Source organism: Pleurodeles waltl, chromosome 11, assembly GCF_031143425.1.
Source record: "Pleurodeles waltl isolate 20211129_DDA chromosome 11, aPleWal1.hap1.20221129, whole genome shotgun sequence".
Taxonomy (NCBI): domain Eukaryota; kingdom Metazoa; phylum Chordata; class Amphibia; order Caudata; family Salamandridae; genus Pleurodeles; species Pleurodeles waltl.
This window is the reverse complement of record NC_090450.1, coordinates 627,400,149-627,544,327: the sequence shown is the minus strand read 5'-3', so window position 1 is coordinate 627,544,327 and position 144,179 is coordinate 627,400,149.

Sequence of the window (144,179 nt, the reverse complement as noted above, 5' to 3'; positions counted from 1 at the left end):
AGCAAGGTGGGAAGAGGGTGTGACCTTTCCACAATGATTCTCACATACTTCTCAGCATCTTCAACATTTTGTTCTTCATGAAGGGGGGGCGGCACCGAGCATGTCTGGGATGATAATCCGCTGGATTGTGAACTCCAGATAGGGAGTCTATGGAGAAATGATACTCTTGTAACTGGAGTATATATTTATCGATCCATGGTGGAAGCTTGGATGCCATGACTTTAAAGAGCCTCAATAGAGGTTCATGGTTGGTATTGACAACGAACAGGCATCCGTACAAAATATATGTGAAAATGTTGCAGTCCCAGTGGATTGTGATTGGCTCTTTCTCCATGTTAGAATATCACTGCGTGGTGGGGGTCTGAGCCATGCTGGCATAGGCAATAGGGGCCCACCCTATGCACTTCTGTTTCTGGGACAGTGGGGCTGGCCTCCACAGACAGCTCGTGTCTTTTCTGGGGTTGAAATAAGCAAGTGTGATGTCAGAGGACAAAACTCTTACATGTCCTGGAAAGATTTCTTTTGTTCAGGTCCCCTCTTCCAAGGGGTTGATGACTTTGTGAAGTCACGGAGTGGCCCTGTGGGTTGTGTCAGGTTTTGCATAAAATAGGGACAGTAGGTGACCATAGCCAAGAAGCCTTTTACTCCAGTGATGCTGCAGGGTGCAGGCACGTTCCTGGTGTCATGGACCTTGGCAGGGTCAGAGGTGATTACTTTCAAGGAGAAGCATTATCCAAAGAAACATATTTCCTCTTTCAGAAATTCACACTTCCCTTTATGTAATGTGAGGCAGAATTTTTGCAGTTGATGGAACACTGCCCTCAGCCTTTGGAGATGTTCTTCCAGGGTGGGGGTGTGGACCAGGATGTCATCACTGACATTTATGATGAAAGTGATGCCCGCCAGCACTCCTCTAAAAATGTCTTGAAATACCTATGCTGAAGTTGAGGCATTTATATTGTCACCAGCTGAGGTGCATGGAGAAAGAGGTTACATGCCAGGATTCAGGCGCTAGGAGGATCTTATGGTACCCTGACTATAGGTCCATTTTCGAGAACCACCGGAGCCTGACAGCTCACCCACAATGTCATCCACAGTAGGCGTTATGTGGGGCTGCTTTTTTATGGTGGTGTTCGGGGTACTCATATTCCAGCATAGGTCTACCTCCCTTGGTTGTTTTGGCTTACCGGCGACATCCAGGGCATTGGTCATTCCACTTTTTCTATGATGTCCACTTCTTCCAACTTCCGCAGCTCAGCCTCCACTTTGTGCCGGAGGTGGAAGGCCACTTGCCTGCATTGTAAGGCTACTGGTTGCACAGATTGGACAATGTGGAGGTGGACCAATCAACCTTAGAGGCATCTGATATCTTGAAACAGTTGTTTTAACTCATCCAGCAGGGAGTCAAGGGCATTGACATGGAATTGCGAACTGGGCTAGTTGTAGCCATTCTGCATTGTGGCAGTTGAGCAACATTTCCTTGCCACCATCAGTGACATAGATTTTCATTTTGGTGGCTTGCCCTTTGTGGCTGATGGTGGTGGTGAAGATGCCTGCCAATGGGAGACACGTGAAGATACCATAAGCATATACTTGGGTGTTGGTTAGGAGTAGTGCTGGTGGTGATGCCATCTCTTTGTTCAGTGACAGAGGTAGGATGGTGATTAAGTCCCCTGTATCAATAAGTGCCACCAACAGTTGTCCGTCTACCTGGACTTGGACCAGAGAGCACGGCAGATGCAGCCAGGGCTTTGTTCCACTATGTGGATGATGTGGATTGTACCTTCTGACTCATTGTAATCTATGTAATTGTCACCCCCTAGCACTAACTCTGTGTCTATCCGATTGGCTACCATCTTCTTGGGCCATTTCATTGCTGGCATTGATTAGCAGACTTTGGCATAGTGGTTCATTTTTCCACATGTTGAGCATTTACGTCCTTTTCTTGGTTAATCTCTTTTGTGTTGGGTGGGGCCTCCACATCATTGGCAAAGTGTGACAGCTTGCTTTTTTTTGTTTTGAGGCAAGGCTAACGGTACCCACTTGGTTGACGGGTGGGCAGCTTTGACACCTCACTGGAGTGTGGCTTCCGAATGGAGGCTCTCGCTTTCAACAGTTCCTTCAACCTGCACATGGTGAGGATGTCGTCCATAGTCATGTGGGGCACTTGCAAGAATTGTTCTCATAGCTTTGCTGACACGCAGTCCCAGATGAATTGGCCATGGATTTCGTCCTGTTCATCAGGGAGGATGCACGTGGTCGCTAGCTCACACAGCCTGGCATAAAATTAGTTCACTGACTCTTCGGGCATCTGCTGTGCCTTTCTGAGCAAAAACTGCTCGTAGTCACGGTTGGCCAGAAATGAAAAATGGTCTGTGAAGGCTATCTTGAGTGTGATGTAGGTGTGCGCATGGCGAGCTTCGCACATCTGCTTGGATAGTTTGTGGATACTGATACCTCCAAGGTGAAGGAACATGGGTCACTGCCTGTCTGCCTTGAGTACAATTGTAGGCAGTCTATCCATGTTGCCAACTTTGCAGCTTGTGAGGATCGCGCCCTGGAGATAATGAAAGGTTAGATGGTAGGTACGGATGCCATTTGTGTCAGCGTTCAATGCTTGCTGTGGTTATGTTGATATCAAAAGTGGGCACACGGAACTGGTGGGGAGACATGGTGCTCTCTTACCAGCTTCCTCGCATTTGATTTGTTTGTCTGTGTTAGAGATTGGACACAATCTGAGTTTCTCCCCTTGGGGACTGATGGCTGGCTGGTGGCCTTAGGTTATCTTTTTTAGTACTCCTGTAGGGTAGTGGTGTGAGTCTGGGTAATAGATGGCTGTCTGGTGGCACTAGGCTCTGTAGGTTGCTTCTCATGGGCTTCTGTGGGGTAGTGGCCTGAATCTGGGCCACTCCCTAGGACCCAGATTGTCCAAAGATTTTGCTCACCCGAGCATGTGGAGAAAATGCAGTATGAGGCAATGTGAACGGCATATTGTGAGCTGTGGGGCTGCCGTCTAATGGGACTTATTGGGATCGTGTGTGGCCCGAGGCGAAGTTCCGAGCTGGCTCTGAGCGTCGAGTATGCCGGTGAGCATGGTACCTCAGATGCAACTGAAAGCTGTGTGGAGGGCAGTCCATCCCATCCTCATTGCCAGTTGTTGTGTTCCCAGTTTGGCTGCTTGTCGGGGCATGGAAAATGCTGCATAGGCCACATGCGGTACAGGGTGGCAGTGAGACACAACTCACTCAGATCGATATGGTGAGGCGGCTAACACAGCAAAGCACAGCCTATTTATTTATACCCGCGGTCGCATGTCCCAGGAAGCAATGAAACAGTTCACTTCAGTTCTGGGTGCGACCAGCAAACACCTAAATTGGCCTGCCGCATTACACCCCGGAACATAAGGCAAACAATGTTGTGATGTGCACTGTTTACTTCTGCATCAACTGTGAACAGGGGCAATACTCCCTTAGTTCTGCAAAACAAATAATTTCAGCAGTGCAATATATATTCTTCTGAATAGAATAAAACAATGAAATAAATAATACACATTTTTAAACAAGATGTCAGTTTTCATTATTGTGAACAAATGGAAAATGATGTGTTTAAATAAAAACTTTATCCCTGTGCTTTAATGGGTGAGTCTGACATATAACTGATGATTATCAAAATATATTTACAATACAGAGGGGGGAAATGCCTTGCTGGGTCTATCATCCTCATGAACCAAGTAACATTACATAAAGACCCAGCAGGAGGAGAGTCCCCACAGGATGGACAAAAAAAAAGAATTTCCCATTAGAAAAACCCTCACTCACAAGAGTTACTGCTGGGGGGCAGGCGTCATCATTAGGTTCCTCCCGTTCCGCTATGGAACGGGGAGTGCTGCGACCTACGGCATACATGCTAGCACTGATGCTATCACGTCAATGTGATTCATGTAAAGGATAGGAGTGGTGGGGTCTCAGTAAAGTTAAAAATGCCTGCCTCCTAGCTGTTCCAACAATTTAATAGGTCTCCTAGTGGTGGTATGATTAAAACATTCAGACCTTGGTGAGGTGAAAAATAGGTAATGAGCGGGAGTGTCGCTTTGATGAAAGTGTGTATGTTACGTGGAATAAGGTCACATGACATCACTTCCTGGGAGGTTTCAGTGTTAAACACTATGTGGTCATTGGATCGAAGGAAGGTCATCTGATGCCACTTCTGGTACCCCTGGCAATTTGGTGAATCCATGCCAAGGCTCCTTCCCCATCTAAGGACAGCCCTTAGTGGCAGCAAATGACACACTCCTTCTGTTAGCCAGTCCCTGTCACCATCTGTCCCACTATTCTCTGGTGAGACATGGGCTTCAAGAACTTGTTCTTTAAACTTTGTTTCTGCAACGTCTGCTAAAGTCAGAAAACCTCACCCATCTCCTAGTAAGTTAAGTAAAAAAAACATTTATAGAATGCAAAGTGTTTACCCTGCAAGGTGATCTTGGTGCTACAAAAAGGACCAAACCACATGAATAGAAAGAAGAAAGAACTTAACAGAAAAGTTTTATTATCTTTTAAAAAAAGAATGTTGGAACAAAACGAATTAATTTTTGAAAGAAGAGTGCCCCCTTCTCTGGCCTTCATCTCTTAGGGGAGCTTCAACTTTTTTTTGTAAGATTACATCTTGGGACCAAAAACAAGTGGGCACTAGTAGAGCAGAGAGTTTTAGCAGAGTAGTAATTATGAATGAAGAAATATAAAGGGCTTGCACTCCCTCCCCTAAACATGGTAACATTGACTCCTACCCAAATTGGCATATTTAATTTGCCTATATTAGACCTTGTGCATCAGGGCCTTGAACTCAATCCACTGTTCAACAAGAAGCTAATGAAGGTTTTCCAGGCCTGTGTAACAGGGTGACGTTTCCTGTGCCATTTTACAGCCCTTACTCTATAGATCTCAACCTGTAGATTTGTTGTAATGTAGAGTTTGGTAGGTCACTATATAGTAAATTGAAGCAGTTAACTATTGATAAAATGCAGGATGTTACCACTAGTTTCAGTAATGATTTAGATAGAAAATCAAATGACTCCTTCATGACCCGTAGCTCTTAAAAGCAGGCAGATGTCAAAATGTTTATTAGAGGGATCATAGAAAGTTGAAAATCAGAAATAAATTCAAAGATATTACTTTGGCTGCAAGAGAAGGAGTGGCACCAAGAAAATGAGGCCAGAGTGTGTCCATCCAACTGTCTGTGGATGAGCCTGCCAATAACAGTTCCACTTAACTGGCATTGAGTTGAAGTAAATTATCATTCATCCATCCTTGAATTGCTGCTAATCATTCAAGGATGGAGAGCAGCATGATGGGAGAATGATGGAGGTGCTAATCATGTCATTTCTGCATTATTACTGAACACCTAAAAGGCTTGATCAGTATTATTAGAGGTTAAATATAGATGTAGAACAGAATAGGTGACATCTGATGTATGATTCCTTCAAATGAGAAAAAGAGATCATACTACCTGGGTTCTCTTATCATGGAAGGACAGTAGAGTGTTATGAACCACAATACTGAAGGCTGCTGGCGGATCCAATAATACAAGGGAAACAGTGTCTTCTTGATCCACAATGCCTCCGATGCCATTCATTCTTCATACTCCTGCCTGGTATACAGCACTGCTGCCACAGGCTTAACAACACATTAGATTCAAGCAATCCAATAAGTTGATCTAAGGTTTTGACATTGGGGAAAGAGTTTTATTATGGTAGTTGTAAGCAAGCTTCCAAGAAAATACCCTTATATGGATCTAGCAATTTTCTCTTTCCAGGTTAGAAGTCATAAAGCCTGCCTGCAGAATTTTAAGTTATGCACAATGTAATATATTGAACACCCCTTATAGCAATTAAATATCAATATAGATCACACAATATGGTAAAAACACCAAGCATTGGTCAGCTTACTGCTGACTAATTCAACATCAATCAGCCTTTACAGTTACTGCTAATACAAATCAATGTATGTGATTTGTTCAATAGAGCAAACCCATTCATTGGTAATAATGACTCCCAGTGCTGGTGCTGTTTTTGGAAAGAGAGTTCTTTATTAGGAATTGCTCAGGGCTCAGAACAACACCCTTGGGCTTGGCCTCACACTTTAGGAGTCCCTAACATTGCTCTAACAATGAACTTTAATCCTTCCTGCTCCCCTATATATTATTTTTAACCCTGGCATTCTTAGGGAGGTCTTACTCCAGACTTGTTTGCCTTCACCTCCTCTTTTCGCTGTATCTTTTTGTTGGCCTTAGGACTCTGAACACTTTATCGCTGCTAACCAGAGCTAAAGTGCATGTGCTTCTCCCCTAAACATGATAAACATGATAACATCGGTGTGTCCACATTTGGCATATTTGTTTTACTTTTAAGTCTCTTGCAACGTTATATACCATATATCCAGGGCCTGTAAATTAAATGCAACTTGCGGGCCTGCAGCACTGATTGTGCCACCCACATAAGTAGCCCTGAAAATGTATCTCAGGCCCGCCACTTCAGGACCTGTGTGTGCAGTTTCAATGCCACTTTAACTTGACATTTAAAACCTCTTGCCTAGCTTTAAACCCCCTTTTTATTACATATACATCACCCCTAAGGTAGAATCTAGGTATCCCATATGGTAGAGTGCCATGTAAAATGCAAGGCATGTGCTTTTACGTTTTACATGACCTGGGATTGAAAAACTCCCAAAGTAGTTTTTCACTAGTATGAGGCCTACTCTCCTAGACCAGAATTGGGAATTCCTTAATATACTTTTGAGCTGGTAATTTCTGACCAGAAAGAAGTAGCTGCATCATTGGAACGGTGATGATAATCCCTGTTTACCGGTGAAGTTGGATTTAATAGTACTACTTTAGAAACATCACTTTTAGAAAGTGGGCATTTCTCTGCTCTCACTGCTTTGTGTGTCTGACAGCCTGTCACCAGTGCAGGTCTGCACTGGGCTGGGTGACAGCTTCATTTGTGCATTCCCTCCAGACAGCCACAACATAGGACACTCAACTGCATCTGCCATTCATCTGCATACTGATGGGTCTTCATAGGCAGAGAGGATGGGAGGGGGTTCACACACCTACACTTCAATAGGGAAGTGCCTGTCCATACATAAAGGGCTGATTACCTCCACTGATAGTCTTGGTTATCAGCAATGTAGATAGGACTTGCGTTTGTTAAATATACTATATAGTAATTCAGCGTACACTACTACTCACACCTAGACTAATTTGAATCATTTGTCTCTGAACCCCACTGACATTTATTTTTAATCTTTTCAATTAGCATTTTTAATTTTTCAGTTCCCCCTGATTGGAATTTTTGCCTTTTACACAAAAACACTTGTAGGATGTTGGCTCTGTATATACTATTTCAAAGTAAGAAATAGTGTGCACAGAGTCTAAGGGTTCCCCTTAGAGGTAAGATAGTGGCAAAAGTAGATAATTCTAATGCTCTATTTTGTGGTAGTGTGATTGAGTAGTAGCTTATCAGAGGGTAGTGTTAAGCATTTGTTGTACACACACAGGCAATAATAAGGAACACACACTCAAAGACTTACTCTAGGCCAATAGGTTTTTATATAGGAAAATGTCTTTTCTTAGTTTATTTTAAGAAGCACAGGTTCAAGATTTACATTAAATACTTTAAATGTAAGGTACTTCACTTAGATACTTTAGGAACTTTGAATAAAAGCAATATCATATACAGTCTTTGAAAAAATGGCAATAAGCAATTTTCAAAGTGGACACAGTGCAAAAATCAACAGTTCCTGGAGGAGGTAAGTAAAGGTTAGATTAGGAGGTAAGTAAAACACTCACAAGTCTCAGTTCTGGGGCATAGGCAGTCCACCGTTGGGGGTTCAAGGCAACCCCAAAGTTACCACACCAGGAGCTCAGGGCCGGTCAGGTGCAGAGGTCAAAGGGGTGCCCAAAACACATAGGCGCCTATGGAGAACAGGGGTGCTCCAGTTTCAGTCTGCCAGCAGGTAAGTACCTGCGTCCTTGTGGGGCAGACCAAGGGGTTTTGTAGAGCACTGGGGGGGACACAAGTAGGCACACAAAACACACCCTCAGTGGCACAGGGGCGGCCGGGTGCAGTGTGCAAAGCAGGCATCGGGTTTCAGGTAGGAAACAATGGAGGGGCCCGGGGGTCACTCTAGCGGTGCAGGCAAGCACGGGGGGGCTTCTCGGGACAGCCACCACCTCGGCTAAGCAGAGGGTCACCTGGGGGTCACTCCTGCATTGAAGTTCGGTTACTTCAGGTCCTGGGGGCTGCGGGTGCAGTTTTGGTTCCAGGTGTCGGGTCCCTTGTTACAGGCAGTCGCGGTCAGGGGGAGCCTCTGGATTCTCTCTGCAGGCGTCACTGTGGGGGCTCAGGGTGGTCGTCTCTGGTTACTCACGGGCTCGCAGTCGCCGGGGAGTCCTCCCTGAGGTGTTGGTTCTCTGAAAAGTCTCATGCTTCCGGCGGGAAATGTGCAGTCTTTGGAAGTTGCTTCTTTGTTGCAAAGAAGTAGCTGGTTTTGAGCAGGGCTGCTGCTCACTGGAGTTTCTTGGTCCTTTAGTCAAGGGCAGTCCTCTGAGGCTTCAGAGGTCGCTGGTCCCTGTCGGATGCGTCGCTGGTTTTCGAAGTTGGAGACAGGCCGGTAGGACTGGGGCCAAAGCAGTTGTCGTCTTCCTCCTTCTCTGCAGGCTTGTAGGTCAGCAGTCCTTCTTGTTTCTTCAGGTTGCAGGAATCTGATTTCCTGGGATCTGCGGAGTCCCTAAATACTGAATTTAGGGGGGTGTTTAGGTATGGGAGGGCAGTAGCCAATGGCTACTGTCCTTGAGGGTGGCTACACCCTCTTTGTGCCTCCTCCCTGTGGGGAGGGAGGCACATCCCTAATCTTATTGGGGGAATCCTCCTCCAAACTCAAGACACCAACTAAGACACCTTAGGGGCTGTCCTGACTGGTGGGTGACTCCTCCTTGTTTTTCTCATTATCTTCTCCAGCCTTGCCGCCAAAAGTGGGGGCAGTGGCCAGAGGGGCAGGCATCTCCACTAGCTGGGATGCCCTGGGGCACTGTAACAAAAGGGGTCAGCCTTTGAGGCTCATCACCAGGTGTTACAGTTCCTGCAGGGGGAGGTGAGAAGCACCTCCACCCAGTACAGGCTTTGTTCCTGGCCACAGAGTAACAAAGGCACTCTCCCCATGTGGCCAGCAACATGTCTGGTGTGTGGCAGGCTGGCAGAAACTGGTCAGCCTACACTAGTAGTCGGATTGGCATTCAGGGGGCATCTCTAAGATGCCCTCAGGGTGTATGTTACAATAAATTGCACACTGGCATCAGTGTGCATTTATTGTGCTGAGAAGTTTGATACATAGCTTCCCAGTTTTCAGTGTAGCCATTATGGAACTGTGGAGTTCGTGTTTGACAAACTCCCAGACCATATACTCTTATGGCAACCCTGCACTTACAAACAATGTCTAAGGTTTTGCTTAGACACTGTAGGGGCATAGTGCTCATGCACATATGTCCTCACCTGTGGTATAGTGCACCCTGCCTTAGGGCTGTAAGGCCTGCTAGAGGGGTGACTTACCTATGCCACAGGCAGTGTGAGGTTGGCATGGCACTCTGAGGGGAGTGCCGTGTTGACTCAGTCATGTTCTCCCCACCAGCACACACAAGCTGTGAGGCAGTGTGCAGGTGCCGAGTGAGGGGTCCCCAGGGTGGCATAAGACATGCTGCAGCCCTTAGAGGCCTTCCCTGGCATCAGAGCCCTTGTTACCAGGGGTACCAGTTACAAGGGACTTACCTGAGTGCTAGGGTTGTGCTAATTGTGGAGACAAAGGTACAGTTTAGGGAAAGAACACTGGTGCTGGGGCCTGGTTAGCAGGGTCCCAGCACACTTTCAAATCATAACTTATCATCATCAAAGGCAAACAGTTAGGGGTAACCATATCAGGAGGCATTCCCTTACAACCCTAAACTCCCCTTTTCATAAATAAGTCACCCTTAAGGTAGGCCCTATACAGCCCATAGGACACGTTGACATGTAGGCAAAAGGCAGGACATGTACTTTTAAGGTTTTCATGTCCTAGTAATGACAAACTCCCAAGGTCACTATTGTTTACTGTGAGGCCTGCCTTTCTCATAGGGCAGCATTAGAAATTCCTGAAAATACTTTTAAGCTGTAACTCCTGATTTGAGAGGAGTAGCTGCATCATGTCTAATATTATTGGAACGGTCATGATAAATCATCTTTACTGGTAAAATCTGATTTATCATTACTATTTGAAAATGCCACTTTTAGAAAGTGCTTGCTATGCCACCAGATTCAAGCTAGCCTGGCTGATGAAGGGTGATACCCTGAAACCGGTCCCAGGATGCTTGTTTCTGGTCCAGGTAAGACCTGGCTTGGCAGATCGGGCTGGACTGTTCCCAAAGGTAACAGGGTCAAGACTGATTTGCATATGGCTGGGTCCAAACTGAAATGGCATAGGAAGCAAAAAAACTGATGGATTAAACCCAGATCTGTGACTGGGGGATGAATGTTTGATTTGTTCTGCATTCCGTCCATCATCTGTTGTTTTTGCACTTTTAGCAAGTGGGCATTTCTCTGCTCTCACTGCTCTGCTGGCATTTAGCCTGTCTCCAATACACGTATGCCCTGACCTAGGTGACAGCTATATTGGTGCATTCCCTCCAGGCATTCACAACACAGTATACTCATCTGCACCCTGATGGGTCTTCCTGGGGAGGAGGTTGTAAAGGGCTCACACTTACACTTCAAAGGGCAGAGACCAAAGTCCACATAAAGGGGCTTATTACCCCCCAATGACAGTCTGGAGCCGATGTTTGGACCCCCTATAAATGATTAATCCACTGGGGTCATCAGCAAGACAAATAAAGGTAGACACCTACAAAAGAAAAAGAGAGAAGGGAAAAGAAAAAGAACCAAAGAGGTCAAAATAAACCCACTTTTCTATAATACCAGTCCTTCTAACAATAGCTGTTTGAACTTGGCTCACCAATCCAGACACGATCATGGAGGCAAACTTCCTGGAGATCCTTCCATCAAAAAATATTTTCTTCTTTCTATAGAGAAAACCAAAATAACATGCTTTCTCATAATGGGAACCTACCCAAACCTATAACATCAAAGACGAGAGGGAGAAAAAAGTGTAGTGGAGGTGAAAAAGTGCTCCTACAAATGAAAGCAACCACAGAGTGACCCTAAAAAGTAGTATCACTCAAAACAAGAAAATGTGTCTGTCCAATGCAACCATGCTCATATGAGGTTTGTCTCAGTGATCCTGTCTGGACTGGTGAGCCATGTTCAACCAGATATTGTTAGAAGGACTGGTATTCTTGGAAAGTTGGTTTATTTTGACCTCTTTGGTTCTTTTTTCTTTTCTTTTCCCTTCTCTCTTTTTCTTTTGTAGGTGTCTACCTTTCTTTGTCCTGATGATGACCCTGGTGGATTAATTATTTATAGGGGGTCAAAACGTTGACTTAATCTTCTGCCCTTTCTGGCACTATAATTTTCTGGACTCAGGATTATTTGAACTTTGTTGACTCTAAGTCTTTGATCCTGTGATCGATGGAGGAATGGGCTTATGGTGCATTGTATGATATTGTATATATCGGTGTATTTGGTCACTTTCTCATCACTTTTTCTCACTGCACCATCACATGGAACACCTATTTGTATATCTTTGTAATTGTTTTTATTTTTGAACTATACCAGTTTCTGCAAAAGAGGTTGTTATTTAATGTTTATCCTTAATAAGGTATTTTGCTTTCTATAATTTAGTTATGTTAGATTCATGTCTTGCCTTATATAAGTGATTGTTTTTTTCCGGGTTACTCAGATGGATACATATTGGTCATTGATTTCAACATCAAATCACTGCAAATGACAACATCAAATTAGCAACTTTTCGAGACTTCACAACCAAGGTCCATTGTTTTCTGCATGCCTTCATATCCTTTTGAAACTTTCAATTCCTTCCACGCAATCTACAATAAACTGAACTAATATTTTTCTTCCGTACAAACACTACAATTTCCTACTCCATTCACCAACTTGAAAAAATATTGGTACATCAACTAAATTTGAAACATGCTCTTCTTCTGCAATACAAGAGGACATTCAACCTTACATTTGTTGCCTAGGAAAGAATTCAAGTCAGAGAAACAAAAAAACAAGTAAAACTTTCCTTCACTGTTTGCAAAATGAATCTTAGGTCTAGTCAAGTTAAGAAACCTAAATGCTCTATAATACATTTATTAAATTAATAAAACTATTTTCACACAATAAAATTCAAATCATATATGCAAGGCAATTATTTATTTATTGGAGTATTTTTCATGTTATGACAAAACAATTTTAAACATGTTTTTTTTTCTAAGCACAAAATTCATATTAGGAAATTCATTTATTTTCAGGGAAATGTGTTTAATTCACATTCAGTTATTTTTCATAACACTAATACGTACTACTATTTCTACTTAAAATAATATTTCAAATTAATATTTTATTAAATGTTCACTCATTTATGACTGCATAATGATTTCATGTTAAACTTGATGTCAAGATACTATTAGTCGGCACACATTGTCCACCACAATTTAAACATGTACATTTTCATTTCTACATTACTTTTTCTTTGTAGACTTTTAAATGCACTTTTGTTAATTGCCATATGCTACTTCTATGCCACTAACTAAGAAAACTTGATCTCTCGCTGTGCCAATCTACCAGAGGCTGAGCGCAGGTTAATTTAGGTTGTGTACTTGTCTTTCACTGACTAGGATTGTGGTCCCTACATGGATAGGGTATATACCTCTGGCAACTAGAGACCAAGGGCCAGATGTAGGAAAGGATTTGCAACTCGCAAACGGCAAAAACTGCCGTTTGCGAGTTGCAAATCGCATTTCCCTATGCAGAAATGCATTCTGCGAGTCGGACCGACTCGCAAAATGCATTTCAGAATCGCAAATAGGAAGGGGTGTTCCCTTCCTATTTGCGATTCCTAGTGGTAGGCAATACCAATTTGCGACCGCATATGCGGTCGCAAATGGTGTTGCAGTTACCATCCACTTCAAGTGGATGGTAATCCAATCGCAAATTGGAAGGGGTCCCCATGGGACCCCTTCCAGTTTGTGACTGGACCCAAAAACATTTTTTCAGGGCAGGGAGTGGTCCAAGGGACCACTCCCTGCCCTGAAAAAATACCGAAACTAAAGGTTTCGTTTTTTTTTTTAAGTGCAGCTCGTTTTCCTTTAAGGAAAACGGGCTACACTTAAAAAAAAAAAACTGCTTTATTTAAAGCAGTCACGAACACGGAGGTCTGCTGACTACAGCAGGCCTCCATGTTTGCGAGTGCCCATAGTCGGTATGGGGCCGCAATTTGCGACCCACCTCATGAATATTCATGAGGTGGGTCATTGCGACCCCATACCGACTCGCAGACGGTGTCTGAGACACCGTTCTGCATAACATTTTGCGAGTTGCAAATAGCGAGTCTTTTGCTACATCTGGCCCCAAATTTCTAACAATGCCAAATAGCCTTCAGCAATCTTTAATGCCCTCACCATCATAGGTTCCACATGTCCACTAGGAATGCCACACTGTGATGATTTTCTTCCAGTTCTGACCCACAGAATCGCAATCACTTAAAGAGAAATAAAAGCACACACCACCTCATTAACCAGATCTGAGATTGGGCATGCTCAGAACATGACATTCCATTGCAGACATTTCAATACCAATTCTCGCAACAAACTCAGCACCCATAATTAGTTGGCTGAGTGCATGTCAGTCGCTCTCACCACTGCCAAATTATCAATGAAAAAGATCAGTTTCCTTTTTCTCAGCCTCAGTCCCTCATGATCTTATAGCAGTTTCAACTGAAAGAAATCCAGAAATGCAATGCTATGTTTGTGGCTAATTCAAATCTCTGGCTACTTCTCTACACATTAGTGCCCCCTCCAGTATAGCTAAACCCCCTGCTCATGACACATCAGAAAAAAAGCATCAGTAAAAAATTCTACTGACCAGGTAACCTTGTCCATTCACAGACACATTGTTACTCTGTTGCATTATTCTAGGTGTGTAGTTCATGTCAGCATGCCTTGTTGCACCCCTCCAAAATTCTAATGTTGCTATGTGTCTTGGAAGCCCACTTTGTCAGCACCCCTTTCCTCTGCCTTCTCACCTTCCTTGTTCCACGTGAAATAGTTTTAAAAAGTCAACATATTTGCTGGCCCATATCTTTCCTTAATATTTGTCATCAAGTGAGCCCCCTCACCCGGGCTGTGATGCCCATGTCGGGCAACTTTACAGTCAGTGCTGCATCCTTAACTTTATGCCTTCCTACCTCCCCATTACTTTCTGTTATCTTTCTTCCATCACACACTTGTCTTGCTCATTCTCCAAAGTAACCACAATCACCACTTCAACTCTTATTCCAGCTGTTCCCTTGCTAGTCCCCACTCACTGTGCCTCATGCCACACCAACTCCCCAGGCAATTTTACCATCCTATAATCAGACATTTATTCTGGCACCCCATCTCATTTGGCGCCCCAATCCTGGATGACCCATCTTCTCCAAGAAATTGTCTCATCACTCCCACCATGATTTTTGTGACTTGAAAGAAAGGTCCTGCCCTGTCCTCCTGCTTCAGAGTGCAATTGCCCTTTCTCTTTTGTCACTATCCTCCCCCACACCTCCCACTAGCTCCCATCATGCTCCCACTTTGTTGTCTGCCGCCTGTTTTCTGGGCCTATATCTGTGTCTTTTCCATCACTTATCTCCTCTCTATTGCTCTTACCTGTGACAACTGCCTCTTCACCCTGCCTTATGCTGGTGCCCACAGTTGCCTGCTTGCACTGGCTGCCCTGTCCACTCCTGCCATATTTGGGCAGATTCACTTCTTCTTCCTGGCCTTCCTGGTTCACCCTCCCACTACCACTACTGACGCCAACCTCCCCCCGTTTTCTGCTTCACTGCTCCCATCTTCCAACATCACTACCTCTGTCTTCTATATGCTTACTTTTCCCACTGAAGAACCCTCCAGCTCCATGGAACACTTTGGATGTCACAGGCTTGCCTAAAGTAAAAAAAACCATAGCCAAAAGCCTAGTAACTGTCCAGTGCACTTCAGCCTCCATCAGCTATGTTTCTCTCCCTCCCCTGCCTGTCTTACACCAGCTATGAATTGCCCTAAATCCAACCACCCTACTTCAGCTTTATTCTTCCAGTAGTGTACTTCTTGAGGGACACTGTACCCACTTCGCCACCCCCTATGTAAAAATTGTGATGTTGAAAGAAACTTAATCTAATCATACCTTGAACTACAACACATTCTAAGGTTATGAGGCAAATTAATAACAAAGTCAGCTGCGTCAAAGTAATTACAGACGTTCAAATTCAGCAGAGAAATTCATCAAGCATTATTCACTCTTAGCACAATTTCATAGGTGAGGATCCTTAACTAACATCAGATTATCATCAGCATGTTGGGCTTCAAGCAAAACAATTTAGTAACACAAATTTGGAAAAACATCTAACTATGGCTCTATCAAAACAGTGCAATTGGTACCTAGAAAGGAAAAGCAAATATGCATAATAATCAACAGTCTACTTCATTATACCTATCCTCAATGTGGATCAGCAAGCAGAGTCACTCTTCATCCACAGGACATCAGTCGATTAGCAAGGCATCAGGATTCAGCATCAAAGTTCAGAAAAAGCAAAGTCTTAAGCAGTAAAGTTAAGGACGTCTTTTGTCAAGACACACAAGAAAATAGTGACCTTTTGGCCAGCCAGAAAATGGACAACGAATCTGCTTTTTCTCAGTGCAGTGTTGTTAAATCAAATCTACTAACACTACTTCTCAAATCCCTATTGGTCAGTTAATCGCATGTTCACACTTTGTCCAATAAAACTAAAATCCCAAATCTACTGTATTAATTCTACTTTTACTCCGTTCACATGTCGTTGATTGATTGCCCTGCAATGTCCTCATCATCCGGCTTGTCAGGTAACAATATTGTTGCAGCTTCCACTCCAGTCAATATCTCCATTGTTCTTCTCCTGAGAAAGTCAGTCTCACACGCATTACACACAAAATGTAACATTAATAAGAACAGCATCTTCTAGCAGTCAGTTCTCATGAGAAAGCTTCTGTTATGAGCACATTTAAACAAGGCAAAATGAAATCACAGTTTAAGTCTCTAGGACAGCCATTTATTAAACATTAAGAAATACAGCTTTGACATGAGGCCTGGCAAGTAGGCCAAGACATTTGCTAATTTAAGGCCTACAATTAATAAAGCTCGAGCATAATGCATAACCCTTAATATGACATATTACTATATTAGTCAAACATATATTCAAAATTTTACAAAATTAATTCACTAGTAAGTACACTTTGCGAAGATTGGCGGCCACTCTTCGTAATCACATTTTCAGATGTGTGCATTATTTTTCTACATTATTATATTTTCTACATAATTCACTTATTCAGAATACATGAACATTCATTAATATTTTTTATTAATTCACCTGGGCTAGCAACCTGCATATACAGCAAATCTCTTTTCTAGACACAGAGCTAGAACTTTCATGCTTGCTAGTGTTCCGCACTGGGGACGATTGCCTTTGTTTGTACAACAAATATTGCAATTTACTCTGCTTTATAGAAATTATTAATTGTTAGAAATAATTCAGCCTGTCAGCGGAATTCCACATTACTTTGCTTATAATGTATTTCCATTTTGAGCACAGGAAGGATTAATAGACACTGCCTATTGCCAGATTTACATTTATTTTCGTTAAATGTTAAACCAGTTTTACATTTCATGCACCTTTATGAAATGTGAGTAGTCTCAAGCACAGACATTCAAACTTCATGCACTGTTCCCTAAACATGGAAGTCATTTTTACAATTAATTTATCATATTTGACGTCTGTAGTTATCTGCATGGTGCACACAGATGGATTAGGCTGCATAAACGTTAAATCTCAAAGTGAGAATGCAGAGAATTCAGAGAAACTTTTATCCACTCAAGTATGAGGCAAAGTATGAAATACTGCAAAGCCGTGTAGCAGACCAGGCCATCTCTCTACTTAGAAAAGGAAGTGAAACAGTCCATGTATTTAAAATGACTGATTTATGTATTCATTGTTTGCTATTTATGATTGTTTTGTAAGATGTTGCATTCTAAATGAATTCTTCGGTGGACAGTTACTCAGTAAATTTGCTGTAAAATTATGCTAAAAGGTTGTGTGCAGCTGCTTAATGAGCAAGCGTATGTTTTATTCCTTTGGGAATCTAATCATAGAAAAGCATTCTAAAAGTGACGTGTTGGCTTAGAATCTGTCTTCTCTAACTTCATTTAGGATAAGCATGAAAAAATCATTCTTGTAGCATTTCAGACATAGGGAAACACAGAGACAGTAGTCGCATTGGATTTCCATTATCTGTATTATATAATGAATTTTGAAAAGCTGTCATAAAAAAAGTACTTAGACTGACCTAATGGTTGCATTACTCAACTACATTTAAGCCTCCACTGGCTCAAAAGTAAATCCTATTTAATGCCCCAGAAAAGCCCAGAGGCAAAAAATAAAAAAGGTAATGACTTTAATTCATCAGCATTTTATTTTTCATCAAACTCGCTGTGAGATTAGTGTCAGGACAGGGTGGGACCAGCTGAGTGACAGCAGCAGTGAGGAAGAGTGGCGGGCTGCCTGGGCACTAGTTTAAAAGAGTGCATGTCTCTTTGCCCGGCCGTCTTGCGTCGGCCAGCCAGAAATGCACATTTTAAACATCTCTAACAACTGGGCTAAAGAAAACACAGGCCTCCAGTGCTCTTGAGAGTGCTAAGAGAGGCCACTCCTTCGAATCCTGGAGCTGTTCTCCTGCTGGTTACCAGCATGATAGCAGTGTCAGGATTGGTTAGATGAATTTGCTGGAGCCTGGAGGAGACAGAGCAGATCACGGGCCAGAGTGAGTACATGTTGCAGCAAGCAAGGTAAGTGGCTATTTCTTTTTATTTACAGTCGCCACTCACCTTGCATGCATTCACCCACCCACCATCCATTTGCCTGTGTTAGCGCGTCAAACCTTAATAAGTAAACTTACAAGGGGACGCGAACAGATCGATGAACCTTTTGACGCGTTTAAGATGTTCTCACCATAGATCCGGTACATGAACAAATAATCAATTCACAATAATCAACAATCATTAGTAATCAATTAAAATCAATGATCAATGGAGTCAGTAAATATCACTCTCCATGGCCTTTCAGCCATGAATAACTACACCTTTAGTATAAGTTTAGTACTTTTATTTTCCTTATATAAACAATGCTAAAGTCATGTAGATTAATCTCAAAATCAAATGGAACACATATAAGAATAATACTGGTTGACCAAAACGATGGAAGAAAAGCAATCTAATCAAAGCTTGAATCACAACACATTCTAAAGCGACTGTGCAAATCAAAAGCAGAGTCAGCTGCAATAAAGATGTGTGATACATAGAATTCAGAAAGATAACTCGTCAAACATTAGTCTCTGTAATTCGTCGATCATTATATGAATAACCTCATCTAACCTCAGATTAGCATCAGAATGTTGGGCTTCATGTGAAACAATTTAGAACACAAATTTAGAAAAACATCCAGCTATGGATCTATCAAACAGTGCAGTTGGTACCCAGAAAGAAAAAGCATAAAAATGCAATTCAGTCACATTGTCATATCTACCTACCCACGGTATGGGTCAGCAAGCAGAATCAGTCTTCGTCCTCAGGTCATCAATCGATCAGCAAAGCATCAGTCTCTCAGTCAGAGAGTATGAGCCCAGTGACAAAATCTCAAGTCTCTTCTTCTCTCAAATCGCATCTCAAAACAGAATAAGATCAGCTCTCATCGTCTATCATCTGATGAATTCTCCTCTGTCGCGTTGTGATATCAAAGTTACCTATATTATCCCTGTAAGGAAATGGCTCCCTGTTGCAGTTACCCCCCACTTTTTGCCTGATACTGATGCTGACTTGACTGAGAAGTGTGCTGGGACCCTGCTAACCAGGCCCCAGCACCAGTGTTCTTTCACCTAAAATGTACCATTGATTCCACAATTGGCACACCCTGGCCTCCAGATAAGTCCCTTGTAACTGGTACCTCTGGTACCAAGGGCCCTGATGCCAGGGAAGGTCTATAAGGGCTGCAGCATGTATTATGCCACCCTAGAGACCCCTCACTCAGCACAGACACACTGCTTACCAGCTTGTGTGTGCTAGTGAGAACAAACTGAGTAAGTCGACATGGCACTCCCCTCAGGGTGCCATGCCAGCCTCTCACTGCCTATGCAGTATAGGTAAGACACCCCTCTAGCAGGCCTTACAGCCCTAAGGCAGGGTGCACTATACCATAGGTGAGGGCACCAGTGCATGAGCACTGTGCCCCTACAGTGTCTAAGCCAAACCTTAGACATTGTAAGTGCAGGGTAGCCATAAGAGTATATGGTCTGGGAGTCTGTCAAACACGAACTCCACAGCACCATAATGGCTACACTGAAAACCGGAAGTTTGGTATCAAACTTCTCAGCACAATAAATGCACACTGATGCCAGTGTACATTTTATTGTAAAATACACCACAGAGGGCACCTTAGAGGTGCCCCCTGAAACTTAACCGACTATCTGTGTAGGCTGACTGGTTCCAGCAGCCTGCCACACTAGAGACATGTTGCTGGCCCCATGGGGAGAGTGCCTTTGTCACTCTGAGGCCAGTAACAAAGCCTGCACTGGGTGGAGATGCTAACACCTCCCCCAGGCAGGAGCTGTAACACCTGGCGGTGAGCCTCAAAGGCTCACCCCTTTGTCACAGCACCGCAGGACACTCCAGCTAGTGGAGTTGCCCGCCCCCTCCGGCCCCGGCCCCCACTTTTGGTGGCAAGGCCGGAGAAAATAATGAGAATAACAAGGAGGAGTCACTGGCCAGTCAGGACAGCCCCTAAGGTGTCCTGAGCTGAGGTGACTCTAACTTTTAGAAATCCTCCATCTTGCAGATGGAGGATTCCCCCAATAGGATTAGGGATGTGACCCCCTCCCCTTGGGAGGAGGCACAAAGAGGGTGTACCCACCCTCAGGGCTAGTAGCCATTGGCTACTAACCCCCCAGACCTAAACACGCCCTTAAATTTAGTATTTAAGGGCTTCCCTGAACCTAAAGATTTAGATTCCTGCAACAACAAGAAGAAGGACTGCCTAGCTGAAAACCCCTGCAGAGGAAGACCAGAAGACAACAACTGCCTTGGCTCCAGAAACTCACCGGCCTGTCTCCTGCCTTCCAAAGAACTCTGCTCCAGCGACGCCTTCCAAAGGGACCAGCGACCTCTGAATCCTCTGAGGACTGCCCTGCTTCGACGTCGACAAGAAACTCCAGAGGACAGCGGACCTGCTCCACAAAGACTGCAACTTTATCCAAAGGAGCCGCTTTAAAGAACCCTGCAATCTCCCCGCAAGAAGCGTGAGACTTGCAACACTGCACCCGGCGACCCCGACTCGGCTGGTGGAGAACCAACACCTCAGGGAGGACCCCCGGACTACTCTACGACTGTGAGTACCAAAACCTGTCCCCCCTGAGCTCCCACAGCGCCGCCTGCAGAGGGAATCCCGAGGCTTCCCCTGACCGCGACTCTCTGAAACCTAAGTCCCGACGCCTGGAAAAGACCCTGCACCCGCAGCCCCCAGGACCTGAAGGACCGGACTTTCACTGCAGAAGTGACCCCCAGGAGTCCCTCTCCCTTGCCCAAGTGGAGGTTTCCCCGAGGAAGCCCCCCCTTGCCTGCCTGCAGCGCTGAAGAGATCCCTTGATCTCTCATTGACTTCCATTGCGAACCCGACGCTTGTTCTAACACTGCACCCGGCCGCCCCCGCGCCGCTGAGGGTGAAATTTCTGTGTGGGCTTGTGTCCCCCCCGGTGCCCTACAAAACCCCCCTGGTCTGCCCTCCGAAGACGCGGGTACTTACCTGCTGGCAGACTGGAACCGGGGCACCCCCTTCTCTCCATTGAAGCCTATGCGTTTTGGGCACCACTTTGAACTCTGCACCTGACCGGCCCTGAGCTGCTGGTGTGGTAACTTTGGGGTTGCTCTGAACCCCCAACGGTGGGCTACCTTGGACCAAGAACTGAACCCTGTAAGTGTCGTACTTACCTGGTAAAACTAACAAAAACTTACCTCCTCCAGGAACGGTGAAAATTGCACTGTGTCCACTTTTAAAATAGCTATTTGTGAATAACTTGAAAAGTATACATGCAATTGAAATGATTTAAAGTTCCTAACGTACTTACCTGCAATACCTTTCAAACAAGATATTACATGTTAAATTTGAACCTGTGGTTCTTAAAATAAACTAAGAAAATATATTTTTCTATACAAAACCTATTGGCTGGATTTGTCTCTGAGTGTGTGTACCTCATTTATTGTCTATGTGTATGTTCAACAAATGCTTAACACTACTCCTTGGATAAGCCTACTGCTCGACCACACTACCACAAAATAGAGCATTAGTATTATCTCTTTTTACCACTATTTTACCTCTAAGGGGAACCCTTGGACTCTGTGCATGCTATTCCTTACTTTGAAATAGCACATACAGAGCCAACTTCCTACAATCCCCTAATTCCTTATTGGACAATTAATCGTACGTTTGTATACTACCCAATAATATTTCTACATAAAATCTATGAATTCTAGTAGTTTGTTGTTCACAAGAAGTTGATTGGTCTACTTTATGATGTCCTCATTATCCGGTTCGTCAGGTAACAAATTTGTTGCAATTTCATCTCCAGTCAGTGTCTTCATTGTTGGCGTCCTGGGAAAGTACATCTCGCACACATTACACACATTTTGTTACATTACTAGGAACATCGTCTCCTGTCAGTTGGTTCTCACAGAAAGCTTCAGTTAAGCACTTTTAACTAGACAATGGACATTTCACAGTTTAGTTCACTCTGTCAGCATTTTATTAGCCGCTAAGAAATACAGCTTCTGCATGAGGCCAGGCAAAACTAGGCCACGACACTCGCTAAGTTAAGGCCTATAATTAATAGGCTAGAGCATACTTCATAATCCTAAATATGACATATTACTACGTTATCCTATTAAATTTTCAATATTTCATAAGTATTAGTCATCAATTAGTACATTTCGTGAACACTGGTGGTCATTCTTCGAAGTCACATTTTCAAATGTGTGCATTATTTTTCTCTACGTTATTCATTTTTCACAAAATTAATTATTCAAAACACATAAACACTCATTATTTCTAGTTAAGGCTCCTGCTTCAGCACCTGTCCTCCCACTCTGACTACTTGCCAGCTGCCACTGGGTGGACCTCTGATCAACTTTTTGACCTGTGCAAAAATGTTCCTATCACTGCTGCAGCCTTTCATCTTAGAGCGCCTTGTCAATACATTTGATGATACATCTTTCTTTTCAGAACGCAGGCCATGTTAGAATGAGCAGAGGATCAGAGTCCAGATCACCAGAAAGGGGGTGAGAATAAATTTCCGTTTGAAGGAGATGCTCGAAATAAATGGAGAATTCTAAGCAAAGTCTAGAGCTAACATTTTAGAAATCTGTCACTAAAGGCGCTGTTGTGATTGTTTTGGTGGTAAGGCACATGCGTGAGACAGAAACTGTAATATGTTTTAAAATTAGGCTGGGAATGCACAGAAATTTAGTTGTATTCAGTTAGGGTTTATTGCTGATCCAAGTTGAGCTCAAGCTTTAAATACTGCTCCAACTTTATTTGTAGGAGACTGCTGTACATGGCAAAAGACAACAAATATGGCATACTGTGTGCTGCAACAACTCCCATTTGGCTGGTGACAAATTTTGGAGAGTAGGCTCTGTCTTCACTTAAGTCTCTGGAGCTGAAGACAGCTGAAAGAGCTTGGGGAACTCGCCACCAAGATAAAAGGGGTCAAGGACAGGTCTGCACCTGCTATGAAACGTCTGTCCTGAGCTATGGAATGCGCAGAAGATCTAGAAGACAGACTGAGCTATGTACACATGGAAGAAAACTATTAAACCAGTGCTAAATTTACTATAAAACACTAGAGATATATTCTGGAGCAGAACTTCAGGCCACACAAAGCTATATTACGTATAGTGGAAGTCTGGCCCGTGATATCTTCCACAGAGTTACAGGTAAGGGGAATGGGAATGGTTAGAGAAAGCCACTGTGATGAGAGGATGTTGGGGTCATATAATAGAAGGGAAGAGAGTCATCAGGAAGCATAACATGAACTGCATTTGAAAGCAAATTATTTCAGGACAGGAAAACTACCAGCAGCAGACAAATTATTATCTGTGAGCATTGTATCTCGAGGTTAGGTCAACTTCATTGAGTGTACTTCTATAAATGTTGGATTTCTTGAAAGAATCATTAGATATTTCTCCCTCAGGAAACACATTCTCTCTTTTCAGGAGTGGATATGTAGGAAAGGCCCAACTGAGAATCAAAAACAGTCATCCATGAAATTCTCAAACTAGCCCTGTTCCTTTCTGCTCTCTTATTTCCCATTACATATCTCTTTCGCTCTGTCTCGCTCTCTCTCACTACTTCCCTCTAGCTCTCTTTCTCATTCTCTGTCTTGCTCTTTCTCTCCATTACCCCAACTGTGCTTGCTGCCATAAACCTCAGGGACATGGAGTCAGAAATGGTGCCTCCAATGTTCAAAAACGGGTCTCAAGTGGCTTCAGTCCCTGGTTAAAGCTCCATAGTGTAAATTGGAGTTAGACCATGGCAAAATAGCTAAGAGGGGCAAAAGGGCATCTTCTATTTCAGGAACTAATGGTGAAAGGTCAAGAAACTACAGCCAAATATGTTAGTATTATATACTTGGAGGAACCTCTAAGGAGTGTTGGGCAGTTTGGATGAACTGGATGATGGGGAAGGGTGATAACAAAAACCTTGACATCGTGCAATATTTTCCTGAATAAATGTGTAATATTTCCTTGTGAAATTTAAAAGAATCCACACAAAAATGTAGAACTTGTGCTTTTAAAGTGAAATATGTTTTTCCACTATCCCACTTAACTTTTTTCCAATCAAGCGTGTCCTTTGGGTAAATTAAAAAGAAGTCCTGTGACATACTGGCAGTAGACTGGTTCGAGAAAAACATATCTTGGCAAAGTATTTTCTAGCAAACAAGTCTTTCACTTGCAAATATGTAAACTAAATAGAATAAAGGAAATTCCAAATCATTTGTTAAATTTGCAACTGATTAATTCTGGAATTACACTTATCACAGCGTAATTACAATTTCTAGCACTCCTAGTTTTGAACTGGACTGTCAAGGCAGAACTTATAAATGGCACAAAAGGAGATGGGCACTGTTTGGATATGACACTGTTATTCAGGGTTCCACTGGATTTCCCAATACTCTCTTAGAGCAAGTGGGTGCCACTGCGGCCGACCAACACTTATTTGTTGGAACTGGCACTTATTTTTCCTCATCACATTCACCGAGAGCAAAAGAAGGTAAAACACACAAAGTGGAATGCTGAAATAAGAGAAGGCCAGAAAAAACGTCACTAAGGGAGAAAGCAGGGACCTGCAAGAGTGAGATAAAGGGGTAGCAAGTGTCTGATAGTGGATTAAAGAGGCATAAAATGGATTGAAGACTCCAAAACCTAAGCCTTGCCTGAACAGAACTTCCTCTAATGGGGCACAAACTCCTTGGATGGGTCTGCCAAATTCAAAGGTTCACAAAAGTCAAATGCAGGTCCATGGCTTCTGCTCCCCAGACCCATTCACCAGGTATGAAAACTAAGGAACTCATGGACACATGTTGGGTCTCTATCCATAGTCTGCGGAATCAATGAGGATTCTGTAAAGCTAAACATATCCATCATGGGTTCACAGGTTTTCTAGTTTGCAGACTCTTTGCTCACTCCATGGTCTGTGAGACACAAACGCACGGGACCATGCCTGTCAGGGTTCACAAAACTCTACAGGATTTTACAGACCAGGAATAAAGCAAATGAGCAATATCAACACCTTGGTTATAGTTAAGTCTGAGTTTTCATTGAAAGGTTTCACCATTTGTGATGGAAGACCAGATACATCTTCAAATAAATGTACAGGGAAAGCATTTTTCACTGTAGATAGATTTTTCATATTCTGAAGTGGTTGAGAATCATCATTAATTATAATTAAATGATATTGTCATTAAACATATTCGATGAACAAGTGATTCTGTTTATGCAGATTACCAATGTTTATGTGCACAAACCTTTGTTCTTAATAAATTCAAAAGAAGATGGTGAATACAATCTAGACAGTCATTTGTGTATTATCCATTGAAATTGTATTAAATGCTGCCATTGCAATTGGCAAAACTGATTAATTGAATAATTATAGCTGGTGTGGGGGACAAAACATATTTACAATTAAGTCGGAATATGCTAACATTAGGCCAAATGCAAAAGAAAATACTTTCAATTCTATAGGACAATACATTTGCAAATATTTTGATTCGTTCATTAGTCTGCTCTTTCGGCCCATCACTTTGAGGGTGTTGATAAGTCAAAAACTGAAAGCCTCCATGATCGTAGAAGGCTTTCCAACAACTAGACTGGAGCTGAAATCCACACTCTTATCAAATGACAGGAAGTAATTTATTTAACCAAAATGTACTATTCACAAATGACGTGGATAAATACGTTCCTGCAGATAAATGCTGAATTGGGACTAAATAATCCATCTCGTTTATCAGTGCTGCCATAACCCACGTGAGTGTGATTGCCTCAGAGGGAGGTAGCTCAGTTACAAAATCCATACAAATACCATTCAATTGGCCCAAACTTAAAGTGCAAGAAGTATTTCTGATTGTGTGTATCACTTACATGATCCATGGATTTCAGAGAGCTTTACATAAGTTATAGATTCACAAAATGTGCATGTATGAGTAAATAATTGTATGACAATCATATGTCAATGTGTAGCACAATATGATGTGGAAATCTGCTTAGAAGAGTGTCTTGCTAATCTCATCTGAAGACAGTTCGATGAGTTAGAGAAGCATTGCTCAAATAGTAGTTTTTTAAACTGTATTCTTGAAATAAGAATAATCTTTGACCACTTGTTTAAAATATTTATTGTGTAGGAAAGACTTCATAGCACATAGCAGTTTGCAATAGAACTAATTTAATCAGGGAATTTCTGTGGAAATGGAGGTTGAGGGTGCTGTTAAGGGTGAAGACCTAGGAATTGGCAGGTGCTCTTGATAATAGGCAACAGTTCAAGATGCTGAGAGCTTTCAACCATGTTTGGACTGGGTTTAAGCAATTCATGGAGATGTTCAGTAGGAACTACTGGGACTAAGTTTATGTTGGCATTTTCTCTAGGCTTTGTTGTTGATGGGGAACACCCTCAGAGGAGGCTACCTTTTAGTATAATGTTGAGTAATCAGCTTAGAGGTGATATGAAATGTTGGAGAGTTTTTGGTGAGCTAAGAGATCGATGTATACTCTGAAGAAGGTTGGAATAGAATAGAGCACTATGGTACACTGGGATGAAGAGGTCATGAGCTGAAATGAGAATTCAGGATCTTTATAGATTGGAAGAGATTATCAAGATACAAGGCAGACCTCTGGTTGAGAGATGTTTTGGCTTCTGCTTGTTATGAAGGGTTTCAGGGACAGAGATATTTTATCAGGAAGATAGTCAAGATCTATATCTTTAAATTATGTTACTCTCTAGCTAGGCTTCTTCTATTGGCCTTTGAGGATTATTATGAAGGAGGGGAGACTAGACCAAGGAGGTGATCAGGTCAGTCGATTGGGATGGAGTGGTGAGCCTTAACTGAGTTTTTAACTGGCAATTATGTGGTCAATGATCATACCCTTTCATGGGTAGATAAGGCTGTGTTGTCTAAGGTCATTGTTGAACAGGAAGTCAGAGTATAAGGCGTGAGGGTTATTATGGTTCCTCCAGTATGACTCAAGTCATCAAAAAATGTGAATGGATGAAGACAATTTTTTTTTTTAAGCCTCTGAGAAATGTTAATTACGCCGGAGTAATTTCAGTAACTACACATTATTAGGATGCAAAATTAACAAAATTATATGATGATGTCAGCTTTCGTAATTAAGAGTAATTTGGTGAAAATTTCTACCAACAGAGCACAACAACAACTAACTAAGAGAGACCGAGAGGCTGCTGGTTACTGTTGTTCATGTCTTTCGCATTCAAGGCTATTTTCTTAAAACTGCATTCTCAAGCCTATTTTGGATACGAGGGTGCTTTTTGCACAAAGAAAATAGAGCTAATTGCTGAATTACACTTCTCACATAATTCCACATAATTATGAGCAATTTTGCAGTAATTACACTACAGAGAATTACGCACTGTACTCCTACCCCTAGTTTTTTGGCAATAACATTGATCTTCTGCTCTCCAAAGATTAAGGTGCCTCTAGGCAGTTATCTATTTAGTGGAATTTGGTTGAGTCTGAGTCCATTGTTTTCGATTCAGCTGAGAGACATTGGAAATACTAGACAGTCCTGTTTTCAGCCCTATTCACTGAATGGAGTCCGCATGAATAAGAGCCAACCTGCGACCTGTTTCACAACCCGATCAAAATGGATAATTTAGTCATTAGGAGGGAGGAGAAAGTCCAACACTTGTAGCAATGTATCATTAATCAAGCAGGCGCTTGGTGCCTTTACTCTTGTTATTACTTTCAAAGTAACCTTCCATATCTAGTTTCATTAATTTCCCTATTGCTTAACTTTGAACCAATAATAGCGTTTTAACCACATCTGAGCACATTGTTACTTTCTGCTCATAATACTAGTGAAAAGTAGTTGCTGCGGAGGCACAACAGGAATGCAAATTATGTTTTCATTAAGTGCAAAGAATGATCGCTCAAAAACTGTTTTGTATGATCTATAAATCTGATTTAACAGTCCTCAAGCTGCGTACTACTAGTGTCAACAATGTTTTTTATAGCTATGTTTCGAACATTGTAATTCTCATCATCATTGGAAATATGATACATTTGTGACAACACATCTACTCTGGTATTCTAATAGGGAGGATTTAAGTGAAATGTAATATTTCATCTTGCAAACTATAGCTCTACGTAAGGTCTTTAATACATCTGGCTCTATTGAAAAGTGCTTTAATGATCGGATATTACGATATTCCAAATTCCAAGATGCTTAGACATATTGCTGCCAGATTATAAAAGCTTCACTGATAGCTTGGAGTACTTTTCCTTAATCATATAGTTAAATTCAAAGCGTACCAGTTCTCAAGAATGGTAGGCAGCAGAATGAAACATGCATATGCTGAAGCAGGTGTCATAACTAGAAATAATTAATGAGTGTGTATGTGTTTTGAATAATTAATTTTGTAGAAAATGAATAAGGTGGGAAAAATAATGCACACGGTTGAAAATGTGACCTCGGAGAATGGCCATCAATGTTCCCGAAATGTACTAATTAATGTTTAATACTTATGAAATATTGAAAATGTAGTTGATTAATGTAGTAATATGTCATATTAAGGGTTATGAAGTATGCTATAGCTTTATTTAATTGTAGGCCTTAACTTAGCGAGTGTCTTGGCCTAGTTTTGTCAGGCCTCATGCAGAAGCTGTATTTCTTAGCGTTTAATAAAATGCTGACAGAGTGAACTAAACTGTAAAATGTCCATTGTCTTGTTAAAAGTGCCTAACCAAAGATTTCTGTGAGAACCAACGGACTGAAGACAATGTTCCTAGTAATGTAACAAAATGTGTGTAATGTGTGTGAGATGTACTTTCCCAGAACGAGAACAATGAAGACAATGACTGGAGAGGAAGACGCAACAAATTTGTTACCTGACAAGCCGAATGATGAGGACATCGTAAAGTGGACCAATCAACTTTGTGTGAAGAGCTAAATGTTTTAATTCATATATTTGGTATAGAAATATTATTTGGTAGTGTATGACGCATGATTAATTGACCAATAGGGAATTAGGGGATAGTTTAGGTGACTTTGATATAACAACGTGACATATGAGAATTATTCAGATTTTAGGGAATTACTGCAATATTGAGAGAAGAAGAGACTTTAGAAGAGATTAGAGATTCTGTCATTGCGCTCATACTATCTGACTGAGAGCCAGATGCTTTACTGATCGATTGATGACTGGAGGACGAAGACTGATTCTGCTTGCTGACTTATACCGTGGATAGGTAGATATGGCAGTGTAACTGAATTGCATTTATACGCCTTCTCTTTATAGGTACCAACTGCGCTGTCTTGATAGTTTCCCTGGCTAGATGTTTTTCTAAATTTGTGTTCTAAATTGTGTTGCATGACGCCCAATATGCTGATGCTAATCTGGGTTAGATGAGGATATTCACATGACAAGTGACGAATTACAAGGACAAATGTTTGACAAGTTATCTTGCTGAATTCTGTGCATCACATATCTTTATTGCACCTGACTCTGATTTTGATTTGCACCGTTGCCTTAGAATGTGCTGTGATTCAAGCTTTGATTAGATTGCGTTTCTTCCGTCATTTTGGTCAACCAGTATTGTTCTTATACGTGTTTCATTTGATTTTGAGATTAATCTACACAACTTTAGCATTGTTAATATAAAGGAAATAAAAGCACTAAACTTTTACTAAAGGTGTGGTTATTCATGGCTGAAAGGTCATGGTGCATGATATTTACTGACTCCATTGATTATTGATTTTGACTACTGATTATTGATTATTTTGTATTGATTATTGTTCATGTATTGGGGCTATGGCGAGAACATCTTAAACGAGTCAAAAGGTTTATTAACCTATTTCCATCCCCTTGTAAGTTTACTTATTAAGGTCAGACGCGCTACCAGATGTGGTAGCAGACTGATGGTTAGTCTCTTTAGGAGCTAGCTATAGGTATCCTGAGCAGAGTGATAGGTGATTACGGTTATGGTAGTAGTTTGAAGTTGGTTCTTTCGAGAATTTAGTATTATTGAGATTTGGATTTTTTATTTTCAATGATGACATTTGTAGAGAAAATTATGTTCCCTTAGGACCAGAAATGACTTTCCCAGATTCTGGATCCTCCTAGTGTGTTGGGTATGTTCCTGGTGTTCTAGTGATAGAGTGAAAGAGATAGGTTGCGCTCTTGCACAGTTTATGCAAATCGCAGGTGAATTGTGACGTATGTGAGAATTTAGGGAGTTTGCGTACTCCAAATGAAGTTTAGTAGAAGTGTGCGTACTCCGCAGTGTGAGAGTAGGGAAGTCATTGAACTTCACATGTATGTGGCGCTTTGTGCTAAAAAATTGTCCACATGGTTGTTTATGTACCGACCCTGCGTGGTCTAAGACTCCGGAGTATATAGAAAAGTGTATGAGACACTTGGTTATATGTTGTAATTTGTCTAGTTTAGTAGGTTGATCAGGCATGATCAACAAGTCAGTGTGTGAGTTTAAGTGGGCAAGAAGAAATTGCCACTGAGATTTGGCGAGTCCTATGTGAACCAGGACAGACCCATTGATCAGTTGAGAGTAAAATTTGAGGGTCGAATTTTGCTTGCGAATATGGGAGACCGAGAAAGAGGAATAGCTGCATGCGCAAAAGGGCCATCAGTCAAAATCCGTAAGGTTTCTGAAACGATTGTGTTACCTTTCCTGTAGTAAACCAGCAGATTTCTTTTTGTTTTTTGTTTTTTGATTAGTGCTCGCAATATTTTGCATTACTTTTGAGTGGATTGGAGTTTAGAAGGAAGACACGAAAGACTTTGTCAGCCGCAGTACGCGTGAGTGTGACGTCATTGGAGCCGTGCTGGGATAGGTTGGTTAATAAGAAAGGTCGCACAAGGATTGGCAGGACTCAGTGAGAAATGATTGGTTGAGAACGTGGGTGAAAGTAATCTTGGGAGTAAAAGTAATTTCCTGATTCAAATAAACAAAAGTAGAAAAGATGGGTTTTTTCAAGGCGTTGAAAAGTGCCCTAAGGGGAGATACGTATATTGGAGCAAGTGTAGGAGAGCCTATCCCACCAGAGAATACACCAGCTTGCATTGTAATGGAAGAGAGAGGTGTCGCGCCATTTCTTTGCCTAAAGCAGTGGTGCAAGTTGACAGGGAAAAATGGGAGCTTAGCGTTCCCTGAATATGGGACGTTTGATTTGAGGATTTTGGAGCAATTGTGGATGGCCCTATATGAATCAAAGGCCCTTCCGAGACCAGCACTGTTTGAGGCATTAGCAGTTTAAGAGCTGGTAACTAGACAGCAACAGCAAATGAAATTTGAGAGAAGAATAAGAAGGGTAGAAAAGACATTAGCGGAGGCTAAATGGGATTGGGAGCAGAAAAGGTCGAGATCAGAGACTTTGTAGGGAGTTAAGATGTTTCCAGCTATTATGCAGTAGGATAAGACGGAAGGAAAGAAAGCGACTAGAAAAATTAATAGAAGTCCATCTGAGAGTAAGGAAGCAAGAAAGTCTTCCATAGTAGAGCAGGAATCAGATGCTGAAGATCTTGTTACACAGATATTGAGAGATCAACCACCACTATACACAGTACATGAGAGGGGTCCAAGTACTAGTGTTGATCCAAAAGCCCCGGCGCAGGCAGCGGGGACAGGGAGTCTGGTACAGGTTAATGCCAACCTGACACAGAGTGCGGTGCAAAGTGGTCCTAATGTGTTGACTACTCCTGTAGTTCAGACACAGATGCAGCCACCACAGATACAGAGAATTTATCTTGATGTGCCTATTCTAGAGACAACTTTGAACTTAGTGGTGCCAACGTAGCAAGTGGTTCCAAGACCAATGCTGGTCCAGACTGAGCCAACTCCGATTTTGTTGCCCCAAGTGCAGCCGCAGGTAATGTCGAGATTTACGCCATTGACAGGGACACAGTCAGACTTGACTCCGGCAATGAGCAAAGTATGGGAATTACTCTCCCAGAGAGTACAGGTGCCAGAGCAGCCTCGCATGCAATATCGCTGCCAATTACTGTTGGTCCACCGGTACCATTATTTTTGCAAAAGAAACAAATTATGAGTGAACAGGGAGCAATGACTCAGAGTCTAATGAGAAGGGGGCCAAGTGAACAAGTTGAGGTAGTCTCTTCCATGGGTCAGACTTTTGAAGTATCAAGATCATTGTTAGATGTCAGTCTACTTGTTGCACTATCAGATTCTTTGACTGGAATAAATCCAGGTCAGAGCTTGAAATTATTGACCCTGCAGACTCTGAATGCAGGGGTATAGCAGGTGTGACCGGTCCAAGTGAGTAACATTTTGTTACAGGGACTGACAGCTCAGCAGTTAACTGAATGGTTAGACAAGCTAAATACCCCACAGAATGCTTCTAAGGGTGAGGATCAATTGAATTGTGTCAGACTAAGCAGGAACATCAGGTGAACTGGTTGAGGGAACAATGGGGGTGAATAGATTAGAATCTTACACAGAAGCAGAGTCGAGATACGTATGCCCAAGGATTACAAGAGAGGTGGGCAAGGTACATCAGAGATTAGCAGATTTGGCAGGAAAACATGGCACAGAAATTGAGGAAACAAAATATTTGAAGAGGAGTTACAGATTAGATTTTGAGGCAAAGGATTTTGAACACATGAGGTCTGCCGGAATGAAGGCACATCTTAAAGAATTATTGCAGAGTGCTCAGGTTTGGGGAGCTTTAGAGAAGTGGTAAGGCAGGTGGGTAAAGAAAAGAGACAAGAGGAAAAGAGATTCTCTAGAAGTGACTGAGAATGTACAACAGGACAAAGATCCGGTGAAGATTTTACCAATGAGGGAAATCCCAGGGGGAAATTTTGTTCATATTCCTTGTAGTGGGAGTGACATTTTATCATTTTTTAATGATTATCCAAAATTGAGGGAAAAGCCAGTAGAGTGGTATCTGCAGACAGACAGATTTGTGAAACTTGTGAAGTGTTTGTGGGAGGACTTGAACACATTACTAGAAATAGTGGTTCCAGCTGACTTATGGGTCGAATGTAAGAGGACTGTAGACTGGCCAACAAGTGAACTCGAGAGAGATAAGAATACAGGTGCACCGTCTCCTGAGGTAATGGAATATTACTACAAGGTGATTGAGCTTCTGAAAACAAGGATTTCACCCAAGAATATTGATTGGCAGAGAATTGACAGGACAGTGCAGGAAGCAAAGGAGTAGGTACACGCATACTATGAGAGATTGTTGAAGACGTTCAAGGAGTATAGTGGCAAAGAAGCAATTGAGCCAAAAGACATGCTGCATTTTGTGTTCAGATTTGTAGAAGTACTGAGACCTGAAATAGGTCAGATGATTAAGAGTCATTTGATTTGCTGGCAAGCTAAGCCGATTGATGAGGTGTTGCAGTATTCAAAATATTGTAGTGATGAGACTGAGTTGATGCAGAAGAAGTTGAAAGGGAAGGCAATGGTGATGCAGATTACGGCAGCTCAAACAGGAGTGTACGGAAATTTTGTGCAGCAGATGCCACAGCCGCAGAGAATGTCATCTTTCAGCCTCAGATGAGAGGTAGGGGTCGTGGAGGCATGGAGGCAATATGAATTGTGGTCCAGATTTAAATACTGTAGTGGTTCAGAATGATGTGCAGGGGATGAAGAAGCTATTGTCGTGTCACAGCCGTGGGACATTGGAAGCAGTAGTGTCCGGTGATGGTGCAGGAAGGTGTTGTTCAGCAAGGTAATGACATCAATACATTACAAAATTTGAGAGGACCGAGAGCAAGGGGTCCTAATCCAAACTGTCAGAATAATGTGAATCAAGTGCAGAATTTTCAGCCCATGCAACAGGTGTGAATGCCCCATGCAAAAGTGTCATAGTTGCAGCCAATGCAGCAGCATGTTTCCATGGTACCTAGACAGCAAATACAGATACCTCAAGCCCCGATGGAGCAGCAACAGATGATGCTTTCTAAACAGGTCACGGGTCAGAGGCAAGACAGAAGTAGTAGCACAGTGCACCAATCCGCAAGACACAGAGAGAATGAAATAAATGGTGAATGGATGAGTGACAGTTCAGATGAGGAGCCAAGTGTGCTTGCGACTTCTTTAGAAGTAGATTAGAGAGGGGGCCCTATGTGAGGGGAAAGGTTATGGGTCACAGGGTTTCATTCTTGGTGGACACAGAAGCTACACGCTCTACAGTGAGAAGTGCAGAAGTTCTGAATTTGTCACTTTCCGTAAGAACGGTTCAGGTTATGGGGGTAGCGAATCAGTATTTGACAAACCCAATTCAAGATCCAGTGCAAGTTGCGATTGGCAATTTCCAGGGACTGCATAAATTTGTAGTCTGCGATTCAAGTCCAGTATCCCTACTGGGAAGGGACTTGCTGTGTAAGACAAAGCGCTTGATTACTAGCTCAAATTAAGTAATTGAGATCCAGACAAATAGTGATGATGAAGAAGACCCAGCCCTAGAAACTGAATGTCAAACTACAAATGAGGAGTACCGCTTGATTGTGTTTTTCCTGATGTTCACAGTGAAAGAGCTTCATTCTGATTTGCAGGGAACAGTACAAGAGAAAGTGTGGGATTTGACAGGAAAAGAGGTAGGGTTGATCAACGGAGTGGAGACAATCAAGCTTACCTTAAAACCAAATGCAGTGTTTCCGCAGCTTCCACAGTACAACATGACACAAGATGTCCTGATGAAAGTGGCTCAGATAATTGCAGATTTTGTGAAGCAGGGAGTGCTAAAAGGTGTTGAACAGTCCATATAATTCACCGATAATTTGTTTGAAGAAGCCATGTGGGAAAGTTTGAATTGTTCAGGACTTGAGAAAAATAAATGAGATTGTGGTCAAGTGTTGTCCCATAGTGCCCAACCGAGCTATGATAATGTTCCAGATTCCATATGATGCAGAGTGGTTTACAGGCCTTGATTTGTCACAAGCATTCTTTTCTGTGCCCCTTCATGAGGATAGCCAATTTCTCTTTTGTTTCAATTTTTGGATAAGGCCTATTGCTGGTGCAGGCTTCCTCAAGGGTACATAGAATCACCTTCCTTGTGTAATCAGATCTTGAAAAAGAATTTGGAGTAATTAGAATTTCCTTTCCAATTGACACTGGTGCAGTACATTGATGACTTATTGATTGCGTCCAAGACTAGCGACAAGTGTAAGTATGACTCGATTGCCCTGTTGAATCATTTGGGAGAATAGGGTCATAAAGTGTCACCACTGAAATTGCAGTACTGTCAGAAGGTAGTGAAGTATTTGGGTCACCAGATTGAGAAAGGGTCGAGGAAAATATCCAGAGAGAGGATTACAATGATACTGCAGATAAGTCCCCCAACCACACAGAGAAATGTCAGGATGTTTCTGGGGATGGTGGGTTACTGACGCCAATGAATCCTGAATTTTTCAGAAATTTCAAGACCACTGCAGAAGCTGACCCACAGGATGCTACAAATCCCATAGTACTAGATCAGGATGAGATGAAAGCATTCACTGAGTTGAGAGAGCGTTTGTGCAGAGCTCCAGAGTTGGGTATGCCTTACTACCCAAAGTGTTTCATATTGTTTTGTCATGAACGTGATGCATGTTCGTTGTCTGTTTTGACTCAGGTCCATGAAGGTGCTCATCGCCCACTAGCATATTTTTCAGCTACATTGGACCCAGTTGCAGCAGCCTTACCAGGTTGTTTGCATGCAGTTGCCGAAGTTGGTCAGAGTCTTTCACAGTGCAAAGGCGTGGTGATGGGGTATCCCTTGACTGTAATGATCCCTCACTCAATTGAGATTTTACTGATAAGCAAGAAAACCCAATACTTGACTGGTGCTAGTTTAACTAGGTAGGAAACAAGTATTTTGAGAGAACCAAACGTGACACTAAAAAGATGTACAGTGCTGAACCCGGCAACTTTACTTCCAAGTGATACTAATGAAATTGAAAAAGAGAAAGATGTCAAACATGATTGTCTCGAAGTAAATGAGTTGTGCACAAAACCGAGACCTGACATTAGAGATGCACGATTGGAAGAGAATGACCAAATTGTTTTTGTTGATGGTTCTTGACTAAGAGACAACACAGGGACATTGAGAGCAGGATATGCTGTCTCCACAATAACAGGTACCTTGGAAGCTTCCTGGCTTCGAGGAGTGTATTCTGCTCAGGTAGCGGAACTGGTCGCTCTTACTAAGGCATGCCATGTTTCTGCCGATTGAGAGTCACTATCTACACGAATCGCCAATATGGATTCGGAATAGTTCATGATTTTGGTCAATTGTGGTCACAGAGAGGTTTCCTGACCTCTTCTGGAACACCAGTGTGAAATGGTGAAAGAATAAAGGAGCTGTTATATGCAATTCAATTACCTGAAGAGATTGCCATGGTAAAATGCAGTGCACATCTAAAGTCGCAGGACTATGTGTCACTGGGGAATGGATATGTGGATTAAGGCACAGAGTTTGCGCATTGAACTGTTTATCATTCAAGGACAAATGGGAATTGTTACCTGAAGAAGACATCACATGACCGAGTTATGCATTAAAGGTGATTGACACTTTGGAAGAGTTAAAATAGTTGCAGAGTAATGTCAACAAGGAGGAGAAACGTTCATGGAGTAAAATGAAATGTGTTCAAAGACAGGATGAATTGTGGGTTTATGAAGAGGGTCAGTTGGTTTTACCAAACAGCCTTTTGGCTCAAGTGGCAAAGTACTATCATGGTCAGGCACACATGGGGAGGGATGCCATGGTTCGCCTGTTCAAAATTGATTTGTTCAACCCTAAGTTTAGACAAGCCGCTGAAGCAGTTTGCCATTGTTGCGTCATTTGTCAGCAATTAAATGTGGAGACAGGGACCGTGGTTAATTTGAGCCACATTGGAAGAGCAGGATGTCCATTCAGAAGAATGCAATTGAATTTTGTTGAGGTGCCTGTGTGTGGAGGTTTGAGATATGTGTTGGTGATTGTTTGCATCTTTAGTCATTGAATTGAAGCGTACCCTACGTGGAGAAATGATAGTCTCACAGTAGCGAAATTGCTGCTTCAGGAACTGATACCACGTTTCGGGTTTCCGATCGCTTTAGAATCAGATAGGGGAAGTTACTTCAATAATGAGTTGATTAAATTATTGTGTGCAGCATTGAACATTGAGCAGAAGTTGCATTGTAGTTACCGCCCTGAAACATCAGGACTAGTGGAGCAGATGAATAGTACCTTGAAGTCCAGAATTGCAAAGATGTGTGCTGCTACGAATCTGAAATGGCCCGATGCATTACCTTTGGTGTTGATGTCAATAAGAAACACCTGATAGGAATGCAGGCTTGTCACTCCATGAGATCCTCATGGGCAGAGCAATGAGATTACCAGCGGTGCCAGCAAATGCACTTGTCAACATTACAGATGATATCGTGTTGGATTACTGCAAGGGTCTGGCTGATATAGTCCGCTCTTTCTCTCAGTAGGCGGAGGCCACCACACTGCCACCAAACCATGACCCAGGGCACAACCTGAGAGCCGGAGAATGGGTTGTTGTCCAAAAGCATGTGAGAGAAACATTTTTGGAGCCACATCGGAAGGGACCGTACCAGGTGATCTTAACAACTACGACAGCTGTGAAGTGTGCTGGGATCCCGAACTGGATTCACGCCATTCACAAGAAGAAAGTGGCATGTCCACTGGATCATGAAGAAGGATTGTTGAGAGTGCCAACAACAGTGAGACAAATCACAGCATTAGAAAAAGAACCCAGAGGAACCGAGACTGGATCTGAGCTTGTTGAGGACGTCTCAGTTACTCCTGTGAGGGACGAGAGTAGAGACCTCCAGGAAAGTATCGGGGAACCTATCTCAACTGAAGCAGCAGGAGAACCAAATCCAGAGGGATTTCTCCCAGAAGTAGACGATTCTGAAAGACAAGCAGAGCAATTGCCAGACCGAGAAGGGGAAGAAGTTGAGGTGGATCAAAGACAAGGTGATCTGACTCCTCCTGAACTGGTTGCAGGTCCATCAAGAGAAAACACCAGAGAGAAAGAAAAGGGTTTGAGTTCAATCTTGAAGAGAATACTGACAGAAAGTTTGCTGAAAGGAGATAAGTTGCCAAAATCGCAAGTGAAGAAAAGGAGAAAGATGGTTGTTGAACAAACAATAGAGGAAGAAGTAGACACTACGAGGAAAGAGGAACTAAGTGAAGGAGAGCTGAAGGGTGATTGAAAGTTGAAAAGAAAGAGAATAGCAAGTCGAAGGTAGGCAGGTCCTAACTGGGCGTATGCAACTACAGACGAATGGCAGCAAAAGGTCATGTCTTTTTGTTTTGATAGGGAGGTTCCAAGTCAATATTTTGAGGTGACGTGAAGAAGATTGAGGAACTGAACTGTTGAAACAATCTGAGAGATATTTTTTTAGAAAGAGACTGTTGAAAGTAGCTGGAAAATACATTGGTAACCTGATTTGACTTTTGAAACCTGATTTTGACAAGCTGCTAACTGATTTTGACAAGTTCCTTGAAGTGAAACTGAACTGCTGAAAGAAGAATTGTCTATTTTTGATTTTTGCTGCAAATTTTTCTAAATTCCCTCTGCTTTCTGATACTTTACAGATCATGGCTGACTTAGATAAGCAGGTTCGAGATGCTAAGCGCTGTAAATATATGAGCATTGGTTTGGCAATTATGTGTGGGATATTGTTTGGAATGTTGATTGTGGGTATGTCTGTGAGACTACTACACTAACGGCTGTAGAGAAATTTAAGTTAGATGAGAAGTATTTGCATGATTTTACTAATGCACAAGGAGAACTTTCTTCTAACGTCTTCTATCGCTTATTGAGTGAGTATGTTGAGACGATGGCTGCAAAGGATTGTCTTGTGTGTATGCAGATTCCTTCATCAGTCGAGGAAGGAGTCACCTACCATAGCTTACCGTTAACTTACGGGATAAGTTGTAGTCTGCTACTAACAAGGTTCTATAACCAGGAGTATATCCAATATTTCTATTCTAATCATGACCTTGTGTTTCAGTTTGTTCCTATCATTAGGTATCTGAGAAGAGTAGCTAAAGATAATGACATAGTATTAGTTAGAGGATTCTTTGAAGCTACATTGACGTTTGGCACAGCTTATGCACACAAGAATAATCTAACATGTTTGCTTACACCTTTAGAGAAGAGCTTCTTAGATCATACTGATGACAGGGGAAAGGTGCTAAAAGATAAATTAGAAAAGGGCTTAGAGAAAAGGACTTACAAGAATGATTATGATTATACCGCAATTAAAACACAAGGAAAATTATCTTTAGATGCATTACACGTAGGGAAACTTTGTATGTATAGGGCAAAGTCACGCACTGACACTTTACTTGTGGGTACAAGTGAATGCAGGCATATGTTTTTGTTTCAGAGTAAATGGACATTTCTGTTGAATGGGCAGGACCCTGCGATTCCAGGGATCTATTATATTTGTGGACTTAATGCTTATCCCCTTCTTCCAAGAGGATGGTATGGGACATGTATTAGGGGATAGTTTTCCCAAAGATTTATCAAATAGAGTATTTGAAAAAGTTTCTGAAAGTGACTGAATTACATCATAAGAGACAGAGGAGGGAGTCCTCTTCTGCGATAGTAGGAGATATATTTGGTGCGGTGATTCCTTCAGTGGGAGTCATCCTGAATTCGATCAAGATTCAAAAGTTTTTTACTATTGTGGATAACATGCTAACAAATTTTTCAGGGGCTATGCTCCTGATAGATACTGAATTATCTGCGGATAGAGCTATGACTCTTCAAAATCGCCTTGCTTTAGACATTATTTTAGAAAATGATGGCGGAGTCTGTCAAATGATTAACTCAAGGCATTGTTGCTCATATATTCCTAACAATAGTAAAGAGATAAAAGACTTACTTACTAATCTGATTGATGCAAGTGGTGATTTGAAGGAACTGAAAGAACCAGGTGTTTGGGAAAAGGTTGGTAAAGGGTTTGCTTCAGTGGGAAATTGGCTCAGCGACATTTGGAATGGGGTACTATTAAAAATATTACAAGGAATTTTAATTGTCGTGGGTTGTCTATTAGGGTTATGGGGATTATGCAAATTATGTAAAAGGATTAAATTGAAAAAGTCTAAGAATAATCAGAGGAGGGAAGAAAAGAAAAGGGAAAGAAGTTATTGAGAACATTCAAGAAGACAACATTTTGAAAGCATTGAATTATAAAGTTGTGGGTGGTAATTGGTATGATGACACATTTAGGCCCTCATTACAACCCTGGTGGTAAAGGCCGTCTACCGCCGTACCGACGGCCGCCAACTTACCGTGGCGGTATTCGGCTATGGGTATTATGACCCACACTAAGAAATCCGCCACTATACAGACACCCTCACAAGTCTGCCAGACCAAAGGTCGGTGATAAACTGGCAATAGCAAAAACCACACCGTTACGGCAACAGGAATACGCCCACAGTATCACAACCCACAAATCACCGCAGCGGTCTTTCAATCGCGGTAAACCATTGGCGGTACACACTGCCACGCTCAAAATGAACACACACTTACAAAACTACACCACATTGGACAATTCAAACTACACACACCTGACACACATACACATACCACACCCGCACACCCAATCCAATATAAAACACACACCCACATTACTTACAACCCCTTACAGTGATAAAAAATAGCAAGCAGAGAGAGACAAGCCTGGAGCACCCACTCACTCAGAGGCACAATACATCATCACCCATACACCATCCACGCACCTCACAACACAACACCCCACACATCACCCCACACATCCTCACACATACCACTCACACCACATCCATGGCACCCCAAAGACACCCCAGGTTTTCAGAGGAGGAGCTAAGGGTCATGGTAGAGGAAATCATCCGGGTAGAGCCGCAGCTATTTGGATCACAGGTGCAGTGGACGTCCATTGCTAGGAAGATGGAGCAATGGCAGAGAAACGTGGACAGGGTCAATGCCGTGGGACAGCACCCCAGAACAAGGGATGGCATCAGGAAGAGGTGGAACGACCTACAGAGGAAGGTGCGTTCCGTGGTTGCAAGATACTAGTTAGCGGTACAGAGGACTGGCAGTGGACCCCACCTCCTCCCCAACATGGGAGGAACAAGTCTCAGCAATCATGCATCCTGAGGGCCTAGCAGGAGTAGCAGGAGGACTGGACTCTGGTAAGTCAAATCTTTACTACTATATCCCCCACCCTCCCTGCATGCCATCACTAACTCCTGCCCATACCCTCACCTAATCTCTCCACCACCTCACACATACCCTATTATCACAACCCACCCATCCCAAAACTAAGCCCTGCATGTAACACCAATTCATGGACCCCCATCACAGCCCTGCATGGACACCCATCACCACAGCATGCCCATCAGAGAGAATCACATAGCCCACAAAATCACCACACACACAAGGCAAAGCTGACAGGGCAATCACACCATACAGGGAGACACACCCATGCACAAGCTGGAACACGCAGATACAATAACACTGCATTTGCATTCCCACAGGACCCATACTCAACGTCACAGGAGAGGAGGTGCCAGCTACATCCAGTCCCCCCCAGAGGAGGCCCACAGTGATGACAGCAGCTCTGCACGCCTGGATCACGATGACCAACCTGGCCCATCAGGTTACCCTGCCACAGTCCCATACCACCACAGAGCCTCCCACCTCAGGAAACACCACCACAGCACCTACGCAGCGGGCCCATGCCACTGTCCCCAGGACACGTCAATCAGCAGGGTATCCACCACTACAGGGAACCCAGGCAACCCCACAAACACAGGACGATCAGGGACCTGGGGTCAGTGGCAGTGGGCACACGGTTCAGGGGGCAGAGGCACAGGACAACAGGACTGCTGTGCGACCAGGGGAGGACAGGCCCAGGAACCGACTCTCCGCGGGGCCCCCACCAACATCCCAGGAGCATACCACCATTCCCAGGAGACCATGAGCCAGATACTGTACAAGTTGCAGGAGACCCAGTGGCTGCAGGAGGGACAGTACCTGGGGATCAGGAGGACCTCAAAAACATCTACACCATCCTGGTCACCATTTCACGGGTGCTGGCTGACATGGGCAAGACCATGAGGGAGGCAGTGGCACACCAACGGTCCCCTGACACTAGCCACACCGATGAACAGCCCTCCACCTCCACCGGCGCTAGTGGACAGAAGGCCCAGCCACACGAACAACAGCCCACCAGCCCCCCACCCCCTGCAGAAGGAGAACCACCCTGCAAATGGTCCCTGCAATCCAGGCAGAAGCCAGTGAACATTGCCAAGACCCCCGCCAGGAAATAGGACTCTCCTGATTGTCATAATTCTGTCCCCCTCTGTCACCCTGTCCACCTAAACTGCCATTACTCCCCTTCCTATGCCCCATTGGACAATGCACCTGTGATACCAAGAGACTGGACTTTACCCCGGACTTTCCTCCACCATCACCCCAGCCCATCGCACATCCCCCTTTACTTATGAGCACTTAAATAAACACCCTTGGAACAAATACAAATCTGGAGCCTGTCCAATGATTCAAATATGTATTAGTTCAACATTAGCGAAGCATTGCAAGTCATATGTACAGTTAAACATGCTTTTGAATGACCTTTGGTGGGTAGCAGTAACAGCAGGAGGCAGAGTGGGGCACAGATATCTGAAAATAGAGATGCCAAAGTGTTAGAAATGGGGACTTTGGTTGGCAGTCAGGTTCCCCCCTGTCCAAGCAAGGACACTTAGGCCCTCATTCTGACCCTGGCGGTCGGTGATAAAGCGGCGGCCAAGCCGCCAACAGGCCGGCGGTCTAAAATATGCAATTCTGACCCTGGCGGGAACCGCCAACACAGCCCGCCAACTTAACACTCCGACCGCCACAGCGGTACAAACAGCGCGGCGGTTCCCGCCAACAGCCCGGCGGCAGACAAAGTACCGCCCACCCTATTACGACCCACCAATCTGCCACCTTTTCCGGGGCGGGAGCACCGCCGATAAGAACACGGCGGAAACAGACTACGAACGGGAAAACGCTCACCTCTACGCACTCCACGCGAGATTCCGGCAGTATGGAGCCAGAGTTGCAGGTCATCCCCGCACTCCTATTCCTGCTCATATACCAGGAGCACGCCCGGCGGCGCGGAAGACATCGGTGAGTACGGCACCTACGACACAGGGGAGGGAAAAGATTACCGGCACACACCCACCCACCCACACCCACTACAACACACACATCAATGCATTCCCACAGATCACTGTCACAACCCACAAACCACCCCCCTCCGAAATAATGCAAAGACCAAAAGAAGAGATCATAAACAGGCAGATATATTGAAATATGTACACCAGTAATCCCAATAAATAAATAAACTATGTACAAAATATATACAGCTACTAAATGTAGTCCAACCACTGTCCGTGGATCACAGGGGTCCTGTGCAAAGGGGCAAGGCCCAGTCCCACGACAAGAACTCCACGGAGAGAACACTGCAGGGGCATCAGAAAGAAAATAGGACAGGCACCTCAGGGGGAAGGGAAGGGGGGGCACCTCAGCCACTTGAGTACACGACGCCAGATCCACGAGGGGACTCCATGACCACTGGCCCATCCTGGGGAGAGCAAAGCCACAGTCCATACAGTCCATACAGTGGGTGGCCTGCCCACTGGGCCATCCTGGGGAGAGCAAAGCCACAGTCCAAACAGTCCATACAGTGGGTGGCCTGCCCACTGGGCCATCCTGGGGAGAGCAAAGCCACAGTCCATACAGTCCATACAGTGGGTGGCCTGCCCACTGGGCCATCCTGGGGAGAGCAAAGCCACAGTCCAAACAGTCCATACAGTGGGTGGCCTGCCCACTGGGCCATCCTGGGGAGAGCAAAGCCACAGTCCATACAGTCCATACAGTGGGTGGCCTGCCCACTGGGCCATCCTGGGGAGAGCAAAGCCACAGTCCATACAGTCCATACAGTGGGTGGCCTGCCCACTGGGCCATCCTGGGGAGAGCAAAGCCACAGTCCATACAGTCCATACAGTGGGTGGCCTGCCCACTGGGCCATCCTGGGGAGAGCAAAGCCACAGTCCATACAGTCCATACAGTGGGTGGCCTGCCCACTGGGCCATCCTGGGGAGAGCAAAGCCACAGTCCATACAGTCCATACAGTGGGTGGCCTGCCCACTGGGCCATCCTGGGGAGAGCAAAGCCACAGTCCATAACAGACCCCACTGCCACTGGAGGAGGCAAGTTGGCCAGAGGACATCCTGCAGCCCTGCCCGAGATAGATCCTGCCCTGCCACGTCTGCCAAAGGGCCAGCGGTTCTTGCCCTGAAGGGCCCAGTTCAGCGGTTCTTGAGACGGCGGGGCCCAGTTCAGCGGTTCTTGAGACGGCGGGGCCCAGTTCAGCGCTCCTTGCCTTGAAGGGCCCAGTTCAGCGGTTCTTGAGACGGCGGGGCCCAGTTCAGCGGTTCTTGAGACGGCGGGGCCCAGTTCAGCGCTCCTTGCCTTGAAGGGCCCAGTTCAGCGGTTCTTGAGACGGCGGGGCCCAGTTCAGCGGTTCTTGAGACGGCGGGGCCCAGTTCAGCGCTCCTTGCCTTGAAGGGCCCAGTTCAGCGGTTCTTGAGACGGCGGGGCCCAGTTCAGCGCTCCTTGCCTTGAAGGGCCCAGTTCAGCGGTTCTTGAGACGGCGGGGCCCAGTTCAGCGGTTCTTGAGACGGCGGGGCCCAGTTCAGCGCTCCTTGCCTTGAAGGGCCCAGTTCAGCGGTTCTTGAGACGGCGGGGCCCAGCGGAGCGGTGCTTGAGACGGCAGGGCCCAGTTCAGCGATCCTTGCCTTGAAGGGCCCAGTTCAGCGGTTCTTGCCCTGAAGGGACCAGTTCAGCGGTGCTTGAGACGGCGGGGCCCAGTTCAGCGGTCCTTGCCTTGAAGGGCCCAGTTCAGCGGTTCTTGAGACGGCGGGGCCCAGCGGAGCGGTGCTTGAGACGGCGGGGCCCAGTTCAGCGGTTCTTGCCCTGAAGGGCCCAGTTCAGCGGTTCTTGAGACGGCGGGGCCCAGTTCAGCGGTTCTTGAGACGGCGGGGCCCAGTTCAGCGGTTCTTGCCCTGAAGGGCCCAGTTCAGCGGTTCTTGCTCTGAAGGGCCCAGTTCAGCGGTTCTTGAGACGGCGGGGCCCAGTTCAGCGGTTCTTGAGACGGCGGGGCCCAGCGGAGCGGTGCTTGAGACGGCGGGGCCCAGTTCAGCGGTTCTTGCCCTGAAGGGCCCAGTTCAGCGGTTCTTGAGACGGCGGGGCCCAGTTCAGCGGTTCTTGAGACGGCGGGGCCCAGTTCAGCGGTTCTTGCCCTGAAGGGCCCAGTTCAGCGGTTCTTGCCCTGAAGGGCCCAGTTCAGCGGTTCTTGCCCTGAAGGGCCCAGTTCAGCGGTTCTTGAGACGGCGGGGCCCAGTTCAGCGGTTCTTGAGACGGCGGCCGGTCTATGGCCAACTGCTAATTGCCTGGTGGTGCCCTCCTGGGCAGCGGGGATGGTGCTCCTTCACTGCCCACCTGGGCTGTGGGTGGTGGGGCCCTCCTGGCCAGCTGGGCTGGGTCCTCCCTGGGCAGCGGCTATGGGGGTGGTGGGCTCTCCCGGGGTAGCTGTGCCGGTTCCTCCCGGGGCAGCGGCTATGGGGGTTGTGGGCTCCTCCTGGGCAGCAGGCCTGCTGCCTGACCTCTCCGACTTGCTGCCCTTGCCCTCCTTAGTCGTGGGCCTGTGGCCCTTTCCTCCCTTTGGAGCTGTGGCTGGTGACTGTCTCTGGGTGGTGTCCGGGGGGGATGTAGAAGGCGGGCTCCTGCGGCGACCCTTCCGCCTTCTGCTCCTCTTCCCAGGGGGTGGGCTGGCTGTCCCCTTGCTGCTGGGCGAAGACCCAGACATGCGGGCTGGCGGGCTCCAATACCCCTGCACCCTTGTCAAGGGGGCTGCAGGGCTGGTGGTGGCTGAGGTGCTCTTCTTACCCCGACGAGAAGGAGGGGGGGGCTCAGGGTCAGGAAAGAAGTTAGTAGTGGCGAGGAAGAGCTTCTTGGGACAATGGAGAGTGGTAGGTACAGTGGGAATGGGAGTGGAGGGAGAGGATGTGGTTGTAGGTGAGTCACGTTTGCTGTCTTTGGGTGCAGGTGCAGGAGGGATAGGCTGTCGTGAGGTGGATGGCTGTTGGGTGGGTGGCTGCGTTTGTATGGTGCGGAATAGGGGGTGACAGACACAGTGGGAGAGGACACAGGGGACGTGTAAATGGCAGTGGGGGTGGTGACTGCACGTGTGCGGACTGGAGTGGAGGGTGTGCTGGTGATGGAAACATTGGCTGATGGTGAGGTGAATGGAGGTGTGAGTGTAGACGTCACAGGGAGGGAGGAGGGAGACGAGGAGGTGGGGGTCACAGAGGTGGTAGTGACTGTTGGCATGTCTGCATCGGAATGTTGCGTGTGTGAATGTCTACGTGATCTGTGGTGCTTATGTTTGGATGAGCTTCTCTTGGGTGTTGAGGTGTGTGCAGGCTGGTCTGATGGTGTGGGTGGGACAGGCAGAGGAACAGGAGACTGGGAGGAGGGAGTTAGTAGAGGCAGGCAGGAGACAGGGACAATGGCTGCCGTCAGTGCTGAGGCCAGAGCCTGGAACGATCGCTGATGGGCAGCCTGACCCGAATGAATGCCCTCCAGGTACGCATTGCTGCGATGAACCTCCCTCTCCACCCCCTGGATGGCATTCAAAAGGGTAGTCTGCCCAACAATGAGCGTTCGGAGGAGGTCAATGACCTCCTCACTGAGGGCAGCGGGGGTAACAGGGGCAGGGCCTGAGGTGCCTGGGGCGAAGGAGATGCCCGGCTTCCTGGCAGAGCGGGCACGGGGCGAACGCTGAGGGGCTGCTGGGAGGGCGGAGATGGTGCGCTGGGTGGCGGCTGTACCTGTAATGGCGGGGGGCACAGATGGTGCCACCCCCGCAAGGGAGCCCCCTTCCGAGGACGTGTCCGTGTCGCTGCAGGGTCCAGTCGTCCCCGTCGTGGAGCTCCCCTCGCCCTCCGTCTCACTGGTCCAGTCTGACTCTGTGGCATGGCCCTCCTGGGCCATGTGAGATGCAGCTCCCTCCTGCCCCGATGCCACTTCTCCTCCGCCTGATGATGCTGATGCACACAAGCACAGAAAGACAAACAAAAAGGGGGGGAGAGAGAGAAATAAAGGGATATTGAGTACATGGATCTCCGGTACAGTTAGCGGACATGACAGACACAGATGCCCCCTGCACTAAGTTGCGCACTTGGGGTACGCTACGCATTCCGTGGAACATGCCCTACACGCCTAGAGTTGACAACTGCACCCATGGATGACACGGCCCAGGGATGGCTGTACTGACAAACTACTGAGGGTGGTGGCTGGGGACACAGGGGCTTACGGGGGTGCCCAGCCTACAGATATCGCCCTGGCCTAGGGGGACCCCCAGCCCTCCTCCCCCACCCAGACACCTCCACTGCGCGACAACAGAGTAGATAATGCTTGTACTCACCCCCTTGTGTCTGCTGTGCTGCCCTCACGCGCCCATCCAATTCAGGGTAGGCCACCGCCAGGATCCGGAACATCAGGGGGCTCAGTTGACGGCAGGCACCCCGCCTACGTTGGGAGGCCATCCCCAGCAGAGACTCGGCGGTCTTCTTGGTCCCGCGGCGGATGTCCTCCCACCTCTTGTGGCAGTGGGTGCCCCGTCGATGGTGGACCCCCAGGGCCCGGACTTCCTTGGCGATGGCACGCCAAATCCCGATCTTCTCATGGGCGCGGACCTATGTGACACGTACAGGGAGGGAGAAATACCACGTTCAAGTTTCTCAGCATTTTCCTTTCCAGTGGCCCAACGCCCCCCATCCCCGCCAGGCCCCCCGCCAGGCCCCCCGCCATGCCCAACATGCCCCCCATCCCCGCCAGGCCCCCCGCCATGCCCAACATGCCCCCCATCCCCGCCAGGCCCCCCGCCATGCCCCCCGCCATGCCCAACATGCCCCCCATCCCCGCCAGGCCCCCCGCCATGCCCAACATGCCCCCCATCCCCGCCAGGCCCCCCGCCATGCCCAACATGCCCCCCATCCCCGCCAGGCCCCCCGCCATGCCCCCCGCCATGCCCAACATGCCCCCCATCCCCGCCAGGCCCCCCGCCAGGCCCCCTGCCATGCCCAACATGCCCCCCATCCCCGCCAGCCCCCCGCCACGCCCCCCGCCATGCCCAACATGCCCCCCATCCCCGCCAGGCCCCCCGCCATGCCCCCCGCCATGCCCACCATGCCCCCCATCCCCGCCAGGCCCCCCGCCATGCCCAACATGCCCCCCATCCCCGCCAGGCCCCCCGCCATGCCCCCCACCATGCCCAACATGCCCCCCATCCCCGCCAGGCCCCCCGCCATGCCTCCCGCCATGCCCAACATGCCCCCCATCCCCGCCAGGACCCCCGCCAGGCCCAACATGCCCCCCATCCCCGTCAGGCCCCCCGCCATGCCCCCCGCCATGCCCAACATGCCCCCCATCCCCGCCAGGCCCCCCGCCATGCCCCCCGCCATGCCCAACATGCCCCCCATCCCCGCCAGGCCCCCCGCCAGGCCCAACATGCCCCCCATCCCCGCCAGGCCCCCGCCATGCCCAACATGCCCCCCATCCCCGCCAGGCCCCCCGCCATGCCCCCCGCCATGCCCCCCGCCATGCCCAACATGCCCCCCATCCCCGCCAGGCCCCCCGCCAGGCCCAACATGCCCCCCATCCCCGCCAGGCCCCCCGCCATGCCCAACATGCCCCCCATCCCCGCCAGGCCCCCCGCCAGGCCCCCCGCCAGCCCCAACATGCTCCCCATCCCCGCCAGGCCCCCAAGCCAGCCAGTGGCCCCAAATCCATATTGAATTAAACTCACTTGTTGGTCTGGAGGACCGTAGAGTAGCGCATACTGGGGGAGGACCCCATCCACAAGTTTCTCCAACTCCTCTCCAGTGAAGGCAGGGGCCCTTTCCCCAGTCGCAGCAGCCATTGTCCCTTCCAGACCGAGGTCACAGCAACACTTGCAGTATAGGTCCTCTCCTGTGAAAGTTCAAGTCGCAAGTGGATAAGTAGATAGAAAATGGCGGTCACGTCCGCGGCGGAGCGTACCGCGGCGGTGCGTCCCGCCGGCGCCCTTCGCCATTGGCTCCTGAAACCCATAGGCTTCAATGTTAACCAATGCGGCTTCGCGCCGCGGTCTTCGCCTGCCGCCCGCCGCGGTGTGCCACGCCAGCGCATTGACCTCACATCCCATTGTCACACTTCACAGGTCAGGCAGCCGCCATTTCCAGGGCCCACATGGCTCAATTTCAACTGCGTCACACAGGCCTAGGCCTTGCATAGCCACTCAGACACGCCATTCACTGCATAGAGAATCGTATACTGTGCTAGCTGTGAGTACGTACCTGTGGGTTGCTTGACTGTGTGCTCCATGTTGTCCTTCCTAGGCACCGTCCGCTGGGTTGGGCGAGGAGACGGATGAATCCTCCCGTGTACCGACCACTGGTGGACCTGTCGACAATGGAAGAACGCCACATTATCCTGACCTACCGTCTTAACCGTGCCACTATCCATGAACTGTGTGCCCAGCTGGAGCCCGACCTGATGTCCCCCATCCGCCAACCCACAGGGATTCCCCCTCTGGTGCAGGTCATGTCAGTACTACATTTCTTGGCAAGTGGGTCATTTCAGACAACCGTGGGAATTGCTTCCGGGATGTCTCAGCCCATGTTTTCGAAGGTGTTATCCAGAGTGTTGTCTGCCCTGATGAAATCCGTGAGGAACTACATCATTTTCCCTGAGGTGGGCGAATTGGCTACAGTGAAGGGTGATTTCTACGCCCTTGGACATATTCCCAACGTAATTGGTGCCATTGATGGGACCCATGTGGCTTTGGTTCCCCCAAGAGACAGGGAGCAGGTGTACAGGAACAGAAAAAATTACCATTCAATGAACATCCAGGTGGTGTGTTTGGCTGACCAGTACATCTCGCATGTAAATGCCAAATTCCCAGGGTCAGTGCATGACGCCTACATCCTGAGGAATAGCAGCATCCCTTACGTGATGGAACAGCTACAGAGACACCGTGTATGGCTAGTGGGGGACTCTGGGTACCCCAACCTGTCGTGGCTACTGACCCCAGTAAGGAATCCCCGGACCAGGGCAGAGGAACGGTACAATGAGGCCCATGGGCGTACTAGGAGGGTGATCGAACGCACCTTTGGCCTCCTAAAGGCCAGGTTTCGCTGCCTGCATATGACAGGTGGATCCCTAATGTACTCACCTAAGAAGGTGTGTCACATCATCGTGGCCTGCTGCATGCTTCACAACCTGGCTTTGCGCCGCCAGGTGCCTTTCCTGCAGGAGGATGGTCGAGACGGTGGTGTTGTGGCAGCGGTGGAACCTGAGGAGAGTGACGAGGAGGAAGACGACGGGGCTGAAACAGACAACAGGGACAGAATCATTGAACAGTACTTCCAATAGGACACAGGTAACATTTCAAAGATAATTTAGTAAATGCTAACTACTCTCCAGCATCTCTGCTGCCTGTCTATTTGCCCCAGTGTATGATGACTGAGTTTTGGCTTTTCCCTCCCTATTTCAGATCTGGGGTCCCCACTACGAGTCCTGTGCTTCGTTTCCCCATGGACTACAGCTTTGTGGCAGCTGTTTGTTGACTTCACCATGTACAAGGACATATTTGCACTGTCATGTCAATTACAATCTATTGAAATCACAGCCAGACTCCTGATATTTTGGTGCAAAATAGGTGTTTAAGTGCTCAAAAAAGGATGGGTGGTTTCAAGTGGGTGGGGGCTATGGTGAAGGAATGTCCATGGCAGAGTCCAGAGTAACAGTCACACAGGTGCATTGTCCAGAGGCCTGTGGAGAGATGGAGCATGGGCAGTTCAAGGATGGACAGGGTGACAATGTGGGACAGTGGGATGACATCAGGTGGTATCCTTTGCTGGCGGGGGTCTTGACATCCTACTCTGTCTTCTTGCGAGATCTCAGGGCCCTCTTGCGGGGTGGTTCTTCTCCTGCAGGAGGTGGGGGTCTGGTGGGCTGCTGCTGTGCGGGGGCCTCCTGTCCACTAGCGCCGGCGGAGGTGGTTGGCTGTTCTTGGTCCAGGCTAGTGGCAGGGGCCCTTGGGTGTTGTTCAGTGTCCGCCCTGCTGTTTACGAGGTCCTGCAGCAGCCCTACCATGGTAACCAGGGTGGTGTTGATGGCTCTGATGTCCTCCCTGTACCCCCGATAGTGTTCCTCCTGCAGCACCTGGATCTCCTGGAACCGGGCCAGTACCGTCGCCATCGTCTCCTGGGAGCGGTTGTATGCTCCCATGATGGTGGTGAGGACCTCGTGGAGAGTGGGTTCCCTGGGCCTCTCCTCCCCCCCCTGTCGCACAGCTGCCCGCCGAGTTCCCCTGTTTCCCTGGGCCTCTGCCCCCTGGCCGGTGTGCCCACTACCACTGCCCCCAGGTCCCTGTTGTTGTTGGGGTGGTGGGTTATCCTGGGTGCCCTGTAGTGGTAGACACACCGCAGATTGACGCGCCCTGGAGACAGAGGCATGGGCCCGCTGGGTGGGAGCTGTGCTGGTGTTCCCAGAGGGGTTTGGGTCTGTAGTGGCCTGGGCCTGTGTGAGGGGAACCGACTGTCCAGAGGTCCCCGATGGTCCGGGCTGGTCATCGGTGTCCAGGTCGACAGAGCTGCTGTCATCGCTGACGGCCTCTTGGGTGGGGAGTGTGGAGAATTCTGGCCCCTCCGCCGCGGTGTGTTGACGGTCGGGTCCTGCAGGGGTATAGAGGTATGGTTATAGTTTCAATGTGTGGCATATGGGTGTATCTGTGGGTTCTCGTGTCCCCAAGTGCTGGCATTCGTGTGTGGGGGCTTTGGTGAGGGTGGCTTGTGGGGGGGATGTGTATATGCATTGGGCATGCTTTGGTGATGGGTGTCCATGCTTAGTGGACGCATGCAGGCCTAGGTTTTGGGATGTGTGGGTTGTGATGGTGAGACATTGGCGGGGAATAGGTGTGCTGGGGGTGGGGGTGAGGATGGTGGTGGGGGTGAGGATGGTGGTGGGGGTGAGGGTGGGGGTGAGGATGGGGGTGGGGGTGAGGGTGGGGGTGAGGATGGGGGTGGGGGTGAGGGTGGGGTTCGAGGATGGGGGTGAGGGTTGGGGTCTGATTTGGCATGCAGGTGGGGGGGAAGCAGTATTGAAGCTTCAACTTACCAGTATCCATTCCTCCGCCGACTCCTGCGAGGCCGTCAGGATGCAGGATGTTCAAGACTTCCTCCTCCCATGATGTGAATTGTGGGGGTTGAGGTGGGGGTCCTCCGCCAGTCTTCTGCACGGCGATGTTGTGCCTGGATACCATGGAACGCACCTTCCCCCGTAGGTCGTTCCATCGCTTCCTGATGTCTTCCCGATTTCTGGGGTGCTGTCCCACTGCGTTCACCCTGTCGACAATCCTCTGCCATAGCTCCGTCCTCCGGGCAATGCTGGTGTATTGTATCTGTGTGCCGAACAGCTGGGGCTCTACCCGAACGATTTCCTCCACCATGACCCTGAGTTCTTCGTCTGTGAAGCGGGGTTGTCTTTGGGGTGCCATGGGGTGGTGTGTATGATGTGTGGGGTGGAGTATGTGTATTTAAGTGAGTTGAGTGTGGTGGTGTGTGTTGTTTTGTGTGTGGATAGTGTGTGGGTGATGGTGTTGAGTGGCTGTGGCTGTTATTTTTTGGATGCTGGTGTCTCGCTCTTGGCTTCTTGACAAATTTTTTAGCGTAGGGGTTTGTGGGTGATGTGGGTGTGTGTTTTATATTGTATTGTGTGTGTGGGAGTGGTGTGTGTATGTGTATCAGGTGTGTGGGATTCAAATCGTCCAATGTGGCTGAGTTTTGTTCGTTTGTGTGTATTCTGACCGCGGCGGTGTGTCCCGCCAATGAAATACCGCGTTTGAATGACCGCCGCGTGGATTCGTGGGTCGTAATGGGATGGGCGTATTTCTGTTGGCGTGGCGGTGGAGGTTTGGTCACCTCCACCTTTCCGCCGACCGCTGGTCTGGCGGTCTGTTGTGGCGGTCGGATTTTCGGAGGTTTGCCTTCTGCGGGTCAGAATGACCGTGGCGGGTTTCCGCGACCGCGGCGGGATTATGGAGGATTTCTGACCGGCGGTAGGCGCCTTTTACCGCCGAGGTCAGAATGACCCCCTTACTCTAGTCAGGGTAAGTCACACACAATCCAAATTATCCTTTGCCCACCCTCTGGTAGCTTGGCACTGAGCAGTCAGGCTTAACTTAGAAGGCAATGTGTAAAGTATTTGTGCAATAAATCATACAATAACACAATATTGCAGCTCAAAACAATCAAAGATGCAATAAGTAAAGGTAGAGATGTCACTGAAAAGTGATATAAAGTGTGTTAAGTCTTTTTAAAGCAAACAAAGTCTCTTTTAGCGCGAAGTACCTGGTTCGCGTGAAAAATCTCTGTACTGGGCCGCAGAGGAGGAGAAGCGTGGAAACAAAGGAGGTGTGCGCAGATTTCTCGGGCCACACACGGTGATGTGGCATTTAGTTTTCACGCAGGGACGGCTGTACGTAAATTTCCGGCGCTCGGTCTTGGATCCTCTTCGGGTTGCGGGGTTTTCAGATGCCCCGGGGTCTGTGCGTGGAATCCTGGGCTTGTGGAGTGAAGTCACAAGCGCAGCGTCGATCCAGGATCGGCGTGCAGTGAATTTCTCACCGCGGGCAGGCTGTGCGTCGGTTTTAGCAAGCTGTGCGTCTAATTTTTGCCACACAAGGAGTCCAGTTGAAAGAGAGAAGTCTTTTTGGTCCTGAGACTTCAGGGAACAGGAGGCAAGCTCTATCCAAGCCCTTGGAGAGCACATCTTCACCACAGCCAGGGAGCAGCAAGGCAGCAGGGCAAAAGCAAGGCAGCAGTCGTTCACAGAAAGCAGTCAGGTGAGTTTGTTGGGCAGCCAGGCAATTCTTCTTGGCAGGATGCAGGTTCTGGTTACAAGTTTCTTCTCCAGGAAGTGTCAGAGTTGGAAGGGGCAAAAGCCCTGTTTATATACCCAAATGTGCCTTTGAAGTGGGGGAGACTTCAAAGAGTGGCTTAGAAGTGCACCAGGTCCCCTTTCAGTTCAATCCTGTCTGCCAGAGTCCTAGTAGGGGGTGTGGCAGTCCTTTGTGTGAGAGCAAGCCCTACACCCTCCCAGCCCAGGAAGACCCATTCAAAATGCAGATGCATGCAAGTGAGGCTGAGTATCCTGTGTTTGGGGTGTGTCTGAGTAAATGCACAAGGAGCTGTCAACTAAACCCAGCGAGACATGGATTGTAAGGCACAGAAAGATTTAAGTGCAGAGAAATACTCACTTTCTAAAAGTGACATTTCTAAAATAGTAATATTAAATCCAACTTTACCAGTCAGCAGGATTTTATATCACCATTCTGGCCATTCTAAATATGACCTTCCTACTCAATGTTAGCCTATGAAGGGAGCATGCCTCACAGCAGTGTAAAAACGAATTTGGGAGTTTTACACCACCATGGCATGTAAACTACAGAGGTACATGTCATGCCTTTTGCCTACACAGCAATCTGGCATACGGGTTACCTAGGGCATACCTTAGGGGTGTCTTATATGTAGAAAAAGGGGTGTTTTCGGCTTGGCAAGTACTTTTAAATGCCAAGTCAAATTGGCAGAGAAACTGCACACACAGGCCTTGCAATAGCAGGCCTAAGACAAGGTTAAGGGGCTACTTAAGTGGGCTCATATAGTGCACACTACTAGGGACCTATAAGTAAATTGAATAGTCCAATTGGGTATGATCCAATGTTACCATGTTTAAAGGAAGAGAGCATATGCAGCTAAGCATTGGTTAGCAGTGGTAAAGTGTGCAGAGTCCTAAAGCCAGCAAAAATGAGGTCAGAAAAAGAGGAGGAGGAAGGCAAAAAGTCTGGGGATGACCCTGCAGAACGGCCATTTCCAACACAAAGGGTACAATAAGTGGCCATAGACATAGGGAAACAGGCTGACATGTACAATGTCCAACAGAAAACTGAAAAGTTAAGTGAAGTTACGGTGTCTTACCTGTGTGTCACTGGAAGTACTGATGAATTATATTACTTCTGTTGTCAATATCTTCTTTCTCTGCCTCCTCTTCCTCACTGTCCACAGGCTCCACCACTTCCACAAGACCATCTCCAGGCTCATCTTCTTGCAGAAAAGGCACTTGGCGTCTCAAAGCCAGGTTGTGAAACATGCAACATGCAACGATGATCTGGCACACTTTCTTGGGTGAGCAGTACAGGGATCCACCTGTCAGATGGAGGCACCGGAACTTGACCTTCAGGAGGCCGAAGGTCCTTTCAATAATCCTCCTTGTACACCCATGTGCCTCATTGTAACATTTCTCAACCCTTGTCCTGGCATTCTTCACTGGGGTCAGTAGTCATGAGAGGTTGGGGTACCCAGAGTCACCTACAAAGATTGAGGGACAACTGTTAGACACACACTAACCCTTAGGGACAACCCCATACCCAGACACCTACTTATACTGGGTGGAGACCTTGAGCTCACCTATTAGCCACACCATCTGCACATTCAGAGAGTGATAGCTTTTTCTATTCCTGAACACTTGTTCCTTTCTCCGGGGAGGGACAAATGCAATATGTGTACCATCAATGGCACCAATGATGTTGGGGATGTGTCCCATGGCATAAAAGTTTGTTTTCACTGTGGCCAAATCCCCCACCTGGGGGTTTACGATGTAGCTGCACATGTGTTTCAGCAGGGCTGACAACACTCTGGTCAACATGTTGGAGAACATTGGCTGAGACATCCCTGATTCCATTGCCACTGTAGTTTGGAAGGAACCACTTGCCAGGAAATGGAGCACCAGAGGATGTCTCCATCTCATATTCAGCCTCAGCGGTTGAATCCTATGGAAGAAAACACTGAGCAGAGGGTCATATTCACACATCTATTGCACTAATAATGATTTTGTTCCTTTACAGAACCAGTATGTGAATCTGACTGTCAGTTGCTGTGCCAGTGTCTGCGGTGATGCAGTTAGGTGCCATGCCTTCTCACCCCCTGAAATGGCGGCTGCCTGACCTGTGAGGAAGGCAAGTGGAAATGAGGTAATTCCGCTAGCGTTGTGTGCCATCGCTGTAGGCGATCGAAGACTGCAGCGCAACTTCGCATTGGTTATCATTGGGCCCTATGGGTTCCAAGGGCCAATGGTGATGTACGCCGGCGGTGACGGTACGCACCGCCGCAGACATGACTGCCATTTCCTATCTGTTCACTCACTTGCTACCTGACCTTCAACAGGAGAGGACCTACACTGCAAGTGCTGCTGTGACCTGTGTCTGGAAGCGACAATGGCTCTTGTGTCTGGGGAAAGGGCCCCTGCCCTCACTGCTGAGGAGTTGGAGAAACTGGTGGATGGGGTCCTACCCCAGTACACGTTACTCTACGGTCCTCCAGACAAACAGGTAAGTACACTGTGAGCATGATGCATGGGCCATGAATGTACGGACTGCTGTGTGTGTAAGCCACATGTAGCGGTGGCAGAGGGGTCATGGGCAGAGTGCTGCATGTATGGTAAGCAATGTATGTGCGTCAGGGGATGGGAGGGATATGGTGGGCCATGAGTATGACAGTCCGGAAGGTATGACTAATCCTTTTTCTGCTGTCTTTTCCCTGCAGGTCAGCGCCCACCAGAAAAGGGGTATTTGAAGGTGTGGACCCTGGGGGTCTTTGACAGGCGGAGCACCCACTGCCGCAAAAGGTGGGAAGACCTGGGCCGCTGGGCAAAGAAGATGGCAGAGGCCCAGCTGGGGATGGTCTCCCAATGAGGAAGGGGTGCCCATCGCACCATGACCCCCCTGATGTTCCGCATCCTGGCGGTGGCCTATCCGGTGTTGGATGGGCGGTTGAGGGCATCACAGCAGCCACAAGGGGGTGAGTACAGATTCTGAATCCTGACTTTGCACGCCTTAAGAGTTACCTGGGTGGGGGATGTGGGCTATGGGTGCCCCTAGGCTAGGGCGAAGATGGCAGGGTAGGTCCCTCCTACCCCAATAGTGTTAGTGGGCATCTGCTACTGGGCAGGGTCCTGTGGGTTTCAGGTGAGAAGCTAATGGCGGTAGGCATTGTACCCCATGGGCTGGTGACTATCTTAGTAACTGGTAGTGCATGGCCTAGTGCATAGGGCTGCTCCCTGTGTGTTGTGTACGCAAACGGTAGTGGTGTTGCTGGCATTGACCAAGTGTATCCTCTGTCTCTCCACCCCCTTTTTGTTTTGTCACCCTGTCCTTGTGTGCATTAGCATCATCTTGTGAGGAGCAGAGGCTCCATCAACCAAGGGAGCTGCATCCCACATGGGTCTGGAGGTCGAATCCACTGAGGGTGAGGGCACCAGTGGGATGGAGGGCGAGGGGAGCTCCACAACGGGGACAGGAGGGGAGACCACAGACAGCGACTCCTCCTCTGGTGGAAGCTCCCTGGTGGTGGCGGACACCTCTGTGCCCACCCCAACAGCAGGTACAGCTGCCACCCCCATACCAGCACCGCCCTCCCAGCAGCCCCTCAGCGTGTTTCCCGTGCCCGCTCACCCAGGAGGGTGGGCATCTCCTTCACCCCAGGCACCTCAGGCCCTGCCCCCGTCAGCCCTGCTGCCCTCATTGAGGAGGCTATTAACCTCCTGAGATCCCACACTGCTGGGCAGTCAGCCATACTGAATGCCATCCAGGGTGTCGAGAGGCATTTGCAACAAATAAATGCATACCTGGAGGGCATTCACACTGGTGTGGTGGCCCAACAGAGAGCATTTCAGGCTCTGGCCAACTCCTTGATGGCAGCCCTTGTACCTGTCTCTATCCTCCCCCCTCCAACTTCCTCTAACCAGACCCAATCCCCTCAACCCCAGCCTATCCCAAGCGCACCTTCAGACCAGCATTCACCCAAATCAACACACAGAAGTGGCTCAGGCAAACACAAGCACCGTTCTTCATCCAACAGGCACTCACACAAGCACCATCCCCATGCAGGCACACCAACATCCACTGCCTCCACTGTTTTGCCCTCCTCCTCGTTGTCCACCTCCCTCCCAGTAGCGTCTCCACTCACACCTGCATGCACTACATCCTCATCCACTACCTCCGTCACCAGCACGCCCATCACAACACACCCCTCATGGGCAGTCACCACCCCCACATCCATGCACACATCCTCTGTGTTCTCTCCCAGTGTGTCTGTAACCCCTCCTCCCAAAGTACACAAACGCAAGCACCCACCCACCAATCAGTCATCCACCGCACAAGAGCATCCAGCCCATGCACCTGCACCCAAACACAGCAGACAGACACCTCCCACAACCACTCCCTCTTCCACCACTCCCAAACCCTCTCCCTCCTCCCACCCCAGTGTGTCTCAGAAGCTTTTCCTGCAAACATTGACCTCTTCCTTACCCCTCCCCCCACGTGTTTCCCCTCAGGCCAGGGTGTCCAGAACCCAGGCCAGCACCTCAGCCACCAAGTCGATGTCCGCTGTGGTACCTGCAACTCACAGAGGCTCAAAGGGGGCACCCGTCAGTCCAGCCAGTGTGCCACCAACCACTGCAAAGGACAAATCCATTCTGCCACCTGCCAAGTTGAAGAGGAGGACAGCATGCAGCAAGGGCAAGGAGCACGAACCACCCAGAAAGGCCTCCTCCTCTAAAACTCCAGCTGCCAGAGCCAAGGTCACACCACCATCTACCAAGGTGAGGAAGGGGCAGAAAACACCAGGCAAGGCACTTCAGCCGTCGGAGGCTGCAGGTGAAGGCCTGGTGGCTACCAACACAACCGCCAGCCCCGCCACCTGCACCACGGCCAGCACCGCCAGCAGCCCCACCAGCTGCACTGCCACCTGCACCGCCACCTGCACCGGTGCTAGCACCTCTACTGTCAACAGCAGCAGTCCCAGTGGGCAGCCGTCCAAGGCTGCAGGAGAAGGGCTGGAGCCTCTCTCCATCACTGGCAGCCCCGCCACCTGCACCACCGCTAGCACCACCTCAGGCCCCACCGCAAGCACCGCCACCTGCACCACTGACAGTAGGACCACTACCAGCAGCAGCAGCCCCAGTGGGCAGCCATCCGAGGCTGCAGGAGAAGGGCTGGAGCGTCCTACCACCACTGGCAGCACCAACACCAGCACCGGCACTACCACCAGTTTGCAGCCTTAGCCGCTGCAGGATGGAGTCTAGCCCTGCCTCCATGGACTATCATGCTACCTGTTCCCTGCAAATCTCGTGCCTCAGACACCCAGGTAAGGGACTGTGAACTGCCACCCCCCAAGTGTTGCATCACTGGGCACAAGGCCCCCTTCAGAACCAGAGGAGAAAAAGGCATCCACTCACCCGATCCTTGGCAGGAAGAAGCACACTGGGCACAAGGCCCCCTGCAGAACCAGTGGCGAATGGCATCCACTCACCCTATCCTTGGCAGGATAAAGCACACTGTGCACAAAGCCCCCTCCAGAACCAGTGGACATATGCATCCACTCACCCTATCCTTGGCAGGATGAAGCACACTGGGCACAAAGCCCCCTCCAGAACCAGTGTAGAATGGCATCCACTCACCCTATCCTTGGCAGGATGAAGCACACAGGGCACAAAGCCCCCTCCAGAACCAGTGGATATATGCATCCTTGGCAGGAAGAAGCACACTGGGCACAAGGCCCCCTCCAAAACCAGTGGAGATATGCATCCACTCACCCTATCCTTGGCAGGATGAAACACACTGGGCACAAAGCCCCCTCAAGAACCAGTGGAGAATGGCATCCACTCACACTATCCTTGGCAGGATGAAGCACACTGGGCACAAAGCCCCCTCCAGGACCAGTGGAAGAATCCATCCACTTGTGAGACTGTGGCTTTGCACTCCCAAGGACCAAGCAGTGGGCAAACCACCTGCTTGAGAGACTTGTGAGACTGTGGCTTTGCACTCCCCAGGACCAAGCAGTGAGCATGGAGCCCCCTCAAGGAACAGTGGTATTATTCCATCTTCCGGCTGAGGTGCCACCCTTCCCCATCACCCTGAGGTGCCTGTGTGTTTACGACCTGATGCCCCTGCAGTGTTCTCTCCGTATTGAGGCGGGAGTCAAGTGTGGGCTTGGCCCATGATTTTTGGCCCAGTGGCCCACAGACATTTTGAATGGACAATGTACCGTCTTATGTACATATTGTATATTTTTGTATATACTGTTTTTCTATTTATTACGTATATCTGCCTATTTCTAAAATATCACTGTTTAACTCGATTCCTTTTGTCCTTGTGTTCTTCCAGAGGGTTATGGGGTGTAAATGTAATGTTGATGCATGTGTTTGTGTGTATGGTGTTGTGGGTGAGGGTGGGGGTGGGGGTGTTGCGTGTTGGGTGTGTGTGTGTCACTCTCTTTTTCCTCCCCCCCTCCCTTGTGTACTAGGTGCAGTACTCACCGTGCTCATCGCCGACACCTTTCGTATTCCTAGTAGATTCGGAGGTAGACCAGCAAGGGCAGGACGTGCAGCTCGTGCTCCATGGCATCCTGGTTCTTCGCTGAGTGTCGAGAGGTTAGAGGTTTCCCTTCAGAGTAGTGTTTCCGTCATGCTTTTGATGGCTTTGGTACCGCCCCAGAAAAGCTGGCTGATTGGCGGTGTTGTAATATTGTTGTAATGATATACCTATGTAATACTCCATATTTACCTATTATATAAACACTGTTTCTTACTTAGTTAATTAACTTAAAATACCACATGACTAAATCTTTACAGTTATTTTTATATTCCACTTGTATTTGTGAAATGGTACGCTCCTATGCTCTCCTTTAGAATGTTAGCTAATGGTACAACCAGGAGTGCACCTTAGAATGTTGATGTGAAGAGTACAGTAGGAGAAAAGAAGCTGTGAGTTGAGGAGGTGTTTTGCAAGGAGTCTGTACAATAAACCAGTCAACTACATCTACCGTTGTGAGTTATTACAGAAGAACTTTGGCGACGAGGATGGGATACTGCGCCCGGGCGGTGAAGACTCCTTGCCCCTGAATTGTTACAGCACCTCAGCAGCTTGTTCCATGCTCCTCTTATATAACCTGGAAGGTACAGTCGAAGTTACGCTCATGGTGACTGTTCATCATAGATTGATAGAGTGTCTGAGGAAATCAGAGTTTTGTGTGAGAATTTCCCTTTTTGATATGGGATTCTGAGCGGCGAAGTGGCAGGCACTACAAGGACTGTATCCTTGAGAGACAGACACGGTGACTCACACACTGAAATTTGGTGTGTTGTGGAGGTGAAGAAGGTGGCAATACAACCGGCACTTGTCTCAGGCAATACCGTATGTGAGAAGCAGTGTCAATTATCTTGTTTGCAAGCCTGGGGGTGAACTGTATTGAAGGCGTATTGTTCGGAGCAGCGGCTGAACTGAACTAGTGTCTGTAAACTCTAGCGCAGGTAGCGCCGTGTTCAACTTCTCCTCAGAACGCGTTCGGTTTGCTTTCAGCACCGACCTCCGTGATGCGGGCACTACTATTAGGAAGAAGCCGGGCTGGGAACGGAGCTGTGTCAACGCCAGCCATACGGGGGAGAGTGCTGTAATTGTCAACGCGCGCAGTTTTCGAGCGCGTTTGACCAGGTGCGCATACGCTGTGGGAAAACCTCTCACACAGTGAAGCGTGTCGTCAATAAACTGCATTCAACGAGGCGAGCGCGCTGTGTTCTATGTGTGTGCTGAAGGGCAAAGCGCCGTACTATTGAAGGTATAAACGTTTATGCGCAATAGTCACCGACCTATTTGGGGATGATATGAGACATTATCTTCACTTTATTGAACTTACCTGGTGAGGAGTTCCTGATCGAGTGGAACACGGTGCAATCCGAGTGCACATCGACGACGGGATATTACGTGGTAAAGAGTGTCTGGGTCTTCCCCAGTTGAACAGTGTTCAAAATAAGAGTCCTGACTGTAGGCTTCCAGAATATTTTCAAAATAAGAGTGAAAAAAAAAAAAAAAAAAAATGTATTTGTGAAATGGTACGCTCCTATGCTCTCCTTTAGAATGTTAGCTAATGGTACAACCAGGAGTGCACCTTAGAATGTTGATGTGATGTAAAGAGTACAGTAGGAGAAAAGAAGCTGTGAGTTAAGGAGGTGTTTTGCAAGGAGTCTGTACAATAAACCAGTCAACTACATCTACCGTTGTGAGTTATTACAGGCGGGCTGTGATGGGGTGGGCGGTACATTGTCTTCCGTCTGTCTTTTGGCGGTTACCGCCGCAGTGTTTGTTGCTAGCGCCGTGGCAGTCGAAGTGTTAAAGTGGCTCTCTGTGTTGGCGTTTTCCACCGTGGTCGTGATCCCATTTTTTTTTTTCGACGGTCTGTTGTTGGTATTACCGCTGCTTTAACACCGAACGCCAGGGTTGTAATGAGAGCCTTAGTCATCAGAAGAGGGATTGCTGAAGCAGGTGTCATAACTAGAAATAATTAATGAGTGTTTATGTGTTTTGAATAATTAATTTTGAAGAAAATGAATAAAGTGAAGAAAAATAATGCACACGTTTGAAAATGTGACCTCGGAGAATTGCCACCAATGTTCACGAAATGTACTAATTAATGATCAATACTTATGAAATATTGAAAATGTTTTAGATTAATGTAGTAATATGTCATATTAAGGGTTACGAAGTATGCTACAGCTTTATTTAATTTTAGGCCTTAACTTAGCAAGTGGCTTGGACTAGTTTTGCCAGTCCTCATGCGGAAGCTGTATTTCTTAATGTTTAATAAAATGCTGACAGTGAACTAAACTGTGAAATGTCCCTTGTCTTGTTAAAAGTGCTTAACTGAAGCTTTCTGTGAGAACCAACGGACAGGAGACGATGTTCCTAGTAATTTAACAAAATGTGTGTAATGTGTGGAAGATGTACTTTCCCAGGAGGCGAACAATGAAGACATTGACTGGAGAGGAAGACAGAACAAATTTGTTACCTGACAAGCCAGATGATGAGGACATCGTAAAGTGGACCAATTAACTTTGTGTGAAGAGCAAAATATTAGAATTAATAGATTTGGTGTAGAAATATTATTGGGTAATGTATGAATGTACAATTAATTGACCAATAGGGAATTAGGGGATAGTTTAGGTGACTTTGATATAACAACGTGACAGAGGAGAATTATTCAGATTTTAGGGAATTACTGCAATATTGAGAGAAGAAGAGACTTTAAAAGAGATTTGAGACTCTGTCATTGGGCTCATACTCTCTGACTGAGAGCCTGATGCTTTGCTGATCGATTGATGACCTGAGGACGAAGACTGATTCTGCTTGCTGACCCATATCGTGGATAGGTAGATATGACATTGTGACTAAATTGCATTTATATGCCTTTTCTTTCTAGGTACCAACTGCGCTGTCTTGATAGTTTCCTTAGCTAGATGGTTTTCTAAATTTGTGTTCTAAATTGTTTTGCATGAAGCCCAACATGCTGATTCTAATCTGGGTTAGATGAGGGTATTCACATAACGACTGACGAATTACAAGGACAAATGTTTGACGAGTTATCTTGCTGAATTCTATGTATCACATATCTTTATTGCAGCTGACTCTGCTTTTGATTTGCACTATTGCATTAGAATGTGTTGTGATTCAAGCTTTGATTAGTTTGCATTTCTTCCGTCATTTTGGTCAGCCAGTATTGTTCTTATATATGTTTCATTTGATTTTGAGATTAATCTACATGACTTTAACATTGTTAATATAAAGGAAATAAAAGTACTAAACTTTTACTAAAGGTGGGTTATTCATGACTGAAAGGTCATTGTGCATGATATTTACTGACTCCATTGATTATTGATTTTGACTAGTGATTATTGATTATTGATTATTACGTATTGATTATTGTTCATGTATTGGGGCTATGGCGAGAACATCTTAAGCGAGTCAAAAGGTTCATCGACCTATTCGCGGCCCCTTGTAAGTTTACTTATTAAGGTAAATCACGCTAACACATATACTTTGTTGTGTTTGCGAAAGAAGTACGTCAGTGGCATTTGCTGTAATGGAATAGAGTAGTTCCTTATTGTGATGGCAGAAACATGATAGAATGGTGATGCCACGTAGGCTTGCATTATTGTAATAAGACTACTGGATTTTGAGCAGCAAGATCGTCCACGGTGTGGGAGACTGAGTCTGACCCACTGTGGGTGACACCTGTCGCTCTAAATCCGGGTTGTGCTCCGGCTAACTAGCAGTGCCTCATCTCTACGAGGATAGGGATGATTGGGTAGCCGAGCACATGACATATTAGGCTTCTCAGGGAAGTCGTGGTCACTTAGGTCGCATCCAGTTCTATCATTCACAATTCAGTCTCAGATATAAATGACAAACAGAAGCAGTATATGTTTCAATGATTGGTTTAATAAAATGACTGCATCTTAGATAGCAAAGCGTGAGCTGCAAAAACCAGGATGACACAACATGACAGTATTAAAATGGTGACAAGGAGAGTGAAGCATAAGAATAACGCTATCATATTGTCACTAGGATCAATGGACTATTTCCTATCTAAGTCATAATCTGAGCACAGCATGTTAAGCTCTAATTCTGCCTTTCAGGTTCCCCCGGGAAGACATCAACACTGATACCTGGGCAAAGGCCTGTGGTCTGCGTTAGCATCTGTAGCGAAGAATTCAGCAATCAGCATGCAGTTGTGGTTCCCTGGCTGGAAAGTGTTTTTATAATAACACAGCTGATGTTCTGAGAAAATGTCCCTACGTAAGGATGTGTATTTTCTACGAATGTTGGAGACTAAACTTCTACCACGTTCACCGGCAATGTACCAAACTGTAGCCTTGAATGAAGCACAGAGTGATCAAGAATGTCTTGTTTGAGAACACAGTGCTTGGCTAAACAAAACAGTTAGATAGATGAAAAATAAAAGAAGACCGTAAAAATAGTTTTTGTAAAAATAACAATGCAAAGCCGAATAAAATATATCTAGGTTAAAGTGCACAGCGGCCTAGTGTGTTAAACTAACGTGCATGGAGCTATAACTAAAATGGCTACACAACAGTGAAACAAGTTGCTATAACTTTGAAAGCTTTCTGGACTTTTTGTCAAGCAATTGCTCAGTAAAAAAATCAAAGACTGAATATTGGAGGACTCTCCCTGCAGTAATCTGAAGTAGAATTTAATAAATTCAAGGAACTACTTTAACTCCACCATAGTCTATAGAACTTGCACATCTACGATGGCTTGACTCAAACACAGCAAATTATCTTTTACCAGAAGAAAACATCTGCTCATATTTCGGAATAAGTGACTAAATTTCAAGAATTATTGATAATGGTTTCAGAATTGTAAGGCAAAGAATGTATGCACAGGGCTCAACCGAAACGTTATGCTAATAATATAACTGCAGCAAACACTGAGACTAATAATGATTTTCTGAGTCTAAGATTGAGTTGGCAAATACAAGCTACATCATTCTCAATACCAATTAAAAATTGAAATGTGCCTAGTATCCCTGGCCTCAATCCACTATGGGGGACCAATTTGATGGCATTAACTCAGGATTATTCCCTCAATACATGATTGTGGCCCATTTCCAAGATGGAAGCCTCACATGACGATGGCCCCTACTCCCATTACTCCTTGTAACAAAAGAATTAGCTCAGCTGAAGGGAATGTCTTTTGGCAAAGAGTGTCATTCAGTCCTAAATGGTGCTGTCTATTGCTATTAAGGACCTCTGTAGTAGAAGAACTATAAAATTTGTGTTTTTCTTTTCAATTCTGTAAAGCATGTGGCTGCCCAAAGGCGTCCAAGCGCTATAGTATGCAAACAGCGCCATTCTGTGAGGGGCGAACTACCAACTGGGAGGTCAATGAGATGAATGAGTAAAGAGCCAAGTTTTTAGCTGCTTCCAGAACTGAAGTTCAGACTCCAAGGAGGGCAGCCAGTTCCACAGCTTAGCTGTATTGAACTAGAATGAATGGCCTCCTTTCCTGATTCTTTTAATAGAAGGAACAGTGGCGAAAGAGGCCTTAACTTAAACAAACGCAGGGACCTGATTGGCTCATATTGGGTTATAAGAGATTTACACAATATTTGTCCAGTGTTCATAAAGGCCCTACGTGCGATACAGAAAGATTTAAACCTGATCCTCTGTGTCACTGGGAGCAAATGCAGTGATTTAAGAGCAGTCTGGGCATACAAATGTCTGGGAACATCACAGAGTAGGCAGGCAGCAGCATTTTGCACCACTTGGAGTTTCCTTTGTCTGGATTTAGGCTCTCCCAAGTAAAGGGAATTTCCATAATCCAATTAAGAGAACACAAATGCCTGAATGGTTAATCTTTTGGATGAAAAAGGGAGAAGGTAAAGGACTTTCTTCAGTGATCTGAGGAGCCCTAACAGCTTGCTGCTAGTTTTGTAGCTTTAAGAGGTATGGTTGGGGCCTTACCCAACCAAATACCCAAACTCTTTACAGCAGGTTTAGGGACAGGTGGAAAGTCCAGGATATTAGACCATCCCAGGTGGAGCTGTGGTGAAGGAGGGTTACCAAGATTCAAATGGTCAGTCTTTTCCCCATTCAGCATTAAAGAAGATAATTTCATCCAATTGACCAGCTCTGAAAAGCATGGTCCTAATGTTGGTGCTGAAGGGGTCTGAGTATGACTGAGCGAAAAAAAAGAGATGGGTGTCATCAGCTTATGAAATGATCAAGAGACTGTGTGGAGTGAGGAGAATCTATACTAAAAGGAATAAAGAAATGGTCAGACCAAGTGACCAGAGAGAAAGACTGAGTTCTTCACCTACTTTCATTTGAAAAAATGTGATCAAGTAGGTGTCCTTCTCATGAGTAGGACCGGTTACTAATTGAGTCAGACCTATAGCAGAAAGACCTTGCATGAGAATAGCTGCTTGTGGGTCTGCATGGTCCTCAAAATGAAAATTATGATCACCTAAAAGAGTGAAAGTGGGTTTGGAACCAGTCAAGTTTGATACTGTCTTAGAAAGGGCATTGTTAGGAATGGGGTCTGTTGTTGGTAGTCAGTTTGTGCCCTGTTCAAATAGGGACCCTCACTCTAGTCGGGATATCCGCTTCGACAACCCCTGCTCACCCCCTTGGTAGCTTGGCACAAGAAGCATTGTGTAAAGCATTTGCACATAAAACACAGGGGTACAGTGAAAAGACTACAAAAGGACACCACATCAGTTTCAGAAAAATAGCCAATATTTATCAGTGTAAAACAAGACCAAAACGAGAAAAAATCCAACAAACAGTGCTAAAGATGTGAATTTTGTAAGATTTAACTTAAAAATACAGTTCTTGAAGTCGATAGCTCCACCTGGGGCTATCACAGCATCGTGAAAGCCAAAACCAACAGTTCAGCCCAGTTGTGGCATAGCGGGCCAGCTATGGTGTCGGGAAGACCCGCAAATAGTACCTTTGTATTTGCAGGGTGTTGTGCTCCTCGCAGTGAGCTCCGGCGAGCGGCATCACTGGTATCACATTGTCAGTTACAGAGTTAGTGCGGGGGTCGTCGGGCTCGTGAAGTCACACGTGTTGTGGATAGAACTCCAGACAGATGAATTCTGAAGCACTGTTATAAATGGCATCGGGGCTGCGGTGCGAAGCCGGATGATGCGACATGTGGTGCCCACAGGCCTGGTGCAGGCAGTGGCTCTGTGCGGCATCCAGCGGCATCGGTGAGACCAGCGCTGCGGTGTGAAGCAAGGCGGGGAAGTGAGACGTGCGGTGTCACCAGGTCACGGTACAGGCAACGTTGTTGCTGAAGCGCTGTCATGGATAGGCCCAAGTCAGTGGTGTGGTGCTGGACGGGCTGCTTGCGGCGTCCACGAGTCACGGTGCAGACAGGGACGTCTGTTGACAACACTGGAGTCGATGGTGCTTGCGTCGGTGGACCGGAGCTGCGGTGCGGGATGGGACGGTGCTTCGTGCTCCTCATGAGCGGTGTCCACAGGCCACGGGGCAGGCAGAGGCATCGGTGTCAGCAGGAGAAGCGGAGTCAGGGATGCCCAGGCTGTAGGGTGAGCAGGTGATGCCGGAGTGCGGGCCCACAGGTCATGGTGCAAGCAGAGGCTCAGTAAAGTCAACCGATGACAAAGTCATTGAGACCAGGGTCGTGGTGTGAAGTGGGGCAGTGCAGCTCCGTGTAGCATCAGCAGGTCACAGTGCAGGCTAGCAGCATCGTTGAAGGTGTCACAGTGGTTTTTCTCCTTGAACAGCACAAAACAAACAGTGCTGTAGGAAGTTGAAACTGAAATCTTTGATATCCCTGAGACTTCCAACAGGAGGCAAGCTCTACTCCAAGCCTTTGGAAAACTTTCTCAAGCAGGATACACAGCAAAGTTCACCCTTTGCTCTCTTTTAAGGCAGAAGCAGCAACTTCAGGCCAATCCAGCAAAACAACACAGAAAAGGGACAGTACTCTTCCTCCAGCTCCTCAACTCTTGTCCTTTGCAGAGGTTCCTCTTGACTCTAGAAAGATTCTAAAAGTCTGGTGTTTTGGGTCCTCTTCTTATACCCCTTTCTGCCTTTGAAGTTGGCAAACTTCAATGCAAAGTCTTAAGTGTTTGCAAGATCCTTACTTATCCAGGCCAGGCCCAAGACTCACACTAGGGAGTTGGAGACTGTATTGTGTGAGGGCAGGCACAGTCCTTTCAGGTGGAAGCGACCACTCCTCCCTCCACTCTAGCTCAGACAGATGGCTTATCAGGATATGCAGGCTACACCCCAGCTCCCTTTGTGTCACTGCCTAGAGGAGAGGAGTAAACAGCCCAACTATCAAACTGACCCAGACGGGGAGTCCACAAACAGGCAGAGTCACAGAATGGTTTAAGCAAGAAAATGCCTACTTTCTAAAAGTTGCATTTTCAAACTCACAATCCAAAAACCAACTTCACTAAAAGATGTATTTTTAAATTGTGAATTCAGAGACCCTAAGCTTCATATTCTATGTGCCCTCAAAGGGGATCTGCGCGTGATTTAAAGGCAGCCCCTTGTTAACCTATGAGAGAAAAAGGCCTTGCAACAGTGAAACCAGAGTTTGGTAGGATTTCACTGTTAAGACATGTAAAACACACCAGTACATGCCCTACCTTTTAAATACACTGCACCCTTCCTATGGGACTCCCTAGGGCCTACCTTAGGGGTGACTTACATGTACAAAAATGGGAGGATTGGGCCTGGCAAGTGGGTACACTTCCAGGTCCAATTGGCATTTTACAACTGCACACAGACACTGCAGTGGCAGGTCTGAGCTATGTTTACAGAGCTACTTATGTGCGTGGCACAACCATTGCTGTAGGATTTGATTTACAGGTCATGGGCATGCATAGTAGACCTTACTAGGGACTTATTAGTAAATCAGATATGCCAATCATATATAAAGCAATCGCCAATACAATTTACATATGGAGCACTTGCACTTTAGCACTGATCAGCAGTGGTAAAGGGCGTAGAGACAATAAACCAGCAAAAACAGAGTCCAGCATACCAAAAAAACAGAAGGTCAGAAGGAAAAAAGATAAGGGCCAAAAGATGCAGGTCTAACAGGACCAGGCTGATAGAGAAAATAGAGAGCTATGCAATCCCACGGTTTGTGCATATGTGTTACTAAAGTCATGCCCCAGAATGGAGACTTATTTGGAAATGGTTATCACTTACCAGCACCGGTTCTCCCTTATGAGATTCTGTTTAGATCTACTGCACTAGTTATTAGCTGAACCACAAGGGTGGAATACAGTAGTAAATTTGGGGCCATATAGCTGTGATAATTTATCATCCCAAGACAACATTCTTGTAGTAATTTTTTGCGGCTATTGTCGCCCATTAAGACAACTCTTTATACTGCCACTGTTAAAAGAGATGGGCTTTATACAAGAAGGGCCTAGCCTACTTTATGTGCAGATGCTAACAAGTGCATTAGTCTGTTTCAGTATGGTTGGATTTTTAGTGCGGGCATTGAGGTCTAGAAAGAGATGACCAGCCATAGTGGCTGGCTTATAGACTCATCTGAATTATTATAAAGAGTATGATTTGTATTTTATGTTTTGGCAGTACAGACTTGGGGGGTCATTACAACATTGGTGGTAAAAGGCGCTTACCGCCGTGCAGAAGACTGCCAACACACCGCCGCAACGGCAGAATTCCGCCACAGCTATTATGACCCACATCTCGGAATCCGCCGAAATTCAGACACCCACACAAGTCCGCCACAACAAAGGTCAGTGTTAAACTGGCGAAAACAAAACCTCCACCTCCACGCCAACAGAAACACACCCATGCTATTACGACCCACGAATCCACGCAGTGGTATTTCAGCCGCGGTATTCCATTGGCGGTACACACCGCCGCGCTCAAAATACACATACATCTCCAAAACACCGCCACATTGGACAATTCAAAATACACACACCTGACACACATACAAACACCACTCCCACACACCCAACACAATATAAAACACACACCTACATCACCCACAAACCCCTACGACCAAAAAATAGAGACGAAGGCCAGAGAGAGAGCACAGAATAGACAACCCCACCACACAGAGGCACACAACACCATCATCCACACAACATCCACGCACAAAACACCACACACCACTACACATCACCACACTCATCAACACATACACCACCCCACACATCACCTACACCACCCCATGGCACGCCAAAGACACCCCCGGTTTTCCGAGGAGGAGCTCAGGGTCATGGTGGAGGAAATCCTACTGGTAGAGCCACAGCTATCTGGCTCACAGGTGCAGCACACATCCATAGCCAGGAAGATGGAGCTATGGCGCAGAATCGTCGACAGGGTCAACCCTGTGGGACAGCATCCAAGAAATCGGGAGGACATCATGTCAAAGCCCAGCTCACCTGAGTCCTTGTTCAGTTCTGATGGAGGTTGAAGACAATCCGACCCCACCCTGAAACTGCTTGTTCCAGCACACTAGTTTTTAAAACAGTGCACTAAGAACAGAAGCTCAAGGGAAGGGGGGAAGTGGATAAAATAAAATAAAGAGACAACACCGTTCTTGCGTTTCCACGGTTGAAGTGCTGCACAAATCTGCGGCCCTCTCTGACTTCTGTAGAAACTGGTGCCTAATGAAACATAAACAAAGAACAGATAAGTACAACCTATTCCTAACTGGGTTCCTGACTATCCCTTTATTTATTAAAAATGTTCTTCTAAAAGTACCTCTTGGATCCTGGTCTCTAGTTTCCAGGTTTGGAATGTGTTACTGCTCTGGGATGTGCTTTCTATTACTCTAAAGCTTCTAAAACATTAAACAAATACCATTATCAGAATTACCAATATCAAACATTCATCTTAATATAACTAAAGCCTAAATTCCCAATAGCAGACTCACTTTTCCCATATTTCCAGAATCTTTTATAAAACAAATACTGTACTTTTACGTCAAAATACAGCATGTAATTTGTGCAAGTCCTTGATTTACTGTTTGCCTTGCTGTTAATGGTTTCCACGGTTCGATTCTTAAAAGTTCCATAAAAAAAATAGGTTTGCTTCGCAAAGTTCCGCAAAGTATTCTTGTAACAAAGAGTTTGAATCACAATGTTCGTGGTAGGTATCTTGTTTCAAATTGTGTATACACGAATCCAGAAATTGTTGTCAAAAGTTCTTTCAAGTAATAAAGGTTTTGCACTTACTTGTTGCTGGCAAGAGATACTGATCAGTCTAACCTTGTGTTCTTTCTCTTTTGCAGGTTGCTTGTAGGAGAGAGGCTGAGGCAAGGAGGAACCGGAAACCGGAAGAAGGAAGAGCCAGCAGCTGCGCCCATTGAAGCCAATGAAAGTCTGTAGAGAGCAGGAGTGCCAGCGCCGAGGGATCTGTCCTCAGGTAAGCGGGAGATAGACGAGCACAAGCACTGGGTGAGGCTCGGGGGCTGTCTTTTATAGACAGGGCTGGGTGTGGTCCTCACATGCTGCACATGTTCTTGAAAGGTGTGCAGAGCTGGGTGTGGTTTGAAGAGCTGGGTGTGGTCCTCACATGCTGCACATGTTCTTGAAAGGTGTGCAGAGTTTCAGTTATTATGCAAGTGAGTTAAATTAACACATGGCCTAGAGAGGAGTGTTTTAAAGAAGCCTTGGTAAAAGCAAGGCCCAATGTGTAAACAAAACAGCACATTAAACAACATACACAGAAGCCTAGAGGGGGGGGGGAAGGTGAGATAACAAGAAAGGCTTTCAATAGTAAGTTTAAAAGGGAGCTATTACAGAACCCACTAGTGCAGTGAGAGGGGACATGCTCTTTGCTGTGCACAAACCCTAACACATCAGGAAGAGGTGGAACGACCTTTGGGGGAAGGTGCGTTCAGCGGTCTCCAGGCACAACATCGCGGTTCAGCGGACTGGCGGCGGACCCCCACGTCCACCCCCACAACTAACAACATGGGAGGAGCAAGTCTTGACCTCCATGCATCCAGATGGCCTCGGAGGAGTCGGTAGAGGAATGGACACTGGTAAGTCAAATCTTAACTATCATATCCCCCACCCTACCTGCATGCCATCACACACCCCCACCCTCACCCCCTCCCCTATCACTCCAACTCCTCACTAATGTACTAATAACACAAACCACCCATCTCTACACCAAGCCCTGCATGACATAACAAGGCATGGACACCCATCACCAAAGCATGCTCACTGCACATACCCACTACACCCCCCCAAACATCATCACACAAGCCCCCCCACAGGAATGCTTGCACTGGTGTACACGGGGAGCCACCCATTAAACACCACGACACACACACATGCAATAATCATGCACTTATGCCCCTGCAGGATCACGAAGGACCGTCACCACACCGGAGGGTCCAGACAATTCCACTCCACCCACAGTAGAGGCCCACAGTGACGATAGCAGCTCTGCCCTACTGGATCCTGATGACCAGCCCGGACCATCGTGGGCCTTGGGAAAGTCGGTTCCCCTTGAACAGGCACAGCCCAATACTGACCTTCCACCCTCTGGTAACACCAGCACAGCACCCACCCAGCGGGCCCATACCTCCCTACCCAGGACACATCAATCAGCTGTGTGTCCACCACTACAGGGAACCCAGGATAACCCACCACCCCAACAACAACAGGGACCTGGGGGCAGTGGTAGTGGGCACACCGTCCAGGGGACGGAGGCACAGGAACACCGGGGAACTGGGAGGGCTGCTGTGCGACAGGGGGCGGACAGGCCAAGGGAACCCACTCTCCACGAGGCCCTCTCCTCCATCATGGGAGAAAACCACCACACCCAGGAGACGATGGCGACAGTCCTGGACAAGTTTCAGGACACCCAGCGCCTGCAGGACGAACAGTATTTAGGGTTCAGGGAGGAGCTCAGGACCATCAGCTCCGTCCTGGGCACCATCGTAGGGGTGCTCAAGGACATACAGCAAACCTTGAGGGACACCGTGGCACTCCAAGGGGCCCCTGACACTAGCATGGACGATGAACTGCCCACCACCTCCGCCGGCGCTAGTGGACAGGACGCCCCACCACAGGACCACCACACCAGCACCCCACCCCCTGCAGACGGACAACCACCACGCAAGCGGTCCCTGAGATCCAGGAACAGGACAGAGCAAGATGGCAAGACCCCCGCCAGGAAATGAGACCACCCTAATTGTCCTCCCACTGTCCCACTTTGTTACCCTGTCCATACTTTAACTGCCCCAGCTCCACTTCCTTTGCCCATATGGCCAGTGCACTTGTGTGACCAATGGACTGGACTCTGCCATGGACATTCCTCCACCGTCCCCCATAACCATAGCACAACACCCCTCCATTTTTTAGCACTTCAATAAACACCCTTGAACCACAAAAACATCTGGAGTCAGTCTGTGATTTGGTGAAATGTATTATCAATGACAGTGTCAAAATGTGTTTCTAGTTGTAAAGCCAACATACCTATGTCACACATCACAAGTCCTTGAAGGATTTAAGCAGATAACACACGTTGGTAACCACACCTGTGAAACCGTAATGGAAAGGTACAACTCAATTACCAAATAATGCTATGAAATTACACACAGGATAGAGGAAGACGTGTGATAGTGAATGTAATGGTAAAAATGAAAATGTTGTCACCTGTGTGTCACTGGAAATATTGCTGTATGACTGACTCCCTGTTGCCGTTGTCTTCTTTCTCAGCTCCCTCCTCATCACTGTCCACAGGCTCCACAGGCTCCACAGGCTCCACAGCTGCCACAACACCGTCATCTGGACCATCCTCCTGCAGAAAAGGCACCTGGCGTCGCAAAGCAAGTTTGTGAAGCATCGAGCAGGCGATGATGATCTGGCACACCTTCTTCGGTGAGTAGAATAGGGAACCACCTGTCATATGGAGGCACCGGAACCTGGCCTTCAGGAGGCCAAAGGTGCGTTCGATCACCCTCCTAGTCCGTCCATGGGCCTCATTGTAGCGTTCCTCTGCCCTGGTCCTGGGATTCCTCACTGGGGTCAGTAGCCAGGACAGGTTGGGGTAACCAGAGTCCTCTAATAGCCACACACGGTGCCTCTGGAGTTGACCCATCATATAAGGGACGCTGCTATTCCGCAGAATATAGGCGTCATGCACTGAGCCAGGGAACATAGCATTTACCTGGGAGATGTACTGGTCTGCCAAACATACCATCTGTACATTCATTGAATGATAACTCTTCCGGTTCCTGTACACCTGTTCAGTCCTGTGGGGGAGGACCAGAGCCACATGGGTCCCATCAATGGCACCTATGATGTTGGGGATATGTCCAAGGGCATAGAAGTCACCTTTCACTGTAGTCAAATCCTCCACCTCAGGGAAAATGATGTCTCTCCTTACGTGTTTCAGCAGGGCAGCCAACACTCTGGACAACACGTTGGAAAACATAGGCTGGGACATCCCTGATGCCATGGCCACTGTTGTCTGAAAAGACCCACTTGCAAGGAAATGGAGCACTGACAGCACCTGAACGTCAGGGGGGATACCAGTGGGATTGCAGATTGGTGACATCAGGTCAGGCTCCAACTGGGTATATAGTTCCTGGATAGTGGCACGGTCAAACCTGTAGGTGATGATTAAATGTCGCTCCTCCATTGTCAACAGGTCCACCAGCGGTCGTTACACCGGAGGATTCCGCCATCTTCTCAATTGTCCCACTTGACGGTGCCTAGGAAGGACAACAGCGACCACAGAATCAACAAATTTCCAGGTATGTACCCACAGATACACAGAACACAACACCATACACAAAACCATTTATGTATGTGTGTTGAGTGTAGGCCTAGCTATGTGTAACGCAGAAGTAAATGAAGCCATGTGGGCCCCTGAAATGGCGGTTGCCTGACCTCTAAACTGGGACAATGGTATTGTGAGGTAACTGCGCTGGCGTTGCACACCGTCGCGGTAGGCGGTGGTAGACCGCGGCGCAATGCAGCATTGGTTAACATTGGACCCTATGGGTCCCAGGAGCCAATGAACTAGTGCACCGGCGTTGATGATACGCACCGCCGCGGATGTCACCCCCGCCGACGTCACCGCTATTTTCTAACTATTCAATCACTCGATACCTGACCTTCGACAGGAGAGGACCTGCACTGCAAGTGCTGCTGTGACCTCGGTCTGGAAGCGACGCTGGCTGCTGCGTCTGGGGAAAGGGCCCCTGCCTTCACTGCTCAGGAGTTGGAGAAACTAGTAGACGGGGTCCTCCCCCAGTACACACTACTCTACGGTCCTCCAGACCAACAGGTAAGTACACAGGGCACGTTGTATGGGCTAGGCCTGGGTGGAGAGGGCTGGTTGTAAGAGGGAAGGGGGCAGAGTTTAGGGAACATGAATGCATGTGAATGCATGTGCCACATGGCAAGGGTAGGGAGGGGGACACTTACATCGATGGTGCAGTTGGTAATGACTTCTATTCTTCCCTTGTGCATGTCATGTAGGTCAGCGCCCACCAGAAGAAGGACATTTGGCGTGCCATCGTCAAGGAAGTCCGGACCCTGGGGGCCCACCAGAGACGGGGCACCCACTGCCGGAAAAGATGAGAGGACATTCGCCGCTGTAGCAAGAAGACGGCGGAGGCTCAGCTGGGGATGGCCTCCCAACGTGGGAGGGGTGCCCGTCGCACCATGACCCCCCTGATGTTCCGGATCCTGGCGGTGTCCTACCCTGAGTTGGATGGGCGCTTGAGGGCATCACAGCAGACACAAGGGGGGGAGTACACTATCATTCTGGGGACTTTGCGCGCAGTTGAGGGGTCTAGGTGTGGGAGGAGGGCTGTGGGTTTCCCTAGGCCAGGGCGACTTCCATAGGCTAGGCCCCTCCGTAATGCAGGCCATGTGGCACTCCACCGCAGTAGAGTGCCAAGTACAGGTATAGATGCCCCTGTGGCATCTATGTGTGCAGATGTCCACCATAGCCGTGTAGTCCAGATCCCAGGAATTGCATCTGTAGAGGCCAGGAGCACGGCGTAGTGCAGGGGGCTGCTGTGTCTGTATTGTCCGCCAACGGTAGCGGTATGCCATGCACTCAACCTGTCTTTCTTCTGTCGTCCCCCCCCCCCTTTTTGTGCTCTCCCTGTTCTTTTGTGCATCAGCATCATCAGGCGGAGGTACAGTGGCACCGGAGCACGAGGGAGCTGCATCCCACATGGTCACGGAGGGCCACACCACAGACTCAGAATGCACCAGTGGGACGGAGGGCGAGGGGAGCTTCACATCAGCCACAGGATCACCAACCAGCGACACGGACTCGTCCGCCGATGGGAGCTCCCTTGTGGTGGTGGCACCATCTGTGCCCCACACTTCTACAGGTACAGCCGCCACCTCCCATACCAGCACCGCCCTCCCAGCAGCCCCTCAGCCTTCGCCCCGTTCCTGCTCACCCAGGAGGGTGGGCATCACCTTCACCCCAGGCACCTCAGGCCCTGCCCCAGTCACCCCTGCTGCCCTCAGTGAGGAGGCCATTGACCTCCTCAGCTCACTCACTGTTGGGCAGTCTACCATTGTGAATGCCATCCAGGGTGTAGAAAGGCAGTTGCAACAGGGTCATGCATTCCTGGAGGGCATTCATTCTGGTCAGGCTGCCCTTCAGCGAACCCTGCAATCTCTGGCCTCAGCACTGATGGCAGCCATTGTCCTTGTGTCTAGCCTCCCTCCTCCAACTTCCTCCACCCAGATCCAATCCCCTGTACCCCAGCCCATCCCAAGCACACCATCAGGCCAGCATGCACACACCTCAACACACAAAAGTGGCTCTGGCAAACATAGGCACCACACATCCCACAGGCACTCACAAAAGCATCACCCACATACAGACACAGCAACATCCACTGCCTCCACTGTGTGCCCCTTCTCATCGTCTCCCTCCTCCCTCCCAGTGTTGTCTACACTCTCACCTGCATGCACTACATCTACAGGCACTAGGACTCCCACCAGAACACCCAGCACCCCACCCCGCTCACCTGCACTCACCACCCCCACTCCCATTTACACGTCCCCTGTGTCCTCTCCCAGTGTGTCTTTGACGCCCCCTCCCAAAGTACACAAACGCGGGCACCCGCACACCCAACATCCATCCACCTCACGACAGCCTCCAGTACCTGCACCTGCACCCAAAACACCTAAAGTGACACCTCCTACAACCACCTCCTCTTCCTCCACTCCCAGACCCCCTCCAGCTACCCATCCCAGTGTTCGTCAGAAACTGTCCCTCTGCAAAGCTGACCTTTTTGCCCCCCCCTCCAATTCATCAGTCCTGTCGTAGCGCCTCAGCCAAGAAGCCTCCAGTACCAGTGGTGCGTGTTCAAGGTGTGTGGAGTGCACCGGCCACCAGGGCAGGCAGTGTGACATGGAGCCAAGGCACTGCCAGTCCACCACCTGTAAAGGCTCTGAAGTTGGAAAGTGGCCAACGGGACCGGCTGAAGGCTCCTGGAGGTAAAACAACTCACAGGGGTCCCAGGGGGATTTCAGAGTCAGCTGTGACTCCTCCAAAGGTGGGGAAGGTCCAGAAGAAGTCTACACAGCCTGGTGTGAGCATCACAGGTGAGAAGGGCGGCATCCTTCCCGGCGGACGGGACGCCACCGCCAGCACCGTCGTCACTGGTCCGGACACCACTGCCAGAGTCATTGCCCAGGAGGGCACAAGTATCGTCACTGGTCAGGAGACCACCGCCAGAGTCATTGCCCAGGAGGGCACAAGAATTGTCACTGGTCAGGAGACCACCGCCAGAGTCATTGCCCAGGAGGGCCCCGGCAGCCACAGCCCCGCTGGGCAATGAGGGACCGTCATGCCACACACCAATGGCCAGTCCAGAGCCCGCCATGGCAAAGCACCGCTGAACAGTCCAGAGACCGCCATTGCAAAGCACCGCTGAACAGTCCAGAGACCGCCATGGCAAAGCACCGCTGAACAGTCCAGAGCTCGCCATGGCAAAGCACCGCTGAACAGTCCAGAGCCCGCCATGGCAAAGCACCGCTGAACAGTCCAGAGCCCGCCATGGCAAAGCACCGCTGAACAGTCCAGAGCCCGCCATGGCAAAGCACCGCTGAACAGTCCAGAGACCGCCATGGCAAAGCACCGCTGAACAGTCCAGAGACCGCCATGGCAAAGCACCGCTGAACAGTCCAGAGCCCGCCATGGCAAAGCACCGCTGAACAGTCCAGAGACCGCCATGGCAAAGCACTGCTGAACAGTCCAGGGCCCGCCATGGCAAAGCACCGCTGAACAGGGCATGCACCGCTGAACAGGGCAAGCACCGCATAAGAAGGAAAAAGACCGCCACATCAGGCATCGTTATCCCATGTGCAGCTGGGACTGTGACGGGACAGGAACTGTCACGGGGAGACTAATCAAGTCGGGGCACCATTCCCCCTCCAGAACCAGTGGAGAGATCCATCCATTACCTCTGTCCTTCACAGAATGAAACACTCTGGGCACCAGTCCCCCTCCAGAACCAGTGGAGGCTGTTATGTACTTGTGAGACTGTGGCTTTGCACTCCCCAGGATGGAACAGTGGGCAAACCACCCACTGTAGAGACTTGTGAGACTGTGGCTTTGCACTCCCCAGGATGGAACAGTGGGCAAATCACCCACTGTAGTGACTTGTGAGACTGTGGCTTTGCACTCCCCAGGATACATCAATGGGCATGGAGCCCCGTCATGGATGTGGCGTGGTGCTGTAATCCGGCTGAGGTACCCCCCCTTACCCTTCCCCCTGAGGTGCCTGTTGTTTTTCTCTCTGATGCCCCGGCCCTGGGTTGTTACTGTGTTGTTTGTAAATGCACTGGTGTGTGTGTTGTAATATGCGAGGGTGGGGGTGGGGGTGGGGGTGTTGCGTGTGTGCCCCCCTGACTTTTGCCTCCCCCTCCCCTATGTCGTAGGTGCAGTAGTCACCGTTGTCTTCGCCGCCGCCGCCGCTGGTCTTCGTAGATGAGTAGGAAGAGAAGGGCAGGTAGGATTTGTAATTCCAGCTCCATGGTGTCCTCCTTCCTCGTGGGATGTGTTAAGGTGAGCGTTTTCCCATTGCAGAAACTGTTTCCGCCGTGTTTTCATCCACGGTGAATCCGCCCCGGAAAAGGTGGCGGATTGGCGGGTTGTGATACTATGGGCGGTACTTTGTCTTCCGCCTGTCTGTTGGCGGTGACCGCCGCGCTGCTTGTCTGTACCGCCGTGACGGTCGGAGTGTTAAAGCGGCTGTCTGTGTTGGCGGTTTCCTCCACGGTCATAATTCCCTTTTTTTGTCCGCCGGCCTGTTTGCGGTATTACCGCACCTTTAACACCGTCCGCCAGGGTTGTAATAACCCCCTTGGTGTTTATTTAAGGTTTTTACTGTCGATTGTTAACTTGTATAAAGTGATTATGCTTCTAGAATACCTTATTCTGCTACTACTATCTTTGTCTTTTATGATTTTAATTCTTTTAATAAAGAATAATTGACTGACTGCTTATTCATAATAATCTTTAGCTTACTCTCGAATGTGGTTTATACCCTAGGCAGGTTGCATTAAAAGTACTATTTTATGTTTACACTTTGACATTGTTGTTAAATATTGAAGAAGCATATAATATGTAGTGTATTGTCCTTTTCCTCCCTTTTGAAAATTAACTTTTAGGGATCTATGTTTGCTTTGCACTGCTGACACTGCAATGGGTGTAGATAGCGTTCCTGTGCTCTTTCACAATGCAAATTAATTGGTTTGTATGTAGTTGCGAAGAAAATGATTATTACAGTGTTTCCTTTTTAGGTTCTTACTTAAGGTTCAGTGTGGAGATCTGTTTTTGAGATAAATATTTATTTTATTATGACACCAATGCGATGCTGATTTTATCACCGATATGACGAAAGCTGATTAACGAATTCGTGACCATAACTCCTCTCTGAGATTGTTATTATGGAGCTCGTGGCATCCAGAGCTCTGGTGGGCTGGCAGAGAAGATTTGCAATTATTTTAGTACATAGTAGAGGTAGGTTGCACCAGAGGTGAAAGTAGGTGCTATTTTGTTTTAGTTTAATATTTTCCCAAGTTCAGCACTGTGTGCAGAGCTGTAGACAACTTTAGAAGTGGGAGTTCCTAATTACAACGGGTGCTCAGATATAGGCCCTGTGCTTGTTATATCATTATACTCAAGTAACACTTCACTTATGAGTCTCTAAACGGCTGAAACCATTATGGCTCGTATTCCCTGATGGAGAACAAGGTGGGTTGAGCTCGCATCAGACACTGAAAATTCAAGACTTATGTGGTGCTGCAACCGGTTATGCAGAAATGCTGTAGCCGAGAAGTGTTGTTAGTGTCTGATTAAAAGTACAGCAATCATTTCCAGAAGTACTGGTATTATTGTTAGGAAGAACAGCAGCAGGTGCATCCAAAATTGAGGGTTCTATTTTGAGAGTAGTGAAATGGGTGCCAAATGCAGATTTCAATGTCATTCTATTGGCTTGGCGTGATATAGTAAGTTTCAGACACAATGTTAGCAGTATCCTCCAATTTCTACAAGCATGTTTCCCACTTCTAGTAAGGTTAGTAGTCTCCCTTGCTTTTAGATGCACAATACTGAAAGCTGGAGTTTCAACTCAGCCTAACAAGTTCATTTCTTTTCAAGCATGGCTAAGTGAGTAGTGCAGTGGTACTAACCTTGTGGTCCCGGGACCCCTTTGGGTCCACAAAACCTCCTCAGGGGGTCAGTGACTCCTTAGAAAATTGACCTATCTTACCAGATTAACACAGTGTGTGTAAATAAAGTAGCTAAGTGTACAAACATTTGAAAACATACTGTGAGTGTCAAGGAATTTGAAACTGGAAGCTAAACATTAAGTTAGTATCCTCAAATTGGTTCATGGGACAGCGCAGGTGCATCAAACAGAATATAGTATGGACATTGTGTGGCTTCGATTGAATTTAGAAAAGCTCCAACCTTCCTATTAAAATTGAAAAATGTTTTTTATTTATTTTCTTTGATTGCAAATTAAATAAAATGTGTTATTGTTTCTGTATGTGTTTGATGGAATGCTTTTTTCTGTATTTATAGTGTATTGTTTTGTGGTTCAAATCATCAACAATGTTTAAGCCCAGGTCCCCGGCTTCAAGTAATGACTCAGTGAGGGGCACAAATTCCAATAGTGATTCAGTGGGGGTCCACAGAAATCAAAAGTTTGGCAACCACTGGACTAGTGTGACCCACTACGAAGTGTCTATGCAGTAGGCCTTGTGCATGTAAAAGAGAAGATAATATTTGTTTTTCTTGGTCACTTCAGCACCAAAAAAGATCACCACCATGCATTCAGAAGCAAAGACAAAGGCCAAAAGAGAGAACATGCTAATATCAACGACAGAATATCGAGGGACAAAATATTGAAAGGCATGTGTGTACAGGGCAGTAAAGATTTACTATGCTTACCTCCACATCCAGGTACCTTGAAGATCTATGCATGACATAGGTAGAGAAATTTGGAATTATGTATAGAAAATCTAGACTTACTTGCCTGAGGACATTTTGCTTTTGATATTCTGCCCTCAATATTGAGTCCAAATTATATTGTTGATATGATATTCATGAGGGCACACCCCAAAGACTCCAAACCCTCTCAAAATTCCTTTAAATCCCATCATTTTGTACACATAAAGGTATAACTAAATAAAATAAAAGTTGTCTAAGTGTCTGTGGTAGGCTTTGGCGGTAAGAAAGGGCTGAGTCTGGGTATTTATGTATGAAAAACCAATATTTTATTTTCCTTTCTAATTTAGAGACAGTCCAGTATCCTTTATATGTTCCTTGTAGATCTTGGGGTTGGCTTTCTGTTCTCTGTTAATTGTTGTCCTTTTCTTTTTTTCTTTTCCCCTCCTCTAGGTCGGCTATTGTCTGGTTCTGGATGCTCCCGAGCATTTACCGGAAAACAAAACAGAGAACGTGAAGGTGAGTTTGTGGGGTGGTTCTGGGGTTGTCTTAGAGGTATAGGTGGGAAGGGATCTTTCAGAGGGGGGTGAGGGAACCCACTGTGAGGGTGATGGGAGCTGATTGTTGTGCCACGTTCTGTCAGTGTGTCTGTTATTTTTCTCAGTGACCCACAAACAGAGAGAGATTAGTATCCCTTCCCCAATGGTTTGGTGCTGTACCCCTTTTTCCCTCTCCTGCCTCCCCTGTTCCCTTCCCCTGTGCCCTATTATGTTGTGGCTTCCCGCGTCCCCAGGAGAGACCGTACCTTGGAAAGCCACGACCCTCCTGGGTCGTGGCGGGTTCCTCGGGTGTTCGGTTCCTTTATTTCCCTGGAATCGGCGCTGGTCTTCTATGCTCCTCGGGAGAGTCGACAATCGTCCTGCTCCTCCGTCTCCTCGTCTCTGGGTCCGTCTTCTCCCCTCCGCTCCGTGGCGTCCTGCGCGTCCTCCACGTAGTCTCTCTGCTCTTTTGCTGCCAGCATCCACAAGTCTGTCACCGTTGCGTCCGACAGCGTTCCCATGTTACCATGGGAACGCGGAAGTGACGTGAGGGAGCCGGCCGAAGGGTGCCGGTCCACGGAGGTAGGAGACGCGGTCACGGAGACCCGTCTACACACCCCATCCCATGATCGGTCCTGGTCGAGGACCAAAGAGGAGGAGGGGAACCGGGACAGGTAATCGGCGGGGCCCTGCTGAGAACCCGGGACATGGCGCACCTGGAAAGTAAAAGGTTGGAGCTCAAGGGACCACCTCAATACTCTGGAATTGAAGTCCTTGTGGGAGGCAAGCCAAGTAAGAGGAGCGTGGTCAGTGTAAAGCACAAACGGTGTGCCCAAAAGGTAGTATTGTAAGTTCTCTACAGCCCATTTAATGGCTAAACACTCTTTAGTGGGGTAGTGGCATTCACGTGGAAGAAGTTTCCTGCTTATAAAGACAACTGGGTGGTCAAGGCCCTCCTCGTCGGGTTGAGTGGGCACTGCCCCGAGACCGATGTTAGAAGCGTCAGTATAAAGGTGGAAAGGTCTAGAGAAATCAGGACATTGTAACACTGGATCAGTGGTAAGGGATTTCTTTAACTGGTCAAAACTACTATTCTGAGGCTCTGAAAACGGGGCCAATGTGTTGGGACGGTGTTTGGCCAGTAGGTCAGTAAGAGGGGCAGCAATAGTAGAGTATCTGGGTATAAACCTGCGGTAATAGCCTACCAACCCTAAAAAGGATCGCAGGTCTTTCTTGGTTTTTGGTGGTTGGACTTGCATTATGGCCTCAATTTTATTTTTTTGAGGTTGAAGGGTCCCATTGCCGAACATATAGACTAGATAGGATATTTTTGTATTCCCCAATACGCATTTGTTTGGATTAGCCGTTAGCCCGGCTTCCGCCAGCGCAGTGAACACCTGGTTGAGATGCATGAGGTGATTCAGCCAGGTGTCGCTATAAATGACAATGTCATCTAAATAGGCTGCTGTGAAGTTTTGAAAGGGTTTTAACAGTCGGTCCATCAAGCGTTGGAAGGTAGCAGGGGCTCCGTGGAGACCGAAGGGTAAAACTGTGAACTGATATAGGCCTGATTGTGTGGAGAACGCTGTTTTTTCCTTGTCTTCAGGAGCAAGGGGGATTTGCCAGTACCCCTTTGTTAGATCAAGTGTCGACAGATATTTAGCTTTCCCTAATTTTTCTAAGACGTCATCAACTCGAGGGATAGGATACGTGTCAAATAGCGATATCTCATTGAGTTTGCGAAGTCGATACAAAACCGGACGGACCCGTCGGGTTTTGGAACGAGAACTACTGGAGAACTCCAAGGACTAACAGAGGGTTCAATTACCCCCAAGGCTATCATCTTCTCTATTTCTTCCTCAATTACATGTTTCCGGGCTTCGGGTATACGATAGGGTCGGAGGCGGATAGTCTGTTCTTCAGGTGTTTTTGTTTTGTGATGGATCAATGTGGTTCTTCCAGGTGTTTCAGAAAAGAAATGTGAGTGTTGTTTTAAGAGTGCGGACAGTTGTCCCTTCTCAGTTTCGGTTAGAGAACTGTTTATACAGGGATTTCCCTCCGGCTGTTGTTTTTCCAAGGGAAATAGTTCTAAATCCATCTCTCTGCATGGCGAGATAAAGCATTCGTTAGCTAGTCGAGTATCTAACCCTTTTGCTGATTCCCATTTTTTTAAGAGGTTTATATGGTAGATTTGGGTTCTTTTAGGGTGCGTACTTAACTCTATGAGGTAAGTGACGGGAGAGACCGCTCTAATAACTCTATAGGGTCCCTGCCATCTAGCCAATAGTTTCTGCTCAGACGTTGGTCGCATTATAAGGACTTGATCATTCGGGAGAAATGTTCTTAACTTACTCCCTTTGTCGTAATAGTCTTTTTGATGGTTTTTTGCCTTCTCTAGATGTCGACGGACATCTTCCCATAGGTTTTGTAATTGGGTTTTTAAATTGTGAACATATTCTAACAATGGTTTCCCTTCCTCTTCTTCCTCTTCCCATGTTTCTGCTGCCATGTCCAGAAGACAACTCGGTTGTCTTCCAAAGACCAATTCGAACGGGCTATGACCCGTAGAGGACTGTTCGTGTGTCCGGATGGCATAAAGAACCAGGGGTAACTTCTGATCCCAATCCCTTCCGGAGTCGTCTACTATTTGCCTCAATAGTGTCTTTATGGTACGGTTATAGCGTTCCACTAAACCGTCCGTTTGGGGGTGGTATACAGATGTTTTTATTTGAGTAATCCTCAATAATCAACATATCTGCTTCATAAGGTTTGACATGAAAGGGGTGCCTTGGTCAGTAAGGATCTCTTGGGGGAAACCTGTCCGGGAGAAAACTGTTATCATGGCTTGGGCCACCGTTTTTGTAGTCATACTTGATAAGGGAAGCGCTTTGGGATATCTCGTAGCGTAGTTTACTATGACCAGAATATATGTGTGTCCTCTGGACGATGGGAGTAGTGGGCCGATTAAATCCATACCCACCCGGCTAAAGGGAATGTCAATAATGGGTAGAGGCTGCAAGGGTGCTTTCCTCGGTATCCTCGGTTCTGTAAGTTGACATCTGGGACATTGTAAGCAGTACCTCCTAATGTGGGCATAGACCCCCAGCCAATAAAACCTCTGTAGGAGGTATTCCTCTGTCTTTTCTCTACCGTAGTGACCCCCTCCTGGTTGATTATGTGCTAAAAAAAAGTACTTGGTTCCTATATGGTTCAGGAACCACTAATTGTTGTTTGGTTTCTCCTGTGGTAAATGTGGTAATTCTATAGAGAAGGTTTTTCTGTATTAGAAAATAAGGACCCACCTCATTCGTGGCTTCAGTTTTAGCCGTACTCCAGGCATGAGCGAGGGTAGGGTCTTCTCTCTGGCTGGTTCGAAAGGTAACCGGTGCGTTACTAATCTCTGCTACTACCCTGTTGCCTCTTGTCTCCTCTCTGGCTTCCTGAAATTTAATTTTCTCTTGTCTTTTCTCGCTTCAGGTAAGTTTTCTGCGGCTCGGAGGGCACTCAATAAAGCTATTAGAAAACGGTGCTTCGGTCCGCCACTCTAGGGTCTCTTTCTGGGTTTGGGTTTGGTCTAGGAGATGATGGAACCAGATATAGTCAGTCCCTATAATACAGTCTTCAATCAACTGGTCCATAACCCCTACAGTGAGGAAGTCGTGATATTCGCCCCATTCCACATTGACTATTGCCAAGGGATATTGTTCTTTATCGCCATGTATACAACAAATAGTGACCCATTGGTTTGCGGTCAAGTCTATGGGGTCCACTAAGGCGGTCATTCTGACCCTGGCGGTCAAAGACCGCCAGGGCGGAGGACCGCGGGAGCACCGCCGACAGGCCGGCGGTGCTCCAATGGGGATTCCGACCGCGGCGGTAAAGCCGCGGTCGGACCGGCACCACTGGCGGGCTCCCGCCAGTGTACCGCCGCCCCATTGAATCCTCCACGGCGGCGCAGCTTGCTGCACCGCCGCGGGGATTCCGACCCCCCCTACCGCCATCCAGATCCCGGCGGTCCGACCGCCGGGATCTGGATGGCGGTAGGGGGGGTCGCGGGGCCCCTGGGGGCCCCTGCAGTGCCCATGCCACTGGCATGGGCATTGCAGGGGCCCCCGTAAGAGGGCCCCTACATGTATTTCACTGTCTGCTGCGCAGACAGTGAAATACGCGACGGGTGCAACTGCACCCGTCGCACAGCTTCCACTCCGCCGGCTCGATTCCGAGCCGGCTTCATCGTGGAAGCCTCTTTCCCGCTGGGCTGGCGGGCGGTCTGAAGGCGACCGCCCGCCAGCCCAGCGGGAAAGTCAGAATTACCGCCACGGTCTTTCGACCGCGGAACGGTAACCTGACGGCGGGACTTTGGCGGGCGGCCTCCGCCGCCCGCCAAGGTCAGAATGACCGCCTAAGTCTTTTCGGATTACGGACTGACTACAACCCGAATCAATGAGGGCAGAGAGAAAGTGTCAGTTTATCTTGATGACTTGTTTGAACTTAGAATTCCCCTTTCCGGTACATAATACCCTACGTCGGGTAACCCCTATTTCCATGGGTTCGACTCCATCTGATTTTCTGGGACATACCCTTGCTATATGACCCCATTCCCCACAACTAAAACATTGGGGTAGGTGCATTGGATGACTCTCCCCCTGTTTATGGGATCCAGAGTCTTCCGGTGGGTACCTCGGGTTTGGTTCTGGTGGGGGTGGTATGGGTTTTATGGCTGGTCTGGGCTGTAGGAGTTTAACATCCGTAGACCGGTGGTAAGCACAGGCCAGGTCTATAGCGAGCTCAGTATCTACCTTTGGATGTTGCCTTATCCAATTTCTAGTGCTATTTGGTAAGGAATCCAAATACTGTTCCAGGATAATTGTTTTTATCACATCTTCCCTGGTTGTTCCTATAGGCCCCAACCATTTCAATGCTAAATCTTTAACCCGGAAGTAAAAAGTGCGAGGATCCTCATTCTGTCCCCATTTCACTTTCCGGAACTTCAATCTATAGTACTCTACATCATGACCAACTCTTTCCAGGATACTCCTTTTTATGTCCTTGTAGGGTGTGGTACCTCCCGGATTAGCAGCTTGGTAGGCCGTCTGTAGAATTCCCGTGAGTAATGGCGCGATGTATTGTCCCCATCGTTCATCCGGCCATTGGGTGGAGGAAGCCACACGTTCAAAGTTCGTGAAGAAGGAGTCCGGGTCTTCCCCTTCCTGGAATTTTTGTAAGACAGAGCTCGGGACATTGGGGTGTACTTTGCTGGCTGCAATGGTGTCCATTAATTTCTGCAGCGCAGTCTCATGTACAAGCTGGTTGTTTGCCAAGATAGTAGCTTGGCTTTTTAGGGTCGATTGTAGGGCCTCTCTGTCTTCCTTGGCCTCCCGTTGGTGTGCCTCCAATACTAGTTGTAAGTGACGCTGGCCCTCCGCTAGCTGTTTAATCATGTCCTCTAGGGTTAGTTTTTCACTCATTTTGTATACCGCCTAATAGCCTTCGGGATTTAAAATCCCACTTCTGACACCACTGTTATAGGCTTTGGCAGTAAGAAAGGGCTGAGTCTGGGTATTTATGTATGAAAAACCAATATTTTATTTTCCTTTCTAATTTAGAGACAGTCCAGTATCCTTTATATGTTCCTTGTAGATCTTGGGGTTTGCTTTCTGTTCTCTGTTAATTGTTGTCCTTTTCTTTTTTTGTTTTCCCCTCCTCTAGGTCGGCTATTGTCTGGTTCTGGATGCTCCCGAGCGTTTACCGGAAAACAAAACAGAGAACGTGAAGGTGAGTTGGTGGGGTGGTTCTGGGGTTGTCTTAGAGGTATAGGTGGGAAGGTATCTTTCAGAGGGGGGTGAGGGAACCCACTGTGAGGGTGATGGGAGCTGATTGTTGTGCCACGTTCTGTCAGTGTGTCTGTTATTTTTCTCAGTGACCCACAAACAGAGAGAGATTAGTATCCCTTCCCCAGTGGTTTGGTGCCGTACCCCTTTTTCCCTCTCCCGCCTCCCCTGTTCCCTTCCCCTGTGCTCTATTATGTTGTGGCTTCCCGCGTCCCCAGGAGACACCGTACCTTGGAAAGCCACGACCCTCCTGGGTCGTGGCGGGTTCCTCGGGTGTTCAGTTCCTGTATTTCCCTGGAATCTGCGCTGGTCTTCTTTGCTCCTCGGGAGAGTCGACAATCGTCCTGCTCCTCCGTCTCCTCGTCTCTGGGTCTGTCTTCTCCCCTCCGCTCCGTGGCATCTTGCGCGTCCTCCGCGTAGTCCCTCTGCTCTGTTGCTGCCGGCATTCGGAAGTCTGTCACCGTTGCGTCCGACAGCGTTCTCATATTACCATGGGAACGCGGAAGTGACGTGAGGGAGCTGGCCGAAGGGTGCCGGTCCACGGAGGTAGGAGACGCAGTCACAGAGACCCGTCTACAGTGTCATTTCACACATATTTACTAACTATTCCTCCAATTGGAAAACTCCAGCATCAAAAATGTCAAACTGCACCGTGTGCTTTAAAACCACAACATACCATCCCACTTCCCATAAACACTTCAAAAAGATCATCCATACCAGCTCCTGTTAGAAATGGGGTCTTTAGTTGGCAGTCAGGTTACCCCCTGTCCAAGCAAGGACCCTCTCTCTAGTCAGGGTAAGTCACACACAATCCAAATTATCCTGTGCCCACCCACTGGTAGCTTGACGCTGAGCAGTGAGGCTTAACTTAAAAGGCAATGTGTAAAGTATTTGTGCAATAAGTCATGCAATAACACAGTATAAACACCACACAGGTTTAGAAAAATATATAATATTTATCTGATTAAATGCAGGTCAAAATAATCAAGATTTGATAAGTACACGTTGAAATATCACATTAGAAAATGATAAAAAGAGTCTTAAGTTCTTAAAAGCAATAACTGTCCCTTGCAAGCACAAAGTACTTTGCATCTATATTATCCGCAAAGGACTGCAGAGGAGGAGATGCGTGGAAAAAGGCAAGATGTGTGTCTGTTTCTCTGGGCTCGCACAGACAATGCGTCAATATTTTTCATGCAGCACAGGCCTTGCGTTGATTTTCGGTGCTCAGCCTTGGATCAACTCTTCGGGTTGAGGGGGTATCTGGATGCCCCAGGAACGATGCGGAGAAATCCTGGGCATGCGGGGCGAAGTCACAGGAGCTGCGTCGATCCAGTGGGTGATGCGGGGAAATTTCTGTCGTACGGCAGGCGCTGCGTCAACTCCTCTTTGCAGGAAGTCGGGCTGCGTTGTTCCGGCTTAGCAGTTTGTCGATCCAGTGGGCTGTGCGTCAAAGTTCTTGTCACATTGCTGGCACTGCATTGATCTCCACGTGGGGTGCCAGGGTGTGTTGTTCTAGTTCGACATGCAGTGATTTTCTCACCGCGGAGCAGGCTGTGCGTCACTGCCGGCAGGCTGTGCACCAGTTTTTCATCACACAACGAGTTCTTTGCAGAGATGAGGGCCCATATTTATACTTTTTGACACTAAACTGCGCTAACGCAGTTTAGTGTCAAAAAATTTAGCGCCGTCTAACGCCATTCTGAAGCGTCATGCGGGCGCCGTATTTATGGAATGGCGTTAGCCGGCGCTAGCAGACCGGCGCTGCCTGGTGTGCGTGGAAAAAACCACGTAGACCAGGCAGCGATGGCGTAGGGGGAAAATGGCGTTAGGGCGTCTTAAAATGGGGCAAGTCAGGTTGAGGCAAAAAAATCACCTCAACCCGATTTGCGCCATTATTTTCGACGCCCAGACGCCATTTAAATGACTCCTGTCTTAGTAAAGACAGGAGTCATGCCCCCTTGCCCAATGGCCATGCCCAGGGGACTTATGTTCCCTGGGCATGGTCATTGGGCATAGTGGCATGTAGGGGGGCACAAATAAGGCCCCCCTATGCCACCCAAAAAAAATTAAAAAATATAAAAAATTATACTTACCTGAACTTACCTGAATGTCCCTGGGGTGGGTCCCTCCATCCTTGGGTGTCCTCCTGGGGTGGGCAGGGGTGGCAGGGGGGGTCCCTGGGGGCAGGGGAGGGCACCTGTGGGCTCATTTTGAGCCCACAGGCCCCTTAACGCCTACCCTGACCCAGGCGTTAAATAGTGGCGCAAATGCGGGGTTTTTTGACCCGCCACCTCCCGGGCGTGATTTTTGCCCGGGAGTATAAATACGACGCATTTGCGTCGCCGTCATTTTTTTAGACGGGAACGCCTTCCTTGCATCTCATTAACGCAAGGAAGGCGTTCACGCAAAAAAATGACGCTATTTGCCCATACTTTGGCGCTAGACGCGTCTAACGTCAAAGTATAAATATGGCGTTAGTTTTGCGCCGAATTTGAGTCGAAAAAAACGACGCTAATTCGGCGCAAACGGAGTATAAATACGGGCCGAAGTCTTTTTGGCCCTGAGACTTCAGAAAACAGGAGGCAAGCTCAATCCAAGCCCTTGGAGAGCACTTATCAACAGAGCCAGAGGGCAACAAGGCAGCAAGGCAAGAGCAAGGCAGCAGTCCTTCTCAGAAAAGCAGTCCAGGTGAGTCCTTTGGGCAGCCAAGCAGTTCCTCTTGGCAGGTTGCAGGTTTTGGGGCCGAGTCTGTCCCAAAGAGTATCTTGAAATGTCCATAAGTGTCTCAGTTGGTAGCGTCAGAGACCTGGTTTAAATACCCAAATGTGCCTTTGAAGTGGGGGAGACTTCAAAGAGTGGCTTAGGAGTGCAAATGGCCCCCTTTCAGTTCCATCCTGTCTGCCAGGGTCCCAATAGGGGGTTTGGCAGTCCATTGTGTGAGGGTAGGCCACTTTCCTTTGACATGTAAGTGTCAGGCCCTCCACCCTCCCAGCACAGGATGACCTATTCAGTATGCAGATGTGTGCAGGTGTGACTGAGCATCCAGTGTTTGGGGTTGTTTGAGTGAAATGTACAAGGGAGCTGTCAACTAACTCAGCCAGATATGGATTGTAAGGCACAGAAGGATTTAAGTGCAGAGAAATGCTCACTTTCTAAAAGTGTCATTTCCACAATAGTAATATTAAATCCAACTTCACCAGTCAGCAAGATTTTGTATTACCATTCTGGCCATAATAAATATGACCCTGTTACTCCTTCCAGATCAGAATCTACCACTCAAACAGTATATGAGTGTAGCGCTAATGTTATCTTATGAAAGGAGCAGCCCTCACAGCAGTGAAAAACAAATTTAGGAGTTTTACACTACCAGGACATGTAAACTACGCAGGTATATGTCCTGCCTTTTATCTACATAACACCCTGCCCTGTGCGTTACCGAGGGCCTCCCTCAGTGGTGACTTATTTGTAGATAAAAGGGGAGTTTAAGGCTTGGAAAGTACTTTTAAATGCCAAGTCGAATTGGTAGTGAAACTGCACACACAGGCCTTGCAGTGGCAGTCCTGAGACATGGTTAAGGTGCTACATATGTGGGTGGCACAGTCAGTGCTGCAGGCCCACTAGTGGCATTTAATCTACAGGACCTGGGCACATGTAGTGCAAATTACTAGGGACTTATAATTAAATTAAATAAGCCAATTGGGTATGAGCCAATGCCCCCATTTTTTAAGGGAGAGAGCATATGCACTTTAGCACTGGCTAGCAGTGGTAAAGTGTGCAGAGTCCTAAAACCAGCAAAACAGTGTAAAAAAGTGGAGAGGCAGGCAAAAAGTTGAGCGTGACCACCCTAAGGCTCTGAGGTTTAACAGCTCTCATCTTTTAACTTGTTGTAATTACTTGGGATCCAATCTAAAGGTCGGATTGTAGATCTCAGACTCTGTGCCTGCCAACTAGATGTTCTTAGCTGCTTTGCAGAACAGGACATCCTCGTGGCAACTGCCATTTTGATAACTCTGGGTGCCCTTCTCCCACGGTCTGACAGTCTTCTAAATCAAAGGTAAAATGACCAGGCAACAATGTAGGGCAATGGCAGGGTGAAGTCCTCAACAAAAGATTACTCTCCACCCAAGTATAAATTAGGGAATCAACGGTTTTTGTTTACCTGCTGACTAGGTAGGTAAAATATTTGATTGAGATGGGTGTTACTGCCTTCTTTAATAATCTCGTTCATGTATCTGGCAGTGAAGAATTCATTCTGCTCTGACCTTCAAAGTGACTATGAGATTTCAAAAAGATAAGTTGAATGTGAGATCACATCTTTTGATCTCTTGTCTAATGATGGATGTGCTTACATGGCCTGCTTAAGTGTAAACAAAGAAACAGTAATACCTTGTTTTGCCACACATGAGTCAGAAAGTCAAACATACATTAGATTTTGCTGTGCCTTAATGTGGCATTCAACATTCTACCTCACAAATTTTCTGCAAGCAATCTAGTTTTTTTTCTTTGGTGCCTTTTTAATTCCCTCCAAAAATGTCTTCTTTCTAAATTAGTAGTCTTAAAAAACTTGATGGCTGCTTAGAAAACTATTGGAGGAGCATAATCTAGGCTCCATCCTATGTATGTCATGTATATACATTTATGCATTCACATACTGCATTATATTCAACATGTGGTTTATTCTCATTAATATGTGTGATAAATTTAAATGAATTAATGCATTAAATTAATAGTGTATACCCATTGTAATGCTTAGGAGTTTACACATGCATATATTAGGCTCATCAATAGACTGATGTAATCATGTTCATTATGTATTCATGATTAATGATTTCATTCTTTCATTTCTTTACATTATTCTAACATGCATCCATTTTGATTCTCAAATCAATTGAGTTTGACATCAGGAATTAGCTGAAATACTTACTTTTACATAGCCAGTATGCTGTTTTCTCTTCTCTGCAGATGCTGTTATCATGATTCTTGTTAGCTAGTAAAAGGGCTATTGCATGTATTAGTCAGCTGATAGTGAGGCATAGTAGAAGGAAAGCTTCTAAAAGGCTTATTGTATATATTAGATGGCTGATGCGCCCAGGAGTAGAAAGTTGACAACAATTGAGAGGAAGCGATGATGAGAGAAGGCATTTTGTTCACAGTGTACCACGACGAAGCAACATTTAAGGTTACCAGCTGTGTACCTAATTATTTGGAGATGGGAACTTGTGGAGAATGAAGACTCCCCTTGAATGAGGTTACCTGATTGGTTGTCAGTGGTGGGCATGAGATATGGATGTTACAGAAACTCTTGACTAATTTTTTTAATTGGTGTTTCCTAGTTAGTTAGGTAGACTTCATCCTGACCTTGAGAGGGAACAGATTTCTCTGCTCGGCTTCTGTGAGTGTAAAACTTTATGCTGAGCATTCTTCCCAATTCTTGGAGCGTCTACTGAAGTTTGACCTTAGCCTGACACCTTCTATGCTCCCCTATAGAACTTTCTGTAGAATGTATTTAGGACATGTTTATATTAGAAAGGGAAAGTGTTTTCATGGAACACCTGACCACATCAATCTGTTCCCTTTGCAACATAGCTGTAACTATTGTGTATAATATTTTATTACGTCTTATCTCTTAAGCCTCTAGGCCTTTTCCTCCCAGTGCTAAGCCTGTTTTCGCTATTTGGGGAAGCTCGCACTTGGGCCTCCACAAATCTTTGTCTACATAAGCTATTCATCCCAAATTTGTGCCCTTTTTTCCGACATGCTGGGAATTCTAAAGGAACCCAGGATTTGTGGATTTCTCTGAAGGTGACTGAGAAAGTAGCCAAACATAGCTTCACTTTGGGTTTTTGGGGAAAAATAGGGAGTAAAAGCTTTGGAGAAATGGCATTAATTAACAGTTTTCTGTGCTGAAATCACCATCTTCCCAGCTTTCAGGAACATGCAGAGCTGAATAAAAAAATATGTTTTCTACCACAGTTTTATAATTTTTTCTATTTTTGGTGCTCTCAATCCACTTCCAGTTTGTGATGTAAACTGGTGTGAAACCCATGGGTGATCCACAAAAGCTGAGTAGACAAAATTCTGAATTCAGCAAAGAATCATATGTGTAGATCCCTCAAGGTTTTATCAAAGAAACTAACTGTTGAAATAAATAAATACTGAAAATGAGTAAGAAAAAACAGACATTTGTGACATTTTTATTTTTTTAGCTGTAACTTTTTGCCACAATGGTCGATTTACAAAAGCATTACACCATTACATGTGTGTGAGACCTGATAGCCTTCCCCCAACTTTCTGCCTGCTTCCCTATATTTTTTTGATCTTGGTTTTGTTGGTTTTAGGACTCTGCGCACTTTACCGCTGCTGACAAGTACTAAAGTGATTGTGCTCTCTCCCCTAAACATGGTCAAAATGGGTATTACCCAATTGGCATATTTAATTTACCTATAAGTCCCTAGGAAAGTGCACTATAGGTTCCCGGGGGAACATTAACCGCCACTAGTGGGCCTGAATCACTGATTGTGACACCCACATAAGTAGCCCCTTAACTATGTCTCGGGCCTGCCATTGCAAGGGTGGTGTGTACAGTTGTACTGTCACCTCGACTTAGCATTTAAAACCCTTTCCCAAGCCCTAAACTCCACTTTTAGGATAAATATGTCACACTTAGATAGGCCCTACATGACCCCCCAGGGCAGTGTGAGGTGTATTTAAAAGGTAGGAGATGTACTTTTGGGTTGTGGATGTCCTGGTAGTGAAAAACTCCCCAAAGTCATTTTTCACTAATGTACCAGCTTTGGGAATTCCTTCATAAACCTTTAAGCTGTAATTCCTGATCAGAGAGGAGTAGCTACATCATGTTTCATATCTTTGGAATGGTAATGATAAATCCTAGAAATGTCACTTTTAGAAAGTGGACATTTCTCTGCTCATACGGTCCTGTGATCCCAACAGCCTATCGCCAATGGACGTCTGGATAAGTGACAGCCCCACTTTTTGAAATCCCGCCAGACAGCCACAAACACACGAAAGTAAGGTGTGATTGACCACCCATCCACAAACATCTGCATTTTGATGGCCTTACTGGTAGGGAGAAGAGGGCCCCACTACACTTCAAAGTGTAGTGGGACTCCACACAAAGGACTGATAACCCCCCAGAGAAGGTCTGGCAGACAGGACTGGGTTGAAAACCACTCTTTGAAGTCTCTCCCAATTCAACTTCAGTTCTGGGAATTGGGCCTGTAACTGTCTCCCCTGTCTTTTTTGGCTCGCTTCCCATGTTTTGACTGTGTACTGGACTCTGTTTTTACAGTATTTTACTGTTTTTGGTACTCTGGACACTTTACCACTGCTGATGAGTGCTAAAGTGCAAGTGCACTTGTGTAAAATCTATGTGTAACTGGCTTTCCATAATTGCCATATTTGATTTACTAGTAAGTCCCTAGTAACGTGCACTAGAGGTGCCCAGGTCCTGTAAATCAAATCCTACTAGTGGGCCTGGAGCACTTGTTGTACTACCCACATGAGTAGCCCTGTACACATGTCTCAGACCTGCCACTGCAGTGCCTGTGTGTGCAGTCTTGCACTGCCAATTCAACCTGGCAAGTGTACCCACGTGCCAGGCCCAAGCCTTCCATTTTTATATATGTAAGGAACCCCTAAGGTAGGCCCTAGTTAGCCCCTTGGGCAGGGGTCATTGTATGTTAAATGTGGGACATGTTCTGGTGTGTTGTACATGTCCTAACAGTGAAATTCTGCTAAAGTTGTTTTTCACTGTTGCAAGGACTATCTCTCTCATAGGTTAACATGGGGACTACCTTTAAATAACTTTAAAGTGCAGATTCCCTTTGGGAGCAGATAGAAATTTGGAGTTTGGTGTCTCTGAACTCACAATTTGAAAATACATCTTTTAGTAAAGTTGGTCTTTAGATTGTTAGTTTGAAAATGCCACTTTTTAGGAAGTGGGCATTTTCTTGGTTTAACCATTCTGTGACTCTACCTGTTTGTGGATTCCCTGTCTGGGTCATTTTGACAGTTGGGCTGTTGGTGAATCCCCTCTAGACAGTGAGACAAAGGGTGCTAGGGTGTAGCCTGCATATCCTGATGAACCATCTATGCTAAAGTGGCAGGAGGAGTGGTCACCTACATCTGATTGGGCTGTGCCTGCCCTCTCACAATGGGGTCTCCAACCCCATGGTGTGTGTCTGGGGCCTGGCCAAGGCAGGATCTTGTGAACACCAGAGGCTTTCCTTTGAAGCTTGCCTACTTCAAAGGCAGAAATAGGTATAAGTAGTGGACCCAAAACCCCATACTTTAGATTTCTTCAAGATTACTTTTGGATTCAAGAGCAACCTCTGCCAAAGAGAAGAGCTGAGGAGCTGAGGAGAAGTTCTGCACCTGCCTGTGACTGTGCTTTGTTGGGCTCTCCTGCAGGTGCTGCTTCTGCCTGTGAAAGGGGACGAAGGCTTGACTTTGTTGAGTATTCCTGCTTGAGAAGAATCTCCAAGGGCTTGAACTGAGCTTGCCTCCCCACGCAGGAAGCCTGAGCCCCGCGGGCATGCACCAAATTACTTTGTGATTCTTTGGGACCACGCCGCATGGTCCACCGTTTCATTGAAAACACCACGCTTGCTATAATCCAATGAACCAGGATCCCTCATGATCTAATGATCTGAATGTTAGAATTCTGAGTGCAAGTACCGCTTTTAACTTAATCCATCGAACAGTGATACCTTGTGATTTATTAATTGGAATGCTATAATTTTGTTCTCCTACTAAATGAGAAATACTTTCCATTTTTTTCCAACGTGGTGTGGAGTCTTTTTATGGTGTGTTTGCTGTGTTGCTGTATGAGCTACTGAACTGACATTTTACACATTTGCCTTATAAGTTACCAGAGGGTGGGAACAGGATCATTTAGATTGTGTTATGACCTACCCTTACTTGGATTGTGGTCCCTACTTGGACAGGGTGCATGCCTCTGCCCGCTAGAGATCACAGTAGCTAACAATGTGCTAAGCCCATTTTGGTTGTGGTGATATGAAGGGTTTGTAGGTTTACCAAGAACCCAAAGTATTCAGAGCCAACAACTCAGCTATGCTGTACAATGTTTGTTCTTTGTGCACTGAGAATAAAACAATACTTATAGTGAAATATGTAGACTGAACAATTGGTCTCAAGGAAACCTATGTATTTCTGGAATGGGCACAAGACATGGAGTTTAGGAGCTGTGGTTATCTGTGCATCTCTAAATTTGCCGGCACCTGTAGTAGCATTTGATATGGAGAGTATTTTTCAGAATGTCTTCTTTCTTACACACTAGCTTACCGTTGTAAGGCACAAATGCAGTGAAATCACACAGTAAGAACAAATGTCTTACTATCCTCTACCCCCCTTGGCTTCTGACAAAAATGGTACCTCACTTGTGAGGGTAGACCTCGTGCCTGCAACAGGAAACGGCACAAAATACAACATGGATAAATCAAGTTTTTCCACTGAAAAATTGCCTGTTTTTTGCAAAGTGCTAGCTGGGAATTTTAGCCCCTAACTCAGCCGGCATCTACAGAAACCTAGCAAACCTATACATTTTTTTAAACTAGACTTCTGAGGGAATCCAGGATGGGGTGACTTGTGTGGCTCTCACCAGGTTGTTTTACCCAGAATCCCTCTCAAATCTCAAACTTTGACTACAAAACACATTTTTTGTCCCATTTCTGTGATGGAAAAGTTCTGGAATCTGTAGGGAGCCACAAACCTTCTTCCACCCTGTATTCCTCTAAGTCTTCTGATACAAATGGTACCTCACATGTGTGAGTAGACCTAGTGTCCGCAACAGTAAACTGGCCATAATGCACCATTGATAGATCAAATTTTGCCGCTCAAAACTGACCCGTTTTTCACACATTGGCTAGTTGTGGATTTTGGGCACTAGCTCAGTCATTATCTAGGGAAAGTAGCAAACCTGTACCTGTTTGGAAACTAGGCATCTAGGGGAATCCAGGATGGGGTGATGTGGCGCTCACCAGGTTGTTTAACCCAGAATCCCTTGCAAACCTCAAACTTTGACTAGGAAAACTAATTTTCCTCATATGTCTGTGATGAACGTTGTGGAATCTGTGGGGACCACGAACATCCTTTCACCCAGCACCCCTCTAAGTTTTCTGCTAAAAAGGTACCTCGCTTGTGAGGGTAGACCTCGTGCACAAAATGCAACATGGATAGATCAAGTTTTTCCAATGAACAATGATCTGTTTTTTTGCAAAGTGCTAGCCGGGGGATTTTGGCCCTAACTCATCCGGCATCAGGGGAAACCTAGCAAACATGTACATTTTGGAAATCTAGACTGCTGTGGGAATCCAGGATGGGGTGGCTTGTGTGACCCTCGCCAGGTTGTTTTACCCAAATCCCTTGCAAACCTCAAACGTTGATTAAAAAAACACATTTTCCTCACATTTCAGTGATGAAAGGTTCTGGAATCTGTGGGGTATCACATACCTCCTTGAACCCAACATTCCGCTAAATCCTCTAATAAAAATGGTACCACGCTTGTGTGGGTAGGCCTACTACCCGCAACAATAAACCGCCCATAATGCAACATTTATCAATCAAATATTTCCACTCAAAACTGACCCCTTTTTTTGGAAATGGGTAGCTGTAAATTTTGAGCCCAGGCACAGCCCGCACCTCGGGAAACCAGAAAACCTGTACATTTCTTTTAACTAGATACCTAAGGAAATCCAGGATAGGGTGATGTGTGGCTCTCAGGTTGTTTTACAAAGAATCTCTTGCAAACCTCAAGCATTGACTAGAAAAGCAAATTTTTCTTACATTTCTGTGATGGAAATTTCTGGAATCTATGGGGACCACAAACATACTTCCACTCAGCATTCCCCTATTGCTTCTGCTAAAAATGGTGCCTCACTTGTGAGGGTAGGCCTAGTGCCTGCAACAGGAAACAGCAAAATATGCAACATGGAGTATAGGAGCTTTGGTTATCTGTGCATCTCTAAATTTGTCGGTACCTGAAGTAGCATTTGATATAGAGAGTATTTTTCAGAATGTCTTCTTTCTTACACACTGGCTAACCTTTGTAAGGCACAAATGCAGTGAAATCACATAGTAAGAACAAATGTCTTACTATCCTCTACTCCTCTATGGCTTCTGACAAAAATGGTACCTCACTTGTGAGGGGAGACCTCGTGCCTGCAACAGGAAACGGCACAAAATGCAACAGGGATAAATCAAGTTTTTCCACTGAAAAATTGCCTGTTTTTTGCAAAGTGGTAGCTGTGAATTTTGGCCCCTAACTCAGCCGGCATCTACAAAAACATAGCAAACCTATACATTTTTGAAAACTAGACTTCTGAGGGAATCCAGGATGGGGTGACTTGTGTGACTCTCACCAGGTTGTTTTACCCAGAATCCCTCGCAAACCTCAAACTTTGACTAAAAAACACATATTTTGTCACATTTCTGTGATGGAAAGTTCTGGAATCTGTAGGGAGCCACAAACCTCCTTCCACCCTGTATTCCTCTAAGTCTTCTGATACAAATGGTACCTCACATGTGTGAGTAGACCTAGTGTCCGCAACAGTAAACTGCCCATAATGCACCATTGATAGATAAAAGTTTGCCGCTCAAAACTGACCAGTTTTTCACAAATTGGCTAGCTGTGGATTTTAGGCGCTAGCTCAGTCATTATTTAGGGAAAGTAGCAATCCTGTACATGTTTGAAAACTAGGCACCTAGGGGAATCCAGGATGGGGTGACGTGGCACTCACCAGGTTGTTTAACCCAGAATCCCTTGCAAACCTCAAGCTTTGACTAGGAAAACTAATTTTCCTCATATGTCTGTGATGAACGTTCTGGAATCTGTGGGGCCACGAACATCCTTTCACCCAGCACCCCTCTAAGTTTTCTGCTAAAAAGGTACCTCGCTTGTGTGGGTAGGCATAGTGCCCACAACAGGAAATGGCCCAAAACATGACATGGATGTATAACAGATTTTTCCACTGAAAAATGACCTGTTTTTTGCAAAGTGGGTAGCTGTTGGTTTTGGGCTGTAGCTCAGCTGATATCCAGGGAAACCCAAGAAACCTGAACATTTCTGAAAATTAGAAATGCAGAGAAATTGAGGATGGATTAACTTGTGTGGATCCTATGACAGTTTCCTATTCACTATGCCCTGTAAACCTCTACCTTTACCTGAAATCATGAATTATACTTACATTTCTGTGAGGGAAACATCAGAAATCCACAGGGATCCACACAATTCTTACCACTCAGTGTTGCCCAACCTGTGTCAATAAAAATGCTGCCTACTAGTGTGACTGGGCCTAGTGCCTGTGACAGGAGTAGATCAAATCAAGGACAATGGGAGCTCTTGCATGGGGACTCCTATTGACCTCAATTGGATCCTTTCCTGTTGCTGGTACTAGGGTCAATCACACAAGTGGTGCAGCATATTTATACTCACAAATGGGGCAATGCTGGGTGTTAGGAATTTTGTGGATCCTTGTGGATTCCAGTAGGTTCCATTACAGTAATGTAGGGAAAATGCCTAATTTCAGACAAAGTTTAAGGTGTACAAAGCATTATGGGTAAGAAAGTCTCATGATATTCACACAAGGCACACAATCTTGGAATACGCTGTTTGTCTACATTTAAAATATGTCTGAAGTTGGTACGGTTTCCATGGGCTGTAGACGAGCATGTCCCCAAATCCAGCAGCTACTCCTATTGCTGATCTCACCACATAGCATTTTAGGGCATTTGTGTCAAGATTTTTAGCAGGATACTTGGTGAAATGCTATGTGTTAGCAAATTTGTGGGTTCCCACAGATTCCAGAAGTTATAATCACAGAAATGTGAGGAAAATGTGTGTTTTTAGTTAACATTTGAGGTTTGTAGGGCATTGTGGGTATGAAAATGGTGCAAGATGCATGGGAAGCACACCACCCTGGACCCCCCAGACGACTAGTTTTCAGAGTTGTCTGGGTCTGGTAGGTTTATTCTAGGTGGCAGCCTATCCAAGCCCAAAACTGCAGCCACTCAACATTGCAAGTGGGATGATTCTGGGAGTTAGCCAAACACTCCTGGCCCATTTGTAAAACCAGCACCCAAAAGAAGCAAATATCTTCTTGCTTGACATTGATATGGGGTGCTTTAGAGTGCAGGGGAGCAGAAAGACTGTTGAGGAATTTAAGTTGTTTTATTAAATATACATATTGTTGCCATACAGTGGGCCTTGTGTCCCCCTGGGCGGCAGAACTGGGGTAATTACCCCATGTGCCCCTGGAGGGGACAGAAATACTGTTTCCCCATTTTTATGGGGGGCATGGCCATGCACATGCTGGGCAGCCCCAACACCTGCAATTCTAAACAAGCACAAATGCCTGGAGTCTAAGCAGATGGGGTAATTGCCCCCATGTGCCCCCAGGGAGGGGGCAGTAAGACCGTTTCCCCATGTTTATGTGGTGGGGATATGGCCATGCCCTTTCTGGGCAGCCTCCACAGCCTCCTCTCTTAAATAAAATAAGTAATCCCTGGTGTCTAGTGGGCTTTCTGCCCGCGGGGTGAAAGATGGAGATAATTGTCCCAATCTGCCCATCTGTGAGGTAAAAATAATGTTTCCTTATTTTTATGGGGATGGGTGCTTGTCCATGTCAGGCAGCCCCCAGCAGCCCCTATCCTTACAATGAAATAGAAATCCATGCAGTCTAGTGGGCTTTCTGCCTCCCGGGGGGCGATTGATGTAATTGGCCCCATCTGTCCTCCGAGGGGGGCAGGGCAGAAAGACTGTTTTCACATTTTTTGGGGGTGGAACATGGCCATGCCCCTGCTGGGCAGCCCGAACCCCTACAATAAAAAGAAAAGTAATTCCTAATCTCTAGTAGGCTTTATGCTCCTCGTGGGGGGAGAAAGACTGTATTAAAAAAAAAAAGAAAAGGGAGAGCACAAGCCCTTGCCCAAGGGGCCACCCCCATCTGCCCGGTGTCCAAAGGATGGAACCCTGCTTGGGGATCTCACAAAAGTCAAAAATGAAAAGCAGATTTTGTCTGTCATGATTTACTGTGGACTTTCATTTTTGTGTCACAGTTTTATAACATCATACTTTGGCATTATTGCATGCGCTCTCTCAACCAATATTTTCACAAAGCCTCAGAAACATGATAAAAGTTTTGTTAAATCAGGAGAAGTGTTATATCACCTTTGAGATTGAGCTGGGAACCCATAAATGCACTGAAAACACAATTGATTTTGAGTTGCTAGGTTTATTGCATCTACATCCAAGTATTAGGTCATTTGGGGTGGCATCATATGTCTCACTCATGTATGCATGCTTCCCTGGACCATCTCATGTAAAGATGGTCATATGGAATGACTCCTGACTGCCAGCACCGAAAGGTAATAACCAGACAGGACCTGCATCAAAGATATGCTGCTCCAGCATCAAATGTCCTAGCACACATTGCTATTCATCTGAACACCATGTGTCCACAAAGCTTATCTATGTTTGTACTCTCTGCATATGCATGAAAAACCACTGTGCAACATGTGCGTGACAATCAACATAGTGTTCTTGGGGATAGTGATTATGTTTGTACACCTTACCTGAGCCACAAAACACTGCTACCAACTCTAGTTGGTGCATGTGATGCTACTCTATAAAAATCTATCATAAATTAAAGCAGGTTTCACTAGAGTGTACAAATTTCAACGTCACAATAGAATGTGATCCAGAGAATAAACATTCTGGTGCCTTTAAATAGTTGTGGTTGCAGGCAATGATATTCTATCATTACATGGTGGCAAGAGTGAGACCATGCTCTGCATATTGCACAGCATGCCCATCAGATGGTGCGTACAAATAAAACATTTAGGAAACTATAGTCTAAAAAAGTCATGGTAATTCCAGACGCTTTGTTGCGCAGTTAAAAGATGGCTATGAAAGAGAAACAAAATGTCATAAAGAACTACTTTAAATGTTTTAAAGATACATTCACTCCCACCATCCAACCTTCACCCTGATGCCTACAACACTCATAACATTAACCTACCCCATGGCAATTCCAGTACAAATTACACTTTCTACAATCATACTAATATCAACATCTCAGTGCTACTGGCCAAACGCATATGTTCCAGACCACCACATATGACCGCCTTCTTGGTTTGGAGATACCCAAATTTTCATGAGGCGAACATCAGGTCAGCAAACAAATAGTTTGCCATAGCTTCTATACTGCTAAGTCCCATACATAGATGACAAAAATGGCCTAAGATTTGAAGCACAGTCCATTGCCATCTGCAGATTATTTGCTCCTATTATCATGGGGGTGCTGTGAGGGTTGCATAGTAACAGTCCTTTGTAGTTTGACCTTTTACCTGGGTGGTAATAGTAAGAAAGGAAATATGCCAGGGTCAGCATTGCACATGTGGTGTGCTACATACATTTAGGAAGGACACCACAATATCAAGAACTGCCACCAGTATAAGAGGAGTAGGCCAAAATGTTAAGAATTATGACTAATATACAAGGGCCAACATTTTACCCACAGAGGGTAAGCAGCTCCCACTGCCCTCTCCATTTAACAGGATTTACCACTGATATGCCATGCATAAGTCCAGTAAGTCCAATAGAATTACTACCAATACACCAGTGGGATAATTTTGCCATGGCCATCCAGCAATGGATAATCCCAAATGGTAGGAATCACTAACAAATACGCCAAGGCCTGGAGTCAGTCAATATACTCTCCCTCACACACAACTATATATATATATATATATATATATATATATATATATACACAAATAAATATATAAATACATATATATATTATGACATATATATATATTTCTATACACACACACACACATATATTTTCCTATGTTAATTCCCATAGACTCTTTAGACACTCCTGCAGCCTAAACCGTTGGATGGAATTACACCAAATTTGGCAACAAAGGTGGCTTTTGGTCTGCAGATTACCCTTTTTTTATTTGATGCAAAACTGTTCAGGAGTTTTCGAGATATTAAAGGGAAATTAAATTGTCATATCTAGGGCTGTGGAATCAGGGAGATCTTCGGCCCGTATTTATACTTTTTTTAGCGCCGCATTTGCGCCGCTTTTTGACGGAAAACGGCGCAAACCTACAAAATACAATGGTATTTTGCAAGTTTGCGCCGTTTTTGCGTCAAAAAACGACGCAAATGCGGCGCTAAAAAAGTATAAATACGGGCCGAAGTGTTGGCAGCCATTTTGAGTCCCAACAGAAAGTATAAAAAAGGGGGCAAGGTATGTTTACCCTAACCCACTAGCCATGGTCCAGGGGTCCCAAAATGGCTGCCAACACTTCTTGTTTCCTGTTTGGACTCCTCCCCGCACCAGGCTAAAACCCCTTTTTTTTTGTTGATAACAGAGACATCTGCAGCTGGATCTGCAGATTTCTTCATGATTTAAAGAAAAGTAGGCAGTCTCAGCAATACTGAATGCTTCGGTCCCCAGGAGAGCCAGGTCCAGGGGGCATTGCGGGCTCATAAAAGGAGGAGGGTGTACAGGGCCCAACTCCTAGAAATGTTAGTAGCCCCTGGGACCACCACCTCCCCTGGGCTATGATTGAAGAATAGGCAGGGCCACACGCCCGCTCCCCCGGGATCACCACCTCCCAATGAATGTAGAAAATGGGGGATTTCACAAGGGGCCCTCAGCACCCAGAGGGCCACCACCTCCCTGGGGCAATAAATATCTGAAGTATGCAGGGGGCATGGGCCCCCGGGACCCCAGGACCCCAGGGACCACCACCTCCCTGGGGCATTTTCTGGTTGACAAGCAGCCATATAGTGACACCTGTACAAGAATAGACAGGAGCCAGTACCACTACCACAATGTCCAACACAGGGGACCTGTGTCCCCAGGACAACCCCAACAGAACCAATGCCAGCCAGGGAGTCCCATGTAAGAGGCCCCCAGTGGCACACAACAGACAAGTATGTATGCTTATGGAGGACGGGCTCCCTCCACTGGTAGGGTCCCTGTGGGGTGGGTGGTGGTGATGCAAGGGGTTGGGGTGTGCCTCTATGTGCCCAGAATTGTGACACCATGGTGGATTCCATGGTGTTTGCACTGTGTTTCCCTGTAGAACTGTGCCCACCATCACTTTAACGCCTGGTCTGGCCAGGCGTTAAAATTTGACGCTAATTGTCCTTAGCATCAATTTTTGGGTCCGCCTCCTTAGTGTGCATTGTTTTTGCATCAGGAGATAAATATGGCGCTGGGGGGCTAGCTTCATGTTTTGGAAGGATACGCCCACCTTGCATATCATTGTCGCAAAACAATGCAGGGTGGTTTGGCGATCTCAAAAAATGACGCTAATTCAGATATTTTGATGCTAGACGGGTCTAGCGTCAAAATATAAATATGGAGTTAAGTTAGCGCCACATTAGCGTCATAAAAATTACGCTAAGGTAGCGCAAACTTTTCATAAACATGGGCCCAAGTGTTTGATTATATTCCCTTTCCAGCTTTCAGGAAGAACACCCACTGCTGCAAACCTTTTGAAGGTTGGAGTAAAAATCGTACCCACCAATCACTACTTTACTTGATTATTATTATTGTCAGATCATGCTGCTCTAGAGAGTCTGAGAGTGAAAATGACCTTGTTAATTGCTTGCTACGTGACTGTTCAAAAACTCATTCTCACATTCGTGATCCACAAATATAGGTTCACTCAGTGCTTAACTTGTGCTTGTTGTTTCCAGTGCTGAGCACCAGCACTTATTTTTGAGGGCCGGCGCATATTCTTCTGCCTCAAGCATTTGCTGTGGGCAAAAGACACATATGGGAAAGACGGTGGAAGAGAAAAACAAAAAAGCGTCATAAAGGGAGAATGTAGAAAGCAGCAAGAATGAGCTGAATGGGCATGGAGTGGCTTTAAATGAATTAAAGAGGCACGAGATTGCTTCAGTATTACGCTGCCTTGGTATTCAGTGTTCGCACATTCAGTTTCAGCAGCAACAAGTTTCAGAGGAGAGCTTTGGGCACCCAAAGATGTTCTGAAACCATGCAATTTACCTTATTGAATTCATCCCCCGATCCGTTTGAACTACTCTAAATCTTTCTAGACTATTTTGCCTGAATCCCAGATATTATTGTTTGCCCTTTGTCCATAAAGTGTTCTTTTTTTTAACTAATCGGGAATTCACTCATATTAATAGAGGATTCTGAGCATTCACCAAGGAGAAGGTAATGCCCAAAATCGCATTTTCGTTTCTTCTTCTATATTACTATCGCTAATCCTCACCCACTATTGCCACTTTGGTTTGCCTTTTTATGTTTGTCAGTGGTTATCGCATTATCCTGAAGGTTTCCTCTTTCACTTCATTTCCAAACGATCATAACGATTGAATTCTCGATCTCTACCTCTAGGCATTCCTCTACATTTTGGATAATGTTGTTACACCGAACATTAAAGTCGATTAAATCTTAGATGATGTTATACAAGTTACTCGGTTCTTCACCGAGGCGGGTAAGTTATCTTTTCGAAAGTTCAACATTTAAGGTGGAAGGTTTTTTTGAGTTCATTATCCCTAGTCTAATCCAGTTATTCCCAAACCTGGTACGTAGATTAACCTCCCTGGAAAATATGACAAACCTGAATTCCGCAGCTACAAAATTAAAAGAAAAGGTGCTGCTTGATGTCTCCCCTATCGTTGTTTTCGTGTCTCCTTTCTCTTTTTCATGGGTTTAGATTAATTTCGACACTGCCTGCCCTTTTATCCTACTCTAAGATCCTTTTTGAACCCCGCCTTCTTCCTTTGTCACTGTTGCTCTCACTTTCTCTTCCTCTTTTTTCCACCTTCTGTATCATTTCTTTCTCTCTGAGCCAAAGTCTGATGAGGAAAAAGAAGCCCGGGTCTTCAAAAATGAGTGCCAGTGGACGCTCACCTGCAACTACTGGCTCAAATTAAGCACTGTCTCTGGGCTATTACATACAGAGACAACCACAGGCAAGTCAGGCTTGCTACTGCCTTAAAGGCCTATTCCGAACTGCCAGTGACGTTTGCCTATTCTTTGTAACCACTCAGGGTTTTCCCTTTGGCCTCGAGTCCTTCTATCATTAAGTTTGTGTGGTCGAAATCGCTTCATACATATAGACAGAATGAGAAGACATTCTTTTACTGTACTAATGCTGTAGCCATGAAACCATAGAACTACAGATTCCATTACAATATAGTGTGCCACATATATATTTAGATGATATCTTCAAGCCCTTGGTACCAATAATTGTGTTGAGAAAGCACCGTTATTTAGGGGGTTTACCCTTTTTGTGACACGTAGGACGAGACTATCGATACATACCTTAATACACTACCTCCTGCGGACAAACCAAGGAGGAGGTGAATGCTTAAAATCCCCTCCAACAATCTCCTAAACTGCACAGAGAATCTGACCAGACGTGGAGGATATTTTAGCATTGCTGGGTCAACAGTCACCTCTTGCCCTCTAAATAGATTGTTGGTTCCAGCCCCCTGCTTTATAAAGACAAAATCACATTCCAATGTATCATTAAAAGCATTTGCCTTCTGAGAGGGGAGCAGCAGCAAGTACACATGGTGGTGGTCAGACGCAAGTGAGGTTCTAGTATTGTTTTCTTAGGGCATCTGGTGCCAACCATTCCTCACCTTTGCTCCAGAGACCCACTTCTTACTGCTCCATCAACTTGTCTGATGCGAATCAACATATCTCGCTCACAAATGACACACTGGCCAATAGAGTTCCTTTTTGAGGTCTAAACCCGAAAGAAAATGGTGAGCATTGAGGAAATAGGAACCAGACATACGCTTCTCTGTGTGGTGTTATTTATTTTGTATCGTGTTTTAGACTGCGTTATTGACCGTGTTCTTTGAATCTGTTATGATGAATCAGAATAAATATTAGTTTTTATAAACTAAGCCTGGAGTTGCATCTAAGGGCAAAGTGATAACATTATGAACCGCAAAACGATTGCATCAAAAGCATGAGATAAGATCTCTTCCCCTTCTGAAGGATATGCTAAGCAATGCTGAGGCTTCTTTTGAAACAAAACCAACATCCAGTTCTTTCAAATATTTTCCGGCTAACCTTGTAGTCTCGTCACCCTGGTGTCATACTAGAACAAATAGTGTAGTGCAATGTTTCTTAAATAGCTCTTAGAATTGCGCATGTTGCCCTGTACTGGTAAATTACTCAGGCAAAGACCAACTGAGCTAAAAAAAAACAATAGTGTCTTACCTGAAATATGGCTGGCCTAGAGTAAATCAACACAATCTAGTGGTGCATTGGTCATATTTATTAAACCCTAGTCTCTTAGGTAGAACTGTGATGCATTCGTACTTCACACTGTGGGTATATGTCAACTATCATGTCTCAGTCTTCCACACTGTCATAACTTGTCTACCCTCCTAACTCATTCCACCTCCGATCTCTTATCACTAAATAGCAACTGTAATAACCGAGAGAGCCTGAACCCCTGCAGACAACCTCAGGGACTATCCTGAAATGGTCTATGAGCCGCCGGAGTGTCACTTTTAATGACACTCTTGTGGTGCAAGCTACAATATCACATCTATGAGGCCACAAAATGCCACTTTGCATGGCTTTCAATGGCCTCGTTGATATGGAGTAAGGCAAGACAAAGCAAATCGCAGCACTGCCTTACTCTGCTCTCAGGAAGCGTTCCATGAGTTTTGCGGTGGGTGTTCCCCTGAAACACCCGTGGATTTTGCTGCTACCCCAGATTTACAAAAAGATGTAAACCTAGGGAAGCGCCAAAACCTGATGCCTCCTGAGGTGAGGCCAAACAAGGAGAAATATTTTTATTTCTCCTCATTTTTTCCTCTTTCTATGTGTGCTGCATTGTGACTTATTTTGACATTGTGCTAAAAAAGTGTTAGAAATGGGGTTTTTGTTTGTCAGAGTATGCACCCTGTAAAAGCAGGAACCACCATTCTAGTCAGGGTAAATCAGATACAAACTTTAAAATAACCTGTGCTCACCTCTGGTAGCTTGGCACAAGGCAGGCAGGCCTAACTTAAGAGGAAATGTGTAAAGTATTTGTGAAACACACACACACACAGTAACACAATGGAAACACCACAAAAAGACTCCACATATGTTTAGAAGAATAGAGAATATTAGTTTCTGAGTAAAACAAGACCAAAATGACAAAAACCCAATCAGTAGAAGTTGAGATATGAATTTTTAATGAATAAACTAAAAATAGTGCTTAGAATTCACAAACGGTCAAAAGGTTACTTGAGGTCGCGAAGGACCGGTTCAAATCTAAAGTTCAGGCCAACTGCAATGGAGAGTAGAACAGCTACAGAACCCATGCAGCGTCACCTGAAAAAGTGCCTTTGATGAAGCAAAGCCTCAATGTCGAGGTCACGATGTGCCAATATTTTCCCAGAAGTCGAGTCAATGCGTCATCATCGGGCTCTGTTGGAATACAGGCAATGTGTTGTTGTTGAGCAGCACAGAGGGTCATTGTGGGGCTGCACAGGCTGTGAATCTGCTGTCGTCAAACAGCCTCTGAGTTATCGTTGAAGGGAGATGCATCTGTTATGACCAGCACAGTGGTGACAATGCGCTGGCTTTTGCAGAAAGCAGCTGCAGAACCCACTTCTGAGGCCAAGGACTGGAGGGGGCACCTTAGGCAAGGGTACGACTCACAGATAGAAGAGTCCAGCAGCACCAAGAGAGCTGCAAGCAGTCTACCATGTCCCTGAGACTTCAGAAAACAGGAGGAATACTAGCAAGCCGTTGGAGTCACTCTGGTTTCAAGTGAGATGGGTCCAGTCCTTGTCCTCAGCAGGGCAGAGATCAGCAGGCAGCAGGACAGCCAGCAAAATAGAGAAGCGGTTCCTCAAAACATGCAGTCCAGGCAAAGTGGCAATCCTTACAGCACTGCAGCCTTTACTCCAGAAGAGTTCTTACCAGGTTCAGTAGTGTACTGATTTGGTAGGGTCAGAGACCCAGGACTTAAACCCAAATGTGCTTTTAAAACTGAGATTACTTCAAAGCAGCTCTTTGAAATGCACAGGTCCCTCTTTCATCTCAGCCCTGGCCCCAGATTGTTATAGAGGGTAATCAGCCCTTTGTGTGGGGGCAGTCATTTCCCCATTAATATGTAAATGCCGGCTCCCTTCCACCCTTCCTGCCCAGGAAACCCCATCAAGATGCAGATGAATGCAGATCAGTGCTCAGGCACACCTAACCTTCCTGTATTTGTGGCTGTCTGTAGGGAATGCACGAAGTGTTGCTGTCACCCACCCCGGACGTATATTGGAGACAGGCTGCAAGGCACACAGAGCAGTAAGAACAGAGAAATTCCCCCTTACTACAATTGGCATTTCTAAAATTGTAATGTTAAATCTGACTTTACCAGTAAAGATGATTTGTAATTACTATTCCAAAGATATTAACCATGACAAGGCTTCTCCTTTCTGATCATGAATTACAGCTTAAAAGTATATTAAGGAATTACTAATGCTGGTGAGGAATAGGTCTCACAGTAGTGAAAAACAACTTTGGGAGTTGTTCACTAACAGGACATGCAAAACGTAAAAGTACATGACTACTTTAGGGGAGCTTATATGTAATAAGAGGGGAGTTTAAGGCTTGACAAGAGTATTTAAATGCCAAGCCTAAGTGGCAGTGAACCTGTACCCACAGGCTCTGTAATGGCAGACTTGAGACATGTTTGAAAAACTACTTGTGTGGCTGGCACAATCAGTCCTGCAGGCCCATTAGTAGAATTTAATGTATGGGCCCTGGGTATATGACTTACCACTTTACAAGGGACTTATAAGCAAATTACAAATGCTAGTTGTGGATACACCAATGTTACCATGTCTATGGGAGAAACACATGCACTTTAGCACTGGTCAGCAGTGGGAAAGTGCACAGAGTCCTAAGGCCAACAAGAAGATAGAGCAAAAACAGGAGGTAAAAGGCACGTCTGGGAGAAGACCACCCTAAGGCTGTCATGTAGAAAAGGAAGCTTAGAGGCAAGGATCTGCATGGAAAAGCCCTTCTTCCAGAAAGATTTGCCTGCGCTTTATGAAAGACCCATTTTCCTAACTCATGCTGCAACATTCTGTAGCACACAAAGAAAGAGCAAAACGCCTTAAAGGATTGTTTATGTACAGGAAGGTGCCTCTTCCTGCACAGAAACAATCCTGCCTGCAATGCAGGCACCCTTGTACCATGGTGCAAGGGTTGTCTGTGTTGGCGCTAGGTAGTCAAAAGTGCACCAGGGCAAGGAGAGTGCATGAATGTTCCATATATTGATCGATATGGCACATTCCTGCTCTCTCCCTTTCACACAGTGCAGTACAGTGTGATGTCTTGCTGCGTTGCGTTGCATGAAACAATGATAACTATGATCCCAAGAGACAAGTTTAAGATGCTATATTATACATACTAATGGTGTATGCATAGTTAGGCAACACCCCTCTCCATTTATATCCTTTTGTGCCTACTTCTTAAAGGCCTATTAATTCTTACCCTTTTGAAGAGTGTCATGGCTGAGCTGTGGTTAGTAAAAATGGTTTCCTCCTGCATACAATTCAATTTCCACAGATGCTGTATCTCAGAATGTGTTTGCTTAGCAGATAGTGCTACTTTAACTACATAGTACTGCCCTTGACTCTTTTTGAACAGCCAGGGTGAAATCCAAAAGCAGTCTTCACGTCTTACATCCACTTTATCATCACTGCCAGATCTGCAAGGATTGACTGTGTTTCTGCTCCCTGTCAGCCATGTTGCTTGCAGGGAGGTGATCTCGTGTTCTGTTGGCAGTTCCTGAGGTAGCTGTAAAATGCATCCTGCTTCCACTTCGAGGGTCTAGTTTTATTATCACGTAGTGCTATTGGGACCATTCTCTCAATAGCAAAACGTGACCCCTGAACATTTTAATAAAGTCTTTACTTGGCTAATTCGTTTCTGTACCGAGTCCCTTAGGTTAATATTTGTTTTTGGTTAATTTGTTCAAAACCTGCTGTTTTTACGTCCTGCCATGGCCCAGTCAATATCTAGATTTATAGTGATGACCTCAGATCCTGTACATTGTGCCAGAGGATTAACGCATCCCTCATAAACAATATACTTGCCCAATATGCCACAGTGAGCTATTCTTGGAACTGCAAAGGCACCACTATTTTTCAAACGGTAACAGACCACCTATTTGCTGAGAACACATCAAAGCGTATCAGTGAAAGACAAGACTAATCGGTAAGAGGTGAGAAAATGGGTGTGATTTTAGCTGTCTGAATTTAATCCTCAAGACAAGGAAATGTCAAATATAATACTGTAATGAAAGGCTCTTCAAGTATGTGCTGCTCCTCATACCAACGTCTGCCAAAAACACCCAAGAATGTCATGAAACAAAACAATACATAAATAACATCATCATCGTTATCCATCTCTATTGAACACATCAGACAAAGCACCAAGAAAAAGCCTATATAAATCTGTTGACAGTACTGGAGTAGCTTTTCTTATGAACTTAAGGTCATGTGCATTATGAAATCAGTCATTTTCAGTTTGACACTTTCCTGGGATATATATCAATGCGTGGTGTCTTACTTGTGCCTCTAAGAGACTGTCCGTTGGGAGTAAACATAACATTACAAGCTGATAACTCGGCGAGACCAGCTGGCCAAGTGTCTGGTCAGTCAGACGCCGTGTCAGCACTCCTGATCCGTGGACTGCCTGCAGTGTTTGGGCGAAATCAGTTATGTTCGACCAGTACATCTAGAAAACTGTAAGGGCCTGGGCAAAGCCTGTTGCCTGTTAGTTTCACATATGACTCTCCTATATCAAAATCATCTGTGGAAGGTAAGTAGTTAAAGAGGACTAAAAAACAATGGTACACGGTTACATGACTCACCATTTCTACAGTTTGTTCTGCATCCCTTCCTGTGTCACACAAGGGCGGCTCAAAAGCTGTAAAATGTGGGCGAACAACAAGCATCCCAAAGTTGTTCAATATGTGCCAACCAGTGGGATCCCAACGGTGAAAATTAGATAGCAGGATAGACAACCCAAAGATATTGAGGTGCATGTTTATGGAGTATGTCGGTCACTGTTGCGCCACGCAAAGGGACACAAGGATGACATAAATCCTAATCAGATTTATCAAGCCATGCAAGGCCACCTTGCTTGGCTCTGCAAGGCCACCTTGCGTGGCTCTGCAAGGCTTGATAAATCTTGAGTAACGCAACACAGCACACATCTCAGTGGTCCCCTCCTCTAACCCCTGGGAGGTGTTACATGGGTGGAGCAAGGGTGTTCCCACACATCAAACCATAGATTTTGGTGCATCCCCAGGCTTACCAACACTGGTAAACCTGGGAATGCATCAAATTGCTACACCTCCCAGGGGAGGCACAGCGATGAGAAATATCTTCATTTCTCCTTGTTGTTTCTTTTTTGAATGCAGCACACCAAGAAAGAGGAAAATGCCTCTGAGGATTGTTTTTGTGCAGGAAGGTGTCTCTTCCTGCAGAAAGAAATCCTGCCAACAATGCAGGCACTGCTGCATCATGGCGCAAAAGTGCCTGAATTGGTGCTAGGCTGCCAAAAGGGCGAGGGTGCAAGGTAAATACAGTGCATTCCTGCCCTTTCCCTTTCATGCAGTGCAGTAAGGTGATGTACTGCACTGCATGAAATATTAATAAATGTGCCCCTGAATGTGCGCTATGCGTAGGCACCAAAATGTCACATGTGTGATAACTATAGTCAGGCCTTTCCTGTGCCAACTGTAAGCTGCCATTTCTTCAGTTAATTTTAGCACCAAATGTATGCAGCTCGGTTTTATGTATTAAAAGCAGCCTTATTGTACTTATACCTACAAAAAATATAATTCACTAAAATGTAAATCAAATAACAACTTTGGTAATGGTATTCACAAATAATCACAGAAACCATGCCCAATTTATGTCCCCGCTTGAGATGCTCTCAGCAAATCAAATGACCTGCCACTGCAAAGGGGAAAAGCAGTGGCATAGACAGTGTGTCATGGTATGGGTCCTAGTGCAAGGAAGTAAAAGGACTCCCTGGTTGCTGTTTGAACTGTGAAATACAGTAATAATACGGGTACATTCTCAGTGTCAGACTGGCCGATATGGCAATCAGGAAGTGGATGATGGGTTGGTCTGATAGGTCACTGTGTGGCTGATTTTGGCTATACGCGGGCTTGTTTTTTGGTCCAGTGGACCTTTTTTTTACTGTTGATTTCCTTGATATTGCCCCAAGCATTGCCTGCACCAAGCACAAATATATGCTGTCTCCAATACTTTGCAAAATACCTACCTATAGAGTGTATCTCTACAAGTTCACAATTGCCCTGATTTATGTATGTGGCCCACTTTATAAGCTATTTGTTTCACCAAAGGGGGACACTTTTATTCTGTTGTCTGGCCCTTCTTAGGCTGTGGCGCTTTGAATTGGCTCGCTTATGTCAATTGTTTTACTTTCCATTTTCAATTTATGTGGCAAGAAAAGTCCAGTTAGGAATTTACAACGCCAACAGCTCTAACTTGAGCAAACGCGAGCCCCATTGCATTGCAAATGCTTGTTTTCTTTCTCAGTCGGACCCAGGTACCTCTAGGGAAAAACCTTCAGTTCTGCATATGCAACAAACACTGTCATGTGACACACAGACAGCTTGCAAACGAGGGCATCTTTACAGTTGCTCATGCTGACACTCTTAGCATTCCCCACAAACGCTGTCAGTGTTCAGCTTTTGCTTTTAATGTGAGCCTGCTCCTATGCTAGAGCTTTTATGGCCGGTAGTCATTCAGCCCAGAAACTAAGGTGTATACTGAAAAGACACGCCAATGTCTTTTATCCGTAAAATCAAGTAGTTTTATTACAGATCAAAGTTACACAACCAACCCTGGCAGGTTCTCTTTCCAACTGCCCTCCTCCGAGTTCCCAACATTCCAACACTCCTCATATCATTACTAGGCAATAGCTGTCACCACATTCTATCTACACCCCAACACATCTCCCCCCTCTACACAGAACAAACTCAAACAAAATACTTAGTCACATACATATGTACTATATCAATTAAAATGATATAACATATCCTAGAAAAGGAAAAATACAAAATAACATACAACTTATCTAACACTACCTATTATATATTTTCCTTATATACATTTTCTTTATATGAGAAGCCTTCCCACATTCCTCGATGCAGATGACACCTCATGTTATATAGTCCTTCATATACTCAGGTCTCTTTACTGATCTCCTTTCCCTACAAACCTCCTTACTCACCTCTCCATCCTTGTTGTTATCCCTCATAACTTCCCACTTCCGCAATTCTACTTCATTACATTTCACTACACTGTTCAGATTCCACCTTTTTCCATTTCCAGTTCCACACTATACTCATTCACCTTCACCACTCGTTTAGGCATAGACCACTTGGACAAACCATTTTTGGTTTTATCCCACATCCTAGTCCTCACCCAATCGCCAACTTTCAAATAACCTTTCTTCCAACTGTCCCTGTTTCTCTCATCATACATCTCCTGCTTTCCACTCACACGCCTCAACAAATCTTCTTCATCCACCTTACCCTTTCCAGCTCTACCCATCCACCCCGGCACAGCTTTGGAACAAGGCTTTCTACCCTTCAACAATACAAATGGGGTTTCCAACGTGAGGGGATGCGGAGTGGTGCGATAATTCCACAGAAGATTATTTATTTCCTTCCTCCAATATAGACCATTTTGTACAGACAACTGTATGTTCTCACTCAGTACTGTGTTGAATCTCTCTACCAATCCATTCTCCCTGGGATGTGCTATGGCCGTTCTAATATGTCTAACGCCACACTTTTCCACAAAATCACTAAACTCACCAGATGTAAATTGTGGACCGTGGTCTGTCACAACCGCCTCTGGATAACCCTCTCTTCTCCAGACCTCTTCACAAAATTCAATTATCACATTTGACCTTACATCTTTCACTACGCTTACCTCAGGCCACTTGGAATGATAATCTACCATCACCACAGCAAACACTTTGCCATCCGTGTCCAACGCAAAAGGACCACATATGTCCATACCTACTTTCTGCCAGGGCTTATCCAGGAATGGGAATGGAACAACTGGGGTCCTTCCCCCAACATGGGACTTATCGCTGCACGCACAATTCACACAATTTCTTACAAACCTTTCCACATCTCGGTCCTTTCCTGGCCACCAAAAATCCTCCCTCACCTTTCTTTTCATTACCGACATACCTCCATGTCCTTCATGCAATACCTCCAGTAATCTTTCCCTCAATTTGTGTGGATCAATTAACCTGTCACCTCTCCTTAGCAACCCGTCTTGATCCGATAATTCTGACCACACACTCTTGAAATTTGCTACCACGTTCGTAGCACCTCCCAACTTAGACCAATGTTTCCCCAAATTCTTTCTCAGCATTTGCAACCCCACATCCTCATTCACTGACTCACGCCAAACCTCTTCACTGATAGCATCAGTCCCCGAATCTTGGATACTCACAACCATCGACTCCTCTTCATCCTCATCCACAGGATTCTCAATCGTCAATCTGGATAAACAATCTGCGTTCACATTTTTTACACCCGGCAAGTATCTCATCACAAAATCATATTCTTGTAGACTATACATCCATCTTGCTATTCTGGAAGATGCTCGACTGGCACCCTTTGTGGTAAATACCTCAATTAAAGGTTTATGGTCCGTTCTCAGTTCGAACTTTCTTCCCCACACATAGTTCTTGAAATACCTTACCCCCCACCAACAGGCATAGCTTCTTTCTCGATAGCAGAGTACGTTACCTCCGCCCCTTCAATGTCCTAGACACAAACGCTATCACATGTTCTTTCCCTTTGTGTGGTTGCATCAATACTGCCCCCAGACCATACATACTCACATCAGTAGATACAATGGTATGATCACTTGCCACAAAAGGTTTCAACTCCACTGCATTGATTATACTTTTCCTCAAAGCAGAATATGCTTGTTGACATTCCTTAGACCACTCAACTTTTTTTTTTTTTTCATTATGGAGTGCAACGGTTGGGCAATGTCAGCAAAGTTCTTCACAAATTTTGCATAGTATTCTGCTAAACCCAAAAACGATCTTAGTTGATCTTTGTCTGTAAGATTCAGTGCTTTTTCAATCGCCTCTAATAATTTTGTCGTTGGTTTTATACCTTCTCCCGACACCGTATGACCCAGATACTCAACACATTTGCATTCAAATTTACATTTCCTCATTTCCACAGTCAGCCTGCATTCTCCAAAATCGAACATACTTTCCTCAAAACCTTATCACGTTCTTCCACATTTTTTGCTCACACCACCAATCTTGGAAAAGCTTTACATTTTCAATTTCCCCTAGTAGATTTTGCATAACTCTCTGGAAAACCGCCAAGGCTGATGCCAATCCAAATGGCATGCGTATAAATCTGAACACCCCTCCGGTGTTATGAAGGACGTTAAATGTTTTGAATCTGGATGCAGCATGACTTGGTGGTATGCATTGGATAAGTCTAGAGTAGAAAATACCTCGCCGTTCCGAACACTAGATAACAATTCATTTATGTTTGGTATCGGGTGCCTATCTATCCAGATGTTTTCGTTCAGATCCCTCAAATCCACACACATGTGGATTTTACCATTCGGTTTCCTCTCCAAAACTACTGGACTTAACCATTCCTAGGATTCGACTTCCTCTATCACCCCCATTTCTAGCAACCTTTTTAACTCGATTCTCAAGGCTTCTTTTAGCACAACAGGAATGCCCCTCACTTTATGTACCTTTGGAATGGCTCCTTCTTTCAGCACAATTTTATGTTGGAACTTCTTCAGACATCCCAATTTATCACCAAACAATGTTGGAAATTCTAACTTCCATTTCGCCGATTTTTGTTTTTCACCTTCCGGTGTTAACACTTGCTCTTCCGTATTTAGATTCAATACAATTCCCAAAGTTTTTTGCTCACCCCAACCTAGTAAAGATCTTCCACTCTCTACCACATAAATGTCACTGGTGATACCCCTCTGTTTGAACTCCCTTTCTCCTTGGAAATCCAATTATGGGTATTGTGTTCCCTTCATAACCCATCAAGCCAACATTTGACTTAGACAACTGTACCTCCCCAACTCTTATCCACATCTCTCTATCAATTAATGTATACGGGGAACACAAATCCGCCCACATACCAACTGATACTCCATTTAATTTCAGAACACACCTTGGCAGTCTGTACCCATCGTTACCCAGCATTAACACATCACCATTATTCGGTGTACCCTCCGAGGCTACATCTTGCAGCATCAACACCTCTATACTGTATGTTCATTAACCTTGCCATCCCCCAAAGAATTCTCATCACACAGACAGTTTACATTCTTCTTGTCTCCACCTTTCTTTTGATTGCACACTTTGGAAAAGTGTCCTATCCTGTTACATTTGAAACATTTACTATTCTTAGCTGGGCAGTTCATCGAAAATGCAAAATGTTTAGTGCTCCCACACCTGTAACACTTCTTCTTACCATCGGCCTTCCCACTATCTCTTTCACACTTGATCTTATCCACCTCCTGAATGGTTATACCACTTTCATCTTTACTATTTTGTTTTCTTAACTCCTTGATGTACTTAGATGTGGCTTCTATACGCCTTGCTGCCGATAAAGCCTCATCTAATGATGGGTCTCTAAGCAAAAACAACTTTTCTTGAATTTTCATATCCTTGGTATGGCTTATCAGCTGATCTCGTATTATCTCTTCATGCAAATCTTTAAACTTGCATGTGTTGGCTAGAGATCTTGATGCACACACATATTGATCATCCGATTAATTGGTGCTTGGATTCTCGAAAAAAACCTATGACGTTCCACCACAATACTCAATTTCCTGCTATAATGATCTTCTAATGCTGCCATGGTTCTCACATATATGTCATTGTTCTCATCTTCTTCATCCAACCCATCCCCATTGACTTCCAACACTTCATTACTGGGTAGCGCTTTCAACACTTTCCTCCCTTCAACACCTAAATTGTGCTTGAGTAAAGCTAACTTCCTTTTTGCTGTAAAAATAGTCCCACCCAAAGCCTCCAAGTATGTTTCAAATGCTTCACCCCAATCTTCCCAAGGCATACTAGGTTCACCCAGTGTACTCAGAAATACCGGGGGTGGCACTATTGACTGCATTTCTCTCTTTTTTTTTTTTTACCCACACACACACACACCAAAACCCACTATTTTGCTACACCACAACAGCTGTGCCTCCTTCCACCACCTTATTCCCAAATTTTCAATATAGAACAATGTCTTTGTCCATGTCCAATGATGAATGAAGTCCCTGTCCTCATCTAACGATTTGTTTCTCCTCTCACGTTACTGTCCATATAAACTCCACCGTTGACTATTTATTTATTTTTTCTTTATACTACCTAAAATTCGTAGTCACTCACTGTCCAGATGTCAGCTCAATCCATCTATTTCCCATAAGTTTCATATGGCAGGGGACTAACCTCCGACAGCTCCACTTCTCTGAACTCGTTGATTTGTCCATGCCCTCCTCTGATGGACTTAGCTTCCTTCAACGCAACGTTAAGGCACGCAATCGCCTGATGCGAACATTCCAAGCATAGGAACTTGTTGCCCTGGAGACACCAGACGCCTGCGTGCATACACTGACGCACGCGCACACTTCCAGACACGTTCCTGAAAGGGCAAGTGATTGTCTGACGCGCACTTTCAAGTCTTTGGAACTCGTTGCCCCTGGAAATGCCTGACACCAACGTGCGTATACTAATGCACGCGCGGAACGCAATGAATTTAAAATGTGCGAGTGCAGGTGCGAGGTGCCGACAGGCGCCAGCACTACCATGCGACCTTCTCAACTGTCTTACCTTAAGGTAAACACGTTGTATTTACCCACAAACATGCAAGTTTTGCCGTCGGCACTCTTCTATATATGATTAGCCGACCTGCCTTTCCTCTTGTTCACAAGTTCCGTTACGTTCCTCTCCCAAATCCAGGTTACGTCCTCCTTATCGGCACCTCCCAAGATGACCAAGTCTCCTTTTCTCCCGATCACGTCTGGGCTCCTGTTAGTTTTGTTTCTTCCTTTTTTACAGTGACCTCCAAAGTGTATTGCCGGTCCACATCAATCACACACATTCTAGCTGGACCTTCTCCTCCACCACGATACTTTGGTGACAATCCTCTACACTTGCCAGGGTTGGCTCACTGGTCTGATCCCATCTTCGTCGCCACTGAAAAGACACGCTGACGTCTTTTATCTGTAAAATCAAGTAGTTTTATTCCAGATCAAAGTTACACAACCAACCCTGGCTGGTTCTACTTCCAGCTGCCCTCCTCCGAGTTCCCAACATTCCAACACGCCTCATATTGTTACTAGGCAATAGCTGTCACCACATTCTATCTACAACCCAACATATACAGCACAACGAGGAGCAACGTCATTCTGATTCAAAAAGGAGGCTAGTTAAACATAATCCAAGCATTTAGAAGGCGACCAAAGCAAGGGAGGCAAAATCTTCATGTAAATTGGTTCCGCATCTCCGAGTTATTAACGGGGAATTTACACCAAAACCTGATGTCTGCTTAATCTCTCTTGCTTTTTCCTCACTTTTGTCTCTCACAGAAATAGCCTGAAAATATATTGTCCTTCTGTTTGGTCCTGTAAATTTACACAGTAGGAGATTATGAGCCTGATTATGATCTTGGGATGGGATACTCTGTCACAAACGTGACAGATATCCCGCACGTCGTATTGCAGGTTCCATATAATAAAAAAGAACTTGTAATTCTGTGGACAAGATATCTGTCATGTTTGTGACGGAATATCTCCCAAAATCGTAATCAGGCCTTGTACTTGTTGCTATTTTATATTCAATATTCCTGGGTGCATTTATGCCTCCATAGCAAACGATTGTACACCAAGGAAACACAGAGATGCATGAAAGTCTGCATTTCGAAATGGTACAGAAACTGATATGACAATCACTGGATTGACATTTTAAATGACCTAGTATTTCTCTTTCACATGTTTGTCTGACTTGTGATGCCAATAAAGTGCCTAGAAGGCAAAGGTTTTGAAATAGTACCTAAAATGAAATGTCAGTTACTGACAAGGCTGACATTTTAAGTAAGCTTGGTCGTCTTTATGTGACTTCTGGAGGTAATAAAGTTCTTCTGATTTCTCTCTCCTTCTTGAATGTAACTTTGTTTCAGTTCAACCTCCTGTTCATTCTTGTATCCTCAATGCTCCCCGAACCTCAATCTACTTCTTCTCATGTGTGAAACCAGTTCAACAAGGAACCCTGCAAATAACCACTCTTGCAGCTGCAAAGTGCTTGTTTATTTATTGGGAAGTATGCATAGCTCAGCACTCACCCAAACAAGGGGCCTCATTACGGGTTTGGCGTCCATGGAACGCCATGGCAGCAGTGGTGGTCCGACTGCCACCAGGTTGGCTGGCGGACCATTGTATTATGAGTCATGCTGGGCTATGGAGCAAAGACCGCAACGGTTCTGCCGGCAACGCCAGGCAGCACAGACCACCACGGCCACGAGGCAGCACAAATAGGCTTGTGGAGCCTGTGTTGTGGCCAGACCAATTACGATGTTGCACACCGCCAATGTGACCATGGCAGGCCAACCACCACATCTCAGAAGGCAGAATAGGACAGTATAAAGGGATACACTCATTTCCAGGCAGTCTCACTCATCTGATGCCGCCATAAAGCCCATCTCACATGTCCTGCTGCTTCTGATGGTCCTCAAAGATGCAGGAAACCAACGGCTTAGTGAATGTCACTGACCCTAATACACACCTACTCATATCAGAACGCTTAATAACAGATACTAGCACCGTCCTACACATCATAAGGGGGGCACACCACAGGCACCAAGTACATGTCACATCCTGTACACAGTCTGAAACACACATCAAGAAGGACACATTCACAGTCACAATATGCCCCTTTTGGACAGCTGAATCACACTGCACAGCAACACCACACAAAAACACACACCCACACATCTCGGCAACAGGGACGGTGGCATCAACACAACATTCACCCACACATCACCAACTACACACAAACATCACATATACAAAAATAACTCACACACTCACATAACACACAGGCCATGAACTCTTGTCACATACAACACAAAAATGTTTCAATGTGTCATGGAACACAAACAACTCCTCCATGAAACAGCCCTATAATGGAGACACATATCACAGCTCAATGGAAACACAATGGCATGCACAGTATACAGAGAGACAAATAGACAAAGATCACCATGCATACAATACTTGCACAGTTGGGATGGGGGCACCAGGAACACTCAGGGAAAGAGGATGCATGGGACACATATCACCTTGCTACTGCCCATAAAAGAACATTTCACAGAACAAGGCCCTACATGTGTCTCAAGGATAAACAGTACTGGACACAAATGACATGCCCGTCTGCACAATGTGGAAGAGAAAACCAGCAAGCACAACAATTCCAACTGCATGGGACATACATCTTCAGGAACTAGCTGCAATGGCCACAGACATAAATGGGCACATGCACAGTCAAATGCAAACAAAGCTAGCACAACTGAATACATCTCATGGCTGCACTCACAAAAATCAAACTGACACACATCAGATTAATACATAAGCCATATCAGGGGACAAGTCTGACTCCATACATGTTCACATTGGAAAACACAAGATGAAACACTCAGCATAACTGACACCACACAATCCCATGACACCACCACTGCATGAACACCCACATATCTATACACTCATCATATACCGTTCTCTTGGGGGACACCAGCGCTGCCCACAAGGTCACATATTGCAAGCAACACAAAATGGAGCCGCAAGCAGGCTCAAACACACAAAACTGTAGCCACACAACACAAGTCACTCGGGAACAACAGTAAGGTATAAAAGGAATTGCAGGACAAATGTATACCAAAAATTCAACTGTTTGGGTTTATTAACCAGAAAAAAATATTAAAGTTCAAAGGCCATTAGCCAGTCTATATTCAAGTCCAATAATAGAACAGTGTTGTGCCTAAACCTAACTCCCAACTGCCATGTAACTTCAACAGGAAGGGGCATCAAGGGGGCAGACAGGCACCTCAGGGATTATCCAGGTTCAGATATGGGAGGGGGGGGTTTGGCTTGGGCTTGGGAGGGGTGGTCACCTTCTTCGGAAGGGTAGGCTTCTTCTTGGGGGGGAGAGGTATGAGTGCCTGCAGGGGGGCAAGGGAGGCCTTGAAGGTGGAATGGATGGTCTTGGAGGTGGGTGGGGGCTTCAGGTTTGGTGCGGGGAGGAGAGAACAGGGCAAAGTTCAAGGTCTACCAAAAAAAGTCTCTTAGGGACATGGGGCTGGTCATCAGAAGGGGGCCTGGAAGTTGAGGGAGGGGCCATAGGCTGTGTCAGAATGGATGTAGTGGGTGTGTGCTCATGTAAAGTATGCTTGTGCTTGGTGGATGTCTGTTGGGTGGGTGAGTGTGGGCATGTGTGTGTCTTGTGGGGTTGGGAGATGGAAGTGCTGGGGGACGCAGTGGTGGGTGGGTGTGTGGCTGCTGGAGTGGGGGCTGCGTGGTATGGTGGATGTTGTGGATGTCTGTGTGTCTGCAGTTGTGGTGTCTGCAGGTGTAGTGCTTGTGGTGGATGTCTGTAGGTCTGCTGAGGTAGTGTCTGAGGGTTTGATGGGTGTAGTGGGTGTGTCAATGACTGTTGGTGTGGTGTCTTTGGGTATGCTGGATGTGGTGGGTGTGTTGCTGGGGGTGGTGAGGGTGTCAAGGGAAGTTGTGACTGTTGCTGTGTCTGTAAGTAGATGTTGTTTGTGTGTGTGCCGGTGTGTTTTCTGCTGCTTGTGTTTGTGTGCGCTCCTCTTGGATGTTGAGCTGTATGTCTGCAGAACGACACGTGTGCTTTGGGCAGGTAGGGAAAGGAGGGATTTGGAGAGGGAAGCAGGAGGTGGAGGAGGATGGAATGTGGGGGGTGACTGGGTGCCATCAGTGAGGTGGCTAGAGCCTGAAAAGATCCCTGTAGGCCAGCCATTGCACCATGAATGCCATCCAGGAATGCGTTGGTTTGCTGAAGTTCTGTTGCCAATCCCTGGATGCAGGGCCACAATGGTTGTCTGACCCACAGAGATACTTCTCAGGAGGTTAATACCCTCCACACTTAGGGCAGCAGGAGTCACAGGGGCTAGGGTGGAGGTGCCTGCAGCAAAGGAGATGCCCACCCACTTGAGTAAGCAGCCACGGCCAACTGTATGGGAACAGGGAGGGTGGCGATAGAACAGGGGTGGAGGATAGTACAGGGGATGTCCTGATGGGTCCACCACCACTACAAAGTGGACACTGGAGGAGGAATCCGATGATGACGATGTTCTGGTGTCCCCCGTGGCACCTCCGGGCCACTGGGTCCCTCTGTCCCTCTGTGTTGTTGGTGTCTTGACCTGAGGTCCCATGGCCAGAGGCCTTCCCAGTTGGCTCGGCCCCATCTCCATCACTTGCCTGTACTGATGCTACTAAGGCAAAGAGGAATAGGGTCATCACATGTCCATGAACACACTTCAGCAACAGCTATGATTAGCAAATATGATCATGGTGTCAAAAAGGCCCCAGGAACAAACGCCACCTAAGAGGATCATACTTGTACCATACATATGCATGCATGCCATCTGAACTGCCAAAGTTGCCCACAGGTAAAACAGGATCTCACAATGCTACAATTTCATGGCTGAAGTTGTACAGTCACCATGACCAGTCAAACATTTGGAGACAACATCACCCACAAAGCATTGCCTCATGGATCATACCTCAGTCACCTGTTGGCATACAATTGTAGGACAATGCAAAGTCCACACCACACAAGGCAATGCACACATCCATTTGTCACATACATCATGACCCTACAATATGAAATGATGGTCCAAACTTCATACATGTTGATGGCAAAAGTACAATAGCCTGGAGAAGGTGACATGGAAATACCCATGTCACACTGGGAAACCATCTACATTTTACACCTCACCAAGTGAAGAGACACAAGGAGGTAGTATCAATGTTGTACAGAAAGGTCTCAAATGTGGCATGGAAATGAACACTGCATACATCATGTCCAATATGTCATGGAAAGATCTCCCCCCAAAAAACAAACAATGAATCAGAAAGTCCCCAGGTCATAACCACAAATGTCTGACACCACTTACAATTACATACTCTGAGTGATTCAGTAGAAGCCATCAGTCCTTTGCATCTTGGAGAGACACAGAAGTAGCAAGAACTTCTAGGAGGCACATAAGATGTTGCCCAATGGGAAGCTACATCACCATCCCCATCATGGCCATTCAAATCCAGATGTCTGTTTGTGGAAGTATGCTTGTACCCAAACACATGTGTCTAGAACATAACTGCAAGTCACTCCATGATGCATGCAATCAGCCAGGGCACATACCTTATCCTTTGCACATGTGCAGTGCATTTTTTCACATGATGCCACATCAAGCTCAAAGATATTCACATTGTGGCTCTGAATTCTAGGCTTGCCTGTCATGTCCCTCATTGCTACTGCAGTAGCACATGCCAAATAACATGCTATGACGCATGAGGGAATGTGTCAGCCAATGAACAGTGGTGACACACTCCTGTAAAACTGGGGTGGCATGGTGAGCAAAAGAACAATGGATTAAACCCAGATCTGTGACTGGTTTCCTTTGTTCAGCACTCTGTCCATCATCCTTTTGTGTTGCTAAAGTTGCCCTAAGTGGGAAGGGTATACCCAGACGTGGGTCCCGTGCTCACTGTGCCACTGGATTCAAGCAAGCCTGGCTGATAAAGGGTGATACCCTGAAACTGGTCCCAGGATGCTTGTTTCCGGTCAAGAGAGGATCTGGCCTAGCAGTTCGGGCCGGACTGTTCCCATGAGGAACTGGGTCAAGACTGATTTGCCTATGGCTGGGTCCAAACTGGGACGGCATGGTGAGCAAAAGAACAATGGATTAAACCCAGATCTGTGACTGGGGGTGAGTGTTTTCATTGTTCAGCACTCCGTCCATCATCCTTTTCTATTGCTAAAGTTGCCCTAAGTGGGAAGGCTATGCCTAGATGTGGGTCCCGTGCTCACTGTGCCACTGGATTCAAGCTAGCCTGGCTGATGAAGGGTGATGCCCTGAAACTGGTCCTAGGATGCTTGTTTCCGGTCTAGGTAGGACCTGGTCTAGCAGTACGGGCTGGACTATTCCCATGAGGAAATGAGTCAAAATTGATTTGCATATGGCTGGGTTCAAACTGGAGTGGCATGGTGAGCAAAAGAACAATGGATTAAACCCAGATCTGTGACTGGGGGAGAGTGTTTGCATTGTTTAGCACTATGTACATCGTTCTTTTGTGTTGCTACACTTCTGTATATGGCACAACTTGAAATGTAAATTCATTGAAATGTACTATTCCACAAACAAGTTGACATGCACAGATAGGTGAGGGAATACAGACATCATCCCATCAACGTAGGTAGATCATCCATGAAACTTCAGCTTGCAAATGTTTCCTAAAGAGGAAGGGACACATGTTGACATGTGGGGACAAGGAATGTTGACAACAGTGATGGCACATAACTTATGTCAAAAGATATTTCCCACTTACCAAGGGAAAGTAGTGATCAGTCTGCAGTGAGGCACCAGCAACCATCATACACTGAGAAAAAAAGCTTATGGGTGGCAGATGACAACCTACACATTTACACAGACACATGGCTGAGGACAGTGATCCAACACCTACTTACCTGTGGACTGGAACACTGATGAGTAGTGTTCTGTTACTTAGAAATTACACACACTACAACAACAATCAGTACTTGATTGATCAATGCACACAGCCATATGTGGTCTTTTCACAGCAAGTGGTGTGAGGATTCCACCAATATTTTTTCCTAGCTCGATACTCCAGTAGGCAAGGCACAGCAGTATAAAATACATGACATGTCAACACAAATAATCTCTCCTTCACTGTGTGACACATGGCTCATCCATAATAGTCAGAGGGAGCAGTCAGACCCTCACTCAATCACTTGGCAATGGAACCTACAAGAATATGCTCTGTACTCACCCCCTTGTGGCTGCTGTGCTGCCCTCAAATGTCCCTCAAGCTCCAGATGGGCCACCACCAGAATGTGAGCCCTCAGGGGGTCATGGTCCAATGGGCTCCCACTCCACGTTGGGAGGACAGTCCCAGCTGGGCCTCTGCGATCTTCCGGGCCCAACGTCTCAGGTCTTCCCATCTCTTTTGGCAGTGTGCGTTCCGCTGGCTGTGGACTCCCGAGGTCCGCACCTTTTTGGCGATTGCTCGCCATATCCCTTTCATTTGTTGGGCTTTGATCTGCATAGATGTAAAAGACAAATAAAGAGATCATGAACACAAGCATCATCACAAATGGTTCAGTCACATACATGTCAGTTATATCAAGATATAACTTTCCCACATTGTTAACACTCCCCAATTGTGACACATACAAGCCAATAGGTACATGGACATGACTCCAGGCATACATTTCCATATCTGCAGATCAACCCAATACCCTTCTCATGCCCTACAATGAATAGGCAGGCTTACTAACATCGTGTGGTATGTGCCCTAGCAACTTGAATGAGATGTGAGCCACTATGAGACATGTCACACCTCTATGGCTACTACAAGGTAGACTCCTTAGACATGAATGGACCAGTACATTCACACTCTGGATGGTGACTCTTTGCATACAGTCCCTACAGGCTAATGTCAGAGTACAAACTCAAAAATCACAAATGGGTAACAATGAAAGGACTGGCATGCGAGAGAAGAAAGTGTTTACCCTGTCCATGTGTGGACATTTGCAATAAACAATGCAGACTCATACCACTTCAGAGGGGGGCAGCTCTGTGGTATCTACCTGTACCACAGAACACACTTTCAGACATTTGTGTCTATCCTACAGAAATGGCATCCAAAAAACATAGCCATGCATTGACCAGTTTCAGATGTCAGTGGATGGCTGTAATGTCATCTCACCTAGTTATGAGCATCCAACACAAGGTGGATCATAGAACACAACGAACACACACACACCACATTGTGACTGAAGTCAACGTGGGGCACTGGCCACCAATACATGCTCATTGAGTCTTCCATTGATGACACACAGACCGCACCTACAGGCACATGAGTACTCATTCTGCCACTCATGGGCACATTCCAGCCCATGAGGAGGGCAAGGATGGTTAAGTACAGAGAAGACTGTGCACATGTGACACTTCCTGGCTCCAAAGGTGCACCATAGAGCTGTCCATACAGGGTTAGGACCTAAGTCATTTGCTTCTCCAACTCCTCTGGTGAGAAGACAGGGGCCCTATCACCTACTGCATGTGGTATGCTTGCTCCCAGATGTGGTACACATCATCTCGGTAGAGGAGGACTTGCTGGCAGCAGTATTTGGAGTCAAGTGATGGATTTAGCTGAAAATGGCAGTCATATCCCCCATGTACGAGGTCGTCACCACCAGCAGACACAGCCATTTATCCATGATCACCACTGGCAACAATGTTAGCCTATGGCTGTGTCTGCTGCGTTTGCAACCACTTACTGCCATGACGACTTCCGCCAGCGGTCACAGGTGGTTCCTAATGTCCAGTGGAGTAGGTCAGGTAGCCGCCATTTTGGCTGCCTGAAATGCTGGATTGGGTTATTAACACTGTGTCACACATCTGAAATTCTCTTTTTTTTAAAAAAAAATACCTGCTCATCTTGTCTTGTCATGTGGGTCCTACTACTCAAACACCATTGTTGTATGTTGCTGGGCACAGATGCTAAATCACAATGGTCACAGTCTACCCCTGTTAATGGTCATTTTTGTGCTTGGTACATTCAGTCACATTCCAAGGTACATTTGTGATGTACAATTTGGATTTAGGTCCAGTTACATGTTGTATGCACATGTGTGGCAAAGCAAGGGGCTAACATGTGAACCTTGTGTCATTGACAGCTGTGATTTGTACTGTTTGCCATTTCCATTTTTAATGATAGATGTCTTGTCACGTGTTAACCTGGACATGCATCATGTATGTTGCTGTGGACACAATGACTAATATTAGAACTCATATCCTATCATTTTTAGGTACCAAGGAAGAAGAGGACGCGACATCAACTCGTCTACTGTCCCCTGTCAGACCTATGGGCCATGGAAGAAAGACATATTACACTCCTGGATTGTCTGAATCGGCAAAAAAGAGTGGATCTATGCTGTCAATTGGAGCCATATGTGATACCAGCTATTAGTCATACAAACAGCATACCACCCATTGTACGAGTCATGTCAGTGTTGCACTTCCTAGCCACAGGGTCCTTCCAACATACAGCGGCCCAAACTGGTGGTATGTTCCAACCTACGTTCAGTCAGGTGTTGAGGGATGTCCTCTTAGCAATGTTGAAAAACCTGGAGAGCTACATCCAGTTTCCCCAAAGTGAGGATTTAGCCCACGTGTAGGCTGATTTTTATGGTTTTGTATGCATACCACATGTTGTGGGGGCTACTGATGGTACACATTTTGGCTTGATTGCACCGCATGCCAATGAACAAGTATACCGTAACCAAAAGAATTTCCATTCCATCAAAGTCCAAATTGTATGTTTGGCAGACCTCTACATCTCACATGTCTGATCCTGTTTCCAGGGTTCAATCCATGAAGCCTTCATTATGAGAAAAATCACAATCCACCAGCTGATGTCACAACTGTACCCAGACAGGGCCTGGCTGGTTGGTAAGTAGCAGCTGTACTGTTTGTGTATGTGTGTGTGCAATGTCTGATGAGGATTTACTGATAAGAGGGGCTCATTGTTATATATATGTCCATTCCTTGACAGGAGACTCAGCATATCCAAACAGTCCTTGGTTGTTGATGCCACTTAGGAATCCAGCTACATCAGAGGAAGTATGCTTCAATGAGACCCATGTAAAAACAAGGCGGGTAGTGCAGTGGGCTCCTGAAAGCCAGATTTAGGTGCCTAGACTGGACTGGTAGAGCCCTGCTCTACTCACCTAGGAAAGTGTGTAAGATCATTGTGGCCTGCTGCATGCTCCACAACATTGCCCTGCGGAGGAACATCCCACACAACCCAGAGGAGGGGGAGCCTCCAGTGCCACGGTGTGAGCCTCCTGAAATGCCAAGCGAGGATGACAGTGGTGAAGAGGAAGGAACGTACTTGTGGCAGGATTTCATCAATAACTACTTTTCTTGTGTGTAACTGTGTCATGTGATGTAATGCCAGTCACTGCGTGTAGGATTGTAGCTGTCAGAATGTGTGGAGTTCAGTGTCTTGCCATTACACTGGAGAGCTGATGTTCAGCAATATTGAGCCAATGAGTGCTTGAAGAGTTAGCCTATGACATATCCCCACCTCGATGATGTTGATTTGTTTGTGCCAGTCTCATTACATTGTAACTTAATTTCTAGAAGCTTGCTATGGGATTTGCCCAATAGGTATGTTTCAACATTTAGGCTCCATTTTTGTCTTTATGCAGGTTCCTTATCCCTGACATCCTCATGTGAGCATGTCAGAGTTGTAACATTGGCAGGTAGCTGATGCTGTTCTGACATAGGAAGTGGACATGGATTGTTCCAGGTAATGTCATACACAGATTTAGGGTGTATGAGACTTGTGCCAAACCAGCTTGGACAGTGTGTGGTTGGAAGGACTGAAGGGCACATTTTACTTGTCTAGTGCGCTATGGTGGACCAATTGCTACATGTGTGTGAACATATGGTCAGGAAATATGTTGTCTGCAAGTGCAAGCCAGGCATTCACTCTTTACATAGGATAGACACTATTCTTGCATGACCTGTATGTAGCCGTAGATGTGTTTTATCATTGCAGGCCACTTTGTCTGTGCCACAACACTGACATATGCCACAACACTGACATCATTCCACCAGATCCATGGTCATTGGATTATGATGGACCCGTGATCAGGGACTGTTGTACTGCCCTCTGTGTGTATCTTGGATTATGCGATGTTGAATTATTTGGTTTTGGTATGTGATAAGGCTCAAGCTGGTGACCAATGTCTGACAAGGCCCTTCCTGTCTACGGTCTGGGGGACTGTACCTCCCTCTATCTACCCTGACCCAATATGAGTAAGCCATTCTTGGCTCTGACAGTCCAAACATATGGACAGCCTATGTGCTGTACGGTGCAATAAAATGTTTGGTGTGACTTGAAACTTGTAGCAATGTGTTTGTTAGAAATGGGGTCTTTGGTTGGCAGTCAGGTTACCCGCTGTCCGAGCAAGGACCCTCACTCTAGTCAGCGTAAAAGAGAATCACCCTCAGCTAACCCCCCCCCTCACCTCCTTGGTAGCTTGGCACGGGCAGCAGGCTTAACTTCAGAGTGCTAGGTGTAAAGTATTTGTACCAACACACACAGTAACTTAATGAAAACTCTACAAAATGACACAACACAGGTTTAGAAAAAAATAAAAATGTTATCTAAACAAAACAAGACCAAAACAACAAAAATCCACAATACACCAGTCAAGTTATCAATTAAAAAGCAAAGAGAGTCTTCATGTAGTTTTAAACTCAACGCTTACGCTGTTAGTGTGAAAATGTCCCTGGGTGCATAAAAAATAACACCGCATGGGCAAGTGTGCATCAAAAAGGGCTTGGGATGTGTCGATATCACTCACAAGCAAGACCTTTCGTTATTTCCTCTTCAGTCAAGTCAGTGTGCGTCATTTCTTCTCCCCGTAGGAGAGCGATGCATCGATTCGAACTGCACTCTCGGGTCCGGGCAGGCCTTGCATCGTTTTAGCATGCCCAGCGATGTTTGCATCGGAAATCCTGGTGCACGATGATCTGAAAACCACTCAGTGCGGGTTGCGATCTCACCTGCCTCAGTCAGCGATGCTGCGCATCATTTTCCAGCCACGGGCATCGATCTTCCATTCGCATTGCAGGAGAGCATCGATTTTTAGCTGCGAAGCCGGAGGGAAGTCGATTTTTCAGCCGTGAAGCCGGCGGTGCGTCGATTTTTCAGCTGCAGATCAGAGTCGCGTCGATCTTCTCCCGGAACGCCGGTTGGTGCGTGGATTTCTCACTCTTGGGTTGCCAACTTCTCCTTTCAGAGTCCCAGGAACTGAATGGGAACCACTTGGCAGAGTTGGAGTCTCAGCAGAGGCTCCAGGTGTTGGCAGAGAGAAGTCTTTGCTCTCCCTGAGACTTCAAACAACAGGAGGCAAGCTCTAAATCAAGCCCTTGGAGAGTTCTTCATAAGAAGGAAGGCAACACAAAGTCCAGTCTTTGTCCTCTAGCACAGGCAGGGCAGCTCTTCTTCCTCAGCTCTTCAGCTCTTCTCCAGGCAGATGTTCCTCTTGGTTTCCAGAAGTATTCTAAAGTCTGTGATTTTGAGGTGCCCTTCTTATACCCATTTTGCCCTTTGAAATAGGCTTACATCAAAGGAAAGTCTCTCTTGTTTGTGAAATCCTGCCTTGCCCAGGCCAGGCCCCAGGCACACACCAGGGGGTTGGAGACAGCATTGTGTGAGGGCAGGCACAGCCCTTTTAGGTGTGAGTGACCACTCCTCCCCTCCCTCCTAGCACAGATGGCCCATCAGGAAATGCAGACTACACCCCAGCTCCCTTTGTGTCACTGTCTAGTGAGAGCTACAACCAGCCCAACTGTCAAACTGACCCAGACAGGGAATCCACAAACAGGCAGAGTCACAGAAATATTTTAAGCAAGAAAATGCTCACTTTCTAAAAGTGGCATTTTCAAACACACAATCTTAAAATCAACTTTACTAAAAGGTGCATTTTTAAATTGAGAGCTTAGAGACCCCAAACTCCACATATCTGTCCACTCCCAAAGGGAACCTACACTTTATTCATATTTAAAGGTAGCCCCCATGTTAACCTATCAGAGGGATAGGCCTTGCAACAGTGAAAAATAAATTTAGCAGTATTTCACTGTCAGGACACATAAAACACATTATTATATGTCCTACCTTAACCATACACTGCACCCTGCCCTTGGGGCTACCTAGGACCTACCTTAGGGGTGTCTTACATGTAAGAAAAGGGACACTTGCCAAGTCGAATTTACAGTTTAAAACTGTTTAAAACTGCACACACAGACACTGCAGTGGCAGGTCTGAGCCATGTTTACAGAGCTACTATTGTGGGTGGCACAACCAGTGCTGCAGGCTCACTAGTAGCATTTGATTTACAGGCCCTGGGCACCTCTAGTGCACTTTACTAGGGACTTACTAGTAAATCAAATATGCCAATCATGGATAAACCAATCAAAAATACAATTTACACAGAAAGCATATGAACTTTAACACTGGTTAGCAGTGGTAAAGTGCTCAGAGTTTAAAAAGCAAACAGCAACAGGTCAGGAAAAAATAGGAGGCAGGAGGCAAAAAAGATTGGGGATGACCCAGAATAAGGGAAAATTCCAACACATTGGTGTGTGTTGGTAGTAATCCTTAGCAGGACACTGTACCTGTAACACATCCTTCCTTGCACTAGTATCTTGTGTCTTCATCATTTGCTTCATATGCTCTTAACTCGCTACATAACAACATTTGAAACAGTAGCAAACATACACATACTTTGTGATAGGTGGATTTATTGAACATTTGTGCATAAACTGACACTGGGGCATGATGGAAAAGGAAAGTGAAGGGTTCAGTCATGGTTGATGAAATCATTTGAGTAGATGCCACAGCATTGTAAATCCAAAGTCCAGTGTACTCCTCTCATAGAAAATGGAAGGTGGTTGAAGAACAGTCAACAGAGTGAAAATGTGGCACACAAAGTACTTCCTTCAGGAAGAGGTCCCTTGCTGTCAGTGGTTGGTGCCTGACCATCTGCACCTCCTGAATTATTTTCAGGACGTCCCTGCTTGTGTGGGGGTTGAGCTGTAGCTACAGAGGCAGGGGCGTCTGTAGTGGGTTCTTCCCCTGACAGGCCATCCCTTCCAGTGGCTGGCACCAATGACAACAGGCCTTGTGTTTCTGTGCCAAAGGAAGGGGAAGAGTGTTGCTGACGATCCCTGATCTAATGTCCCCAACACCCCTGTTAGGGAGACCAGGTTGGCATTAGTGGCCTCCCACTGCTCACACATATCCTTATGGATGTCCCTCTGCACCTGCTTGATATAACAGAGTTCGGTAAGTACCTGGCCCATCAGACCTTGGGACTCTTGATAGACCCCCAAGACGTGGTTGATGGAATCCTGGCCTGGAGCATCCCCAGTGGCTTCACCCCAGGGGCCAACAACATTCCCTCCATGCACCCTAACCCCACCAGCCTGTGCCTTTGCCACAGGGTGCCCCCTCCCACTGGTTCCAGGACCATCATCATCTGAGGTGTTATGCTGTGAGTCAGGATCCTTGACTGGGGGGGCATGAGATTGTAGGCACTGCCGTAGGGACACAAGTTGGTGAGTCGAATGGTTACCTGTGACATTTTACACAGCCAGTGTACATATTTGATATGCAGGTGATCCTATTGTGAAAGGTACCCAACTCTTGGTTGCGTTAAGCTGACATTTGCAAAGCATGCCAACTCCATTTAAGTCCAGAAGCTGCTGAATTTAGCAGTACATTGGCACTTGGTTGGATGGGCAGAGATTTACATCTTGCCAGCAGTTCTGGCAAAGCAGTGGCTGGGCAGGATGTGGCTTTGACCATATTGAGGCGTAGTTGAATGTTATGCAGGCCGAAACAGAAGCTTGTTGTATATGTGACTGAAGCCATCATGTGGTCAGTGCATTGTGAATGTATCTGCAGCCATCACCATTCAGGTGATGCGTCTTGAGGCCTAGTTGATAATTCAAGTTGCACACTGTGTGAGCTGTCCTTCCTGTCCTCCATAGTTTCAACTTGGCTCAGCAGTTCAAGATAGAGTTAGATGGCCAGCTATATCTCGGAGTTGAGCATGATATGTATCTTCGTCCCTCCCAGGTGAGTAAACATGACTTGAGAGTGATCAGGCTAGGCCAGTGCTTCCCAACCTTTTGACTTCTGCGGACCCCCCACTTCATCATTACTGGAACCTGGGGACCCCCACTGAATCATTATTGGAATCCGGGTAACCCCCACTGAGTCATTATTGAAAGCTGGGAACCTAATCTGCTCATAATATCTAATTTTCTGAGCAGTCGCAGGCCCCCTGAGGAGGCTTTGCGGACCCACAGGTTCCTCAGACAACAGGTTGGGAACCACTGGACTAAGCCATTTGAACCAGTGACCACTGTTCTGCTATTTGGAGTCACTTGAACAATGCCTCCTGGTAGTTGGATTCTGGTCACTCCCCTAGTTCCCAACACTATCCAAATATTATCCTCCCAGGTGAGTCAACTTCCTTTGGGAGTTCAATAACAGTTGCATTGGGACAAGTGTACCTGGGCTGGTAATTTGAATTAGCAAAACATGGCCCTTTGGGTTTTACATTCAGGTCACTCCCTTAGTTCCCAACACCAGCCAAATATTATCCTCCCAGGTGAATAATCTTCCTTTGGGAGTTCACTAACAGATGCTTTGGGACAATTGGACGCTGGGCTAGTGATTGGAGTTAGCAAAACAGGGCCCATTCGGCGCTACATTCAGGTCACTCCCCTAGTTTGCAAAACCAGCCAAATATTATCCTCCCAGGTGAGTAAACTTCCTTTGGGAGTTCACTTACACAAGCATTAGGGCAAGTGGACACTGGGCTGGTGATTGGAGTTAGCAAAGCAGGGCTCATTGGGCTCAACATTCAGGTAACTCCCCTAGTTCCTAACACTAACTCAATATTATCAACCCAGGTGAGTAAACTGCCTTTGTGAGTTCACTAACAGATGCACTGGACAAGTGGACGCTGGGCTGGTAATTGGAGTTATCAAAACAGAGCTCATTGGGCTTTACATTCAGGTCACTCCCCTAGTTCCCAACACTAGCCAAATATTATCCTCCCAGGTGAGTAAACTTCCTTTGGGAGTTCACTTACAGATGAATTGAGGCAAGTGGACACTGGGCTGGTGATTGGAGTTAGCAAAACAGGGCCCATTGGGCTCTACATTCAGGTAACTCCCCTAGTTATCAACACTAGCTCAATATTATCACCCCAGGTGAGTAAACTACCTTTGTGTGTTCACTGTCAGATGCACTGGATGAGTGGATGCTGGGCTTGTGATTGGAGATAGCAAAACAGGGCTCCTTGGGCTTTACATTCAGATCACTCCCCTAGTTCCCAACACCAGACAAATATTATCCTCCCAGGTGAGTAAACATCCTTTGGGAATTCACTTACAGATGCACTGCGCAAGTGGACGCTGGGATGGTGATTGGAGTTAGCAAACAGGGCCCACTGGGCTTTACATTCAGATCACTCCCCTAGTTCTAAACACCAGCCAAATATTATCCTCCCAGGTAAATAAACTTCCTTTGGGAGTTCACTTACAGATGCACTAGGCAAGTGGACGCTGGGCTTGTGATTGGAGTTAGCAAAACAGGGCCCATTGGACTTTACATTCAGGTCCCTCCTCTAGTTCCCAACATCAGCCAAATATTAGCCTCCCAGGGGAGTAAACTTCCTTTGTGAGTTCACTAACAGATGAATTGGGGCAAGTGTACATTGGCCTGATAACTGGAGTTAGTAAAGCAGTGTCCATTTTGCTTTACATTCAAGTCACTCTCTTAGTTCCCAACACCAGCCACATTTTACCCTCCCAGGTGAGTAAACGTCCGTTGGGAGTTCACTAACAAATGCACTAGGGAAAGTGGACACTGGGCTGGTGACTGGAGTTAGCAAAACAGGGCCCACTGGGCTTTACATTCAGGTCACTCCCGTTAGTTCCTAAAGCTAGACAAATAATATCCTTCCAGGGAAGTAAACATCCTTTGTGAGTTAAAGAACAAGGGTAGTTGGATAAGTGTGCACTGGGCTTGTGTTTTGAATAAGTGAGACAGGGCCTCCTGACCTTAGCAGTCATGTCACTCCCTCAACTCCATACACTTGAGAAATGTCATCCTCCAGGTGAGTACACTTTTTTGTGATTTCCCAAACAAGAGTCTATGGAGAAGAGGACACTGGACTGGTGATTGGAGTGACAGTAAGAGACCCAACTGTGGGTTATAGTCATTTAATCCCTTGTACTAAATACACTGTACAAATGGTATCCTCACAGGTCAGTGCATTTCAATTGTGGGTTAAGACACAGGTGTCATTGGACAAGAGGATAGTGTGGTGGTGTTTTGATTTCCCAAAACAGGGTTTTCTGGCATTAGCAGTCAGGTCGCTCCCTGTACTACACACTTTACAAATGGTTTCCTCACAGATGAGTACACTTCAATAGAGAGTTAAGAGACAGGGGTCTGTTGAGGAGAGAACACTTGTCTGGTGTTTGGAGTTGGAGGAACAGTGGCTGCAGACCTGTCACTCTCGCTACTCCCCACTACTTGACAAATGTTACCCCACAGGTGAGTTAACCCCATTTTGAAATTGACAAACAGTGGTCTTTGAGGGAGGGAACACTTTTCTGGTGTTTGGAGTTACAGATACAGGGACGTCTGCTGTGAGTTGCAGTCATGTCGCTCACTCTAGTACACAAACTTGACCAATGTTCTCCCCCTAGTGAGCACAGTTCAATTGGGAGTCCAATAACAGATGTTTTTGTGCAAGTGACCACTGGTCTCGTTTTTGGGGTTACAGAAACACTGCTGCTGTGAGTTGTAATCATGTCAGTCCCTGTACTGCATCCATTATACAAATGTTATGCTCCCAGGTGAGTACACCACTTCAATTGGGATTTGACAAACAGGGTGACTTTGGGGCAGAGGACACTGGACTGGCTGAGTGGAATAACGGTAACAGAGCCTCCTGGCCCTAGCAGTCCTGTCAGTCACTGTACTATCCCCACGGTACAAATGTTTTCCTCCCAGGTGAGTACACTTCAACAGAGAGTTGAGACAAGAGAACACTGTGTTGGTGTTTGGTTTTGTAGGAACAGGGCCTCCTGGAGGTTTTTGTGCTGTCAGTCCATGTACTACACCCAGTCTAGTGATGTTATCCTCCCAGGTTAGTGCACTTCAATTGGGAGTTGACAAACAGGGGTCTTTGGGGCAGAGAACACTAGGCTGGTGAGTGGAGCCACAGTGAAGGTGGCACAAGCTGGACAGTGAGAATGCATGACATTAAATTTTGGTGTCATTTTTCTTGTTGTGACTTACCAAACTCGATTCCCACATGTATTCCTGTCAAGCTCTCAGGCTGGCTAAGACCTTCTCCTCCCAGGGAAAGAGATGTAATGGGGCATGTGAGGGCCACCGTCAGTCTTTTTGGCCTGCAGACACTGCCTAAAGACCAGGGAATGGACTTTGTCCCTGAGGTCGTTCCACCTCTTCCTGATGTCCTCCTTTGTGTGCAGGGTGCTGACTACAGAATTCACTCTGTCGACTACCCTGTCCCACATTTCCATTTTCCTACTGAGAGTAGTGCTCTGGATGTATGCTCCAAACAGTTGTGGCTCTACTATTATCATTTCATCCACCATGACTCTTAACTCTTCATCTGTCAAATGAGGATTTCTGGAATGTGACATGGTGGGAAATAAATATAGAGGAGTGACAGTGACTTACTAAGAGGGGTAGTGCAAAAGGGTGTGAGTGGACAAAAGTGGGTGCAGGGTGTTCAGAGGATTGGTGATAAAAAGGGGTGACTAATCTATGTTATCTACTGAAAAGAGTTGCTCTGGCTTCCATGTTTGGCATTGGTGATGCAGAGGATTGTGGTGTGTGAAGGGGTGTGTTTTATAGTGCCTTGCAGGAGTGTTAGTTGTGTTGTTTTTAAATTCTTCCAATATGCTGTTGTGTATTACTTTGGTGACAGCGGACCACCATGGTTCGGACCAACATTGGCAGACCACCATAGGTGCCTGCTACTGTGGCTTTGGACTTGTAATATGGTCAGTGGTTTGTTCGAGGGGCTGTCGGTGCTGAATGTCGGACCGCCTATTTCCAGGCCTTTGCGCCGCTACAAGTCTGGCTTTTTTGGTTGTTGGGTCCTGCCTGTATAACTTGTACTATGGCAGTATGTGAGACTGCCAACATGGTGGTCTTTTTGGGACCTCCAACATAGCAGTCCAGCAGTCCAACCATCAAACTCATAATGAGGCCCAAGGTCTTTTGGTGCTTTTGAACAAAGAACCTGAGTACAGCATGGCTAGGAAGAGAAGGGACAGTTGTTGTGAGAAAATCAAGGTCTACGGATATTTACAGAACTTAAGATATGATTCTTTACTGATATTTTGGAGGAGAGGCTTTCATTTAAAGACTGCCTAACTGCTAAGGATTCTTGCCTCTGATGTTGCGATCTTTTTTGATATTTTGTGCAAATCCTGCTTAAGCCTTTTATATCTTCGGTCGCAAAAAAATATATACGCCAAATTAGCGCTATTTTTCCCTCTTTGTTTAGGATTATACACTTATGGATTCCTTGAGAGGCAGGAGAGAAAACAACCAAAATGTGGCAATTCTTTTTTAATTACGAAAAAAGCGCTGTGCAAGAAAGTGCATGTTTTTGTCAAAAAGTTACATAAATAAAAGTTCTACTATTCTATGTATGCACTCTTCCTAGTACTCATTTCAGAGTTCACATGCACCCCCCAACTACATGGTGGGAGGGTCTATCTCTTCAAGGTCATTACTGCTAGGATCCAAAAATATCCTACTGTCCACCAATCAGACATGTTTCCTAATCAAAGAACTACACCATTTGTGAAGTGGGTCTATATGAAAATATCTATATTTTCCTTCAAATTGTAATGATTCTAATGAATTAGGTAACATTTTAACATCAGAAATTTTGGAAAACTAGAAACCCATTTGGGACTCAGATGGTGAAACGTGTGTCAATATTACTGTGTCTACATATTTAGAATATCATGCAGACATTACAAATATGCCCAAAAGCACCCGAAATCCTCATATTGTCCACACTGGTAGATTATTGCAGTATTTAAGCCTGAGATCGACAGAAACCCATGGAACCTTAACATGCCTGGGCTTTTCTGAAAACTAGACATCTAAAGAAAACCAGGGTGGTAAGGCTTTCACTAAACCCTGTATGTTTTATTGCCCACAATGTCTTGCAAATGCAATATTCACGCCTAAAAGTTACAGTTTCCTCACACTTTCCATGGAGATGATGCAGTATTGGGCAGGAGATTGGCCGACACTATGGGAAATCTGCTAGTCCCAAAAATCTCTGCAAACTAAACAACTAGGGCTTTTTAGGAGGGCGTGGCATGCATGGATCTCACCACTGTTTCCCACCCAGAATGCACCTTAAATGTTAAAGTAAACATTGAAAACAGTACCTTAAATTGTGGGTTGGCTCATTGTACTGGACAGGAACCTTGCAAAAATTTTAACTGTGCGATGTCAAAGTGGGTTTCACATGTTTTAGTTGTGGTCTGTTTCTGTTACCTGTGATAGACCCACCTACACATATGAAGTACTGTTTTTCTTGAACAATGTGGGAATATAGGATTAAACAATAACTAGCTTTGGTTGGAAGTCACACGATTTCTGTCACATAAGTGTGTGCAAAATTTCATTTTTGACCCATACTTTGAATTTTGTAGTGTGTTTGAGTAGAGAAAATCAAGCCACACCACCCACAATTCCTATGGGTCTCATGTTTTTAAAATGCAAAGGATTTATATTGTTTTCTCACAGGTGACTGACAAATGTTGTAGCCACCCACCATGGAAAGTGAGAGAAACTTCAATGCTCTTAGGCACAGTTTTAACGTTCACTGACCATTTTGGGTAAGGCAGCATGCTGAAACCTATGCTTACCATACCACACTAGATTTTCCTGGTGTCTAAGTTTTATAAGTGTCCAAGGTTGGTAGCGTTCCCTGAGTGCCAGACAACCCTCTACCTGTATTCAGCAGAGATACCCCACGCCTAATGAGGGTAACATGGGCAGTTTCATGCATAGTTTTAATGTTTGCTGGGAATTCTGGGATACAGATGCACAAAACCCACACAACCTTGGATTACCTGCGTCTCTAGGTTTAAAAAATGCCCAGGCCTGGTAGGCTTTTCTGGTTAGCACCCGACCTAGAGCCCAAACACTGCAATCATTGTCAATGGCAACTGAGAGGAAATTGGGATTTCTTTATGCATAGTTTTAAAATATGGGCCAGCAGAGAGAGGTTAAACCCTTCCCAAAAGGGCTGAAAGGCTGTCTAGGGGTTAGTGGTGTGGTGGCAGCTGAATCTTAGCATGAGTCAGCTCTCCCACCCCATACTTTTATTCTACATTTTCACCTTGGTGTTCTAGGGAGCTTTTCACAACCTTAGGAGAAAATAGGGAGCAAATGTCTTGCTGGAAGTGGAATGTTATCTGCATGTTAATCTGGTATGTTTCAATTCCCTGAACTCTTGACAGCATGCATGCCAGATATCCTGACTTTTATTTATTTCCTTGCATCAAACAAATCTAAGCACGCATGCAGAGGTCTAGTCCTGCCCCTAACTATGAAAGGTCTTGAACCTGTTCAGCGACTTGAAGGAACACACCAAACATGCCTTCTTTGTGGAGAGAGGGTCACTGTCCCTTTCCTGGCTATGGTGCATACAAGGGTGTTGGTGTCATACCTCGTTTTGCAAGATTAATAGTGCAGACAGCCAATTTAACTGTATCATTGTGAGTGAAGCCTACCAACCACTTCTGTATAACATTCTACTGTTATGAGTATGTCCAATGTGTAGTAAATGTGCAGAGGTAAAGCTGTGTGAGGGAGTAGAGTATAAGTGTTGAAGCCAGAGAGATCCATTTTGGACACCCCTGGCTGGCATAGCATACAATGGAGTATTGGGGTCATTCCCCTGACAGTAGAAGTGTTTTGCCAGCATTTCTGTGAATGGTGGATATATATACACTAAAGTGAAGAGGATGGATAGAGAGCTACTCTTAGGAATTCCATGCAGACTTTTGTTATCAATGTGCTTCTTATTAGTTATCTCTGATCACTGCACTTTGTAGGAGTGAGATTTGGTACCTCAGTTTCTGTTGTGTAATGTAAGGAATTTCTAAGGTCATACCTGCTCTATGCTTCCAAATAATTACTGCTTCAGGTGGGCTCAATACAGCCAGATGCAGAAGGGTGCACAATGTCATTGCCCTTATCAAGGATATGCCTACCATCTGGACTCGGGGCAGAGTTGAAACTGCAATATGATGATATTAGCCTGATTGGGACTCTAGCTGTCTAGTTGATCCGGTCAGTCATTACAATGATATCAGCCCAACCCAGAGCAATAACTACCTGCTTTGTCTAGGTAGGGCTGCAACTGGAACTACAATAGCTCGCCTAGGACTGCCTCTGCATTCCATGCACTTGGGACGCCGCACTGAAAAAACTGAGCAGGTCAGCTGTGTCTGGTTTATAGGATGGCCCCTGAGATTACACTTTCTGACAGCAGCTCACCTGCAGGAAGGATTCCAAAGGACCTGATAAGCTCCAGCGAGCATCACAAACTGCTGCAAATCCACTATACCACCAGCAATAAGAAACTTAATAACAAAGTCAGCATGTGAATTAGAGACTGTGTCTGTGCCTGATTCATGCCTTTGCCATCACTATAAGGTATAGCGACTATTTCGAGAGTCACACATGGTGAGTGGGTGTAAAAGATAAAAGGGAGAATCAGTGGGTGTAAAAGATAAGTTCTGCTCTAAACATTGTAGTTATTGTGTCAGTTGGTGGATGATTGAGTTCTGTCCTTGGTTAACTGCACGTTACCTCCCTGAGAAGCCTTTGCCTGCTCGCATTTATCTGAGTTAAGCATAGAAGGGCTTATGCTTTGCACAGTTTGCAGAACCATAGGACACCAGTGGCCACCACCATGGTTGGGTACCAGTAGCCCATGTCTGCATTATGACACCCTCTCCCCCAAACAGTGTCTGACAACCTCAATCTGCCCCTGGGGAAGAAGTGATGTATAGTGATGTAAAAGTGATGTATAGAATTAATTGCAATTAATGTAAATATGTTTTAATAAAAAGTTATTTTTTAAATTCAAAACAGGTTAATAAAATATTGTATATTTAAATAATAAATATATTCTACTGTTATTTGAATTTAAATGTCTCTATATACATATATTTATAACTATTTTAACTAATAAATTATTGACTTAACCATTACATAATTTAATTGAATATAATGTGATATTATTTTCTATGAGGTTTTATTTTAAGTCCCTATCTGCAAAGTGTAGATTACTACAAAATTGCAGTTTGTGAATAATGAAATGTAACAAACGTCATCAAAAGTGTAATCTTGCTTAAAAGTTAGTTTGTAAATCAGGCCCTTTGTGTTTCATCACTGTCTTCCTAAAGAACCATAAACTCAAACAGACGATTTCAGAGACTTCTTAATTCTTTGAATTGTTGTTTCCAGTGTAAGGGATTGGCCCCTCAAAAAAGGAGATTCAAATGGGCCAAAGACGTAAAGAAAGTTGCAAACATAACCGCAGACACTTTGAAAAGCGTTAACTTTGAGCTTATTGCCTAAAGAATTGTCACATTACAGAACTTAGATTTTCTTTTTGAAGTAAAGGGTGGTATTTGTGTATTTGTGGGAACTTGTGTTGCCTGTATGTTTCTTGTAATGA